At 44.7% G+C, this 102,396-nt stretch overlaps 3 protein-coding genes and 1 long non-coding RNA gene across 5 annotated transcripts; 2 read left to right on the top strand and 2 right to left on the bottom strand.

The window, feature by feature from the left end:
* Positions 1 to 596: 596 nt before the first annotated feature.
* On the bottom strand, positions 597 to 19,224 carry FADS2 (fatty acid desaturase 2). The gene is made up of 12 exons (XM_037401868.1): positions 18,801 to 19,224; positions 14,507 to 14,617; positions 12,985 to 13,182; positions 12,522 to 12,623; positions 11,459 to 11,584; positions 9,916 to 9,976; positions 9,394 to 9,470; positions 9,121 to 9,218; positions 7,546 to 7,642; positions 6,356 to 6,435; positions 5,226 to 5,351; positions 597 to 3,957 (listed from the first exon to the last, which is right to left on the bottom strand). The coding sequence occupies exons 1-12, from the start codon at positions 18,996 to 18,998 to the stop codon at positions 3,906 to 3,908; spliced, it is 1,326 nt and encodes a 441-aa protein (XP_037257765.1). The 5' UTR covers positions 18,999 to 19,224; the 3' UTR covers positions 597 to 3,905.
* Positions 19,225 to 29,593: 10,369 nt separating this feature from the next.
* On the top strand, positions 29,594 to 41,232 carry FADS1 (fatty acid desaturase 1). The gene is made up of 12 exons (XM_037401869.1): positions 29,594 to 29,854; positions 32,370 to 32,480; positions 32,770 to 32,967; positions 33,764 to 33,865; positions 34,036 to 34,164; positions 35,630 to 35,690; positions 35,814 to 35,890; positions 37,022 to 37,119; positions 37,446 to 37,542; positions 38,127 to 38,206; positions 38,635 to 38,760; positions 39,526 to 41,232. Exons 1-12 carry the CDS (start codon positions 29,660 to 29,662, stop codon positions 39,575 to 39,577), a joined length of 1,326 nt encoding a protein of 441 aa, XP_037257766.1. The 5' UTR covers positions 29,594 to 29,659; the 3' UTR covers positions 39,578 to 41,232.
* Positions 41,233 to 49,923: 8,691 nt separating this feature from the next.
* Positions 49,924 to 99,551, top strand: LOC119154420 (acyl-CoA (8-3)-desaturase-like). Its single transcript, XM_037401876.1, is given in 13 exon segments — positions 49,924 to 52,787; positions 56,654 to 56,764; positions 57,213 to 57,410; positions 58,426 to 58,527; positions 58,719 to 58,847; positions 94,073 to 94,133; positions 95,956 to 96,032; positions 96,859 to 96,896; positions 96,898 to 96,972; positions 97,606 to 97,702; positions 98,386 to 98,465; positions 99,183 to 99,308; positions 99,500 to 99,551. Coding segments are annotated over 13 exon segments (1,365 nt in total). The 5' UTR covers positions 49,924 to 52,568.
* LOC119154425 lies at positions 57,984 to 101,774 on the bottom strand. Of its 2 annotated transcripts, XR_005106457.1 has the most exons (14): positions 101,687 to 101,774; positions 100,856 to 101,026; positions 89,755 to 89,829; positions 88,775 to 88,904; positions 85,418 to 85,628; positions 84,803 to 84,873; positions 84,495 to 84,695; positions 84,213 to 84,296; positions 79,780 to 79,985; positions 79,075 to 79,207; positions 72,032 to 72,116; positions 68,383 to 68,651; positions 60,509 to 60,630; positions 57,984 to 59,916 (listed from the first exon to the last, which is right to left on the bottom strand). It is a non-coding gene; the product is annotated as an uncharacterized LOC119154425 (long non-coding RNA). The 2 variants fall into 2 exon arrangements; XR_005106458.1 differs by lacking the exons at positions 84,495 to 84,695; positions 84,803 to 84,873.
* Between the last annotated feature and the right edge of the window lie 622 nt (positions 101,775 to 102,396).

Genomic DNA, 102,396 nt, shown 5'->3' with positions numbered 1-102,396 from the left:
CTCTAACCCTCTGCTCTGCCTGGTCTTGCCTCGTGTCTCTGGCATAAGCTGTCGTCCAGGCAGGTAGCAGCAACAAATGGGAGCATATGGGACACCTGATTTCAAGTTCATTTTCTTCTCTCTCCACCCTCTTGGTATTTTTTCTCCCACTCTGTCATACATCCCTCCCCAGTCTGTTCCCTTCCCACGTTTCTCCCATCTCTGTACTTCTCCCAAAACACATGCCCATCTCTCTCTGCTGCCCAGAGGCTCCTCTTGCCTTTGCTGCGCTTGCTGCAGTTAACGCCTTTCTCTGCCAAGTGTCTCTGACCATCCTGGTCCTCCAGCTTCTGCTCCAGTCCCTGCTAAACAAGCAGCTGCAGAGAAGCAAAGCCAGCCCTTTTCTGCCTATTGTTTGATTATCTGCCCTGAAACAAACTCTGTGTTTCCAACTCGTGGCCTCTCTTCATTGCCAAGTGCTCACGTAGCCATTGATGTGCTTTAGCTGGGGTAAATAAACCCTGGCAGGCTCACAGCTTGTTTCACAGATTATTTTTTTTGTGTATGTGTTTGTGTCTCATTACAGGGCGAGTAAAATGACCTTTATCAAGAGAGAAAGTGTACAAGATTTCGCTTCATTATTTTCAGAGAAACTAGTTAGCTAACGGTCCTCAGAAAGCTGTGCAAAACTGCACTTAAATTTCTGTGTTTGAACCATTTTGATGGCAAATTGTAACCTGCGAGGGATGCTCATGTGTGGCCGATGGCTGCCTTTTGCTCAGGTTGGAGACAAAGCCAAGCAACATCATGGGAACTTTATATCCACCTGTGTCTGCAGTTTTACTGGAACTTCTGGAATCTCCTGTAAATCTAATTTCACTTCGGTGGTACTTAAAATTATAATGAAGCAGATTGCTCCAGACTTCCAGGACTCTTCGTCAGGGATCTGTTTGACCTGCTCCAGTTAAAGGATGGAGAAATATGTACATCAAGGCATGTCGAAACAGCCTGAATTCCAAGATAGAGGGCTAGGACTTTTTGGAGGGAGAAGAAACTACACGAGCCAGAGAGACTTTGCCTGAAAAAGGAACCAGCACCTTACATTTTCACCAAATTTTTTGCACATGTAGGTTCCATGGCTAAGAAAGTGGCTCGTTACAAAGGGTTGGTGACCTGTTTGCTGCAGAACAGCCCTCTTTCTCTTGCAACAGCAGGGGCGATGCATGACGCTTGGAAATCAGTTCTGACTATAACATTGCACAGGTTTTATTTCGGGATTTGAGCAACTGAACATTTTTCATGACAAGGGAATTTTTCAAGAGTCTGTAAGAAGCAAGTAACCGGGGAAGAATTAACATCAAGATCTCTCCTGACACCTCTTTCTTGCCTTTGGTATCTTCTGCTAAGGTCTTGGGAAAAAAAAAATTGCTCCTTTGCCTAAGAGCTGGTCTTCTGCAGGCTGGTGCAGCATGGTTGTTCTCCTTGAACATTTCAAGTTCATTCAGCCACCATCAGTAGTAGCTGCCATCTTCTGTCAGGCCAGGTTGTGTTGGCAGTACTTTGTGCTTCTAGCAGAAAAACACTCCTTCCAGTAGGCTGGTCAGTGGCAAGGAGGAAAGCCAAGCTGCTAGAGCAGGACTCTTTATGTAGGCTGAGCTACCAGTTTGCTTCCGTTTCTCTAGATGTTAAAAAGCAAACCACTTCTGAAGAATAAAGGTAAGAGAGAGGGGACAGCACTACAGAGGAAGAGGCCGCTGTATCAAGAAAATATTTGCTCTGGAAATAGGAACTGGAGGGGTGAAAAAAATATGAACTATCAGAAAAATAAGCTGAATATTTAAAAGATTGCACTGCAGATGCTACTGTGTGCTTGTGGTCATCCGTGCTGGAGCAGAGACAGTGAGATACATTCAAGGAGTCAGAAAGAGATGCACATATTAAGACAGTCTTAACAGTGTTAGTCACAATTCCAGGCTAGCTCATTACTACCTGTCTGGGAAATCACAGCACCCAGAAGGATGCGATCATTCATGCTATTAGAAATCAACTATAAAATTTGCTCAAAGTGCGTTTGAGCTTCAGATACCCCAGAAACAGCAGCTTTTCATCCTAACCATTCCTAGTGATATTTGGGTATTGCCAGCTTAGGGATGGGCAAGAACACCAGAACAAGCCCTTTACAAACCTTAAGTAGCAGCCCTGCCTACGAATTTCCCATCTGTAAGCGAAGAGGTAATCTCATCTTATTCTCCAAAGATGGGTGGGGGGATACATTTATTTTTTGAAGTGGCTGGCCACAGCCCTGGAGTTGTCTCTGTTTGTGAAGCACCTTGCTGATCCTGTGGGATTCTGTTAGCATTCAAGGACTGGATGGAGAAGATCCAGTTTCAGAGCTCAGCAAGGTAATGAGGCATGCAAAGCCACTGCCTAATAACCGGAGGGTCCCTGTTGTGTGTTTCCAGTGAGCGACGAGACAGCTGTTGGAACTGCAGCCTGCCTTTGGAACCATGCTCCTTGGTCAGAAACAAAAGGGTAGGTCTCTTCTGGTGTTGTACGACTGAATCTAAAGTTCATGATTTATTTGGGATCAGGTTGCCTGTTACAGAAGCACCTGGAAGCTGTTCAAACGTACCTCCTGATAAGCCATTAATGGTTTTTGGTAATTAAGTGTTGGGCAGAAAATAGAGGTTTAGACAACCTGTAAGAGGGCTCTGCAGAAGGTTTTGTATCACCAGCAGAGCCTGGTCAATCCCCTTTTCAGCTGCCTCCCCGCAGGGCTGGGGGTGCAGGTCAAATGGTGGCACAGGCTCTCCTTTTGCAAGGAGAATTCATTTTCTTTGCTGATGGCTCCCAAGGGAAGGGTGAACAATGCCACCGCTGCTGGCCTGTGACACGCAGAAACAGGCTTGGTGGCTGCCAGGCATGTGCAGGCAGGCAGAACCGCGTGTTGCTGCAGCACGGTCTGGTGAAAAGACCGTTTGTGGTTAGGCTGGAGCACTCGCAAGCAATTAGTTAAGTTTTGCTTATGTGACTTATTTCAGTCTTTTGTGTAATTTACTGACAACCATCATGCAACACCAGACCTGTTGCTCATTACAGAGAAAACAGACCCTCTCCTAAAGGAGGTGTTTTGCTGTTTAAGCCCAAAGATCTTCCACGGACCCCTGGAAACAGGGGCTGGTCATAAAAATACAGCTATATTAACCCTGCTGAGAGGTGGTTAGATATTAGTTGTGCAGGGTTGCTATCAGCTTTTACAGAAGTGATGCTATGGTTACAGAAAGAAAGGAGGGAGAGAAAGGAGGGAGGCCAGGAGAGCTGGGCTCTGGGAGGGCTGCAAGCCACAGCATGGTACCCTGGTTGCCGGTCCCTGTGGGGCATCACAGCCCCCCCGAGCTCCCTGTTGTGATGGTGATCATGGCCCATGTTATTTTTCCCTTGATAAAAAAATGGAACTCTCTGCTGAGCTCCTCTTTTCCACCACCACAGGAAAGAGGAAAGAGGCACAAGCTGACTGGGACACCCTTGGGCTGCAAATGCTCGCTGAAGCCTACCAGCTCTCCTGCGTCTGTGAATCAGGGGCTTGTGTGGTTTAAGTCGAATTAGAATGAATCTTGTGAAGAGAAGATCAAGGTCAGATATTAATGCCCTTGTTTTAGACACTCCTCCTCTCCATCCTCTCCCAACCTTCCACTTTGTGCAATACCAGCATCGCTTTTCATCCTCTGAAGCACATTTTAAATCTGCCTGGATTAAGCAAGTTGCCTGAGCCCATACCAGTATCGGCTGACAAGACAGGAACACCCCTCCAATTGTGCACATAGATATAGATTGAAATCTGAGAGTAAAAGACACCTGTGTGATTTCCCCCCTGCGCACCCCCCCATCCCTCCCGGTCACTCACACCTCCCCACTAAGATTCACGTTCACTTGTGGAGGTAAGCGTCCAGCCATAGATCGCCAGATTTCTTTAGGGACCTGTGGGAAGGAAACAAGGAGAAGTCTGTTTGGCATGTGAACCTTGCCTCCATCATTTTTTTTCCTACAGAGAAACCTGTTACTAAATTTGCATATGAATCCTTAGAACACTGGATGTCTTTCCCTAGTATAGCAGATGCCATCATGAGCCAGAGTGAGCAAGAACTTCCCCTGGTGCCCACCATGTTATCTGCAGACCCTCTGGCCCTGAATAAACAGGGAAGAATTGCCTGGGCTCACCACGCTGCACCTCTGAAGGTGTTTCCCCACTTCCCCCTGGGAATTCTCACACGGAATTTCCCATCTACATCAGCTCCACAAATATGACATGACAGATTTGAGCTGGTTTGGGCTCAAAAGTGCTCTGACAAAACCCTTCTGCTGGGAGGGCAAGTAATTGCTGAGATGGCTTCTGGGAATTTGTGTAGGGACACAGGCGGCGTAAGGTGGGATGCGGGGAGCACTGTTGCATGCCTTTTCCTCTGCTAACTGGATGACAGGAGCAAAGGAAGTTTTGAACTGGTTTTCAGCTCTTCTGCATGTTGGGGCCAGTCTGCTTTAATGTGTATTTGCTTCGAACGGTTTGCCAGCAGAGATCCTAAGCTGCGGAATACTTTTTCATGTTCCCTGTCATGAATTATTCCCTGTGGAGTAACTGAGACTGAAACATTAACACAGAGTCTGCCTGACTAGGACTATTAGACTAGTCTTCAACCATGCCCGTAGGGAATACCCTTTGCTGCTGGCAGGGCTGCAATGGGAACAGCACGCTGTGACCTGCCCCATTCCCCGCTGATAAATCTCCCTCCGCCGCCCGAGGCCATGCTGGCAGCTCCCCAAGCTGGCAGCTGTCAGAAGAGCATGTCAAAAGGGTACAATCAAAAAAAAAGTCCCTACTAGATCAGGTTAGTACCCATCAAAAGGCAAAGTATTGGGTACTCCAATAGCAGTGCCCTGGTTGCAGAAGCTGCTCTGGGGGATGGTTGTTCCTTCCCCCACAATGTTGTGAGTTAACCTGTCACCAGCTGTCCCCTGGCCTTGGTCCACTGAGCCAGTGGAGCTGTGTCATTTCTGCTGTGGGTCAACACTGCTGAGAGTGCTCCTTGGGCTGCAATATGAAGGTTATTAACAGACCGACACCAGATTACAACAGAGCGACGTGGTATTTTGGAACGGTCTATAGCATCCTGAATTCTCTGTACTAGACAATACAAGATGTTCATGCAACAGCGAACTGCAAGCTGCAGGTGATACCAGAAGGACCTTACCCAATGATGTCTGCGAAGGCTTTTCCAAGAGGCTTCTCTTCATATTGGACTCCGTGCTTGGCACATAATGACTTCACCAGAGGCTTAACCTTCCAGAAGTTGTGCCGTGGCATTGTTGGAAACAAGCTTGAATAGAGAAAGAGAAAACAAACCTAAGAAAACTCCAGAGACTAACCCCATGGGCTGGGCATCTCTGCCTGCCTCCTCACAGGGGCTAATTACTAATGCCTCCTCCTCAAGCTGTGTAAGCAGCAAAAGAAAACGAGGCATGGTGAGGTATCCATGATTTACAGCCCTCTGTTTTGAGGAGGCTTGTGGAAACTGCCTGTATTGATTCTTCTGCCACTCTGCCGTGCCTCACGGCCAAGCTGTGCTCCGGAGGGTGATGGAAGTCAGCTCAGCCAGGAGTGCGAGGGGCACAGGAGCGAGGGAACAGTCTCAGCCTGCTGACACGGCCGTTCCCCGTTTCCTTTGGGCAACATCCACTGTCATCTGCTGAACTGAATTCCCAGTGACTCCCCTTCCCACTTTTGGAAGCTCATGGAACAGAGAAGCAGGTAAAGAAGAATTTGGGATCACCTTGCCCTTGTGCCATTCAATGGAGATTTCCCAAACTGACTTCCAAACCCTAAAAGCTGTTTGTTTTGCACTTTGTGTTCTCCCTGGCACAGACTGTCCCTGTGGCCCTGGATTTAATGCCTCTCCTGGAACCTGGCACCCAGCAGCGCACGCGGTCCCACACGGCTGTCACCTGCCAAAGGACACTGAAGTGCTTTAGGGGAGGGGAAGTTTCTGAAATGGATACTCAAGTTCAAATAGCTTAGGATTTTGAGTCCATAGCCATTGCAACTGGTGGATGTGTACTGCTGACTCCTAATTAACCCCCAAATTAATATTGTGAGAGTGAAAGCTGAAGTGTGTGGTAGCAAGAGAGAAAGATGCCGTGCCTGTAGTAGAAGGTAGAAGCAGACTACGACCCCCAGTAGGCTGGGACTCTCTCCTTGGCATACAGTAGCACTCCAAAGATCCTGTCCCATCCCACATACGTTCCTTTAGCAGACTTTCCCTCCCCTCAAGCCCGGTGCTGCAACAGCCTGGTAACAGCTAAATCACGCTGGGTGCATACTCACTGGTGCTCGATTTGGAAGTTCAGGTGCCCGGTGAACCAGTCGTTGAAAAAGGACTGCTCGATATTGCAAGTGGCGGCCAGCTGTGAAGGCAAGAGAGCAGCTGTGAAGGTTGAGGGGAGCCTCACCCCAAAATCAGCACAGCTCCTCTAGCCCATGGCAGGGCTGGTACCTGTTGCGTGGCTCTGAGGACGTGGGACATGTGCTGAGACAGCCGGGTGCCACAAGGGAGCTTGAACCCTCCCTCAGGGCTCACTGTCCCCTGCCGTGCTGCCTGTGCCCCCACGGGTTTGAGCAGTGGCAAAGGGGACAGCGTAAGGAGGCAGTCTGTGGGCATTCTGTGATGAATCACCTCGTAGTGGTCCACGCAGGGACTCCTAAACCTCTCCGGTTCAGCATGATATGGCGAACAACAGTGCCAAGGTAGAAAATGGGGGAGGAAAAATGCATGGACACAGAAAGCCTGCCTTCCCCATCCCAGCTAGTTATCACCCAGTTTGCCTGAAGTGCAAGGTCTGAATATTCTGGAAATATTTCTTGGCTGCTTTTACTATTAATGATAGTAAAATTGGGTAGTCTTTCTTAAAATGCTCTGACACTGAACTGGCAAAGCTGTGATTACTACGCAGTAACCATAGGAGACATACTCTCCTCACCCCCACAAGATGCATCATAAAACCACATCAGCATCAAAGAGGCTTATCTCCCTCCATCATACACTATAGAACTTCAACCAGTAAGTAAGAGGTTAAGAGTGTCCTGTCAGCAGGGTGGATTTGTCCGACTGGATATTGAAAAGGTGTAGAAAGCAGCGGGTTTTCATTTCAGTCCTCATTGCTGAAGTACAGACTTTGGAAATCTATTGCACTCTCCCTTCAGCTCCGATTTGCACCAGGGCCCTCCTGCTTGCTCGTATGCAGCTGCTGACACACGCCACGCAGGAAAGCCAGAGCATGCTTCTGGAACCTGATGCTGCCTCAAATCTGAACTAATCTTTTAATTGTCAAATTATTTACAGAAGTTTGGACTTCCATGCCTTGACTCAGCACTGCTGGCCCTGGGGAGAACATCTTTATGGGAGGGACAGAGACCATACACTAGTGCCAAGGGATGGTGGTAACCCACCTGCTCCTTGGGCAAATTTCTAACCTGTTTTGGGGTGAGCCAGGGGTGTTCTTTCCCCTCCCAGTTACCTGAGAGCTAAGCCAGTCTCTGTGCTTCTCACAATCGATTTCCATTGGAATGTGATTCATCTGGGTGACCCACACAAACCAGTGACTCTCCAGAAACCTTCAAAAACAAATGGGCAAGAAGCAGGACAGTTTGCACTGCAGGTCGGGACACGAGGTAAGCAGAGTGGGGGTGGCAGGGAGCAGCAGGAGCCACAGGCTGTGGGAAAGTGTTTCTCTCGGGTATTGAGGTAATTACCTCCCTTTCTATGGAAAGCAGAGAGAATCACTTCTGTGATGAATTTCCCTTCCCCTCTTTATGCCCCTGGGATGAATGCAATTATGGTTCAAGCCACGCAGGACATCCCAGTGGGCTAGCCCTCCCCCTCAGAAGTGGGTTGACCTCTCATGCTATTTTTGCCTTTCGGTAAATAAAGATGATCCAACTCCCCGAAAAAAACCAACCAAGCCCCAGTTTAGAAATCCTCAGAACTATTTTCACCTTTCCCATCGCTTGACGGATATACACAATTTCAAAATCCACCTGCCCATCGGTGTTAGCTTTCTGGGCACCAAGTTCAGCTCAGAGGGAACTCCCAGCTGCCCTGTGCTCTCTCGGTCCCTTTGCCATAAGTCTCAGCTTTGCCCTGGGCTGGCTATCGCCTTAGAGCAGCTTGTTTATTGCTTATGGTATAGAACTGCATTTTTAGCACCTGTACAGCAGTCGAGAGCAATGCACTTTCTTCTCTTTACCTGCTGCAGTTTCTGTGTGCTGACAAGATGCCTGCCCACAACACCCTTGTTCTAGTCTTTAGGTTTGTTCTGGGAGGGCAGAGGATCTCAATTTGCAATTTTGCCTTTCTTCTCGCACTCTTTGCTTAGTCAAAATCCAGAAGTTTTGGAAATTGTGGGTTAGTTGTCAGAAGTGTTTCAGCCTGAGAAGCTCCGCTAGGCACTCACACAGGTGTATGCCTCTCAAGTCTCCTCTTCACCTGAGGTCCAAAGTGTTTGGAAACTATAAAAACTGAAGTCATGAAGAGTGACATTAATTCTAATACTGTGAAGGTTTTTGCACATCTGTTGTCTTTTTTACATCTTTTTACTAAAAACTGAACACATTTTGTTTTAGAAAATGTTCTTCACTGGGATGAAATGTCTGCCTAGAAGTTTCACTTACAGGGGAAGCACATACAGTGCTCAGGAGGGCTCCTGAATTCCCTTCCCAGTAAGCTGGGAAGAGGGTGGCCTGAAGTACTCTGGAAGGGTCCAGCCTTGACCAAAGTGGATAAAATGCATAAATGTGTTGGAATCGGGCAGCATGTGAGGACAGGGAACGAGGAAAGAAAAGAGAACCCTGGCTGGACCATCACAAGGGCAGGAGAAGATGCCGAGCACCAGAGCCGGCTCTGGTGGACAGGTGGAGCTGGGAGATGAGAAGAGGAAAGCGAAGCGGTGGGAATAGCCAAGATAACACACAGTGAGGCCAGTGACTGCAGAGAACCTGGACAAGGAAGGACTGCGGGGCACAGCAGAGCTGAGGCTTGGTTTGTCTGGCACTGGAGGGAGGGGAGAGCAGTGGGGATGCCCTTTATCTCCTACCTGACAAAAGTGAGGAGAGACAGGGATCCCAGAATGCCATAGAACGGGATGTATGTGATGAAGTAGCGCATGTAGTAGCTGATGGCCCAGGCTAGGTCCTAGGGGAAGAGAGAAGACATTAGGCATCACTTTGCCAGTCTCATACAACATGTCCTTTCTGGTGACATTAGGGACACTAGTTAATTAATACAGGAAAGTGTGATCCTGGCCCACTGGCCTCCCTCCCTCCGAGTCAGCCGGACCCCATAAAGATGGAGGGAACGTTTCACTCACCGCCCAGAACCTGCGCCTGATCATGGTCGAGATAATTTGGATTTGGAAATATACAGGGATGAGCAGAGGCGGGAAGACTGCAAAGCAAAGGACATATTTTGGCCATCAGAGGGGTGGAAAGGTGTGTGACGTGAGCGAGGCAGTGACTTAGGACTGGTTCTAGGGAAGGTCTGCCCAGCACTGGTGAGAGGTGGGTTGTGGTGCTGGGGCTGCACACCTGTTCATCCTGACTTATCAAAGAGCACTGGCTGATAACATGCGTTTTTTTTCCATGGAGCCTCTCACACCGGGGTTATTTCCCAGCCTCAGTGGTTTGCCTTGCTTTATGTGGCCATGCTGGCAATGTTCAAGGTGCTTGGATATCACTGAAGTTATATACTGAACTGATCTTGGGACCTGCACAGGGGATGGTGGTCCTGAGGAAGGGCAGGATGAGCTGAGACCTAGGGAGCTAACACAGTAGGGGCTGGGAAGGTCAACTGGTGTTCAGGGAGAAAGGAAGAGTGCAGGGCAGATACTCACTGAGGAAGAAGTACTCGTGCTGGTGGTTGTAAGGCAGGTACTTCAGCTTCTTCTTGCCGTACTGCAGGACACGGAGGAGAAAGTTCAGGCTTGGGTTATGACACTCACATGTAAGAGAAGATTCTCTGCAATATTTCTTTACTGACTGGAGAACTTTGACTAAATTTCCACCACCAGGTAAAAAGTGTTTTGGTACAGTTAAATATCTTGACTTTGCAATTGTGCTGGGTGTAAATTCCTTTTTAAAGTCTCCTGGCTTGATATTCAGATAATTTCTATTTACTTGAGAGCCTGATGGCATTCGAACGCGTCTCTCCACCTCCTGCCATGCCTGTGGCTGTGGCAAGAGCTGCTATTGTCTCCATCGTCAGGGCTACAAACGTGATAGGCGTAAAGTCTGACCTTTGGTAAGTCACTACATGGGATGTCAGTGCAAGACAATGATCCCTGGGGAGTCTTCCACGCAGAATATCCCAACCATTTTCGACTTCTGCAGCCCCCAGCCCCCAGGGACTCCTGCCATCAGCCAGGACTTGTAAAAGCTTACATCACCAACTGGGGGAGAACTGGCGTGGTCCTTAGCTGTTATGACAGCAAGTCACATAGACGTGCTTAAATCTATAATATCACTATTATTATAGTAATATTGTATGTTTGATAGTAAATATATAAAATACATAAAGATATATAAATAGTTTGATATGTAAGTGATAGGAAATAGAGCATTGAGAGCTATTCTGCACTGATTTCTTTATTACTGTGGTCCACCCACAGACAGCAGATGCAGAGAAGTTTCTCCACACACAGGTAGACCTCAGGTTGTTGCATTTCTGTAGGTGCCCATTTCTTTTCGATGAATAGAGGGAACCAAGAGCACCTGGTCTCCTAACCTCATCTCCATAGTGAAATATCTAGAGCTATAAGAAGTGTCTTTCTTGAGCTCCAGGAGTGTTCACACAAGGAGCTACCACATAGAGAACCTGGATTGCTGTGAACTTGCATTTTTGCTTCCAGCATAGCAACTTCCCAATAAAGGTAAGTCTTGTAGTGCCAATAAATCAGGCACATCATTCTGGTCTGAGCTCTGAAAAGCTGTGTGCTTAGTTAGCATCATCTGGAAAAGGATTATATGCAAGCATTAAAGAGTATTGGGGTAGACTGATGATGGCCTAATATTTCAGATATTTTGTAGGGGGATGATCCAGTTTTCCTTGTTGTCTTAAATGTTTACATTCTTAGTTTTTCCTTCAAGTGGTAGAACCACTGTCCGCTTTTAAACTCAGCTGGCAGGCACAAGATTTTCCAATGGGTTGTAGCCACACGTTTAAGAGCATGATACTGATTTACATCTTCTAGACAACAGCCTTTTTATACCCCAGGAGAAGGCTTTCATTTTAGTCATATATAAGACCCCTTCTGCCTCTCGTGCAAGACATTCTCTATCCATACCAGTACGTAAGTTCCCTACACGTGACAAATGCACAAGCATTCTCCAAAGTCCCTTAGGACAATTGTTTTCCATGTTTTACTCACTTTGCCTTACCTCAACAGGCTGAATATCTCCAAGGACAAAAATATGCAGCATGTTCACATCTGGGTCCTTCTTGAATATGTTGGGCTTGGCGTGGTGTTGGAAGTGACGATGGTTCCACCAGTTTGCAGAGGCACCCTGGGCAGATACAAGAACAAGTTGTTCATCCATGGGAAATGACAGTTCCTCTAACGGTAGGATTACCCATTCATGTACAGAAACTAAAACAGTGACTCAGGTTATGGCCAAACTGCTGTGTGCTTCTGAAGTAGCAATAAGCAGTGGCTAAGCTGTCAGTTGCTACGAGACAGCTGGTTTCAAAGGGCTGGTCTGCCCTTGCTAAGGATCATCAATATTAAAAGAACAGGGAATAAATATGCTCCGAGTGAGTCGGACATCACCATGTCTTCCCACACATAAAGCTGTTTTTAGTAGCCGAATTGTGGAATCATAGAATCATTTAGGTTGGAAAAGGGCTTTATAAGATCATCAAGTCCAACCATTACTCTAACACTACCAAGTCCACCACTAAACCCTGCTGCTGCCTTACTGGTTATCATAGTGGTTCCCCACTGTTGCCTGTGGCTGTGAGGGACCAGGCAAGATGAAGTGGCTTTGGGAGAACGGGCAAAGCTATGTCCCAACCTTGGTAAGCTCCTACTGCAGGTGGATGCTCAAATGCCTGGATTGCACTGGACCTTGCCCAGGATAGTTCTGAAGGCACCTTGAATGGATGGGATGTAACAGGATGGGACATTTGAAAAATATTATACCTTGGTGAAGTGCACGGTGAAAATATGATGTTAAAATAGGGGTTTATGTAATTTAATAAGCTTTGTCCTCAGCTGCTGTAAACTGGTGTGGTTCCACTGAAGCTTGTGGAACTACTGTGTTCTGAAACAGCTACGATTATGGTCTCGTCTCTCTTCTGCACAACAGCTCCATGTGCAATGATCACAAAGTTCTTTGTGCATCTGCTCACTGTGGAGAGGCAGAGAGCTGCAGTTTCCTACTTTAAAACAGTCAAAGTGACTGCAGGTGTTTCCACAGTGCCCTGGTCCACCGTGTCCCTTACCTTCAGGTGTCCAATGATAAACTTGTGGACGATGTGGTTCCAAGAAGACTTCTTAAAGACGGAGAGGTGCCCAAAATCATGTTGCAGCCACCCTGCCTGAGCCTGGGATGAAGGAAAATCGAGTAGTTAGGAAGCTGTTTGAAATCAGAGTTAAGCATAGAAGGAAAAGGAGATAGAAGGCAAGTTGTGAGTGTGAGGAAAGAGGGAATTAGCTGAGGTGAGAAGGTGAAGATCTCTGTTTTCATTCTGGAGAACACAGAATCATTCAGGTTGGAAAAGACCCTTAAGATTGCTGAGTCCAACCGTGAACTTAACACTACCAAGCCCACCAACATGTAGAAGGAAAGGCCAAAAAGGTGAGAAAAATGTGTGAGTCACAATCTAATATGAGAAGTTCAGTGCACACTGGCCCCCTCCTGAGCGATCTGCGCAGCCAGTATGCTCCGTGCCTACTGCTTCTCACCTGGGAAGTTGTAAGGATGCAGGCGAGGATGAGAGTTGTGATCCAGCCAGTACCAAAGTATGAAACCATTAACCAAGCTAACACTTCCATGGCAATAATATGGCCCAAGTAAAGCGAGAAAAACAAAGGATTCGCTCTGAACAAGTTCATGTCCTCTGCCGTCTTCCTCAGGGTCCGGAAATCCTCCACCAGCTGGGACTGCAAGAGAGACATGCAAGACACAGTACGGAGCTTCTAAGTCAGTCTGAAGGAGCCCAAGGAAGGCAGGCTAAGCTCCACACTAAGGACCCTGGCTGTTTCTTGCATTGCTTGGCTATTCCAGAAGTAAAGAAGGACCTGCCTCCATATTCGCCCTCTATTCCAACATTTCATAGCACTTCCCCATGAATAAGCATCCTGGCTGGTCTAAGCCTACAACCTGACCTTTTGTACCTCGGGCTAGGAGAGTAATTCAAGCCTGCTGCTGTGAACCAGCAGTGCTACCTGGCTCTGTTGAGAGTTACATCAGCTGATGACTCTCGTCTGAATGAGCTTTACAAGTACTAAAGAGAGAGCTGCAGAAGGAGAAAATTCAGTCCTATTACCTACGTATAATTCCAGAGCTCTGATGATGAGCACCCAGTCCCAGAGTACCCATCGTCTATTTAATACATGGGGCAGCTACCGTGCAATCACTCATGAAGAGCATTCCCAGGTCAATGCAGGTCAGCACTGGCTCTTCTATTGTGAGTGATACAGATATATCATAATCATGGCCAGTCACAAACAACAGGACAGGATTGAGTTTCGTGGCGAGAGCCAGCCCTGCCATGCACTGTGCCTGAATAATGAACAAACTGTCTGGCAGGGATACAGAGCTGCCCTGAGGATGCCAAGTGGGTAGAAAAGGTACTTGCTGGGTTGCTGTTCCTTAAGCACAGCCACCAAAATGAGACCTCTGGCTCAACTCACTCATAGGTGACTACTGCTGGTGCCATGCACGGCACAGCTGTGGCTGTGGTCTTGTTGAGGTGCTGAGCAGCATGTCTGGAAGTCTTTTCAGAATTCTTTGCCTACTCCTCTCCTTCCCCCATAACAGGCAAGCAGCGATGCATGTTTTAGAGCTTGGTCACCAGAGAAAGAACAGCAGAAGGGACACCAGTCACAAGACCTGGTGCACATTTCCCAGTCTACATGTCTCAGTTCCCATTTCCCTTTGGTATGGGACCGGTCCAGCCTAGCACCTGGAATGGGCTGCTAGAAATCAGCAGCTGTCGGCAGTATGGGAAAGGAAAGGCTTGTACAGCCAGGCTGAACGCGTTACCTCCCTCCCAGACACATTTTAATCTACACTGGGATGTGCACATTGCTACCTGGAGATGTTCAGTTGCTGAGCATCTACTTGTCTCCCTCTCTGGAGCTGCCTGTAGTGAAGAGACCTTTACAATCTGCCTGCCTCTGACCTGGGAGACATCCCAAGAGGAAAAAAAAAAGGTGGCAGAACGTACCCATCATAACCCCCACCTCAGAAACAGATACTCACGTTTTTATCTAGGCCCTGGCTCGGTTCCCCTGGAGCAAGCTCTCCAATAAGTAATGGCTTGAGAAACTTCTGAACCAAGGTGGGGTTGATGTGGAAGGCCTGGAATGCATCCTGGAGCAGAAACAGGAGTAATGGTGTGAGATTCAGGAGTAAGTTGCTGCTTCCTACTCATGGCATCATTCCCACCCATCTCCAGCACTGTCCTTCTCTGCAGCCCCCCATGTCACTGCCAAAGAAGGGTGCCAGGCTGACTCCCACCTCTCTGTGGTCGCTGTTCAGTGCAGTGCTCCTACTGGAGGCTGATGGATCCACTGATCTAGCAGCAAGCGAACGGGGAGATCAGGGATGCTATCTAGACATATGGTGAAAGGCACCTCAAGAAATTTTTTTCTAAGCAACTAAATACCTAAATCCTGTTAATTCCCTTAGGAGGTAGGCGAGAGGAATTTGTGCCAATCCCTGCTAGATATAAATACCCTTCAAACGCCTGCTGCCTGGAGGCAATTCAAGAGAGGGGTTGGCTGCGGTGACTGAACCTGGACATCACCAAAATGCCAGTAATGAAACTGAGGAGCGCTTCTTCCGTAAAGCACCGGGATTTCCTAATTACTCTCAGCTCAGCTCTCATGCCAGTACCCCAAACTATCTAACCAATTGCAGGGACAAAGCGATCCCTGTTATCACAGGGAGAAGTTTGGATCCATTTGTCCAGGTCCGCTCCCCAGGACTGCATCCCTGGCAAAACCTGGCCCAGCAGGCACGAGGCCGGTGCTTTTGGATGGCGCTGGGTCAGCCGCTGGTGTTACTCTGTTGGTGCCAAAGTGAAGGTAAAACTCTAGGACCAGCAAAGCTGTTTCTAGAGCCCTGTGCTGCAGGCAGTTTAGAGTTTCCCATGCAAAGAAATATTTGCCCTGGATCACCAGCTTCCTTCCCTACTTTGAGGAATTTAATTTGTTTTACCATAATCTATGCATACTTCACCCTCTCTGGCGCTATCCTCACAGCCCATCTGAGGTTAAGAAATACTGTCCTCTCCCTTCAACAGAGGGGACGATGCACTAAAGGACTGACTTGCCCAAGGTTACAACTGGTAGCAGACCAGCGTTAAGCCTTTTTACTAGTGCTGTAGCATTGTCAACTCTTGGACCTGTAAATGCATCACTGAAATGTTAAGCCCGGTCGCTGGTTTCCTTCCCTGGTACAATCTGCAGGTGATGTGAAAAGGGAGGGAAAAGCAGAATCAGTGGCAAAGTGACTGCACCTGCTGCAAGGTTTTGCAATTTTGGGTGAAAAGAAGGGGAGAAGGGGAAAGGGGAAGAGGGTGAACATCTAAGGAGCATTAGAGAATGTTGACTCAGTATTACTTAAACTAATGGGGGGGGGGGGGGGGGAATGCCTTTGGAGGTACTGCCTGATCACCGTGATGGAGATCCAAATGAGTTGTGTTGTATTAACTGGGGGGGCGACTCAGCACAGCAGCTTCTGCCTGACCACCTAAAAGGTATTTTTGTCCACCTTGGGCTTCCCTGCCAGTAGCCTATCTACATGTTTTCTAACCATGCTTATAAGTGCTGTGTCATGACTTTTTCCAGGGAGAGTTCTCCTCTGCCTCTGAATTTAATAGTCTCACATTTTTCTGGATGGGATGAAAAGTAAAGGTTGGAGCTGGTTAGGAAAGCAGTCATGCATGTCAAAACACAGTTGTTACTCTAAACTGCACTACCTTGCACTACCTACCTTCCACTTCGCTGCTGTTGCAAGCCTATACCATGAGGAAATAATGGCAGCAGGAAAGTTTTACCTTCACTGAGAAGCAATACAGATATGTGCCATCAGCGTATAGCCTCCAAGCAGGAGAAAGAATAACATCTCCGGAATACTCTTACCATCACCAGGCAGAAAGCTACAGTGATGGAAAGATTTGCTTTTTTATTAGCTGTATCTCATGCAGCAACTTCACTAATAGGTCCTGAATATAAGATGTTCCCTGAATGTGTGAATTGCCCTCAGTTCTGTGCTAGAGGAGATAAAAGGCAAAAGGCAGTTTGTGGGAACTTACACCTGACCTCCCAACTTCGTGGTCTGCTGGCCAAATAAGCTGAAGCGTCTTATGGGGGGTGAGGAAGTGGGAATTATTCCAGCTGCTTTTGGTGAAAAAAAGCTTTGTATCACTGAGGTATGAACAATACCTGAGCATTTGAAGTGTTCAACGCTGTCAGTACAAGGATGTTCTTTCACATCCTTGAACACCTCTAAAACAGAAAGCCATTTTCTGAAGGCAACTGTGCACGATGCGATAGCAGAACAGGTAGCCCCAGACCAACATGCTGTCAAAGTCTGGCCTAAAATGAATGAAAGCTCAGTGTTGTTAGTGCCTGTAGCGGAAACCTGTGCACTCCTAACCTGCCTGGTATGAATGTAACAGCTGTCGGGGAAGCTTCTCAGTTAGCTGTCCTGTAAGCATCCCGAGAGGAATCCACTCACACATCCCCACATAAAGCAGAGTATCTTTAGAGTGGTCCAGCACAGAGGTGGGGTTCAGTGAGCATCAGGGGTAGATGGAAACACATGATCCTCTAGAGGATGGGTCCAAGATGAATAGACAAGATGCTGAGGTTCCTTTGGTGCATGTTTGTGGTCCTAACTACACGTGGTGCTAAGGAGAGCGTGAGAAAGATGGAAGCCACATATGAGCCAGGAAGGTAAACATGTTAAACTGAATTTTTATAATTGCCTTTTCCTCCTCCTAAACTCTTCCACCTGTGATATCTTGCAATGCAGAATGAAACTTGTTAGTTAAGCCTTGACAGGGCCAAAGCCAAGGCTTTGTCACCCTGAATGAGCGATGTTTTTTGGCAGTAAACTGTTAGCCACCGCAGGGAAGCTGCCAACAAGCCAGATGCCAATTCTGCTGTAGTGCTCAGAGCAGTGATGAACAATTCCAGGGCATACAGAAGACCATGCCTTCCTGGACCAAGCTGTGAGTATAGTGGGATGTAATGTACTCTGGGAGGAGGACCAGCAGTAGCAGAATCACAGATCTGTGTTTCAGTCTCCCTTGTAAGGATGCAAGACAAACGCAATAGCAGATGCTTTTTGCTTTCTAGTGGAGACACTCGAGTTAAATTCTTGAGGATAGGAGTCAAACTCCTCTGGTTTCAGCTGGCCTGCATTTAAGCAGCTGCAGGTAAAACCTGGCCCATCTTCTTGAGGGAGAAAGCTATTAATACAGAGGATTTATCAGAAGGGGGGCAGGAACACCAAAAAGCATCTCAGTGCTTCAAGAGAAAGAATGAAAAATAATCACAGACCACGGGTAAATGGAGACCGATGGAAAAGGAAGGTTATTAATTCTTGCCAGTTCATCCTGCCACACACAGAGCCTCCTCCTTGCTAAGGTGCTAAGAGCCATGGGAGACAAACAGTTAAAGGTACAGCTTGGTCTCTCCTGCTGCTTACCAGGCACATATTCGGAAAAGCTCTCAGGCAGTTTAGACTTTACTAACTATGGGCTAATGCCCTGGGGGGAGAACACGCTCTCTGGATGCACTTCTGCAGCAGGTGGCTTTGAGGGAAACTGCCCACAACAACCTCTACAGAAATTTGTTCCTTTTTCAAGGGTTTTGTTTGGGTGCGGGGTTTTTTTTTTTTTCCGGTTGGTTGTGGTTTTTTGTTTTGATTTTTTTTTTAAGTTGCTGAAACACGAGAGGTAGCTGAACCCAGCTATGAAGTGCAGGAGCAGCTGCAGCAAACAGTTAATGGTGTGAGGGTTTTCCCGCCCCCCCATCCCTTTTCTGTAGGAACCTATAACTAAATTCTCTAGAGAATTCCCTCCTGGGGAAAAAGGTAAAAAGCTCCTTGCTTTAAAGCTTCAAGCTCACCCTCCTCAACAGAAACAACTCTGAAACACAGACCGGCCTCTTGTTAACCCCTTCTTGTGCTGGGCTGCTGTGACTCTGCATGTCATGAGCTACACACTGAAGACTCGGGGCACTTTGCTCACGAATTCAGAGCTCAAGGCACAGCACAACCAAGAGACAAAGCCAACCCAGCAGGATTTAAGCAGAGCCGAGCCATCTCTACCAGCCAATCTTCCAGATGCCGCGAAGGGCTCAGCGGGGTGGATGGCCCCGGAGCTGTATCCCTTTGGACCAGCCTTCCGAAGGAGATGCGCTGGGTGCACAGGAGGTGTCAGAGAGATGGGGAGCGGGCGGCAGCTCGCTGCTGGGGGGCAGGGACCGAGCAGGGGTAGCTGGTGAGAGCTGGGGTGGGGTGGCCGGGCGGGGATCCTTACCGTGGCATCCTCGCCGGTGCAGTGGCTGATCACTCGGTAGCCCCCCGGGTGCCTGTTTACCCACTGGGTGACATTATACACCTTTCGCTGTATCACCAGCCAGCCGTCCGTCCGCAGGTTGTGCTTCTGGATCTCCTCCCAGGTATAGAAGCGGCTCTGCGCCTCCGGCTCCCCTCCTTTCTCACCCCCTTTCCCCATGGGCCCACTTGCTGCTTTGTCTTCTTATCCAAAACTCGGGGGGGGAGCACACCTGCTCCTGCGTTTCTCAGGGATGTGCCGGAGGGGATGAGCTTTCCCTGCGTACTGTAGCTCAGCTGATGCCCCGCTCTCCCCCCGTGCCCGGGCTCATGTCCTCCCCTCCCCTCTCTTTGTCTCCTGCTGCCCGCTCGGAGCTGCCCCCTAGGCTGCCTCCCCCCACTGATGCTCTCCCCTTGCACACAGCCCCGTTTTGTGGGAAGCTCGGCCCCTTCCCGCCCCCCCCCCCCCGGCATCCCCCGCCCCCCCCCCCCCCGGTGAGGTTCCACCGGGATCAGCAGAGCCCCGGCACCAATCCCGGCGCTCCCGCCGCCCGCCCGCTCCCGGCCATTGGCCCTGCGCGATCTTGCGAAGCCAGAAGCCGGACGGGCCCCCCCGGCCCCCCCAGACCCCCGCAGCGGGCGCGCGGTGCCTTCCCCTCCCTCCTGTCCTCCGCTTTCCGATTTTCCTTTACTCGGTATTTTGGCTCCTGCTTTAAAAGCTCTACACCTCCACCCCCTACCCCGTTTTTTCCTCCTACCACTTTCTTTTTCTCTTAATTTTTCCTTCTCCCCCCTTCTCCCCCCCTTCTCCCCCCCTTCTCCCTTCTCCCTCTTCTCCCCCCTTCTCTCCTTTTCCTTCCTTACCCCCCCTTTTCCCTTTTCCCCCCTATTCTCCCTTTCCCCCTTTTTTTCCCTCCCCCCTCGTTCCCTCCCTCTTTTTCCCTTTCCCCTCGGAACTGCCACCTTCCTTCCTAGCACGGGGCTCAGGCCGGAGGTTTCGGGGCTCAGCCTGGAGGTTTACGGGGCTCAGCCTGGCGTTACGGGGTGCACTCTGTGGTGCCAGGCTGAATCACCGCCCCGGGTCGCCATTGTCGTTGTCCCCAGGCAGGCCCAGCCGCAGATCCCTCCTTAGGGCAAGACGTTAATTAACAGGTGGGACGGTGCCTCTTTTTCTGTGCCGTGGGGCACTTTTAGTGTAAAATAATCCCTGTCAGCAGGTTACGCAAGGTGTTTTGCAAAAACAACGGCAGAGCAGGCAGAGCATCCTCACCGCTGCCGCCTTCCTGCCTGAGAGGACCTGGGGCTGCTCTCCGGGTGAGGCAGCTGTGACCTGCAGCTTTCCTGGCGACAGGAATCTTTTCTTGTGACCATTTTGCCTTAGTAAGTGGAAGGCTTATTAATTCTTTCTGTAGAGCCCTGGCTGAGCCTAAGCAAATTTAATATACAAGTTGTTCAAGCGTTTTAGGGTACAGACTGCACTCCCTGAGGTACAGCGTGCTGTTGGATGATCACATCTTGGGACAGGAGCATGCTCCTTACACAGGCAACGGGAACGGAGGTCAGAGTGGAGGAACATACACCACTTTACACCAGTGAGCATCACTCCATGCTGCCTTTGCACTAAGGCATGCTATAGGCTTCCTCCATTTCAGCCTGCTCTCGTCGCTGCACAAGGACTTACCCTGTTCATCAGTCTTTTCCTGTGATGTGGGGTGACGAGAGTCAGAAATGAAAGGAATGTTTTCCCAAGACTTGCTAGTTTTATTTAGTTTGGTTTAAAATAGACCTCTGACAAAGATAATAACAAGCGTCAGCAAGACATTGCATTAAGGTGGACCTGAAGCTCATTGCTTGTGATGTGGAAAAAGTTCACCATAACGCTTTCTGTGCTGAGTTCTTTGAATTTGGGGATTTTAATCCTGTAGGCATATCTGCATAGCACCTTGGATGCTTTAACCTTTGTAACGCTAAGGGTGCTCCCCCTGTAGCCTGTCCTTCCCTTGTAACCGCACACCTGGACCCTGCTTCCTGGCCCTTTTCTGTGGTATCAATCATAGGTTCACAGAATGGTTTGGGTTGGAAAGGACCTTAAAGGTCATCCAGTTCCAGGGGCAGGGACACTTGGCACCAGCCCAGGCTGCTCCCAGCCCCGTCCAGCCTGGCCCTGAGCACTGCCAGGGATGGGGCACCCACAGCTGCTCTGGGCAGCCTGGGCCAGTGTCTCACAGGAAATAATTTCTTCCTAAAATCTAATCGAAATCTTCCCTCTTTCAGCTTAAAACCATCCCCCCTTGTCCTATCGCTACAGGCCCTCATAAAAAGTCTGTCTCCATCTTTCTTACCAGCCCCCTTTAAGTACTGAAAGGTGGCTATAAGATTTTCCTGGAGACCAGGTACCCAGTGCCCTCACCCTCTGTGCCCTGCGGGTGCATTCTAATGTGCTTTTCTGGCTGTTGTGTCTGGTTTCTCCTAAAAACTGATTACCATGGGTAAGTGAAACATCCTTTCTTACCCCTTTTTTTTATCCTTTACCTTGTAGCTTTTAGTTTATAACTTTAGAGCCTACTGGATAATACAGTAGATAAATAATTTACATCCTCAATGAATATTTCTTGCATGTTACAGGTGCATGGAGCGTGCAATTCCTGCCCCTCATCACGTGTGCCCCAGTCAGTGCTGGCATCATCTTGGGCGGGACCAACCAGTAATGAGATGAAGTGAGTTTTGATGAAAACTGTATTGTTACTGTTGGAAAACTGCTCTGTGGGCTCCCTGCTCCACTGGAAAGGGTGTCGAGAAGAGGACAGTTGTCTGGAAGACCCCATTGCTGCTTTTTGTGGCTGGTCACTGGGATGATGGTTTTCTGTCTCTCTTTTTTTCTCTTTCTTTTTCTCTCCTTGTTTTCATTGTGGTTTTTGTTGTTTTTATTGTTTGGGTGTTTGGGGATTTGTTTGCAAAGAAGATTGCAAAGCTGAAGACTGTAGAGATGTCCAAGAAGATGGAGAGGGCCCCTGGGCACACAGAGGAAGGAATAAGAAAACATACTACGATTTATTATTTTAGGATGCATTTCCTCAAGCTTCACTAATGATAGTTTACTGTTAGAAAGTCGGGGGGGATCCACTGCAAAGCCAGATCTTTTGAAAAGAAAATAATTTGCAGATTCATGACATATTTCTAGTTGTTCAGTGTGCCAGCTGAAGGTTGTGTCCTCTGCATCCACAACCAGATTCAAAGCCATGGCTTCTTTTGACTTGTAGAGATAAAGATACGGATTATTGGTAACTCACAGTATTATCTGATGGTCAGAGTCCGTCAGGTGACTGCTCCACAAAAGGAATGTGTTCGTGTTACTGAAATTGGTGATTATTTTGTATACAACAAGCTTTATCAGTCAGTCCATGGAAGTTCCTACCTCAGAGCTGACGGCTTTAAGCAGCAGAGAATCTGGCTACGTATGCACACACCAGGCGTGAGTGGGGTGTTTGCCTGAGCAACCCCTCCCCCCCAAGAAACGAGCTGCTGAGGAGGTGGGTACATTTCAGAATCGGCTCTGGTACCTGTTAGATGGACATGGATGTAAAGTCAGCACACAGAGCTGCTCATCTGGCTGCTTCACCCAGGGAATTGTGTGAGGGCTTCAGGACAGTCACTAAGGGGTGCCTAGCAAAAAACCCACCCCAGCGCCATCATCCCCTTGCAGCGCAGCCTGTAACGCTGCCGAGGCTTTCTGTGGGCTTGCTCCAGGTTTTGTTTGGCTCCTGGGGCACAAACCAGCCACGGGAGGAGAACAGACTCTTGCTGTGGCCAAGTAGGTGAAAGGCTGCATGTGTTGCACGGTGTTGCTTTAACAGCACAAAGAGCTTGTGTAAGGGATGCACAAGCCCCGAGTTGAAACGGGTAGTCATGAGATTGGGCGGGAGAAAGGTGAGTAGCGCGACAGGGAAGAAACCATGGAAAAGGGGAGATGGAGACGTGCAAAGCAGGGGAGTTTTTCTGGAGGCACAGGTAGAAGGGGTAGGCCTGCTCTTCAGGGTAACGTAGAAATACAGAAGCTAATGAGCTTATGTGAAGGGCATTAAAGTGAAGGGCATCTTGCTGGGTTAGCCTGGAATGGGGAAAAAGCAGGGCAAATCCGTACTTCAGGTATCCTTAAGCTTGCCATGCATTGATTTGCTAATGTAAAAGAAACTGAGACCCCAAGGAAAGCGTTTTAAAAATGTAGCAGAAATCACAATTTTTGTGCTTGTCATCTTATGCCTTTTTTTAGTTTTATGTAGAAGTTGGTAAGATCAGACAAGGTGCTTTTAATCTGCCTTTTAGAAGGGGTCAGAGTCTCCATTACCACCTTGGGGGTGCCTTTGCCAGCAGCACCCAGCCTGGCACCAGCACTGCAGCTGTGCAGCGGTCCTCATGGATGTGGGGAAAATCCTCCTTTCTCCCCAGTTTCAAGAGCACAAGCTCCATCACTGGTCACCTGGTGAGGCCAGATGGCTCTGTGGCACGCAGTGGGAAAAGGAGGTGGCAGGAGTGAGCAAGGGGTGCACTGGAGGGACATGCAGCAGGCATGTGTAGGGGAAAAAGGGGTTGAGCTAAGGCAGAAAGTGGGAATTGAGGATAATGGGAGAAAAAATAGTGAAGATCAGGTTTATCTGCATCTTTAGACTTTCAGCTTTTAGTTAGACTTTTGGACTTCTAGTTGCTCTGCCAAGGAAAAATACATGTAAGGAGAGAAAGGACGCTAGGCTTTCCTCCCTCGCACTAGAAGGAAAGGGTGAGGAGCTCTGAACTTGGGTTGAGATGGGTGAATAATCAGTTCAGACACAGTGGGAGACAACTAAATGACATTCTGACCAGGCTGCAGAAAGAGGGGCTGGAGCATGGAGCCTGAGGTGAGGGAACCCAGCGGCTAGGTAGGGATGCTGTTGCAGCATCACTTTAAGAACAAACCCAAACTTCTCCTCTTTCCCTTAAGACAGACACAAACTCTTCCTTCTTTCTGTCTCACCCCTGAAACAAGTTCCTAGTGCTTGAGAAGCTATCAGTGAGGGGCTCTGAGGAGGAAACACCCACCACCATATAGAATAGATGTGTGCATGAAGGGTGATGTAGTTCTGTGTGTCATCAAGATATAAGATTCTGCACCAGAGGAAGCTGATTCAAGCAGAAAGACACCAGATGCTGAAGCAAGGAGCAGTAATTTATCCAAAGGTGAGCAATAACCACTGTGTATTTCACTGTGCGAACAGCAGGTCCTTGGCTTGGGCTTTCAGGATGGAGTGTTCTTCCCTCAAAGGAAGAAAAAACCCAATAATCAGTGAGGATACTGTGTTTCTTTAAAAGAAAAATTTGCACTTTCTTTGAGTGTCTTGAAACTTATGTGTACCCACAAGGAAAACTCCATTTGCCTTTTTTCAAGAGAAGCGAAAGATCTTTTTGCTCCTGTTAATATTTAAACATGGGATCCCAGGCTACAAGAAAATATCTCAACCTTATTTCTATCTGGAAAGTAGCTTGGGAATAGTGCTTCCATTTCCAAAATGATTTAGGTGTCTTAAACTATGTTGTTCTTAGGTCAATATGAAGCCCTCGAAAAGGTTGGCTTGTTAATAATAGTGTTTCTGAGTGACAGTGCCCCCAGCTCCGAGTTTAAATGTCCCTCACTAATACATCCAACTGCTATTGTCTCCCCGTGCCCTTCTGTTCTTCTGCCAGCCACCAGGAAAGTTTTTTAAAAGCAGATCTTTATACAGCACTTTGTACAACAGGGCTGTGACCAAGTTTTTTAGGTAGTAAAATACGAAATGAATAAATAAAAATTAGAAAGCGGGGCAATAGTGTTTCATATCAAAACTAATGGGCTCTTTACCACCTCTGGAGTCCTGCTGTGCTTCCACATCAGTCCTGGTAGAGCCATTTTATTGTCATCTGGGTCCCTGAGATTCCTTCATGGACAAAGTAGTGTTGGTGTAAGTCTAGTTGTTAACTTGGATGTTCAGTTACAGTTGCACGAAGACTGGGGATGTGGGACTTTCAGGATGAAACATGGGTATAGACTATGCAATGTTAAAGTGTAAGGAACTCCCCCAAAAAAGATTTCCAGTGTTGTTTAACATGTTCTGAGTCTATCTGCAATTTTTCAGGATATAGAAGAAAAAAATAATCAGGAAATTACTTATTTATGGAATGGAAGTACCCCTGTGGAGAGGAAATACCAGAACCAATTGATTTTTAGTCTAGGAGAGACCTGTAAAACAAAACCCAATAAATATTTCCTAAGTCAAAACCAGACAAAACTTCTAAGGCTCAAAATTTTAATAGTTAAGCAGAATATATACTAAGAATATTAATGTGTTATCTTCAAGTCAAGGCTACATGCTTTTCTGAAGCACATTTTAAACAAATGCTACTTACCGTGGTAAATAAATTATTCTGCTTCTTATCATATAGAACATTAGACCATTATAAGCTCCCTGACCCTTAAAACTCTGTGAAAATAAAGAAGCATGAATCTATTAGAGTCATCGTTACATCTTCTTTATATTTCCATTGAGTAAAACTTTAATCAGAAAAATGTTTTTTGAAAAACATAGTTTCGCTATATTTTTTTTCAGATATTCTGAGTATTGGCCATTTTGCTTCCTTTGCTCTGTTACACAGCTCATGATTGTGTGCTACTAGAGCTGACTAATTAATTGATATATCGAAAATGAAGGCAAAATGCTATCAAAGATGCATTTGATATTTTTTTACTGGGACATGTTCTAGCATCTCGAGTTGGTGGCACTTTTTCTAGTCACGGGAGAGCGGCTGAGGGCTGACTAACTTTGCAACCAACCGACCAACAGAAATTGCCATTGTGCTGCTCGTGCTGGCACGGATTGCACATTCTGCAGCGGATCTCGGGTTGGCTGTGTGGGATTATCAGGGTCGGGGCACGAACTGGTCTGGATACCGAGGAAGCAGAGTATACAATCACACTTGTTTAGTGCAGAAAGCAGACATGGCCAAGGACCTGTCAGGATGAGAATCAGGAGAGAAATGCTCTGTTCTTAATGCTGCCTTGTCAGTATAATCGAATTTGCAATAGTTTGTGAAGAGAAGCCCATCCTACTGACGTTCTCCTGTTATCATCAGATTCTTTCCTTTTCTCTTTACTCAGATACTGCTTTCAAATGTGAAAAACTCTAACCAGTTACTGCCTTCCACCCTCATTTGCTAATTTTAATTGGCATCTTCTGGAGGACAAAAGGTATGCTTGTTTCTATCTCAGTGACCCCATTCCTTATGTATAGTGATTTCTGGTTGCTTTTCCTGGCACGATGTAGGCTTTTCCCAAATCACAATCTTCCTCCGGTACTCCACACTGTAATATATTCATCCGTCCCCTCTGTCATGTATAATTTTTGCACCTGAATTTTAAGCCAGTTGTTGGGGCACAGTAACAGAGCAAATACTCCAGGAAATCAATATGGGCTGAAGAAACACTGTTTACATGCAAACCCAAGAATTTATTGTTGGTATAAAGCATTAGCAACCCAAACAAATAGTTCCAGGGCAATACAAACTCATTTAGTCCAAATTATTCGACTCTTACAGCTCATTCCCAAATAATGCAACAGCTGACAAGAATAAATGAAATATTTCTACTATCTACCCCTTTTTCTGGTGTTAGGCTAACCCTCCCAATGCACGTGTGGTTCCTATGCCTGGTGCAATTGGTGTTACAGCGAGCTGCCAAGAGTTTCAAGCTCTTACCTGCGAGGAGTATGATGCTAAAATGGGTGGTTACCTCCTGCGTTTGCTTCATCAGTGTAGCTGTTTTAATTGCACTGGTGACAGCCCGCATCTTGTAAATCTTCATGCCACAATTCCCATGCTCCCTGCTTCTGAAGTTTTTCTTAGGCTGAACAAAAGCCAAGAACTGATTCTTCTTTTAGGCATTGGTATTTTAAACTTTTTCGGCATTTGTTAGTTTTCCTCTAAAATTGCCTATTTTCTGTGGGTTCAGACTTTACCATCCATTATTCTAACTCATTTTCCCATGCTTCAAGAAGGTAAAATAAAGGCTGCCATCCTTTCAGTCCATCTCTTTTTCCTTATATTACTGGTTTGGGCACCAGATGCCCAGGCACTTAGTGACGCCTCATCACCCAGGTCACTTATGTATTTTAAAGTATGTTAAAGCCTAATCATGGCAGTGACATGAGGAGTTTTAATATATTTTCCCTGACTTTTGGTGATCCCCAGTCATCTAGGATGCTAAGGATGAATTGCAGCCAGCTCAGAAGACCAAATCCAAGACCATCCCTTATCTCCCCTTGGTTTTTCGGTGTCCTTGATAGCCTAGGAAGGTGGGTCACACCTAGATCATGACGGTAAGGAGGGATGGAGATGGGAGTAGTGGAGGTCAAACAAGGAGTCGGAACACTGAGAAGAAGAAATGCTGCTGGAAGAGCAGAGTGGCCAGGTCTGGGTTTACCTAGTGAGTCATCTTTCAGCAAAGACTGACTGTTAATGCCACCAGTGGCAGCGGGATGCAGGATGCTAGCGAGTGTGTAACAGCAGCTGCTTTTCCCTTCCAGTCTTTATTCCAAAGACCTCATTCTTGCCTCTGTGAGACCTGTCAAGATCCTGAGTATGGCAAGTGCAGGAGAACCAACCAGTCTTGACAACCAGCACCTTGTAAGAGGCCATGAAATCCTTCATTGGTTAGACCTGGATGATTCATGGTGTCTTGCCTTGGACTGAATCACCTACTAAGGGGAAAAGAAACAGAGCCACAGATTTTGTGCCAGAAGAAGCTTTGAAGGTAATTCCAAGGACTGTTGTATAAATTGTCTGGGAAAATCTGTTAATAAGATGTTAACATCCCTTATAGCTTCTGGTCCTGCTGAAATCAGAGGCAGCATATGAGGGGAACAAGGCTGCAGTTCATCAAGCTCAGTGGGCCATTTTGGCTGTTGTGAAGTTCCCTTAAAACAAGTTTCCAAAGCTTTAACTTGTGTAGGAAGCGAGACTTTTTTTTTTTTTTTAATGTTGTGTATAGAACAAAGAAAACTGACCAGTGCTCCCCTGTATTTGTGATGAAAAGTCAAACTGAAAATATCAACTAAATTTAGGGCAATTATTCTTTTGTGCAATAGATAATCAGAAAAAATAGGAATTGAAATAATTACTCAATGATTCTGAACATAATGGATAAATTTTAAAAGATGCTAAGCATTGATTAATATCTTTTATGGTTATGTTTGTGAGATGGTCAGCAGTCAATATACAGAGCAACTTAATTTTTACTAAGATTGGGAGAGAACCTTTTCTTTCATGGGTGACGGCAAATGTGTGGAAGGAGGAATGCCTTAGCTGTGGCCTTGCTAAAGGGAGGGAAATAAAAAATGTTCGATCCAGTGTTTTGCGGGCATAGAATTCCAAGCTTGAAAGACGTGATGTAGCAGTCGGGTGATGTTCAGAACAAGAAGGGATGCAGTCTGGTGGTTCTTTGTTTCTATGGTTACATTCAACTAGAATTGCTGTAACTAGGTCAGATTGGAAGGTGTGAATCAAAACAAAGACATTCAGAATCGGTAATGAGAGTTCAGGGAGAAGGCTGTTGTGATTAGGGAAAGCCAGAAGGGAACTGAATGCGGAGAGAGGCATTTTAATGTATGTTTGTAATGTGTATGGTTGAAGTCCCCCAGAGGTGGATCTCTCTATTTTAGCATCATTTGCTCCTCTAGCATTACTCAGTGGTCTGTTGTATGAAGAGTCAGCTGCAGACCATGGTCAGGCAGGCATATGGTGTGATATACCTGTGGTGCCACCTGTCCCCCCGCCAGCTGCGTCCCCAGCCCAGCGTGGCCACAGGAACAGAAGCGGCAGCTGAATGGGAGATGCAGGACAGGTGGAAGAGTGGGAGGGATTTGCTGGAAAGGGGAAACAAAACCAAGGGCAAGGAAGATAAGGCAACCTCAGCCCAGAAGGAAGGAGAAATGTGTTGCAAAAGCAGCCTAAGAAAAGCAACTTGAGCGTGACTTGACTGCAGCGCCTGCACATCGTTCCCCTGTGATGGCTCAGGTTCGTGGCTTTTCTGCTTGCTCCACATCCTCTGTCTGGCTCATGATACAATTTTCCAGGCTGTGCTTTGCCTGGCGTGTGCCATTGCCCACTAAGCCTGTGTCCTTCCCAGCCAGCACGTCACCCAGCGCCAGCCACTCGGTATTTTGATCCTTTCTCACACTTCTTACGTCCTTATGCGGGACTTTGCATTTGCTTATCTTAAACTACTTGATGTTCTTGTCAGCCAGCCCATCTTTCTTGCCCTTCAGCACACCGGCTGTTTTCCCCAGCGCGATACAATCGACGAATCTATAAAAAAGTGCATTTGTCCCATTTGCCTGGTTGGAAGTGAAGGCATTTAACTAAGCCCTGGCGCCAGCACCGACACCTTCAGGAATGCACCTTGCAAGCGGCTACTTTCCGAGCAAGCCCAGACGAAGAGGTCTATAGGGTGCCCTCGGCTACGTTCCACATGTCACCCTCTGCCTGCGGCGGCACCACCAGCACACAGCAGCCAGAGGCGCCAGGAAGCTGCCTGTTGCGGGGGGGGGGGGAGGCTCCTCGTCTGCTGTGACCCACACCCGCGGTGCGGTGCGGAGCTGCCCGCGGTCCCGCTCGCAGCGCGTCCCGCAAGGGGGCGGGCGCAAGACGACCGGGGCCCAATGGGCGTGGGGGAACGGCGGGGAGGCGGGGCTTGAGGGCGCGGGGAGGGCGCGGCGGGGGGACGCGGGCGCTGCGCTGGGGTCCGGCCGACGGGACCCGAGCCGAGCCGAGCCGAGCCGAGCCATGGCGGACCCCGCGGCGGGCCGGGCGCTGCGGCGCTTCACCTGGGAGGAGATCGGGCAGCGCAGCGGGCAGGGGCCGGAGCAGCAGGAGCGCTGGCTGGTGATCGAGAGGAAGGTGTACGACATCAGCCGCTTCTACCGGAGGCACCCGGGGGGCGCCCGGGTCATCAGCCACTACGCCGGGCAGGACGCCACGGTGAGTGGGGGAGCATCCCCCGGGCATCCCGGGGAGGGATGGAGAAGGGATGCTGGGGGCAGGCGTGGGGGGCACCCGGGGCCGGGGGGGGGATGCCGGGCTGTGCCTCCCCGTGGGCAGCGGCCCCACGGGGCGCAGGCTGCTCCTGCGGGACTGTGCTTACGAGGGGATGTTGCTGAAGGAATAGCTGAAATGTGCGCAAATAGGGCGTTTGACTCCGGGCATCAGTTTGCGAGGAAAGCCACTGGTTTTTGCTCACGCACAGTAAATAAGAGCACTCGGCTCAGCCACCTGCAGCCGCCGGCAGCCCCGGACAGCACCCGAGGTGTGTGCTCACTGGTGTGCGCAGGTCGAGCTTGTGTTCACAGGTGGATGAACACATTCAGCCTCCTCTACCTTTAAAAACCTGCCACAGCGTTTCCAAGAGCTGGCACTAGTACAAAATAACGCTGAAGGCCTATTAAAAAAAATACATTATTCCTGTCTGAATGTCAGTGACTGTTGCAAAGCACGGTGAGCATTGTTCGAATCGGCAGCACGGTGCGGGGTGTTTTTGTTGCTGTATTTCCTTCCTTTGCCTGCTACGGCTTTCACAAAAGAAAATGCATTTCTCCAAATGCAAATGTTCATACCCGAGGGCAGGTGTGGGATGTGAAGCTGCCCCTGGAGTGGTTTCGGTGGGTTACGTTTCAGTCCAGTTTTGCTCCCTGACCAGAAAGGATGAAACTTGGTATCTAGCACTTTCCTTCATCGTATGCATATAATTTAAAAACAAGGATAATAGGTGGATGTGCACATAATTCATGAGGTGGGGATGCACACATGCATTGTCAAAGCCCCAGCAGAACGGGGTCGGTTGCAGCGGCCAGCACACAGGGCCAAGCACGGTTGGCTGCTCCGCTTGCAGCCAGCTGCATTCTTCAGGCGTTATCATCTGTGTCACTGCTGGGTGCAGCCGAACTGCTGACCGCTCAGGAACCCGAGCCAAGTCAGTTCCAGTTTTTCCAATAGTTTTGTCCTGGAAATGAAAAGAATCAGGCTTCTCAAAAGCAGGGGGGGCCGGCGGGGGGGGTGGGGGGGTGGGGAGTAAAGAAAGAACACTTTTAGTTTGCTGAATGCCACTGGAGTGTTTAGATTTCTAGAAGGTGCAATCAGTGGTCCCATAACCTTCCATTAGGATTGCACCGCCAGGTTTTACAGCCTCCGTGGAAAGGATTGGTCTAAAAATGTGGTACCATCCTCCTCTGATCTGCTCACACACTCCTCCCCATTTTTTTTTTCCTCTTCCTGCACATTCCCCTCTCCTCTTTCCCTGTGTTATTCACATGAGCCTGAACAGAGGGGATGCTACATCTGAAGTAAACCAGGGCTGACCCAGAGCTGGCAACATCAGCGGGTTTTTTAACCCCCTGTCTTGATTAGAAGTCTTTTGAAAGGACAGTTATTTTAAAAGGACAGTTTATTTTAAAAGCATGCAATAATAACCTAGTAATTATAGTGCTGCACGTGCATGGTGCAGGAGGCTTACAGACTGACACACAGTGGGCAAATACTGCCTCAGAAAAGAAAAAGCATCCTCAGGCTGAGGGAGATTATAAAATATGTGCTAGCTTGGACATGGGGAGAGAAACAGGGAAAAGGAGGTAAATGGGAGGAGATCTTCAGTAGGAAGTAGTTGTCAAATGGCCAAGTATGCTCATGGCATTTGTAATCTAAATGTAGTGATAGAGTATATAGTGACGACAATCACTAAGGAGTTTTTCACCTGGTTGCCATGGAGATTGGCTTTACATTTAAATGATAGAAGTAACTGATTTGCCTAACAGGGATCTTTTGAATGGTAAGGATGAAAAAGACCTTTTCATGGAACTCTTCAGAAACATGGAGGGGAACCAGATGGGGAACAGGAGGCAAGCAGCAAGAAAAAAACTTTTCTAGGAAGATGTGGCAGGGCGGGCATTGGAAATTGCCAAGGAAACACGTTTGGAATGAGATGGGGCTTCTGAGAGATTGGTGTGAGTCACCAGAAGCTGCCGTCACCTATCTGTGTCCTGCTTGTCCGATTATTTTTCCCAGTTCAGCTAACTGATTGAGTTTTTGTGGCAATATCTTGCTCTTCTCCCTAGTCAGACCTTCATTTCAGCGTATGACACCTGAAGAAAAATAAAGTGGAAGCTAAAGACAAGATAGAGACATAAGAGTATGTGGTTGAGATCATATTCTTGAGGTTTGACAGGATATGAAATTCTCAGGTTCAGAAGTAAGAGGGGAGTGAGCCCATACTTCTTAGTGGCATGTGCTTAACAACATCCAGAAAATGACACAGAGAATTTGGCTTCAAATGATCATTGACGGTGTGAAGAAAGCAGAAGGATTTGTGGCAGTAAAATCTGGCTGAGCCAGCTCCTTTAGCTGGGTTGCTTTCTGCTGAGTCCAGGATATCATGAAATATATTTCTTTTGCTGCCACCTGAACGGTTGGTTTTCTTCATTCTGTTCCTGTATCTGCATTTCAGGATCCTTTCATAGCATTTCATCTGGACAAGACGCTAGTAAGAAAGCACATGAGCCCACTCCTGATTGGAGAATTGGCACCAGATCAACCCAGCGTTGAGCCCAGCAAAAATGTAAGTATCTTAAAAACTTGATATTTGGGTTGAAATTGTGCTGTTTAACTTCTACTGGCAGCCAGAATTCCCTGTGCATAAAATGATAGTATCTCCTGGAGTCACTGTGTTGATCTGGAGCTTCCCCTTTGCTCCGTGTCATTATTAGTTGCCTTAGTGAAGGTTTGTCTCCAGATGACCCTCAGCTTTTCCCCATGGTCACAGTAGCTCCTTGAGAGGGGGAAGTGAGCTCCTCTTTGAGGTCCTGAGGCACCTTCAGACCCTCAGATGCTTTTGGGTCTCCCCACAGAAAAAGCTGGTAGAAGATTTCCGTGAACTCCGTGCAAACGTCGAGAAGATGGGGCTTCTTAACCCCAACCGCACCTTTTTCATCTTGCATCTCTGTCACATCTTGGTGTTGGATGTTGCAGCTTGGCTCACCATCTGGTATTTTGGAGCATCCACAGTGCCTTTCCTCTTCTCTGCAGTGCTTCTAGGCACTGTCCAGGTAAGCAACTGGGCAAAAAGAAGCCCCAGAGACGAAAAACCAGCCTTTTGAGGCTTAAGTGCTCGTTGCCTTAAGCACAGGAGAAAGTGTATGTTCGTGGACTTCCCAAAATCCTGCTTCTCCCTGGGTTCCACCGAAGGGGCAAAATCCCAGTGCCATGACATGCTCCTTGGGTAGAGCAGGCTTTGCCCTGCTTTTTCCTTCCCATAGACGGTCAAAGCCCTCCTTATTCCCAGACTTCTTCGTACAATGAAAGCCGCGCTGTGCTGCTGAGGTCCCTGGTGCCAGAACTCCAAGGCACTGTGCAGGGGCCAAGCCACCGTGTTCCCATGGGAACTTGCAGCGGGTTAGAGGAGAGGGCAGAGCAGCTCTCAAAGCCCCAGCTATTTCTTCTGTGGCCAGCTGATCTCCTTGGAATTACAAGTACTTGGAGGAGGCAGCAGCTCGCTGTTCCTTAAAGGAGACTTTGTTGCCAATTTCAGTGCAGTTCTGTAAGAGAATAAATGCCGTTTCTGAGCGTCGTGACTTTTTTTTTTCCATGATTTTTTTCCTTCCTCGTGAAAACAACTATCCAGGACTAAAAGTCATTTAGGGAAAGTCTGGACTGCGGTGATACATAGTAAAAGAGAAGTGTTTGGGTTCCTAGTAGTGGAGCTGCTCCCGCTATCCAGGGGGATGCTGTAAGGAGCATGGGAGTGGGAGAAAAGAAAGCCCTTTTCAGATGCAGAGCATCCTGACTCTTCCCCCAGCAGCACTGTTGTTTGGTTTTGTTTTGTTTGTGTTTTTTTAATTCCAGGCCCAGGCTGGCTGGCTGCAGCATGATTTTGGACACCTTTCAGTCTTTAGCAAGCCCAAATGGAACCACTGGGTGCACAAGTTTGTGATCGGCCATCTGAAGGTGGGCGTTCAGTGCTGAGAGGGACTGCTAGAGCCTTGCCCGGGACACTCTGCAGTCAAACCCACTCTCAGTACAAGAAGAAAGCGAATGCAAAGAACTACTGGGGAGGGAGGACTAAGGGCAGAAGATACAACTTCTTTATGGCACTCTCTTCTCATACCTTCCTGCAGGGAGCACCAGCCAGCTGGTGGAATCACCTCCACTTCCAACACCACGCTAAACCCAACTGCTTCCGAAAGGACCCTGACGTTAGCATGCACCCTTTATTTTTTGCTTTGGGAAAAACACTCTCTGTAGAGGTGAGACCTGATGAAGGCTGGGAAGTTACAGCGTTAGGATTCAAATCTGAAAAGCTGCAGAAAGCTTGGAGACTAGTGACCAGTTAGTTCGGTCAATGAGCTGTCCCTGATTCAGGAATTCAGAGAAGGTGCAGCTTGCCATTAACGGCCTTTGAAAAACAAAAAGAAAAAAGACCCTGGCACTTGACTGGCTTTCATAAACTTAATGTTGCACCTGTTTTTTTTATGTTTTTTGCCCTAGTACAATATTGCTATGGGTTGAAATTTTCCAGATTTATTCTGAAGGTGAAAAAACCCCACCAAAACTGCTTCTGTAAAATGAGAAGTACCTCCAGAAAATGGTAGGGGTTGACCTGCTGTTTTATGCAGTGCTGCTTTGCCTTCCACAAGTCCCTAATATTCCTTAGTAATACTTCAATACTCCTCAGATTTTCATATTCTTAAAATTTCAAAACAAGTTATTTTTGCTGTGCTTTAAAATCAGAATGAAATATTTGTCATGACTACGAGTTTGTATTTCTCTGATGAGAGACTTGCAGTTGTATGAAGGTAAGATTGCAAGTTGTTCTCTTTACCAAGCCCAGCTTGGCTAATTATAGTGTTTTGGGAAATGAAGCAGCGGAAGACAAGCAGGGGCCATCTGGAACTTTTACAGCCACTGTTCAAAGAAGCTATTTCAGTGGTCTCAGTCTGACCGTGGGTGCCAGGCTGGTCCCGTCTGGAGTCCAGCTCTGTTTCTGGCACGACTCTGCAGTCAATTGAATGGCTTTAGCATTTGCTGGTCCTTTAAAAAATAAGTTATGTATAGTCATAGTGTCACCAGGCTTAAATGCTCAGTTTTGCATTGCAGTTAAGGGAGGGCTGCTATTCGGAATTGGTTTGGACACGTACAGGGATATATAAGTTCCTCAAGGAAGTCAGTGACGTGATCTGTTGTTTATACAGTGAACACTGAAAAATTTAGAGTCTCAGAGAGAGGAGAATCTATTCACCCCTGTTCCTCTGGCCACAGTTTAATGTCTGGATGCTCGTTTCTCTGCTTTGGAGACCACTTGCACGTAGGTGGGAGTTCTACACACTGTCATCATTATTCCTGGTACCGCAGTTTTTCTCTGAAGCCCTGTTGGCAGCAGAGGGTCAGTGCCGCCGCTGCTTCCCATGCGTTGCTCGGCTGTGCCCTCTGCAGGGACAGAGCCTCCAGCCCACATCACTGTGGTGCAAGGGACTGTCCGGGCGCTTGGGCATCCCAGGCAGCGATGAAAATTTGTAGTAGCAGCCACAGACTGAATTTCCAGGGGATGGTGAAGCCAGCGGCATGGTGGATGCTGGCGTGGTTTGACAGGACATCTCTTTCAAAGCTTAGAAGGTATCTTAGGTATGCATTCCTTGGGAAGCGCAGGTAGGAGTGTATACGCAGATGTCTTTAGCTGTCTTCACGGCCTGAGCAATTTGCTTATTTTAACAGCTTGGTGTACAAAAGAAGAAATTCATGCCTTACAACCACCAGCACAAGTACTTCTTCATCAGTGAGTAACCCTCCCCTTTCGCAGTCCCACGGACAGCACTCACCCACCCCCTGCCCTTTCCAGCCCATCTCACTGGGATAACAGGGACAGTTCATGTCTCTGCAATCTATTTCTCTGCTCTAGTCGGGCCCCCAGCGCTGGTGCCTCTTTACTTCCAGTGGTACATATTCTACTTCGTGATACAGCGGAAACAGTGGGTGGTAAGTCAGCTCCGCGTTGCCGATGGGGATTTACTCTTTTAGGGATCCATTTCAGCACAAGAAATTACTGGGAGGGTCTCTGAGCTGCATATCTCTGTGGCCAGCTGTGTGGGTGTAGCATCTGGGAAATAACGTGTGCTGGGGGAGAGAGGGTACCTTCCACAAAGCCCACCCACCCCAGAAGATCTGTGCAGGGCTGGGTGACAGAGGATGTTCTCTGATGCTCTGGCTCAGCCCAGGGTGTGTGTCGGGAAGCATTCCTGCTGCAGAGCTGGTCTTCATCCAGAACTTGTCCTGCAGGTAGCCCAAGAGCCTGGCTGAAGGCAGAAGTGGTCCTTCTGGCCACTCTTTTTTGTTTTCCCCAAGTCCATACGATAAAAACCTGTGGCACAGAAAAAGGGGAAAAGTAGCAGAAAATGGGTGTGGGGTGGGTGGGGTTGGAGGAGGGGTCAGTATGCCTCTGGTTTGCAAAATGATATATTAAAAATCAAGTGGCTTTCCTGTAGTCTGAGACTGAATCCTCATGGTTCAGTGTGGAGTAGGGGATGTGTGGTTAGGGATCAGAGTTAGGAGGATAGTTTGTTAGGGGAAGATCTAGGCCCTTGAGGAACAGCATGGTTTTTAGAAACTTTAGAAAAAAATGCAAAAAATCTGTCTTTTCTCTGAGGTGTGGGGGTTGGAGGCAAGGCACCTTGCTGTTTTTGTCTTGCTTGGGAAGTAGGATGGTCAGGAGAAAATGTGAGGGAAATAAGAGACTGCAAGAAATGTGAAAAGGAGTAAAAAAGGAGACGGAGGTAAACCAGAGCTCTTTACTCTTTTAATTGGCTAGGGGTTTGGGTTTCTCACGGCTTGCCTTCTCTTCAGATTCAGAGGAAAATGTGATGCTTTAGAGCGTGTCCTCTGAGGTGTTTGCCCTGTGCTGGGCTTGTAAGACCAGGATAATTTCCGAGCACAGGAACGGCTGGGGGGTGGCCGTGTGTCAGGTCGCTTTGTGATGGGGCTGGCAGGAAAAATCTATCGGTAGAAGATTCTGGGGAGGGGTTAAAGGGAGTGCCACATAGAGTGGATGGTAAATTCAGAAGCCAGTAATTCTTCCTCTTAATGAAGTTTTATCTGTTCCCTGTGCTACAGGACCTGGCCTGGATGCTGAGCTTCTACATCCGATTCTTTCTCACCTACTTGCCCTTGCTGGGGGTGAAGGGTATCCTGGGGCTTCATCTGTTAGTCAGGTATCATCCAGCTTATAATTCCTCCGTTTTCTTTGTCCAGTTTGTATCTATCCTTTGTGTCAGCTTTTCTTCAGCCTCCTGGTTATCTTCCTCATCAGCTCCCAATCTTTCCGTCTCCTTGTGCCTGCCAGCCTGGCAGAGGCTGTGGTCTGTCTTTAGAAGGTTGGAGGTGTGTGTAGGGCTGATCTGCTGATGGGATCTTTGGGGTTCCTGGGGTTCATTCGGCCAAGCACCAACTGGCTTGTGTGTGTGCAAGTGTGTTGTACTGACTTGCTACGGCATAGGTGTGAGATCAGTGACAGTTCTGTGTGTGTTTGTGTGCACAGGTTTATAGAGAGTATCTGGTTTGTCTGGGTTACGCAAATGAATCACATCCCGATGCACATCGATTATGATAAGAATCTGGACTGGTTCTCTACTCAGGTAAGAGCTTCTTTCCAGAGACCTGTGACTTCGAAGGTGAGAAGCTGTAGTTCTGGGTATGTAATGCCCCAGAGAGCTGGTGACAGAAGCGATGGGAACCGAGAGAGGAAAGCATAAGCAGCTTGTCCTCACCGTGTGCCATGAGTGCAAAGAAAGAAGCTGCAGAAGCGGGCTGGAGGCTGCACTTGCTGAGCACAGATGCCTCAAGGAAAATCATTAGAGATGCCACAGTGCTCTTCAGATGGAGAGCTTTCCGTGCTTGGAGGATGCAGAGCTCCCTTGTGTACTCTGTTTTATTTCAGTTATGAAGCCATTACAGCTTTTTTTTAAGTAAGAGAGGTGAAAGTCATGGTTGTTACGGCTTGTCTCACTGGGAAAATCAAGTCTGTTCTAAACTGCATCCCTAACAATCGTGTATCACAGCGTGGCCATCTCCTGTTGACTGGAGGTAGCTCTTGGAGTTGCTGTCAGCCAGAAGGCAGGTGGTGATAAGGAACATGTACCTGATTACTGTTGTGTTTGGCACATGTAAAAGAAGGAACATTCCTAAAACAGCACTTAAATGTTACTGTTTTTTCTCTCAGCTCCAGGCGACCTGTAATGTTCATCAGTCCTTATTCAACGACTGGTTTAGTGGACATCTGAACTTCCAAATCGAGCACCAGTGAGTTGGAGGATGGGTTGGGGATGTAGGGGAGTTTCAAGGAGTGCTAGTTACACTAGGTCTGAATTGCCTGCAAGGTCCCTCTCTCTCTCAGCTAATGCAGGAACAAAAGATAACGTGGGGGAATTTTGTGCTTTTTATATGGGGATGGAGTGGGGACTGCAAGTGATGGGTCAGAAAATCTCTGGAGCACTGGTGAGCACCAATACCACTGTAGATATGAGCAGCCAGGCGCGGGAGTGAGAATTACCAGCCTCCTGGTTAGTACAGCCGCTGAGTGACGTGACATGAGAGGGACCACTGCAGAGCAGTAATGGCTATGGGCACAAGGGGAGGCTGAGGCACCCCCAAGCTTAGGCACAGAAGAGGGGAGGAATTCTGTGGGGTGATGACGGATGCCACTGAATCACCGTGTTCTTTTCCCACAGCCTTTTTCCTACAATGCCTCGCCACAACTACTGGAAGGTGGCCCCTTTGGTGAAGTCCCTGTGTGCCAAACACGGCATTGAGTACCAGTGCAAGCCGTTGCTCACCGCCTTTGCGGACATAGTGCAGTATGTATCTACCTGCTGCGTTCCCTGTGCAAAGGGGTTTCCAATATTGTGGAGTGGACAAGTGAGGGACATGGGAAAGGGAACTTGGATCACAGAAGTTCTGTGAAGAGCTGTAGATAGTACGGGTGGCTGTGAAAGGGATTGGGAAACTGTTCAGCTGTGGCGCTGGTTTCAGTGGCAGCAGACAGAAGGTGTCAGCAGGAATGACCTAACAGAGAGCTGCTTTTCCTGAGCTCCGAAGGGTTCAGAGGTCAGTAGGATGCCAGGTCTGGCACCTCAGTCCTCAAGTGTGCTCCAGGTCAAAGAGGTGTTTTCATAAAGATGAGTTTGAACTGTTATTCATTCTTTTTTATTCCTTTCTTCCCCTTCTTGCCCCGCAGATGTTTCTTATTCCATTGAAAAGTCACGTGGCATTCTTGCACTTGCTGCTTTCATTTTCATTCTAATTAAGTTGTTTGCTTTAGCCTTCCAGTCTTTGTCTGATGTAGTGCTAGTGGTTTGGTTCTTCATCTTTCCGAGGAGCTGTAGTCTGCATAGCCTTGCCTCTGAAGATCTCAGAGCAACTGGATCCAGCTGGAGATGTCCCTGCTCATTGCAGGGCTGGAATAGGTGGCCTTTAAAGGTCCCTTCCAACCCAAAACCTTCCATGATTCTATGATTTCTTTTGCTTAATCTATAGACGGGGATTCTTCCCACAGGGCTCTGTTCCCTGGACACTGTATTTCATTACCTTGTTTCTAAGGAAATGTGGTTCTCTCTTGGCAGCTCTTTGAAGGATTCAGGGGAGCTCTGGCTCGATGCCTATCTGCATAAATAAGAAGCGGTGGATCCTTGCAGAGGAGCTCCCCAGCCCTTGTTGCCTCCTGTGGTGGTCACCATGAAGCACAGAGGAGGGAGAGCTGGTTGAGCCAGAGGTGGGGAGGCGATGCCACTGAATTCCATTGATGAATGTGATTATATGATTTTTTTAAAAAGATGTGTTCTTAATTCTTCTTGTGCTTCTTTCATTCCTCTTCTCTGGTGCTGAGTTACAGGGAAAAGCTGAATGGAGGTGGTTATGTTCCACAAAGCTGGAAGCAGCTTTGGGACCGGGAACAGATTTCTTTCTGTCTGCTGGTAGTTGCTTTGCTGAATGTATAGGAGGGAAGTTTCTGATCTAACATAGGCTTTTGTGAGGTGGCTCTCATTCTGAACGTGGTAAGAAAAATGAGACAGTATGAAATCAAAGAACACGGGAGTTAGTGAAGTGTGGAAGCCATAAGGAATTGTGTAGTACAGTATTTTCAGATACCTGTAGGTAATTACAGTGGCAATAGACATGCCCAAAGCAAGGGGCAGTGGGAAGTACATGAGAGCCAAAACCAATTTGTACATGTGTGGGTGAGGTGGAGAGGGTGCAGGTAGCAGTTCTGGAGGAATGAGCATGAGGAAAAAGATCTAATTAGAGCCCTAATTCAGGTAGAGAAACAGGAAGGTGGAGGTTATTCCGCAGGCGTGTGGATGTGAGAGCTCTGCGTGCCATGTCTGTGGGAACGCTGAGAGCCTCTGGGTTATTTGCCCATCGGGAACCTCCCATGGAGTCTCTGCCAGCAGTCTCCATGGTGCCAGTCTTCCCAGTGTTACTGAACCCATAACTGGAAGTCAGAAGAGACAGAAATACGGCATGTCCATACCCAGGATCCCTACAAGGGTGCCCAGGGAAGCAGGAGGGTAGTCACTCAGTGGTCACCTGGAGCTTCACTCTTTTTTTTGAACCTCTGAGTGGTTTGTTAAATGGAGAGAACTCATGACTTCTGGCCTACGGAGCACGAGGTGTTCCTGTCTTAAGTGCAGGCAAATTTAATGAAGTAGAAGTGTTACGAGCTGGGGGCTGTTTCAATGCCTTTGCCTTTTCGGTTGGCAGATGTCAGTGGGCTGCACAGCCGTCGGCACATGTCAGCCAATATATTGCTGATGTTTATTGCATGATGTGCCTTCAAAATGCACCCCACGAGGGCACGTGCTGTGCCATTTGTTGGAACGTGAATGAGCCTCACTGCCTTTCCTGGTGTCTTTTCATTTACTACGCCAACATTGCAGATGCCAAGCTAGGATATAGCACCTGGCATCGCACTAATGGAGACAGCTCCATCACCCTGGTACCTCAGTGACAGGGGGCTTAGTCTCCAGAAGGGGTGGGTTGATTTTGAGGGAAATACGGTGCTTTTTCTGGTCAACATCCCAAAAGAGGATGGCTGGTGAGGGAATGGAAGAAATGCATCTTCCCATGCTAAGAGTGTTGTTAAGCACAGAATAATATTGTAATGGAAAAAATAAAATAATCGTTAAATCATTGATACCTGTTGATAAACATCATAAAAAGTGGGCCTTAGTTACTGTTTTACCTTGTTTTTCCTGCTCCTTTTCTCTCCCTCTTGTTATTAGAACTGTTGGTGGAGGAATGTCCAATAATAAAATGCCTTATCTTATCAATTATTGCTGTTATCAGAGTAAAATATGTCTGCACAAGAGCCTACACTCGCTAAAATGTAGAGCAAATGCCTGTCCACGGCTGCAGAGAACTGTCATAAACCTCAGCGCTTGTGTTTTGTAGGAAGGGAATCAGCTCACGTGAAGTGTGTGATATAAAAAATAAATTTAACCCTAACAAAACAAAACCATACACCAGTTCTTCCTCTGGAATGAGGAGGAAAGGAAAAAAAAAGATGTACCCCTGGATTCTGGAAGCTGCCTTGCTTTCTGCCTAGGAAGGTACGTGTGTTTGGTGAAATGAAGAGCTGTAAGGACTTAAATTCAACAGGCAAACAGCTCTCAGATGGAACTTCAGTGGCACTGCCAGAAGTTCTCTCTGACCTTGCAGTGGTCCCGCTGAGCCGCAAAGGCCAGAATCCTTGTTTAGACTAGTCAGGAGAGCTATGGAGCATCTCTGCTCCGTAAGGAGCTCCAGTCCCCGGCCTCCAGGCTGGGCAATTCGTATATATGAAGCAAGCTGGGCAAGTGGAGAGCTGCTTCAGCTAGGCAAGAGAAAACACTGAAGACAAGGAAGTCTTCAAAAATTCTCTAGAGACGTCCATCTCCCTAACTCAGGTTTCACTACTCTCAGTTTTGTCCATTGGGTAAAACTGCACAGACTGTGCTGGTGGCGAGGATGCTTCCATCTCACGTTCTGGCTATAGCTGTCGGGTTTGAGAGTAAAGGTCACTCCTCCCCTCTTTCCGTGGCTTGGTGAACCTTTAATTCGGACATGCAAGTAGAATGGTTTCAACAGACAAGAAGGGTACTTTGCCTCTTTTGTCAGGGCAGGGTTTTAATCTCTCTGATAAAAGAGGGAACGGCCGAAGCTGCTCTGGTGGCTGGGTACTGGTGCTCTAGTCAGGAAGATGCCATCAAAGTGCAAGTGCCTCACCATGTTTTGAAGGAAGACGGCTGGTCAGCTCGGTTCAGGAAGCTTTGAGAGTACTTACCGGATGGGTTGTGATGAACAAGGTGAGTAGAAGAAACATCACTTGTAGGCCAAGTGGGCCAGAAGTGTTCAGCAGTGTTGAAGTGCTTGGTCTTGCCCAGCAAGTGGCTTTTTTTCTGAATGCCCAGAGTCAGAATGTTCATTATCTGGATGTTTAATTTTGACAGTTCAGATACATTTGAGGTACCCCTGGGCTGGGATGATCTAGAAGTTAACAGTTTTGAAGAGAATAATGTGTCTAAGTTCCACTTTAGTGCCTAAGACTTTGGAGACCCTTGTGTTTTCTCTGCCATATTGAAGAGGAAACATCTACAACAGGGGTCCTCAAACTGGGCTGGATATGGCCCCCCAGGGTCCTCAATCCGGCCCCTGGTATTTACAGAAACCCCCGCCGGGGGTTGGGGGGGTAACCAAGCAGCCGCAGATGACTGCCTGCCACTTCATCCGCACGCCGGCCCCCCGGTTAAAAAGTTTGAGGACCCCTGATCTGCAACACCATGAACCAAGTGCTTGACTCACCAGGAAAAATAACACCTGTGGACTGATTCCCAGTCCTGAAGGGTAAGGGCGAAGGGGGGCTGACTCAACAGAAGCAGGTGTGGGTGCTCTGAGTTTGCTAGAGGTTCTCCAGGTGTATGACAGCCCGAGAAATAAGCTGCATGACTTCTTCAGCTTCTGTGAGTTTATAGTCCACAGCGGCAGATTACCCTGATTACTTCCAATAATGCAATTTTACAACAAGAGTCAAATGCAAGTCCAAACCCCCTTTCAGGTGCTCTGAACATGCATCGAGATACACCTTTCTGGAACAACCCCAGCCCCAAATTTGCCACGTGGTGAAAGCCCTTTGGCTTCACGGCTCAGCCTTAAAAATCATGGAACCTGAAGGTTGTGGAATAGCCACGGGGTGGCACTCGGGCATCAGGAGCGAAGGACATCCCAGCCTCCCTGGGGACCCAAGCGGGAGGGTTTAAGGGCTCTGCCCCTGCGATTATCCAACTATCTGTTTGCTTAAAGGAAGTGAATATGAAATTAATGCACAGCTCAAAGCAACTTTGGGCTGATGTGAGAATGGGACTCCTAAAGGTCACTGACCAAAGCGTTATGTCCCCATGTCACCCTCCGTAAAAGGTAAGAACAACCTGCCTGCGAGCAGGAATAGCTTGTTGGGCTTTTTGCTTTGGGGTCTTTGAGTTCAGCCTAAACACTAGGAAATGCAAGGTGTGCTGATTGTCTAGGTCTGGTTTAATAATAAAAATTCATTCTCTCAGAAGATCTCTGTGGTGGGTCAGGCAGAATGAGGTAGGGGACACTCATTAATCTGCTGTTGGTAATTGTTCAAAGCCAAGTGACTGCTAAAATGGCAGTTCTGGAGTTGTGTGCCTTACATGCTCATTTTCTGCCACAGTTGTAGCAGGTTAGGCAATGAAATATTTGAATTACACAGTGTAAGGAGAGATTTAATAGACAGGATAATTGGTAAACAAAACCCAGAACTGTAGCAAAGCTTCTTTAGGGATAAAGAAGAAGCATTTACATCCAAGGTGAAGCCTGTTAATCTTCAGCCCCTCCATGGGATTTGGATGTTTGGAGAGGATATAGTTCCCAAAGATGTTCAAAGGGGGACAAATTCATCAGGTGTTTGCATGGGGTCTTACAAAGTGCAGCCTGAGGTTCATAAGGCTATGAAGGTTATTCAGTTAAGTGGAGCATCACTGGGCAAAGAAGTGGCTCTGGTACAGAGTAAATTACTATTTTTCAAATCAGGGAGGAACATTTTCAGCAATGGGATAGCTGGAATTATGAAAATGTTAGGGCAACATTAAAAGAGCTGAGGGTGATGGGGCAGCTGGCAGAGGAAAATGCTGTCGTTTTCCCCTTCCCAACACCCACTTATTTTGACTTGTTAATGATCTGGATTTCCAATCCTTGCCCAACCCATGTGTGTTGTTTTCTCCCATTATCCTGAATTCCTGAAGAGGTGAACTGTGGTGTCCAGAGAATTTTGTCCATGTTTGGAAAAGAAGGAGAACTTCTGGTGACTGTAGATCTCTACAGGATAAATGATGGATGCAGCTGAGCCGCTTGAAAACAGGATGATTTGTTGCTTCCCAAAGTAAGTTCTTTTATAAGGAATATAAAGAGATTTCTTAACAGGTCAGGCATAGAAGACTGATGTATTACTGCAATGCTACTTATGGGTGGAGAAAGAAAGAAGATTACGTTGCACTGGAAGAGAGTTAATTGACCTGAACATGGTTTCTGGGCGATTTACATCTGCTACAGAGACTAATCTTAAATGTTCAGAAAATGGTGAGGAACCTCTATAAAGAAAGTTTTGAAACAGCAATAAAAAAATAATGCACCGATGACTGCTTATATTAAAGGCTAATTATGATGGTGTCCTTTAGGGAAAATAGTTTGCTTCTGTGAGAAGTGGCAGTTTTGTAGAGCTGGAGGATAAAATGACACAATTCTTTTATTTATTTTTTAGGGAAAATTAGCTATAAATATACCACAATAAGCAAAATATCATCTAACAGTGCAAATTTAATCAATGGATTAAATCAATGGATTTGTGTAAAGACAAGAGTCTTTAAAATATCAAATTTATGCCTGACACCTCCCATAGGTGTTCTAGGAATACTGTGGAGACATACTCAGTCGTGGTGATAACTGCCCTTCCATTTTGGTCACTGGAGGCTTTGTTTCGCGGGTTCTGTGATGCCACGGGAGCAAATGTGTGATGCTTGCCAGTCAGCGACTGTTCAAGTCTTGTTAAGATGGGAAAACTGGAAAATGTCTCACATGTTGAATGCAAAACAACATTTGGTGCCCAGAGGCAAAGGAAGGTGAAGTGGGCTCACTAATATAGTGGAAGCTGTTGGCCATTCCTGAAGGGCTGACCAATCCATAGTAGTCTACCTTGTCTTTGGTCACAAGACCAGCTTGCCTTTTTGATTTTTGCAGCTAATAGTTTGCACTCTTGCAATGTTGGTGATTATATATATATATCTTTATATACAGGTTTGTTACTTTTTTTTTTTTTTTCTGAGAGGCCAGTCCTGCATGCTTACAAAGAGTGCATGTTTTCTCTTCAGTTTTCTCGAACAAATTAAATTTCCCTGCTTGTTTACCAGCAGTTTTCTTCACTGAGTCATCCATCCCAAGAAACGATGTCTCTCTGCATCCTCTGAACCAGGGTCCCCATGTCTTTGAACGCTAGCTGAGTCCTGAAAGCCTGCAGGGGCAGGGATCTGTAGGCTTTGTGGGCAACGTCTTCCCACACTTCATTATCCTTGTAGGGAAAACTTTTGCCAGGGCATTCCTTGTTTCATTTTATTAACTGCTGCTCTCCTCATGCTGGCTCAAGCTGCAGGAAAGGGAGCAAGGTTTTGTCCCCAGTGACAGACACAGGCTCTGGTAAAAGGCACGTGGAGGTAACTGAAGCCACCCTGCCTACTCGGAGTGTTCCCACCTGGCTTATCACTGAAATACAAAATCCTGTTTCTCCTACAAGGTAGAATAATAAGAACAAACCTGTGCCAGTGGGTATCAAACTCAATGCAAGGAGAACCAGCCACTGTTGAGAAATTTAATCTATCTTGCTTTTCTGGCCCTTCCTAATTGTCGCTGAAATAATTAAGAGAACAGAATGGAAAAAGACATGGAAGTCATCATGTACTGTCTGTTGCACATGAGCTCCCAGCTGAATGATGCTTTCTGAAATGCCTAAAAGAAGACCTGTAGGTACAAAGCCTGAAAAGGGCAGGAATAGAGAAGAGTTCCTACATTCTGTATATATATGTCTGCTATCAGGGAATTTTATTCAGGTGTCATGTCTGCAATACAAAACTACTGTTGAAGAGTAAAAGAGGATACAGGGAAGAGCTGCAGGAAAAACTAAGAGCTGAGGAAAGCTCCTTACTGTAGAAGAATAAAATGGCCAGAGCTCCCTGAGCCCAATGAAAGAAGAGGCAGTAACTTGATCATGAGAAATTTTATAGCAGATAGTACTGCAATCTATCAGTGATAAAGAGATACTCAGCAGCTGAAATGTGAATCAGTACCAGTTCAAGCTATACAGAAGGTGCAAATTGCTAGTACCAAGGTTAATAAGCCCAGCGTTCAGTATAGCAGGAGCAGTGATAGATTGTCCACTAAGGACAATATCACAATGCAAGAACAACTTACTTTTCTAGGAGACAATTCCTTGTAAACTGTAGCTGTTGTTTGCTTTGACTCAGAAAGAGGTCAGGGCAGTCCTGTGGGCAGTGTTATCATAATTAGGTCACCTCCTGCATAATAGACCTTTTGGGATGAACACGAGTGCTTCTAAAACAATTGTTTAGATGCGTAGCCAGATAGAATGATAACTTCTTTTGGCAACAAAAGATGCAGATGTCCTAACAAGTAAGTCTGAATTCCTTTCCAGAATAATCTCAGAATCAGTTATGAAAAAAAAACAAGATGAAGTAATAAGTGCTGGATGTTGCCCAGGTGAAAGAAAAGGCAAACGAACATGCTGCCAGTGAGCGCAGGTTATGTCTTGGTCAGTTTGAGGTTCTCTTTGTTTTATTCCCTCTTCTTCCCTCATCCAAAGGGAAGACCAGAAACCTGGCTTTGAAACTAGAAAGCTACAAATATTTCCGTCTTGAGCAAATACTCCAGAGTTACCAAAATAGAGGAACAAATAAGGGGAAAAGGCCTGCTGGAGTCCAATTCAGATTCCAGAGCAGACTGGAGTAGCTGGTTCATGTTATGGTCTATGTCTTACAGACAACTTCTAATTCTTGAAGAAAACTTTCCTTCTGGGAGAAGAACAACATCACTTTAACAAAAATAGTCACCACCCATAACTGCTGAGAGGCAGAACATGTCAAGGCAGGGATAGACTAGGAGAGATTCCTAAACTTTGTGTCATTAGATGCAAGACTAGAGGCAGAACATGTGGAAATTTTCTTCTGAAAACAAATAAGAGAATTTGCAAAATTGCCAAAGTTGTATCCGAGCAATAGGACTCATCAGGATTCTTTTCTATCTTAGTCCAAGATTTTTGTATGGGAGGAACTGAAGCCACGGCGTACCCCAGCCTGTTGTACCTATCAGTGAGGACCTTGCTGGAGAGAACCGGGATGACGTCTGGCCCAGAAGCAGGAGTCGGGACTTCCTGGATTATGGAGGGAAAGCAGGATTGCTTGGGCAATGCCCCAGCCCTCAAAGGCTGTCTTAGGAGGAGTAAAGTTCTTACGCATGCTTCTGAAGCAGAAGTAAGGCTCACGCTGGCTCAGAGCATTTGCTGTAGAATCAACCGTACTTGGGAAGTTGACTACCCGACAGGTGGATCTTCTAGTCTAGGGTTAGATGGGATCGGGCATCATGCCTTCTTGACTAAAACGGCCAGCGGCTGAACCTCTTGTCATAAGACAGACCTACACGTCCCACATACAAACCTAAAAAGCCACACACCTACGCCGTGCTGCCTCAAATTATAGGGCAGTGACGAAGCCTTAGTTTCTCCAGGGATGAGGAGGTCTGCACCGTTTGGTTTACTGCGTGTGGCGTGCTACCCCAGGAGACCACACAAGTTATGGGAAACCTGGATGGAGAAAGTGGAAGTAAATGGACACTGGACAGACCCTGCTCCTGCAAAAGGGAGCACCTGATGGTCTGAAGCATGGTCACTAGGTGCCCAGACAAGGCTTGCCCAATAACACATTTGACTGCCCAGGTACAAAAGCTCCTGATAGTCATTCTAGGAGGAAGTGTCACACAGAGGTAGGATGCCATGTGGTTTTCAAAATGCAAAGAGAATTTAACCGCAGTTGTTGGAGACATGTCCAGAACTATAACCAATTGGATGTTGCCTAAAAACCGTCCCAACAAAGAAAAGCTGTAGTTAACAAGAGCTCAGGGACAAATGCAAAGAACTCCAGAAATAGGACAGGAATGGGGAGTAACTTCTGTGTATTAACTCCAAACCAGAGAGTTACAAAGTTGCTCACAAGGATTATAGGTATTTGCCTGATGCTTGGGCATTTTTCTTCTGCTTGACCCTTTTCCTTTATCAACCACTCATTCATGCGCAGGTCTGGAGTATCCTTTGCCCCCTGGAATGAGCCACTATCAAGACTAGCCTGATTGCTGCAGACCTGCTTCAGTGTATCTTAGGTCTAGATGATTTTTCTGGCCCACTCTGTGCTGTGCCAGTTTATCTCCAGTGGATTAAGTGGTAAGTGCAGACATTTACGTGATACAGGATTGTGCTGGTTTTGGCTGGGGTAGAGTTAATTTTCTGCGTAGTAGTTGGTCTGGGGCTGTGTTTGGGGTTTGTGCTGAGAGCAGTGTTGATGCCACAGGGGTGTTTTGATTATTGCTGAGCAGTGCTTACACAGGGTCAAGGTTTCTTCTGCTCCTCACCCCACCGCACCAGCGAGCGGGCTAGGGGGTGCAAGAAGCTGGGAGGGGGCACAGCTGGGACAGCTGACCCCAGCTGATCCAGGGGATATTCCATAGCATATGACATCATGCTCAGCATATAAAGCTGGGGGAGGAAGAAGGAATCTTGTGAGTGATGGCGCTTGTCTTCCCAAGTCCCCATCCCACCTGCTGGAGCCCGGCTGCCCTGGGATGGCCGAGCACTGCCTGCCCGTGGGAAGCCGTGGAGGAATTCTTCGCTTTGCCTTGCCTGTGTGTGTCTTTTGCTTTACTTATTAGGCTGTCTTTATCTCAATCTGCAAGTTTTCTCACTTTTACTATTCCGATTCTCTCTGCCACCCTGATGCAGGGGGAGGGTGCGAGCGGCTGCCAGGGGCTGAGTTACCAGCTGGGGTTAAACTGCGACAGGGATAAAAATGTTGCTGCAATAAGTGCTAGATCAACAGTCACGTACTGGCTTTCTGGAAATCTGGAAAACTGCGTGAAGTGGCTGTGCAAGGAGACTCTTAGTCACAAAAGCAGCCATGCAGAATAGCTCTGGGCATGTGTACTAGCTCCCAGATGCATACGACACTGGTTTTGGCAGGTGCGTGGGTAGCTGTTGCAGAACACTGAGTATGGTGTAAATTTAACTGATTTCTCAATAGTTTCTCTGACTGTGGCTTTCACTATCTATCTGGGCTTTTTCCATGCAACTCTGAAATTTGTTTGGTGACCTGGATAATGCAGACAGAGACAGCGTCTGCTTTCAGATTGGGGAAGGACTCATTTGAGGCTTTTCAGTGTAGTGTAACATCGGTGGACATTACAGGACACTCTGGGTGGGATCTGATGCGAAGTAAATTCAGACATGAGATACTGTGCACACTGTTAATATGGAGGGCAATTATCTCAGGGTTCCCAAACTGAATCTGGTGAAGTAACAGTAGCAGTTTGGTGGGTGCTGGCACCCACAGTGTGTGTTTACAGCGAAAGTCACAGTTGCTGCCTCTGTGTGTATAGGCAGTGACATCCCATGTTCGTTCACCCCAATATACTCCTGGCTCTGTATCCTCCAGCAACTTGTAGGCCAGAACCTAAACCCACGATTTTATCTACTCCTTTTCAGGTAGCTGCTATATTTACAAGTCTGAATATAGAGCAATGGGAAGGTTTTTTGTACTTTCAGCCAGCTATGGAGTAACTTGAATTTTTTTGCTTGTCTATAAAAAACTCACATATGCAGAAATTTGCAACAACTATTACATATTTTATTACCGCTGTTCCAAGTACTGAACACAATTTATGTAAGGCTCTACACATATTCCATGCTAGAACATGAGCACATGGTAAGTGTGGACACTTGTGAACTTTTATTTAGAGCAAGATAAAGAGTTACAAAATGCAGCATGACAGCACAGTAGAAATTATTCCTCCCATTCTTTTATCACTGCCTTCTAATGAACACTAACACATTTCTCTTTTACCTAGGGTGGTTCAACTATTGCCACATATCAGGAACTTTTAAAGGGTTGTTTTGGGCTGGACTGATTAATTTGCAAGATGCTACATGATTTAAACGAATTAGAATTGCATAATTTGCTGTTCTGTGTCAGCCAGAAAGACTGCCCACTCCATGCAGGGCAAGGCAGGTGTCGCTGCTATGTGAGATTTCAGCTGTCTCCATCCAACTGGTTTTGGACTACTGTTAATTCATTGGGAAACACGAGGAAGACAAAACCCAAGACTCTGCATTTGCCACTTTGTTTGTGGTCTGAGGCTGGCACAGAGCGTGCTAAGAAAAATAATTGTAAGCTGAGAAGCTTCATCATCACTTACAGCATAAATACCCTGTAAACTCCATTCCAGAGTCCCTTAAGGACAAACTCTTCAAAATAAAACTCTTCTATATAAATTAAATGGTACCTTTCTCCTGATGCAGAGGCTTCTCAGCTAATCTCTGCTTTGATCAGCTCCTGCAGAGGCTTCCTGCATTGCCACCTGCTTGGGAGGCAGGGAACACAGCCATAAGTTCACCTCACCCTGCTGAGGTACCTTGGTCAAGAACGTGGTGTGGCTTTCTTATCTTTCTGTCCTTCCTGACTTTGCAGCCTCAGCTGAGTTGTTCAGGCTCTCTCCGAACGGGGAGCTCATCACAGCCACCACTTCTCTTCTAGCCACAGTACGTGAACTGGTAGCTGAGACCTAGAACTTGTTAGGTTTCAGGCAGGGACTGGGCATCACTGCAGACAATATTTGTGGTTGTAAATACAATAAATTTATAAACATAAAGTTTGGGGTAAGGTATAAAACTCGTGATTTGGTATTTAACCCAGTATTGCATTACAAAGGGATAGGATAGAAACCTAATGAGGACAGCCTATACTACATCTGCCTGCTGCTTGTACCTTCCTCAAAAGCACCCAGGGCTAGTAATTTTGTATTTAAGAAAAAATCAACAAGACTAAGGGAATCCTAAACCTCAAGTCGGGCAATATTTTGTATATGTGGGGTTAGTTTTTTCTGGGTCACCTGCAAAATTGACGTGACTTCATAGGAAACATAGCATTGCCTTCTCTTTGCTATTTATTGCAGCTGAGAACTCTTACCTCTTTACTGCGTAGCAGATCCTCTCTGAACGTCAGAGATATTTAAACTTTGGCTCTGCAAGACCAATATTTAAGCAAGGTTCATTTTGTAAACAGTGCCATGAAACAGAAATTAATTAGAAACTCCTAATCTACAGCTAAACCTGGTGTTAACAGTTGTAGTAGTTGTTGTTGTTATTATTATTCCCAACCCCAAAATATTTTAATGTCTGTTGTTGAGTTATGAGTGAATTACTTGAACAGTAAGATGACGGAATGACTGGAGGACACAGGAAAGTGAAAACAACTGTATTGTTGATGCAAGCTAAATTAAGTGGAGATAAACAATGTTTTCTTAATGCGATCTTTCTTTACTCTGTGGTATTTTGATCAACAATGCTTTTAGTTAAGAAAAACACATGAATTTAGCGTGCCAGGGTCAATGCAGACACTTTCAAAGACCTAGAACAACCTGAAGTTTGAAGATCTCCCTTTAAGGGCACTAGGAGCTACCTTGTGGAGAGATTGCAGACCCTGGAGCATTCTGCTCCTTCCACTGTGTGAGCCTACAAGGTGGCTCTGTGCCTCGGAGGCAGGAATTACAATTAAGTAAGAGATGGTAGTAAACTATACTTTAATAGCAGCTTCTGGCTCTCCACACAGGCTCTTTTACAGCTTTACATTTAGCTCTGTATGACATTATGAAACTCCACTGTATGGTAAACGCAGGATTTCCTGACACTAATGACTGATTACAGGATTACGGGACGCCGACAGTGCTTCATTTTGCTAAGAAGGGCTCTTCTTGTACGTGTAAGAATATTCCCTGCTGAGGAGCTGCCCACAGCCTTCCCCAGATCTCTCCTGGCTAATCCCCACATTGACTCCGCAGCCTGGAAGCAAGTTAACAGCTTACCTCATCCAGTTGCTAATGCTCTGTGAAGGTGCTCACTTAATAGTCCTTTCTGTCATTTTGCCATCTCATTTAACTGAATTACAGATACTCCCCCTAATTTTTTTTCTATTTATGCATATTTGTGTTCAGTGAAGTAGTCTACAGCTCTCCCGAGTAGTCAGACCTTCCAAAGGCAATTGGAAAGGGCAAGAAGGAACAGGGCTTTTATTCAAGGGTGTGTCAAAGTGTCTGGTGTGAACGTGGAAAAGGAGGGAGCTACGGCGGGGTGTGTTTGGGCAGGGGGAGCCGGCCAGCCCCGGCAGCGCAGGGAGTGGCTGCAGCAGGGCTGTATAACGGGCAGGCTGGGAGGGTTCGCTGCCTGCACACGGCGCTGCAAAGCTTAGACTAGCGAACCTCCCTGCCGACTGCACTCCAGCCGGTACAGATGGCTCCACAGACTGGCTCCACTGTAAAGGAGACGCGACCTGTTTCAGCCTTTCCACAGCTCTTCACCTGGGAGGAGATCAGAATCCACAATGGCCGTGGTCAAGGGCAGGAGCAATGGCTGGTGATTGACAGGAAGGTTTATGATGTCAGCAGGTTTTCCAAACAACATCCTGGAGGCAGCCGAGTTATTAGCCACTATGCCGGGCAAGATGCTACGGTAAGATCTAGGAGGACGGTGGAAGAAGGTGGTTCTGTTGTCAGGGCAGGACGGCGTGGTGGGACTCCAGTGGAGTGCTCGTGGTAGAGGCTGGTGCTGTGCTTGGTCAGGGAATGTGGTGGACACATCTGTGCCATCCATAAAAATGCCCTTCTGGTTACCTGTGAGGTCAGAGTTGTCCGCTATGCAGATTGTAAAGCTCTGGGTAGGTTCATTACACCTTGCTGTAAACAAAGCAATACCCATGCAGGTTCTCTTGCTACAAGGCGTGATTGGGCAAGCTGTCCTCCTGCTGCCTGAAAAGCGTCTCTGTTGCAGCAGTGAGAAAGGGAAGAGGGTCAGGAGCATGATGCGCAGTGCGTGTCTTTACTTTAAAGGCTGCTCTTTCAGTGTCAGATGGATGTGAGCAGTGATAAGCAAATGATAACCAAAGATAGAAGTGTTAGTAGATAGACAAGTAAGAGGTAATATCAAACCTAAAGTAATCCTGGGGGCAGTGAGGCAGGAAAGTGGATACTCAAGGAAGAGACGCTGTTTTGTGCAGGTAAATGGAGGAGAATTGAGGCCTGAGCAAAAAGTCTATTTCAGATAAGGGGGAGGAAGAAATAAAATACAGGAAAAATGACTGAGAAAGCAGCAGAATGACATTTGGCTGCAGAAGATGAGAAAAAATTCTACAGATATTCACTATTTGAAAGTAGATTTACCAGAAATTCCTGCAAAATTCTTTGATTTAGAAGATTTCTCTAAAACACTTTGTTGCTTGTTGGCAGAAATAATAAATCCTAAGCAGATCCCACTGTTTGCTGAACGTAGACACTGAATTGCTGAACAGTCAGAAATGTGCACATTAGAAACATGACCAGGATTAGGGCATAGGCTTGTGATGTGGGTGACCCAGATTTAATTCTTGTCACAACAAGACTTCTTGACTTCAAGAAAGTTGCTTAGCCTGTCTCATTCCTCAGGTTTTGGTTGGTAAAATGGGATAGCACTTCCTAACTCACAGAAGTTATTTTCAGATGAGTTATTTTTCACATTCCTTTCACCCTACTTGAAACTGAGACAGGAAAATACCGAGTGTTCTCAAAAGAAGGAGAAGATGGTTTCCAAGTCTTGTTGGTTTTATTCTTCAGCTCAGTGGTGGATGCAGCCCTGTTTTAAAGAGAGAGTGGCACCTGTGTAACACGGTGTGAGGCTGCCAGTGCCCTGCACAGGGAGCCAGCTGGAGAGGGGACACATCCTGCCCACCAGCCGCCACCAGCTCTCCCACCAACCTGTTACTGTCCCAGTAATTCTGTCCCAGGAAACCTTCTGTGTGTGCTAATTCACTAAAGTGATTATAAATCACTATATAATGCACTGATCTGAAATCTAAGGGGGATTTAAGCATGCTGAAAGTCTGCCTGGTTTTTTTGGTTTTAACGAAAACCGTGCTTTTAATTGAAGATGAAGGTGCTGATTTGAACACAGCACAGCTGTTTCAGAGGCTGCTTTGTGCCGTGCTGCAATGAGCTTACTGCAGTGATAGAGACAAACAGCGAGGCTGCCACTCTTAAGAGCATCAGACCAGCCTTACCGTGCAGCCCAGGGGTCCCCGAGCCTGGTGCCACCTCCTGCTCTTCCTATTAGCGACCTTTTACAAAAGGAGTTGGGGAATACCGAATGCATGGAATGATTTGTCCCCAAGCTATCTTCTCCCAGCTTCTGCAGCCACCAGCGCAAGGATTTGCATTTAGATTATGGTGCTTTATAGACACCCAGGGGTTTTAACCGCAGCGAATTTGTTGGTATGAATGAGTTTAAAGCACGGCCTTTGATCTTAGTTGTATTTATTATTACCATAATATTACAATCTGCTTTTCCTCATTGTTACTTATGTACATTTTAAAGCTACTTCCTGGTAATTTCATTAATGTGTTATGAAAACAGTGAATACATTTTCCATCATTTTCTCAATGCTACTTATGGTTTTGACAGCTTGTTACCTCTTTTCCAAGGCAGCCTTCCAGTATGAAAGCTGCTCCAGAGCTCTCTGTATCTTTTCTTGCTACCTATAGTTCACTACATCCCTCTGAAGGCAGGAGGACTAGGACTATGTGCAGTAGTCAAGGCTGTGGGTACAATGTGCGTTTATGTTGCGTCATAACAGCATTCTGCTATCTTGCTCTTGATTCTTTTTCTGCCAATCTTTATCATTCTTTTTGCTTTTAAAATGCTGCTGTGTTCATATATTCTGAGAAACACACACTTACAGAAAACCAGGACTGGAAGGTGTCCCAAAAGATCATGTGGTGCATGACTTTGCCTAAAGCCAGGATCCAGGATTTTTTTCCAAGTACTCTTGACTACTCTAGATCCCTTAACTGTATATATATGGTGAGAATTATCTTCCTCTAGAGCTCATAATTATACATATATATATATTTTGAAAATTTTCTTCCTCTGCGTGGATTACTTTTAAAATATAGACAATACACATTGCAGAACATTACGCTGATGCCAGACGTTGGAAGTTAGGTGTGTTGCAGATGATAGCCCTTAAAATTAATCTCTTGTAAGATGATAATCAGGTCCTAAGAGTAGGGAGGAGAAAGGAGAGGTTGCAGGGCGGAAAGGCTTGCGTTTCTGTGATAAGAATCTGATACTGATATTGTACATAGGAAATTCTGCTTAAAAGGACTCTGGCTCCTGTTCTTAAGCTGCAGTATAGATACTTACAGCCTGATTCAGCTCTTGAATTCCTGACAAGAGCAAGCTACGTATAAATGTATAAAAACTGTAGGACAAGGGGTACTGAATCATGAAGGAAATATTTCCCTGGTCCTCTGGGTCTGGACAGAGTCGCTCATTTGTCACTGCGACAAAGGGCCACTAGCTATCTCCAGAAAGCTCTGTCCAAAGTCACCTTGTGCCAACTTCTAAAGTACTCAGAGCCAGACCGACTCTGAACAAGAGGCTCCAGAGGGATGTTGGACCCACGGGCACAAGGGAAGTCCCCTGCCCTCTTCCAGGGGCTGGATCCTGACCAGATGTGCAGAATTTTTTTTGTGTCACGATCACCCGCATTTTTTTCAGAGCCAAAATCAGCAAGTACCTGGCTGCTCAGACACTGAGGGTTCTGTTATATCTGCTCTTTCTGGAAGACAGAGCATGGTCAGCTTCTTTACCGTTCTTCTGGAAAACTCCCCGAGGACATGAGCTGAAGAAGAGTTTTGGTTGATGTGGAATTTCATCCTTTATTCCATAGTTTCTATTTGATTTTGAAACTGGTATTTCAAATGGTCCTTGGACAGACTCGTTTGGGTCACTAGAATTACCCTGTTCCCCAAAACATCAATCAGCCTGAAAAGCTACAGGGATCTCTAAGAGATACCCCGTGAGTCCTGCTGCGTATGGAGCTCCGGCGTGTATTTCCTATGGCCCTAGCGTAATAAAGCAAGGCTTTAAAAACATCATCCTAAGCATGGCAAAGACACACCTCATTCATTGATGTATTTTCCTGCTCCTGAGTCCCATCCATAGGGCAGGGCTGCTGGCTGGAGCCTTCTAGGGAAGGACTGTGCTGAAACAAGCAGATGAAAGAGCATGTTTCCCTCTGCAAAGGGTTTTTCATCAAACACTTTCATGTTTATTACCAGCCTCACCCAATTACTTTTGTGAAATTTAGTTTCTTGAAACTTCTCCAGCTTCCTTGGGCCAAGCTCCAGCTGATGGCAAAGAACTACAGGAGCAACCAAAGGGACAACACTGGACAAAGGAAACTGGATTCTGTATTCTGTCAAAGACCTGGGAAAAGGAGAGGCTCAGCATCTGGTGTTTAGTCACGTACCCTTTCTTACCCCCTTCCTCTGTGTGTTTCTCAGGATGCCTTTGTTGCATTTCACAATGATAAGTCTCTGGTGAAAAAATACTTGAAAACTCTGCTGATCGGGGAGCTGGCACCAGACCAACCCAGCTTTGAGTCCAATAAAAAAGTAAGTGTCCTAGAATCTAGCTGTGGGAATGGCTTTGGAGGACTATGGGAGGAGGAGGAAACAAGAGAGCCAGCAGAAATCCTTTCTGGGGCAGCATGCGCAACACTGTGCCACAGTCTGGGTGGCGGGGAGGCAGCTGGCAGCAGTCATGCATGGAAACATGCGCTGTGCCAGAATCACTGAATCCACACCTGGGTGTGAGGAACGAGCCCCAGACCCCCACACTCTGTTCAGTTCTTCCCACTGCCATGCCTCAGCAGCAAAGCCTGCCGGCAGCTGGTTTCCCAGTGTCAAAAACCAAGATCTGTTGATCTCATGCCGGTTTTCGCGCACAGACCCCTCCGACAGGACATCTCCTCCAGCTTCCATGGATATTCTGGGGTGCCTGGGTCTGCTCTGTTACCTTTTCAAAGTAAACACTGTGCTAATATTCACTTAATACCCACAGAAATCACTTTTAGAGGATTTTCGTGAGCTCCGCTGCGCTATTGAGAAGATGGGATTCCTGAAGCCAAATTACACCTTCTTCTTCCTGATTTTCCTTCACCTCCTGGTACTGGATGCTGCATCCTGGCTCGTGGTATGGTACTTTGGGATATCCTTAGCACCTTTCCTGGTCGGCATTGCATTCTTCACCGTGGCTCAGGTAAGCTGCTGACAGCCATTCAGCACTGCAGGGATGTTTGGTTCCTTTAATGAAATGCTCGTACCGCAGTCACGGCTTTGCTGCCCCTTCTTAGATACTGTTATGGGACCGAAGACAACAAGCACATTCTCCATCACAATTTTTGTTGCCTCCAGCAAATCTCGTTTTTCTGGCAAGCTGCTCACCAGGGCTGGTGGTATGTTGTGGGGCTGGCAGTTTCCCAGGCGGGGATGAGCTGATCTAATCACCCCAGCAAAAGAGGGAATATTTTGTTCTTAGCTCCACTTTCGGCTCTATGTTCCTTCTGTTTACTGTCTGAGGGCTCTGGTATTTGTTGAGTCCTTTATGAGCCAATTTCATGCACTAACCCTGAAAAATTTTCTGCTGGATTACTAAATGGAACCATAGAAGGGCATGAGACATGTCAGGGCCAGGGCAGGGAAGGAGGTAATAGGACGTTGTAGCCCTTATATAGGAGAAATTGGAGGGCGAGGGGAGGGAAGCAAGATTTTCTAAGTAGCACTGAAACCTTAGGTTTGCTCAGATATTCATGGAACCAGCGCAAACTCACTCTTTTTTTTTTAATAATCTAATTTATTTGCCAGTACCTGCTATGGCAGATACTCCTCAAAGAACATTCTTGTATTTCCATGGGAGTAGAAATGCAACAAAGCTATGGATTTGGAAATTCTTACACTTTCTAACTGGTTACTTGAAAATTATCTATTTGCAATGAGAACAAAAGACTTCCATAGTGTAACATTCAAGTTAATTGCAATGATGCTTTGCTACGTTCCCTTAAGCTGTTACAATAAAATCAATATCTGGTATTGAGCAGCGCTGATGGACAGTAGCCTGCAAGTTCTCAGTGCTGAGCACATAAGACAGCTGGTAGTGTTTCTTGCCCAAAGCAGAAGGAAGATGCACTCATGCTAGGAAGTTACAGCAATTCCCGAGGCAAATTAATGCAATGCCACCGTGATTCTGTTTGCTCAGTGATCCTTTTGTCTTCCAGATCCAGATGGGCTGGTTCCAACACGATCTGGGGCACTGCTCTGTCTTCAGGAAGCCTAAATGGAATCGACTGCTGCAGATTGTTGTGATAAATGTTCTGAAGGTAATTGCTTCATGGTGGGAATATTCTCTGGGGCTAATCAGGACTAAGCAATGAATGGGAGTGTCTGTACATTCAGGGAGTATCGCCTGTGAGGGGAGTGTAGCGCAGCCATCAGTGAGAGGTGGATAAATAGGGATGGAGTTGTTGATATTGTTCAAGTCTGAATCCCAGATCTTCAACTTTTCCTGCAGGGGTTGCCAGCCAGCTGGTGGAATCACCTGCACAACCAGCACCATGCCAAACCCAACTGCTTCCGCAAAGACCCGGACCTCAACATGCATCCTCTCCTGTTCAGCCTGGGGAAAACGCTCTCCGTGGAGGTGAGCATGGGGAGGGCTGGAGAAGCAAACATTTTAAGGACAGAAAGCTACAGCGTGAGGTATAATAACAACTCTGTTTGTGCCTTTCTGCATAAACTCATGATAATTCCCAAAGTGTTCCAAGATCTGAGAGCCTCCCGTACCGAATGGCTGTTATGAGGCTCAGGCACCAGCTCCCTGAGAAGCAAAGTCTTAAAATTAGGGCTTAAGTTCTCTGTGTTGGTAGAAAAGCAGGACAAGCACCTTGAAGGCAGTCCAAGAATGAGTCAGTCCGCTTGGCATCAGCGCTAGATGTTGTTAGTGATGCTGTAGATAGTGAGTCAGATGTTCCCTCTGGCTCCTTTTGGCTGTGGGAGCTGTTTGGCACCTAAATCCTTTGGGACCAGTATAGCTGCTATGCACAAAACAAAAGCGTAGCAAAATCTTTCTTAATCATCAGTTTTATGGCTTTTGTAAAAATAAAACCCATGAACAGACCCTCCCTCCACCCCTACGATTTCGGACATCATCAGGGTCGGCAAGGTCTCCTTTGCCTTTTCGTTCCTGGCACTTCTGTTTGCTCGTGGAGTGATGAAATGGCCTCTTTGCTAGATAAACAGCCTCTTAAAACAAAACTCTCTCCTTTAGCTGGTAATAAGCAATGAAGTTACGGCTCTCCAAGGCATGTGGAGCTGTAATATTCATACTCCCATGGAAACACAAAAATGCTCTTTGAAGAGTATCTGCCATAGCAGATATTAGGCAAATAAAACAGATTATTTTTTAAAAAAATGAGTGTGTTTGCACTGGTTCCATGGATGTCTGAGCAAACCTATGGTTTCAGCACTACTAAGAAAATCTTGCTTTCTTCCTCCTGTCGCCCTGCAATTTCTCCCGTCTAAGGGACACAAATCCCAGCTCTGCTGCCTCAGAAAGGCTCCTGTAAAGGGAGTTCGTACAAAATACTTACTCATAGAAAACTGTCAGCTGCAACTGGGAAGGATTTTGTCAGGGATCTTCTAAAAGATCTCTCATGGCTATATATTAGCATGAGCATCCAAAGTGGGCTGGCTGTGCTGTGCTGGGTGGGCTGGAAGCGAAAATGTAGGGAATTAGCTCTCATGTCTTCCTGCTTTTTGACAGAAAAGGGCAGGCACACTGTGGGTGAGCAAAATGGGTTTCACTGGTTTCCTTTAGTCTAGTTAATTTGTTTTGTTTAGTACATTTCATTTGTTTTCTTTAGTCCAGTTAATTTGTTTTGGTTTGGTTTTGATCTAGTGAAGACATCTTTGAGGTGTTCAAGTTTTTTTTCTCAGTGGTGGAGGAGCTGTGGAAATAGTTTGCTTTACCTCCTTATTATTTTGTCCTTTGAAGAATCATAAGCACAAAATTTGCAGATGATGTTAAGAATCCTTTTATGTAAATACTGAAAAAATACACTGTGAAGAAATGAACTTATTTGTGCTTTTTGGTAAAAAGTTCATCTCTTTTCTGTTTCATGTACTTGAAGGCAAAGTATATGACAAAACAGCAAGGCAGATGTCTGTATAGAGCTTTTACTACCTTGATGTTGCAGAAATGATGTTACGGTCATTATAGGACAGCATCCAAATGCTTATGTCATTTCTGACCACCATCTCCTCTGTTACTCAGAATTTTGGAATATCTGCATCCTACCTTACCTGATACAGAAATTCAGCTGTAGCTTTCACAGCAAGTGCATCCGGCACCCATCCCCACTGAGCTTCCCATATCAGTTTTGATGTTAACCCGTTCCTCCCTGGGCACCACTAGCCTCAGCACCCTACGGTGAATACATGGAATTGGTTCCATCAGACTTTCATTACCATCACTAGAAACTTCTACAAAACTCAAATGACTTGTGAGCATTTGTGTATCCTGCCATGAGGTTTGGAACTCTCCTAAAAATGGCCCTGCTCTGACATTGGCATAACGCCGACATCTGGATAGAGAGGCTCAAACAAAATCTGATTTTCAAGAAAAGGGGTTGAATTAGAGAGATTAAGAGGTAGCTCTCGATGTGTTCATTAGTCAGGAATAAGAAATACCTAATGAAGGGTCTCAGGTCTCCAACCAGCCCGTTACAATGTCTTTTCATTTTTCAGCTTGGAAAAAAGAAGAAGAAGTTCATGCCTTACAATTACCAGCATAAGTATTTCATCTGTGAGTATCCCCGCTTCCTTGCAGTGCCATAAGAACTTCACCCAAAAATCATGGCTGCATCTCCTCCCCAAATTAAAGGGTTTAAAGGTACTCCCATTGAAGTGACAGCTTCAGGAAACTTCCTTCACATTGAAGAAAGTTCACTTGAGGAGGAATTGCCCCTCGTGTCTCCGTTAGGATGATGTGATGGTAGGTACTAGAGAGTGCATCAAGTGTGAGGAAGAAAGGAATGTGGAAGAGACGAGGAATTGGTGAGATGAAAAGAGGAAGAGATCATGTGTACACATGGAAGTTAGTGTAAACAGGAGACAGCAGTTTGTCTTCTGCTGAAAAGAAGAATCTTCTTACAGAAGAATATTCTGGAAGATTACTGATGCAGTGAAATTATAAATGTGTCTGTTTTCCTTCTTTCCTTCAGTCCTGGCCCCACTTGCACTTGTTCCCTTCTTCCAGCTGTCCATATTCTACTTCGCCATCAAGAGGAAGAAGTGGCTGGTAAGCACTGCTGGCATGGCCTAGAAAACTTCCAAAAAACATTGCCACTCTGCAGCATATTAACCTCTTGAGGGGTTTAAGGTAAAAGAAGCTGATTCCAGGCTTGCTGCAGCAGGAATGAAGTCAGTGGGGACAGGGAGAATTTTTTAGAAGAGGCTTTTTAGCCTTTTAGCAGAGGAAGAAAATTTAACAGAAAATTATCAGACCTAGGAAGAGTGTTATTGCAGGGCTGTTTGCTGGTCTTTAGTTACTGATGGTAACGTGAGCGCTGTGAAGTGAGGGAATATTTCAGGGATACACTCAACTGGGGGCAGAATGATGGTGTGGATCTTACTCTTGATAAATAAGAGATCAATAAATAACAGATCAATAAATAAGATGATTTTTTATTGCTGTGGTTCAAGTAAAGGGGAGGGAGTGGAGGGGGTTAAACAACAAAGGTTTACTTTCATCTTTTTGTTTGGTTTGGTTTGTTTTTTTTTACAGGACCTGTTATTGGTTGTGTCTTTCAACATCCGAGTCTGTCTCATGTATATTCCTTTAATGGGATTTAACAACTTCATGGTGTACTACTGGCTGTCCAGGTAACACACAGCATACCCACAGCCCCTGTCACTAATATTTGTAAATGATATTGAGCTTCAATGGAAATAAATGAAAAATAATCATACTCACTATGATTTTCTCAGAAAGAAATAGTCAGCCAAGAAGTAACAGTATAACTGCATGTGTGTGTGTGTGGCTGCTCAGGGGCATCTGTAACTCCAGATATAGTGGTTCTCAAAAGGAACTCCAAAAGTGAGGAGGCAAAGGGATGGAACAGAAAATTCTGAATTATGTAAAAGCGCTCTTTTACTAAAGATGTGACTCAGGAAAGTATTTTGCTGGTACATTTGGGTGGGATTAGAGATACGATTAAGTGTTTCTGTGTTTATCTGCCCAGGTACCTGGAGAGCACCTGGTTTATTTGGGTGTCGCAGATGAATCACATTCCAATGGACATTGATTATGATAAGAACAAAGACTGGGTATCTACTCAGGTGAGAATCTCCTTTCTTCTGCTCTGCTGTTCTGAATTACAGGGCAAAGACGACATTGTTATTCTCTTAGCTTTAACGCTGTGCTAATGAGATTTGTCCTTGCCGATCGTTAAAAGGCATGCATTTCTGTAGTAGCCAAACCATTTAAAACTAGCTGGAAAATGGGACATCTAGCTTTAAAAAAAACAACCCTGTTTTTTCACTAAAAGGTTTTGACATATTTTCCACAACACTTTTCCCTTCCTATTATGGAAAAAGTACTGATGGTGTGATAGTCCATCTCCTTTTCAGGCCAATTAAAAAGAAGCAAAGTGGGACTAGATACCGTTAATTTTTTACCCTATAGGTTACAGGTTTCCTGCAGAGAAGATAAATCTGACAAAATTTAGGTCTGATAAAAATGAATATGTAAATACATCTTTACTCACACCTATACTGCCTCCAGCAGTATAATCCCACAAAGTGGGTTCTAAGGATTTGTCCTTATATTAAGGGGAAAAGAACCCAGCATGGTATTCATCTGACCAGATCTGGATGTCTACACGTGAACACCTGTTACATTCACTGGAGAGGCAGAGCCATTGCTAGAGCACGATTCATCTTACTCTAAAATAGACATCTAAATCAGGTCAGATGAATGTGGGACCATAAAAATTTATCGTTTTCTCCATTGACTCTAAAGTGATGAGATCAGATTCAGATTTCAAATTAAAGGTGTCTGAATTAGGTGAGATGAAGCCTATGTACACAAATCTTTGTTCTCATACTTTTGCATTTGACTTTACTTGCACTAGTTGGAGGAGACCAGAAGATTTTTTTTGCTTCTTTATTGGGCATCTTTTCTTTCCATCCAAGTGAAAGAACCCTTTAAAAAATCACAGCTAGAGTTGTGTGCATGCCAGTGAAGAAGTTATTCCTGAATGAAGAGCCAGCCGAATTAACCTGTATCCCAACAACCCATTTCAATCTAGCCTTCATGTAATTCTTCAGGGCGGTGATGGCTATAATCCCTGACTCTAACTTGCCTTTTATGCTAGACAAGGGTAGGTAATAATTGCTGGGGTTCAGTTCTCAGACTTGCATAAAAATAAAATCTAAATCATGTGTTTATTTGGTCTTTTTTCCTCCTAGCTCCATGCAACCTGCAATGTGAACCAATCTTTGTTCAATGACTGGTTCACTGGGCACTTGAACTTCCAGATTGAGCACCAGTGAGTATGATTATGGGGAGAAGGGTGGGAATAATATGGGGCACTTAAAACTGAGAAAGGCCATGTAGTCTCACATTAAACCATTCCAGGAGACCCTTTGTCCTCCTTCTGGGGGACGGCAGGGAAATATTTTGGACAGAGGGAACAGGGAGCGGTGCAAGCAAAGTCTGACAATAACTCTCTCCCATTCAATCCCGCAGCCTTTTCCCCACGATGCCTCGACACAACTACTGGAAAGTAGCTCCACTGGTGAAAGGCCTTTGTAATAAGCATGGCATTGAGTATAAAAGCAAGACTTTACTGACAGCCTTTGTAGATATTTTGCAGTAAGTATCAATTAACAAGAGTTTTGCACTGGAATAGCATGTAAGGGAAGGACGCAGTTTCAAATCAATATCCTTGAAGAGATATTGATTTGTCTTGTGAGGCCAGCACCTCACCACCCTCACAGGGAAGAATTTCTTCCTAATATCTAAACCTAGAGTTTATTTAGGTCTTTCTGAAAGCACTTTGATTTTCAAAAATTTTCCACATTTCAAGGATTTTTTTGTCTTCCTGAAATCCTCTCAACTCATTCCCTGTAGTCAGACTTTTCCGTGTGGTGTCCATGCAGTTTTTAACCCTTTTTCCCCCCATTTACTTCTCTTCACACCTAAACTACAGTTTGCTTCCCATGAAGTTGAATATTGTCTCCCCTAAGTGATTTTTCACTTTCTGTTCCTGCAGTTCGCTGAAGGATTCTGGGGAGCACTGGCTTGAAGCATATCTGCATGGATAGAAAGCGGCAGCTCTCAAAGGGAAGCTCTTCACCAGACAACTGCTGCAAAGAGTCAGCACAGACCATCAGTGTCTGTGCATCTTCTGGCATAGAAACCTGGGAGCTGGGCAAAGCTAATTTCAGTAAGAGTGGGTGGGAAAGTGGTTTAAGGATACATTTTTTCTTGTTCCCAACCATGAACCTCTATTTTTCCTGCTCTCAGTCTCAGAATTTAGAGCCATGATGAACTGAGCCATTAAATCAGGAAGAAGTAGCTCTTGAATCAACTTGATCAGTCCACTGGACATGCCAGCTTCTTGCTTATGGAAAAAGTTTGAAAAGAAATTCCTCATAAAGTCATGGAATTACAGAATGGTTTGGGTTGGAAGGGACCTTAAGGATCATCTAGTTCCAATCACCTTCCATCAGTCCAGGCTGCTGCCAGCCCTGTCCAGCCTGGCCCTGAGCACTGCCAGGGATGGGGCACCCACAGCTGCTCTGGGCAGCCTGTGCCAGCGCCTCGCCACCCTCACAGGAAAGCATTTCTTCCTAACATCTAATCCAAATCCACCCTCCTTCAGCTTAAAACCATTCCCCTTTGCCTCATCACTACAAGACCTGGTAAAAAGTCTTTCTCCATCTTTCTTCTAAGCCCGCTTCCAGTACTGAGAGGCAGCAATAAGGTTTCCTGCTTGGTGTTTCTGGCTCAGTGGATCAGTGGTGATGGGACAGGACAAAGCAAACTGCAGTAAGTCAGGACACATTAGGATATGGGGGAGTCTTTAAGGGATATTCTAGAATTGATAGTATAAGTATGCAAAGGACAAGACAGTCTGGGGTATGTCCCCATTGCTGCTGATCACTGTGCACTACTTGCTCTAACTGCTTCGGTGTTGTAACTTGTACTGTTTGTGGGTTGCATAGGGAGGCAGGTAACTAGATGCTAAGTTGTACAGCTGTAATAGCTGGTTTGAATGCAGTCCAAAGAGGTTGTACAGCATGTGTTATTTATGTGCATAAATATATGTGGTGCTTAGGGACTTGGTTTAATGGTGGACTTGGCAGTCCTGGGTTAATGGTTGGACTTGATGATCTTAAAGGTATTTTCCAACCTAAAAGATTCTTTGAGTCTATGATTCGATGTATATATTTCAATTGAGTGGTGACTGTGCTGCCTGATTAGCTTTCTGATGTAGACAAGCTCTGAATAAGACTAAGAGGCCCAGGCACTGAGGAGTATGTCTGGATTGCAAGGGTATTTAGGGTACTCTTGATTTTGTTGAGTTTTATACATATTAATTTTTCTCTAAATGCTGATTGCCTGGTGATTTCAAGGACCTGTGGGCACCTACATTGGTTATTAGGCAACTAAGTATATTTGTGGCTCTGTTCCTATAGCCAGAAAAGGAATTAAATCCTATCTAATTATGTCATCCCATTGGGCCTTGCAAACTTTTTTTCTCTTCCAACATCCCCAAGAACCAGCTCCTTTTTTGGAACTCTTTCTTACCAGCTTTGTGCCTGATACTTAGCTCTTTGGCCTCAAGAAGGACCTAGCCCTTCTGTGCTTGTGGTCAAGGACAGCTTCTGCTAGTGGAAAGTGTACTGGCCACCTGTATAGATGCCCTGTACCTCTCCAAGAACACTATGGGTTTTTGGGAGAGCCAACAAAATGAAAAAGCTAGGAGCGAGCCTATAGCAGAGTATTTTTCACTGGAAGTGCTTTAAACATTATGGGAAAGGTAAACGGTAAATGAGGAGAGATGAGCACTGAATAACACAAAAGAAATGGAGGATGCATGAAAGAACAAGGAGATGTGTGAGTATCAATTAACAGCAGGACCAAAAGGAGAGGGGAAAAAGGCTGAGTGGTGATAACATGGTTATTTGGAAAAGCTAGAATATAGGAAAAAAGAGAAATTATAAAAATATCAGTAAAGCTCCTCTTCATGTTTTTTAGATCAAAAGTCAATACCTGTTTTAGAGAGAGAGTGTGACCTCTAATTAATCTTGCTGATTTTGCAAAGGAATGATGATTCAATGATGACATTTTCCAATCTCATTTATAACTAATACAGGCCATTAGGGGCCAGTTGAGCCATACTGGCAAAACCTGTATTGTGCTGTACTCACCTAACCAACCTAAAACCACAAAGGCAGCTTGTAATGGCAAATAATTAGGCAATTTGCTCCTAAAAGCAAAGACCACGTAGAAGAAAAGTGGTTCTTCTCCTCTGCCATTCACACCCAGAACTCTGTGCCCCAGCTTTCAGCGGAAAAACCACCCAAAGGAGGAAAATGTGGAAGATCGTACAAGGAGAGACCACCGTGAACAATGTGACCCATCTGCAGCACGTTGATGACCAACTTACCTGTGTTACAAGCTACAGCCACCAACAGCCGCCTTCGAGGTAACAAACCATATCAAGCCCAACACACAAAGCAGAAGGAGTTTGGACTTCTATTTTTGCCTTTGTTTTTTAAGAACATCTCCATTTAGTCTTTTTTTATTATTATTATTTTGCATGTAGGTGCAGGCATTAATAACACTGTTCTGGTTATTTCCTAATAATAGCTGACAGATGTCATTGAAAAGGATCCTGATTAAAAAAGTAGTTTTAAAAAAGTGCTTTGAATGTAATTTGAAAATCCCTTCCAACTAGGGCCTAGAGAAATTCTGTGTTCCCAAATCCAGGGCTGGTTAGAAAGGTGATATCCACAATTATGTGCAACAGTAGTAACGTTTTGTATGTATTTAAGTGATAGTGCTGTCTTAAGATGAATGCAGAGATTTCACTGCATGCTCTACTTTGTAATACATGAAGACATTTTAAATAGATAACTTGGTGAAGGTAATATAAATATTAAGGATTCCTACTTTTTTTTTTACCAGTGAGACTTGAAAGCTGTGCTGATTAGATCCCGAGTCGCAGTGAGATCCTATAAATACAAGACTGACACAAACTGGTTCTTTCTGGTGTCAGTCTCATAAATCAAACTGATTATTCGTTGCATTTAGTTAGCATTTTACTCGTTGGAACACAGTAATTTATTGAGTCTGTCTTTTTGCAACCTCATTTTAATTAAAATGTTTCTGTCTCTTTAATTGATTCAATGGCTGCTCTGTGAGAATACTCATTTTTTATCTACTTCATAAAGGTTATTAACAATTAAGCTGGTTTACCAAATTCTAACATGGTTCACAAACTTCAAGGGGCCAGGGTAACAGCTGATGAGAGGCAAGCCCTTCATTTTGCCTTTGCACTACTACTGAGGTCCCTAATGGTCTGATTAGTACTAATAATAAGTACTAATTGGAAATTGCCCCAGCTGTGACGCTGGTATAGAGGGACAATAAAATGTGCTCAGTGCAAGCTTGTTCAACAGAAAACTTATGTGACAAGAGGCTAAGAAGACTGAAATACAGGTTTTGTGCTTAAACAGTCTACTGGAGACTGTAATCTGACTCATCATGTTTTTCATAACCTAATGTTCCCTGCAAGATGGTAGATGTAATCTGGGATACCCAGAAGAAACAGGGAAATTGGGGAAATAGCTTGCCAAATCCTGCTTGCTTCAGGAGTTTATACAGGAGTTTATACTGAGATTCTACTGGAAGTGGTTTTGCTTATACAGGTAGAGCAAAAAAGCAGAAGAAATGAGGCAAGGTCACTGACAGCTATTAGGAGTCAGATTGTGCTCGTGTAAATATAGCATGTCGTGCAGGGTAATGCAGCATGCTTTTTATTCTGCAGCAATCCTATGCCCAGCTTCTCATAGTAATTCAATGTTTAATAAGGAACAGAGACAATCTTTTATAGTAAAAGGAGGAAGAATGTTATAAATCTGTTATTTTTTCTTCCACTTACCTTCTTGTTCTCATATTACACAACCCCAGTATGTTCCTTTCACTTCTCAGCTTTTCGCTCACTCTCCTCTTGGATGATTTTGATCATTGCCTCCCTTAACTCTTTTCCAAATGGGTCTTCATCAACCTCTTTCCCACCTTCAACTCATCAATATTTCCTGTCTCCTCATGATTAGACAAATTCCAGGCTTTCTACCCTGTAGGTTCTCTGAAAGGTTCGAAGGATGCTGACTTGGTGGCTGTTTGTATGGGTAAGTAATGTCGACAAAGCTGCAGCAAACATACACAAAAAAGAATTGTGAAGCTTTGAGGATAAGGATAGGCTTGGCTTAACAAGGCTTATTTCATGATGAAGGAAGGCATGTATAGCATTTCCCTCTCCTAAATTTTTATCTTTGCTTTTGTTCTTCACTCAGGCTTTAGATCTAGGGATGCAATTGGATAACATGGTTTGGGTGGAATCTGAAAGAATTTAGAAATGGCAAGAATAACTCCCTTTTCTACTGACACCTTGCTTTGTGTGGCAGGACCTCAGCTTAGCACCTGCCCTCTTACCTTTCCACATGGTAAAATGATTCCCATAAAAGACTACTTCACTCATTCCTCTTACAACCCACTGCTGCAAAAAATTGCTAGCGTTCTTCAGTGTTATTGCATAAACTCTTAAATAATTGGTGGCCAACTTGTCTGTTGCCTGACCTGAAGGGAATTACAACGTGTATATATATAGTATATATCCATTCAGAGACAGTCAGGCAGAAATAGGGACGATATCTACAACGCAGTGTGATGAGACAGGTGACTGTGTTCCAGCTTACCACCTACAATGCCTTTTCTTCAGGTGTTGCCTACAGCCGGCACCGTAGGTGTGTTCTGCTATTACACCAAAGCACTTCAAATGCTGAGCTGTGCTCCTGTGCATGTACAGAACTGCCTTGGTCCGAGCAATTTCCCTCTTAGCACCCACCTGAGGGTGGGGCATATTCGGTTTTCCTGCCTGCTGTATCCCCCGAGGGGCCTGATCCCACAAGCGTGCTCGGAACACGCTTGACAAGTGCTGTCAGGACTCTGCTCTTCAGAGAACATTCCCATTTGTTTTCTTTCTAAAATGGAGACGGAAGAGGTCATCCTCTGCTTTTTCATAATACGGTGGTTATACCGTTGGTACAGCAGGTTTAGATCTCTCTCTAGCAAAAGCAATCCGAAGCCACAGCGCCCACCTCTCAGCATGTATGGACAGGGTGGTGATGTCCCCCTCCCCCTGGCAGGCGTACCACCATGCAACAAAGAATTGCAACTGGCAGAACTGGCCTCTCATTCATGGCATTTCTTGTTTCGTTCTTTGAATGCTTCCCGGGCAGGAATTCAATCCCCATTTTAGATGCTTCTATACCTTAGGTTCAATAGCTACTGATAATTGCAGGAGCAATTTCCGTCCTCTGTAATTGCTTTCATAAGAGCACTGTGGTATCTGAGCTGTTATCTCAGGCAGCCTAGGCCCTTAAGTTGTGCTTCTGAGCCCGTTCTTGCTCCAGCTCCACAAGGGACTAGAAAATGGTGTGCCAGGACTGAGTCAATTGCTCAAATGTTAATTTTCGGTATGCTTTCTGTGGAACTGCTATCAAGGGGCATGCCCTGTGCACACACTGCAGCCTGGGAAGCACCATGGTGGGTCTCTGGTACCAGGAAGAAACACTTTAAAATGAGGATAGTGCCTCTCCTGTCCTCCCTTTTCTACTGACACCTTGCTCTGTGTGGCAGGGCCTCAGCTTAGCACCTGCCCTCTCACCTTTCCACATGGTAAAATGATTCCCATAAAATTTTCAATAGCAACAGCAATAGCAGTAGCAATAGTACTGAAAATGAAAGGGAAAAAGAAATAAATCCCAAAGAAAAAAATCCCCCAGACAACTGATGCTCAGTGTGCTCGCTCACCTCCCACTGACCGATGTCCAGCCAGTCCCCGAGCAGCTATCGGCAGGCCCCAGCCAACTCTCCCCAGTTTCTATACGGAGCATGATGGTTTATGGTATAGAATGTCCCCTTGGCTAGCTTGGGTCAGCTGTCTGGGCTCTGCTCCCTCCCATCTTCTTGTGCACCTGCTCACGAGCAGAACATGGGAAACTTGAAAAGTCTTTGGTTCAGAGTAAGCGCTACTTAGCAACAACTAAAGCATCAGTGTGTTAAAAACATTATTCCCATACTCAACCCAAAACACAGTGTTGTACCAACTACTAGGAATAAAATTGACTCTACCCCATCCAAAACCAGAACAAGGTGCCAGCTTTGCCTTGCAGCACATTTAAGAGTCAGTAATGGGCTCGTTAATGAACTGTTGAGTTCAAGTGATCACCTGGACACAGGGGATAAAGTGGGGAAGAGGCCAGTGTAGTGATTCTACGTTAACATGACATGTCATGCAACGTAGGCATTCCCTTTGGACTGGCACTGCTATTGTATTGACAGCGTGTACAGGAGTGTTGCCAAATGCACTTCCATAAGAATAGAGTCATCTCTGTGCTTAATGTATATAACTACAATAAGAACTAAAGATCAAGTCAGAGATGGTCTCTTTAAGATCTTTAAGTGTGGGTAGTTTTTACCTCCTCAGCACTTTAATGTCAACTTAGAAAATTATCTATATGGGGACAAAAAGTAAATAAATTTGTTCAGCTCCTACTTTCTTATGCCATGCGGTATCAGAGGGTCACTCAGACCGATTCTCTAAGTGCCCGTGTGTGACAGCAGCTTCACTCTGCTTTGGTTTAAGTATCAAGTGTAAAAAATGTTATGTATTTTAGAATCACCTATTTATCAGTGCACAATTGTTGCACCAAAAAAATGGTGCACTGATACACACAGTTTTGTAGCAGCACAGTATGGAGAACATTGAGTAAGAGCAAGATAATTATGCAAATAAAGTCTATATACTCTGCAAGAACTGCCACGTACAGAAATCTACATGACCCTAATTTTCACTCTGATTCATAAACCATTTTGGTGAACAGAACCGTGCATGACAGTTGTGTATCGTTCAGTGTGTACCTGGAGCTTGCTTACACAGGCATTTCTACCCACTTACAACCTCTTACACCAGCATCACACAAGACATCAATTACTGCTGTCTAGGGGGCTACTTAGCACAACAAATAGACAAAAAATGTCAGATCAGAGTAATATTCCAGCCAGCCCACTCTCCACAATGTGGATGCCTGAAGAAGGATATAAAAAGAGATTCAATAGGGATTAATTTACAATGCTTCTTTTATTATCTTATATGGACTGACTATGTGGTGACTTATCCAATGTGGGAAAGAAAATACCAGCTGCTCTGGCCACTGAGGCTGTTGCTGGCAGTGATTTAAAGGGTGGCTCTTCTTAGGAATTACTCACTCCACTTCCACTGACCTACTAGGACCTTTGAAATCTCACCCTCATGCTAGATACCCCAAGTATTAACCTAACCTTCTATTCCTCTTCAATTACAAAATAGCCTAAGATACTTTGCCCTGTTGCAATGCAAGTGGATTTCCTCATGAAGCTGAAAAAGGATTTATCTTCATTTTTTAACATTTGTTGAAGTGGGCACTAGAACTACACACACCATGAGAAAAAAAACCCCACAGTAATAATACACAGGGAAGACTCACCACCGCTTTGCCTCTGTATGATTTTTCCTTCCTGCATATTCGGAGAATACGTACTCTTAGCTATAACATCACAGTAGACGCTTACCTAAAAATAGAGATTTATGTCATTAAAATCTATTATTTCAAACTAAGGTTCCCTGTATTATTCCTGTTATGTCAGGGTGAGCAGAGTCAACCGATTTTGGAATGTTATACCTTGCTTTCTATCAGGGCCTGCTGGGATTTCTGATGCACTGTTTCAACACCCCATTATGAAGCTCCAGTTTGTTGAATCAGAAACACTTTTATTCACCAGCCACGCACATCAATGAGCAAAGCAAAGCAGGCATGTGCTACCCATAAAAATACTCATTATAACAGCTTGAAATGTCAGCTGTGGGACATGAGCTAAAAGTTTGATGTTGCAGCATACAGAATTTGCTCAATGTGTGATGTAAGCTTCTTAATCCTATGAATAAAGTCGCAAGCTGTGGGTGTGTGAAAATGAAAGAGAGGTTCTCAGGGTGCTTTTAAATCCTTTTTCATTATTTGATTTATTATTATCCTCATGTCATCCTTTTACTGCCCTTACCAACTTCTAAATAAAAAAAATACCTTCCATGCGAGGCTGTGACATGCTGACAGTCAGCCACCACGCACCCATCCAGCCAATTCCTTATCTACCAAATAGCCCATCCATCACCCCCGGATCCCTCCGCTTTAGAGAGAAGGATGTTGTAAGGGACCATGTCAAAGGCCTTACAGAAGTCTAGACAGATGACATCGTAGCTCTTCCCTCGTCCACTAACGTAGTCACTCCACCATGATTTTTTCATTCCTCACTTGCCAGCCATATACATTACAAGTTAATTATTTTTTTTTTCCCCACTTATGGTAAAAAGCTACTATAGACACAAGCAAGACAAAAAACTTCAAAATGGCAGCCTGCATTGTAGTGAAAAAAATGATTTCCATGTGTAGTTTCTCCTACAGCTTTCTTAACACAAAATCTTGCAACAGCATGGGTTGTCCCCACTATTTGCCAGCTGGCAGGTTTAAACTTGCAGAATTCGTGTTCATTCTGATTAATTCATTTTCCCCTACATTTATTTTTGATTTATAAATTAAAATGAACTATTAAAAGCTTCCAATTGGAGTTGGATTTATGCCCCTGCTCTTTCATCATTTGAAGTATGTGGAAAGCCTCCACTTTCTTTTAGTGGTCCCTAACGTACGTTGCACAAAGGGTGACAGAGGAGTGATCGGTTACAAGTCCAGTGTTGAGCCCCGCAGGTGCTGCACAAAGTTTGCACTTTATAGCAATGCCCACAGATTGCAAACCTAAGCCATGTAGAAGAATTTTATTTACTATGCAGGAAGACTTGTAAGCACAGTTTTAGGCAAATTAGTAGCCCATAGCAATTATTTACTGTCTAATGCATGTAGTAAATGGCTGGGATCAGCATGGTGGTGGATCTTCTGTTGCCTCTCCCTGGTTGTAGCTAAAACTCTGCAATATTTCCTGCCCAAGCTGTCCTTTGTTGCTAAATCTTTTTCTGCAACAAACTACTTAGATTGAGGGCAAGCTCCAAGTGGTGGTTTCTGCTTTGGACAGACTTTGTGGGCAGGTAAAAAGGAGCAGTAGGAGTTTGAAGGCAGGCCACCTCTAACTAGCAGCAGTATGCTCTTTTTATCCGGAGGATGTTAAGGCAGCAGGCTGGGAGCACGTCCTGCTTTCTGTGCTCTCTGGCATGAGATAAGATTTAGCAGGGTGTGATAACAGAGTAGAAAAAGTACTGAGGAAACTTTTCCCTGACTCAAAAAAATATGTTATTGGGACTGTGATTTACAGTTTGACCATCCCTCCAAAACCTGTCCTCTTCAACGAACCAAGGGACCTGTGAGAAGAAAAATCTCAACTCCATTTTCCTCCTTTAATCTTTTTAATTCTGTGTATCATAGGCATGAGTTCCTCATTCTAACCAGTTACATTTAAAAATATTTGGTGACTAAAGGTACTGTGTCTTATTTTTAACTAACGTCTCCTTTTTTCCTGTACGGACCGTTAATTTGCAGCCTTGCTAATTTCCCAGTTCAAAATCAGAATATCCCTAGATAGTTTCATTGTAGTCATAAATAGGATCTGTGTAGGTTATCTTGCCACCTTCATCTCTTGCTAATAACAACTTGTGAAGGGATTTACCTCAGGGCTACTCTCCAGTTTTGCTGCTCCTGATGTTTTGCTGCTTGCTCTTCCCGCTCTGAGTTTCTTTGATAGGAATCCTGGTGGGGTGTCACATCTAATGCCCAGATGGAGGCAGCCAGGCTGTTTCTGTGTGAGCTGTCCTTCTCTATACAAGCCTATTGATATTTCTTACCACAGGTACACCCAGTGTCTTATGCACAGCAAAGGAGAAGAGATCCCCGCTAATTTCTTGCAAATTGTAAGTATGCCAAGAGTAACAGAAATAACGGCAGCAAATCTAAGTAGTTGGCTCTTCCAGGGAGCTGTACAAGAGCCCTGCTCCCTGTCCTCACATTGTGATGCCTTTCAGGCCTTGATCAGCATTGACTGCAGTCCTTCCACGTCGCCCTCTTGATTCAACTCAAGTGGCTCTTCTCCCCTCACCTGCTTGTTGCAGCAGGAGAGACAAACCCAGGTTTGGTTCTCCATGCCAGCGTGGTTTCTTCTTTCTCACCAGCGTTCTCCTGGAGTGGTTGTTCCCCTCGGTCCTGCTCCCTAAGTCTGTAGTACCATAAGTCTTCTGTGCCTACCTCAAGGATCCTGTTACCTCCTTTTCTCTCAGCGCCTTCCCAACACCATTCCAGCCTGATTCCCTCAAGCTCCAATTCTCCTTCTAGCCCAGCTGCAGTGCCCTTTACCCTGGCATGGACAGTCACCCAGTGTCAGCGTAGCTGGGGCTGGGTCAAGGGAATAAAAGTTTGCCTTCCGTTTTGTTCTTAATGAAAGCATGACTTCAGAAAAATCTGTGGAATATAACTTCCTTTGCTGCTGCTTCTTCAGAGCTGCAATGCTTGTGGAGCAGAAGATTCCTGGAAAAGGAACACTCTCCTGACAAGCAAGTTTTTTAATGACCTCAGATACTAAAAGCAAGGTTGAGGCACTGCTGCCTTGTTTATACAACTACTTTATTATCTTCCATGAGGGTGTTGTCACTGTTTAGTTGCATGAACCAAGGTGTGTCTTGCCTTCTTCTTGCTGTAGTGTCTGAATCTGCTGACAGCAATATAATTCCTCTTGTCCCTAAAAAACACCCTTTTAACATGTTTCCCACTGTAGAGCTACCCTAGGGACAGGGCAAGGTTGCATGGATTTTAAATAAAATCTATGGCAAGGTGATCAAGAGTTGTCTCTGATCATGGAATGGTTTGGGTTGGAAGGAACCTTTATAAAAGACATCAAGTCCAACCCCCCGAAACAAGCAGGGACATCTTCAAGTAGATCAGGTTGCTCAGAGCCCCATCCAACCTAGCCTTGAATGTTTCTGGGGGTGGGGCATCTACCACCTCATAACCTCATAATCATAACCAGTATCTCTTCCTCTATTCTTTTTATAAGAAAAGCCGCGCTGTGTCAGGGCCTTGAGTACACTAACAGGTCTTAATGGCCCTGAACAGCCTTACCTGGACCCACACCTTGACCAGGGTTTCCATCTAAACTCAGCTCTGGGTCTTCATTCCCTCCCTGCGCTCAGCTAGGCTTGGCCATGGATCCCACTGACCCTGACCCATGGACCTGCTTCATCACCACAAGCTTTTTCCTGGTTTTGGGACTTGGTTGGGCCTGGCTGCCATCCCAGACCTGCCTTGCTCAGCTCTCCGACACTGTGAGACAGATCCTAGCTGACATGGCCCTGCTGCCTGTGGCAGTCCTGTTCTCCATCTTGTGGGGAGCTGCGCACCTTGGCTCCGTCCTGACGGACTACTCTTGGTCTGCAGCTAGAGCTTGTACCTCGAGTGCCATCTAGGTCTTTCTGTGACTAGCCAAAGAAGCTTCCCAGAGCATTTGCAGACTTCTAAACTGACTTGTGTCCTGCTCATTTCATCTAGAATCACAGAATATCTTGGGTTGGAAGGGAGCCCTAAGGATCATCGAGCCCAACTCCCTGTTCCTTGCAGGACTACCTAAACCACACAACTAAGAGCATCATCCAGATGCTCCTTGAGCTTCGAGAGGCTTGATGCCATGACCTCTGTACTCGTCGGAGTGCTAGGAGAGGTGGAAAATCCTGGCATGATTTCCACAGGAGGAAATCTGTTTGCAATTCAAACAGTTTAGAGCTAAGGCCTCTCTCCAGGAGAAAAATCGGAAAGAATTAGGAAAAATAATCCAAGTTTGCCTCCTTGTGGTATTGTCCTGCTGTTACGCTGGAAATGAACCACTTTTTCCTTTCTTTGTATGAATTCCTCCCTGTTTGCTGCTGAGACCGGAACAGCTGTGTTCGTAATGGGTTTCTTTGAGCAGCCCATGTCTTTCAGCACTTCAGTCGTTATTTTGGAGACCCTAATGCCGGCCAGCGCTGTTCAGGTAGGACAAAGACATGATACAGTTTTGCCTGATAATACCAGGCACTACAACACAGTGCTCCTGCATTGAAGTCCTGTGCATAGCACAGAAATTTTACCCAAAGAAGCGTAATGACAATATGAAACACCTGAATATCTTTCTCCTGAATTACTACTGCTATCATTTGAATTAGGTGCATTTGGAAATGAAAAGGCAGTGCGGTCGTTAACTATTTGTTAATAGCACACAGTTATGCAGCTGGAGTTACTCAATCGAAGCACAGTTCGGTGGGTAAAAGAATCCAAACTGTCTTCAGCAAGAGAGTCTGGCACTGTTTAAGACAGAGCAGGAAGCCAATAAACATTAAAAATATAGTAGGAATATAAGGACTTGCAGGGAAATAAAAGGAATTACAGGGAAAGGCTCAGGAAATGGTTAAGGGCCTTTCTCCTTACGCAGCCCCCTCCCACAGGTGAAAGAGACCCTCATCCTCAGAGTTTTATGAAAAATCTTATGTCCAGGGAAGACTGAAACAATATTTTTTGAGACTGGTTGACTGATTCACCAGCAAAGCTTCAGCTTGCTTACCAGCTACCCCTGGTCTTTGCGATTCTTTCAGCAATAAACAAAACCACACACAACCAAAAGCCAAAGCCACACCAGGCTACACACTTTTAAAAATTATTTCCGAATTACACAGTTATCAGTCTTCTTAGGAAGTAAGGAACCTTGCCATCAACAGCTGTAACAAACTCATAGAAATGAACAAGAGGAAAATCTTGGACAACTTCTCATTCCCAGCCTAAGAAAATGCAGAGTACAGAAAGGCAAATTCTGTACTTCTCGTTTAGAAAGCATTAAAAAAAATAATTTCAGAATTTTGCTAAAAGTATTTGATTAAAATCACTGGAAGATCTCTTTCCCCAGGACAATGGGCAAATTACAAACCCCACAATGGCGAGTGGGTAAACCACATGCTAGGTATGGGGCTAGCTGTGGCCACTTGGAAATACTAGTTTCTAAGTAGCTCATAAAGAGAGAAAAGATGAGATAATAACTTGAACATTGTGGGTTAATTTGTAATAACAGTGCATTTGAGAGCCAGGACTACATGGGACTTAGAATTTACAACTTTAAGCCAAATCCTGTACATTTAGAGCAGCCACTCCAGCACCTGTAGAAGGAGGACAGCTGTCCACTTGGGAATTCACAGTGTGAAGTTCACAACAGCGGCTTGCAGATGTTTTTGCTCCCTCTGTGTCCTGACTGCTCTGCATCTTGTTCTTTGAATGAATTTGATTCACATGTTTCCCCAACAAATTGTGGGGGCTTGTTCATAAACCAGAGAACCTGGCAGTCACTTGCCTGCGAGCTTAAACAAGGCGGTTCAGCATTCTCACCTCACATGCAATTAGTGTTGTTTTTTGACATGATGTGGAGAAAGGAGCAAGCAACAGGCATGTTTCTCTAGCACCTTCTTTTTTGATATAGCTTTGGATACTGTGAAGAGTTCACCAGTGTCCAGGAGGACATGTCATCTTTGAGGAAATGATCTTGGCAACCACAGAAGCTGTTCTTTGCTACCAGCATATGGTGCCTCATTTTCTGAGGGGGAGAGACTCAGGGTCTGGGTGACAGGTCAGAGTTCTTGAGTTCCCTCCTGCACAAGAATAGTCCAAAACCCTTCTCCAAGAAATGGAGCACAGGAATAGCTCCATGGCCTCTTGTACTAGCCTCTTGTTTCAATCTGTCTTGCAAAAAGTGGAAGGGGATTTAGTCTGACAGTAAATTCTTGACCTAAAACTGCAACAGACAGCAAGACACAGACAAAGGATCAGTCTGGCCGAACTGAATATTTAGTTATTCTGCGCATTTTCAAATTCAAATAAACCTACAAGCAAGGGTATTTACTCCACTCCAACATGCAAAGTGAGTTAACAGAAGTCTCAAGAGAGAGCACAGTGTTTGTTTGAGTACAGTTTGAGTCTAAATAACAGAGCCTAGTTTCTCATAACTTTATTTTCTTTAATTGCAAGTTCCAGTTGAAAGGGTCTTTTTTTTTTTTCCTCTTTTTTTTTTTAACACATTAGTTCCTCTCGGTCTCATAACAGCTGAGCCCTCAGTGGAGACACTTGAATGAGCTTTCAGAACCAACTGTTAGTTTATACAAACTTGTAGGAACTGATTCTGGGCTTATTTTAATTAAATTTAGTGTAGAGGTCCCAGTGAGTTCAATAGTTGTTGGCTGGGAGGAAAAGTGAGCTGATAAACAGGCAGGCACCTGTCAAATCTCATTTTCTTGGAAAACCAAGCTAAAAAATGTCGAAGAAACGTTTGTGGCTTACAAGCTGTGATTTATTTTTCAAACGAAACAGGGAAGAAAAGAGCAAAGAAACTAGTCCTTTTCTCTCATACCCAACCAAGGCACTGAGGTCTGCTCCTTTTGACCCGTCCTTTCCTCAGGACACTTCCCGCTTGCCCTATTTTAATATCCCTTGCAAAATTGCATTACTTTAATATCTGCGAGGCAGCCTACCTGAAGGTTCTGTCTGGATAATGAGTTACTGCAGCAAATACAGAAGGAGCTCAGGGCGTGAGTAACCAGTGTGAAGTCCATGACCATTTGCTGTCCACTTTCCACCGCTAATTGCTATGTGTCAGCTCTGCGCCTGCAGTGGAAAAAGGTAAATACTTTAAAAGCTGAATAGAAATTCTGCACGTGAGTACTTAGATCAAGGTCCTGGTTAAGGAGAGAATAGAAAGTAAAGGGTGACATGAGGCTAGGTCATGTTCGGGTCTGTAGGTTTCCTAAGACGTGATGCTAGCAGGGCATTAAAACCTGGTCCACTATGGGAAATTATTGGTGATATGCCATAAAAATATGGCAGTGACTGCAACAGGTGCTCTCTTTCAGTGCTGATGTGGTAAAATTGTGATTTCCCAACCTGTTTCAAGCTGGCTCACGAACACTGTGGAAACCCAGGGATGTTCCTGTCCAAAGCAGGTCCCACTTCCTTATGCAGGACAAATGGACCTTTTTTAGTATACATCTAAAATCAGATTGTCAAACCCAAAATGCAAGTTACAGAGTTAAACTAAAATAAGAGTATAGGGCTTTTTAAAGCCTAAAAATACTAGCAATATTTCTAAAATAATAAAAAAAAAACATTTTAAGAACTTAAAAGGAATTTCTTTCCCCTGTCCCACCCCTACCCCAAGAAAACCTTCTCCCACCACTCACCAATTTCTGAGTTCCTCTTATGTACACAGGTCACAGTTGCAGGTTTTTTCTGAGTAAGCATAAGGCACCTTTTTCCCCTTCTTCTCTTCACTCTGTGAATACAGGATTCTTTTTTTCTACTTTTGTGACCGCTGAGAATGTTACTGTGACAAAAAATACCCAGAATTGTAGTGCTCACAATAGAAAAGCAAGTGCTGATAGTGCCACTGAAAATGCATCCCAAAAGAAAACAACATAGGTCAGTGTCTTGGGATAAATACCAAGGCATTAGAAATAGCAGAAGTTTTTAATCTCTCTCCTTATTAGGTTATGTCTAGGGGCAGTTTACAGAGAGAAGGGATGTGGTGTCCTGGCCTAGGTTTAGGCTTGCATCTGCTTTGCTTGCTCGATGTAATAGCCTGTGACACACTGGTAGTGCTCGGGGCCGACCCCAGCAGCCTGGGCTAATGAAGCTCATTCCTTTGCCTCAATCTGCCCCAGTCACAAAGCCCTTGCACGCCGCTTACAAAGGGGGGAAAAAAATTGCATTATGTCCCTTATATAATCCCCTTTGTTTCTATTTAATTTAATTATGCTGCCCTTAACCTTTTGCTCCAGGATGCTGGGAGCTCCTGCTATATAGAAGGTTGTATTTTGAGATCCAGATTTCCCCGGTATAATCCCAGCTGCTGTCAAGCTTTATGTTTCATGCCTGAAAGACAGCACTTGCAATGCTGGGCCAGCCAATATATTGTGGAGTGGCTTGTGTGTCTGGCATCACTGCCTCCTTAGGTTTATAATCTATGAGCAATTAGTATATAAGCAACTAGTAGCTGCCCAGGGCTAAGATTAAACAATTAGTACTCCACTTGCTTATCCAGAAGGATCCCACAGGCATAGTCCAAGGTCTCTGTTTGTCTAATCAAGGATTAGGAGCAATTAAGTAAAGTAAAATGCAATACTTGCATGATATCCACTAATACCCATCAGCTGGACTGGCACAAAACACTTAAGTGTTTTTAAAATGCAATTGATTTCCTCCAAGGTTAATCCTGCAGGCAGTACATCTAAAGAAAATATTGTACTAGAACCTGGTGTTTATAGACACAGCAGAAAAAAACATTCCATCTAGTTAACCTATGTAACAGTAAACCACAAATCCAAGTAAATGACCCAGGGTCTGTGCCTCAATGAGCTAGTTTCAACTAGAAGGGGAGAGCTCTTGATCCATCAATTCAAGGATGCAGAACTGAAATGACCTGCAGTCCTATGCCTGAAATTCAGTGAAGGAGTCGTCATATAACCTCTGATTCGTGTTATGTGGGGAGTGACATCAGTTAGTCTATCAGTCTTTTCTGACAACAGAAAAGAGACACAGAGAGGGTACTTGTGATGACAAACTGGATTATTTTATGCCTGTGTTACTTCTCCCCAAATATTTACAAGGAAGCTCACAGCATCCCGTCTCTCCAGGTGGCAGCTGTCCAGGGAATCTCAGGAACTGGGAGATGGGATGCTTCAGATGCACATGAAAATTCACCTTAAACCCACAAATACTGTGCAGTTGATCCGTGGAAGATATGCAGGGATTGTGCAACCAAATATAAAAGTATTTGTCATAATTTATGATTTTTTTTTCTAATAACTGTTTGAGACCTGTCAAACTTCCCATCCTGTGTTTCTAAATGCTGTAGGTAGAGAGACAAGCAAAAACTGTGCATAGAACAGCTTACATTTAAATTTTATCATAAGGACCCTGGTAGCATGTCCATGAAATAAAAAAAATTACCATAGTAGGTATAAAACTGCTTATAACAGTCTAATAGGAGCTGTAACTCATACATTGCTAATTCTAATAATAGATTCTATTCAGTGTATATGCTGTCCTGCATGCTCAATTGCTTTTGAAGTATACATTTTGGGTTATGTATGGTTAAATAAGTTCCTGAACATGTAGCACTGAGGGAAAACACCTCAATGTTTCACACTGCTGAGGACTGCAGTAGTTATAAGATTTCATTTCAAGATTTTAATTCACATAAATTCAGGAGCAAAGATTTTTTTAATTTTTGAAGAACAGACTGATGGCTGAGTTGTTGTCAGGTTTCAGTTCTTACAGACTCTGTCTATCTTTACATCTCAACCTGTGACTTAAGGTCCCATGTCCTGTGGGCATCCAAGGTCTATAAAGGATTAAAAATTGTCCTCAAACCTTGGGGACCATGCAGACCTCCTTAGATGGCAGTCCCAAGTCTATTTATTTCCCTCTGCCTGGTCAGTACCTTTGGTCTACCTCATCCTTGGAATCTTCAGGCCTCACAAAAAGCAATGAAGATAATTAGGCCTGGAGAGGGGGAAGGGAAAGGGAAAGGAAAAAACAAAGAGAGGGAGAAAATGGCTGGCACTGGCTCAAAGTGGTACTAGATGAGTAAACACAACATCTCGTATTTTAGTCTGAAATAAGTGAACAAAAAAGAAAAGGGTGAACATGGTTTTTCTGCCTTCAATTACATTTTTAGATAGAATTATTGATTTTAGCCTTAGACTCTTTAAGTATTGCTTTTGGAGAAGACAGAAGTTCCATTTCAAAAATAAGAAACTTTGATGATAGCTAAGCAGGGCACAGAATACTGTGAGCTTAACTGAACAATGTGCAACGGCTTGTTTTGTCCCTGAGCATGAGCAACAATATATGACCACTGCCTGCCCTTAGATGAAGGTGTTTCTAATATAATAACCCTCTTAAAGGAAGTACCGCAATGCAATATTCACTTATCTATGCCAAAATACCTAACACCATTTCTATTGGTTGATTGAATTATATTATCTGTTCTAAGTATGTTGAACCACTACACTTCTACTAGAAAGGCACTGTAATTATATAATTAATTTTATGGTTCCTTATCAACACGTAAGAAGCTTTCAACAGATACCGAATCTAGTTATACATATTCAAAAGCACAGATGAAGGTGACTTGCCTGTGATTTACACGACACCGATTGTTTGAATTGCAGCCTTTGTTGTACAACACAGAAGTTACAGTTAATAAATCCACATAGTTCCAGAGCTAGCTGCACTTCTGGGCCTGGGGATGTGAAGTTAGTTGGCATGTATCCTATACCTATGCCGCCTATAGAAATTTAAATTTCTAAATGCAATTGCAAGCCAAAAATCTCTGTTAACCTGATAAATTCTGTTTGGCAAGCAAGAATTACTTGTATGGTTTGGCTAACATAGCAGTTGCCGTTAACTTCCCATTTATGTTTCTTTCCATGTAGAAGCAGAAGGAAGAAGATCCTGAAAGAAAGGATGAGTTGTGATAAAATGTGGATCCAGCCACTCCAGGTGAAACAAGGCATTTAGGTAACCTAGATGGTGCTAGGCACAGGTTGTGCAAGGAACCAGTCCAGCTACAAAATATAGATCCTCCCTTTTAATCTTGATAATGGTTCCTAACTGACAGAAGTAATTATATTGCCCTGCTTTTCTCCCCCTCATTTCCCTCAAATAAAAGTGGCTAAATTGTTCTCACGGAGTGAGTGGGTGTCTCAGGTTTTGTAAGACAGTTCTAAGTGTGCAACATGCTAATTCTGGGTTGAAAGCGATTGAATAACTTGACTGTGATTTTAATATTCTGTCTCCCTTGGGGAGAGTAAAGAAAAAATCATGTAGACTCATTACTGAAGGTAAGGAATGAAGAATGTACATTGGTAATTGTAAAAGAGTAATTCTGCAAAAGTTTATTTCAATTGTTTGGTTTTCTATTTCAGTTGCTTCTTCAGATTTTTTCTGAAATTTGTTCCAATCATTAAAAAATAAATAAATAAAAGAAAAGGTGGTGATAAGAGCTAAAAGTACAATTCCTTAAAGAACCATGTTATTTCACTTATAATAAAGCAGATGAAGAGGTAAATTGGCCACGGTCCATAACAAATGGAAGGAATACAAAGAAAATCTGAGTAGATCTCAAGTGCTTCCATTTCCTTTAAATCTTAAACTTGTGCTGCCTCCAGCAATGACTGTTTAGAAAAAGAACACTATCAGCCCTAACACTGAAGGACTCATTAAATAGGATTCATCTTGCCTAGCTTTATGAAGTTAAGCATCTAGTCTAAGCTAGTGTCTAGGTTCTCTTGTCAATGAAGTGAGACACACATCACTGGATGTAATTTACACTGTCCATTTAGAGCAAAAATAAATAAATTGTTTAGATTATCCATTTTTAGACAGCTAAAGCAAAGCGAATGAATTAATTCATTGTATCTGAACTATTCTGATGCTCACATCATCCTTTTTTGAGACAGAGAGATGCCGTGGAGCACTTTCTATATCTGTATCTCCACACAGCATAATCCTTAAACCTGTAGATGATAAAAAGAGGCTAGTTTGTTGAAGTAAATAATCTACTTGGAATATACTGAAATAAAGATGAATTAAAAATACTTATGCTTACCTACTACTATGTTTAAGTTGTCCTTTTTCTGTTATGATGTTGTAGTCACATTTTTCCATCCTTCATTTTCAGGTTGTTCTGTTTCTGTATGAGACAGTCACAAACAGAGCAAAAGAAGCCGCTCAAATTAAAAGTACTTTTTTATAGAGTCTGCATGCTCAGTACCCTGTATATATTGCCTGAGCACCCTTTAATGTAAGTAAATATTACTATGCCTTTAAAAAAAAAAAAGTATTTGCAGCGTCACCATATCGGCTATACTGCTTCCAATGACTGAATTACCTGAAAGAGTTAAGCCAAGAGCCGTATGAGCACAGCTGCACTCAAGATAACTTCTTGTTCATTTGTAGGGTCTAGAGCATGTATACATGGGCACTGAGTTTTCCAGGAGCTGGAATCGATGATCCTTTATGGGTTCCTTCCAACTTGAGATATCCTATGATTCTAACATGATCTGGCTGGGCTCACACAGGAATTCAAAGGCTGAGAAAGAATACAATACATTTCTAAACCCTGGAATAAAATCCTAAGTGCTGTTTTAATTAAAGATGTCTTGAGAGGGGCAGTGCAACTGTCTGATAATCACCTACAATCAACAAGGCAGGGAAAAATCACAGGAGAGCAACGATGTCTACAGGCCAATGCTATGCTAAGATGCACTCTGAAAAAGAAAAAAAACAAACTTGTATCAGTCAAGGAATTACCAGCAGTAAAAGAAAAATATTAGTGGTCTTGTACAAGTCTGGTGAAATCTCTTCTAGATGATGGTGCAAACTGTCGGTTGCCTTTTCCACAGAAAGATTCATTCAGAACTGAAGAGGGAGAGTGACTTGGTAGATCAGTGAAATGCTATGTTGATCAGACACTAAAGAAACCTAGCACATTATCAGGTGATGTTTCCAGTGTTTTTCACCAAACAAAAAGTCAAGAACCAACACAACTGTAATGTATATGTATGTATTTAAATTTTGCAGAGCAGTATGATTTTTTTGCTGTTCTTTGTGGCAAGTGTGAAGAAATACTATGTTTGCTCCCGGTGATGAAGTGCTTAAAGACAGGAAGTACTTCTCATGAGATCTAGTGAAAGAAGCATATGTTATGCCCATAATGTTATAGAAGCAACTTCTCAGGAAGATAATTGATAGTGTTGTGCAATGTGTTTTCACCTGCTATTTGATGTGACTTGTCTGTACCTGTTGACATACCTTAGATGGGAAGGCTGGGTGGATCTCTATCTTATGAGGAAAGTAGTAATAACCATTTTTCTCCAAATATTACCATAGAAAAAACTTTTACAAATGTTGTCTGCAAGTCTCTGCAGAGTGTGGACAAAGTCTACAAGCTCCATGTGCAGGAAATCATTGCTGGCTTACGAGCATTGTGCTGCTTCGTCTCTTGGAATTTGCAGTTCCTGTCCTGTATAGGAAAAAGAGTGGGTGGGTGCAGTGGCATAACAAAAAAATCACAGAATCACAGAATGGTTTGAGTTGGAAGGGACCGTAAGGATCACCTAGTCCACTCCCCTGCCAGAGGCAGGGACACTTTCCGCCAGCCCAGGCTGCTCCCAGCCCCGTCCAGCCTGGCCCTGAGCACTGCCAGGGATGGGGCACCCACAGCTGCTCTGGGCAGCCTGGGCCAGCGCCTTGCCACCCTTGTAGCAAAGAATTTCTGAGGGATTTCAGCCTCTCCTTGACCCCTTTCGTGTACAGAGGACAGCGTTACATGTAAACTTTCAAATAGCCATAACTCCTACCTGTGCTGGTTTGCACGGATTACATCAAGTAGCTGGAAATAGGATTCTCTTCCATGCATTTGAAGGCAGGGAGGTGAAAGTGTAGTGCCAGGATCCTGGCCAAAAGACTAAAAGCATCCAGACTTTGAGACAGTCTGGTAATCTGTATGGGGTGATCTACGGCCACATAAAATTGAAGCATCCACTCAAAGTGTGTATCTCAATGCACTGTCCAGAGAGTGTCTAACTGGTCTCCTAAGGTAGGTAGCTAACAGAAGTTAGACACTTAAAGTTAGGTATGATGAGTCTAGACCTAAATGTTTGGCCTTGTAGGGAAAACAGACAAATTCTGTTCACTGCAATTCTAAAATAAAATAAGAGTGTCTGTGTATGCATGGAGAGAGGGCGGATGAGGCTGTCTGGTAGATCAGAACATCATTCAAACAAGGTAAAGATCCGGGCATAACCTTAACTCTGTTTTCAATTCTTCACATGACTGAGTTTGAAATAGTTTAACCGTTTCCTGATTTTCAGTTGTTGGAGTTTATAGAACAGCTATGGAACAGGATAACATGAAAGTTATGTAGATCGATAAAGCTTGCAGTTGCAGTATTTCCTGTTTGTTCTAATAAGACAGTAATGCTTCCAGTGGGAGTAAGTGATCACGCACCTAATTCTACGTGTAGGTTTTATGTGATTCTTTATTAGGCCTTCCCTTTCTGTCCTCTGTTGGAGTAGCAAGGTAATTGCTGTCATGCACTGTAAAGCGAGGTGTGAGAAACAAGGCTGATGAGAGAAATCACTTCCACAGTGATGTTACAAAATCTATTATGCAGCAACTTTAAGTACGTGTCCGTAACTTTTGTATCCAACACCTTTTTCAGCTTATCTTCCATTTACCCTATTAACAGTACTAGAAGTTACTCCACATTAACACACCCCAGGTAGCAGAGTGTTAGGTGAATGCCTGTTTTCTTTGCTGCGTTGCCTGAGTTGGAGAGAAACTCAACAAATTAAGTCAGACTGTTTGGGTACTGAATGAGCTATCCTCCCTTACTTGCAACATGTAGTAATGGTTCCCATAAACCATCATGCCATTCTTCATATAGTTCAAGTTTTTCTCTTCCATGTTCTTGTGACATAGTATTCATAGCTTGGCTCAAATGACTTTCAAACGTGTTTTGAGTTTCCATGGCTCTGGGAAGCTCCTCCTTCATCTTGACGTTCCTACCTGCCTTGTTCAGACATGTGGAGCTACGTATTTAGTGACTCTTCAGCACTAAATTTGTGACAGGGAACTTCTGGTCTGATTTAGACAGAAGTATGGTGCTTTGAAAACCAAGTTGGAATTAAGTAAATGGGAATAATGCAAGGTTTTCCTAAGAGTTTAGGTTGTTAAGAGTGAGGGGAAATAGCTGGCAGAATGCTTCCATACGTTTCTGTAATTTCTTCAAGGGATTAAGGCATCCACCCCAAGCTTGTGGGTGCAGTTATCACCAAAACAGGGCATAATCAGCTGTACTAGCCAAAAAGGGTGTAACATGGTACGACAGAAAAGAGATTATATCACTCTTTCTATTCAGCAAGTCTGTGCTGCAGATCTTGAGTCATACACTGATGCTTTCTGGGGGGCAGTAGATAAGATCTGTTATTGTGAAAGAACACGTTACATCATATGAAGATGTAAAGATACGATTCTGTCAATGCCACCCTTCCATTCATACTGTAAAACCTTGTATCTGTGTTTCTGCACTGATATCTCATGCGAACATGGCAGCCATAGCACAACTGTTTATGTGACCATCTGGAGTGGTGAGCAGCAGCAAGTTACTGGGCATAAGCATAGGAAGTCGTTCAGTCAGAATACAGAGGATTTTTTCCAGCTGTTTCATACATTCTTTGTCTCTTTACTGACCTCCACTAGGTTACATCACTTACTCTCTCAGAAATTTCTGCAAAGTGGCACAAACAGAAACCACCTTTGCTGCATCGTTATCAAGAGGACCTCTCAGCACAGTGCTGGGTAACTAGTGGAGCGCACCCAAATAATGGGGAGCATCTGGAAAGAATGTGGCTAGCATCAGCTCTGTGCCACATCAGCTGCTCCACTAAAGCACTAGTTATCAGAGCCTTGCTCACCCGATCTTTTGTAGACCTGTGTTCAGGACCATTAACAAAATGCAATGAATTTCTAAAGATTTACTAAAGGTCCTTGCCAGCATTGTTACTGCTCCAACACAACTCTCCTGTGTGGCTCTAGAGGAAGTGTTCGGATTAAGCTATATGCCACTGGTGATCTTTTCCCTAAAACATGTTCTTCAATTCAAGGCCAAAAGGGAGAGTTCATGGTCATCGAGTATTTCCACGAAGCAACAACAGTTGCAGTGTTTTGAACTGGAGGGGAATACGGATCAGCACACTTAGGATTCATTTTTTATGCATACGGTGTGCCACCACCCCTGAGGATTTTTGTAGTGTTCTTGTAATCAACTTTTATGAAAGGTATAAAGAGGTTAAGAGATGCTCTGCTATACTCTTACACAGGTCCATTGCTATTTACATTTGTCAATCTGATCAATGACCAATGAAAATGATGGGGGACCCACAATTTCTCTTGGCAACTTGTTCCATTGTCTCACCACAATTATAAAAAAAAAAAAAAAAAAAAAAAGGCTAAAGCCTTTGGGATTACTCTTATCTCCCGATCTTGCTTTTGCAGCTCCTGTGAACTGCAGGGATTGCTTGCAGCCAGGGTAAAGTGGGGAAGCTGCCACAAGTAGTGCATCAATCAACCCTGTAGCAACCACAGCAGCTGCTTCCAGGAACATACCTTTAGGAAACGTGTCCCTCCTAAATGCCGCCCAGCATCACTCGGACAGAAAGCAAATTCCCAAGCAGTTTTCCAAGCAAGCTTCTGTAGTTATTGCATGTGCTTCTTCTGACCCTCAAGATGGACAAACCTGAAAAAAATCAGCCAGTTAACGAGTGTCCAACTGCTAGCGAGTTTGTGGGCAAAAATTGTGCTCATCACGTTTCCTTGCCTGACTGCTATTTTAATGCCATGGAAACTTGTGGTAAACACACACCAAACGTTCAGCAAGCTCCTTGGGAGTTCTTGCCTTCTGGTATATGCAGGAAAGGTAGAAAATGGTGGTAAATTAACATCTATACAAAAACCATCTATACAAAGAAGTGATTGCTTCCTTTCTTTGACAGAAAAAAAAAAAAAAAAAAAAAGACAGATAGTTCCCTGATCTTCCGTAGTTAAGGGATGTTTGAGGTTCATGGAAATAATTTTGAGCCCATTATTGTTTCAAATTCTGTATTAGCTGGACTTTGCATTCTGTATTTTCCATTATTCATTTCTCTAGTTAGTACCGTCAGATTTCTTTCATTTTAGCATGCTGGAATACCCCAGAGAATGGACGAACTTGGAAAACACAGATATTTTGTTTCTGGGATCTGTGCTGGTCCTTATAGATTGGTCCCATGGCCAAATCATTACGCCCTGCAAGACTTCAGCTGCCAGCTCAGCTGTCCTCACACCTGAGTGTGAAGCATATTAAATAGGCTGTGCACTATAACGGGAAAATGCCTGTTTATTTCCTGCTCTCTCTTTTTAAGCATGTATGATAAAAATCCAGCTCAAGGGCTGTAAGTGAAATTAATAGGAAGAGGGTTTACTTTGCTCCAGAGATGCTGAAGAACACATAAATCTTCATCAGCTCAGTGCTTTTGGACAGCAACAGCATCATCGCTTCCAACAAGACACAATATTCAGAATCTATTTATTCTAAGGCAAACTGATACCTGTGATACTGGAGTTATCTTGTCCTGCTTGAGCTCTGCATCCTCACAAGCTGTGCATCTTGGCCTCAGCAAAAACTGTGGAAGAGAGTAGAAGTTGGAATATTTGCTAATAGGTATGTCTATAGTGCAGATTCATGTAATCCAGTGCAGAGAAAGCCATGCTGGCACTAGTCAGCAAGGTAAATTTGTGTGTGTGGGGACTTCTGCGTTCTCCTGTGTAGCCTGATCATGTGTGCACATTCTGGTTTGGAGCAAACTTGATTATATCCACACCGAGTTGCTTTGGGAATATATCCAGGACATTGTGGGTGAAGTAAGGAACTCTTCATTACTAAGAGCAGTTTCATGAGACACTGTAAATTCAGCAGGCTCTTTGGTTAATCTGGGAGGCAGACAAAAAGAAGTGAAAGAAGCATTCATTAAGAAAATCTGTAATGCTTTAGTGAGGTCTGTACATTTTGGAATAGGTCAGTTGCTTAGTCTTTTGGATGTATATTTTAAGAAAAATTAAGAAATTATCTTAGTTTGACTGGAAGATTTTACCAAGAGCATATAGCCCTGAAAGATAGTAACTTAGGAAAGGATGAAAAACACAGAAGGCTCTTGGTAAGAAGAGAAACCTGAGGAATGGAAAAACGAGTACAATTAATGCCACAGTATTAGTAAGGGTGACACTGCACAAAACTGTGGAGTCCTTTTATTGCTGCTTTTTGTTGTGGTGTTTTCTCAAAAAAGATAGAAAAGCAGAGTTAAGGAGCAAAGTGACTTAGAAAAAGAGGAGTAACAGTCCTGAGATTGGAATTTTTGGCTGAATTTGGCAAAATTTGGTTGAATTTTGGAGACTGTAAAAACATCTGGTGTTGCAACATCATGAAATAACCAGGTACTGGGAGCAGATTATTTTGCAGAGAAACTGCTTGCTGATTTTTCGGATTCATCAGTGATGGTGATTACGTGCACAGTATTTAAACCCACTGTATGTTACAGATAGGCCTCCAGTGTTAGTCACACAGTTGCCCAAATCTGTGTTATTTTGGGGCAGAGGACAGAGATTAGCTAAACAACTTCATTTTGTCACACAACTATTCTTAATAAGTATTTGCACAGAGTCACTCTGGGGCTGGAATGCAGTAAGGCACTGGTTCTGGCCTGTTTAGGATGACTAAATTAAATCAGATGAAAGATGGTGGAAAAGCAGGCACACGAGCAGATCAGTTAAGTTGAAGGCATGGATGTACAAAAGCAATTTCTTCCACAGTTGGAGAATTTCTGGGAAAATTCCTTTTCTACAGACTGAATTAACGGCTCAGCTCAGTCTCAGCTGTGCTTCAGGCCTCCAACTGCCCCCTTTGTGCTCTGTCAACGCCGTGATCTCCTTCCCTGTCCCCAGCCCTGCCTAGAGGCTATCACACCATTGCTTTTTCATGCTCATGTCTTTGAGAGATCAATAACACCAGGCCTGTACTTAGAAATAAATGCAAGGACACAATTCATTTCTGAATACTTCCAAGTACTAGAGGAAAACCAAAGTTCTCTGATTCATCTCTTGATGAAATGCTTCCTGTCCTAGTTAATTTGGAAGTCGAGGTGTCTACCCAGTGAATAAGACAAACCATGTATTTCTTTTAAGCAGTCGGATTCAAAGGACAATTTTCTTTTGACAAATTGCACAACAAAGAGGATTGCGGTCTGCTGATAAGACAGGTCTTTTGGGCACCTGGATGTCCAGGAAGATGGAAAAATCACTAATACTGGTGCTGAGAAGACGGAAAGAAGAAAGGCATGGGAACTAGGCTCTGCTTTAGGCATATGATGGAGACTGATACATTTTTGAGTTATGGAGCTTGCAATACCAGTAGTAATTGCAGTAGTAGAAGTCAGACCTCTTCTGTATGCCAGCTGATTTAAGAGTACAGGACAAACACAAGAAAAAAAAAAAGTGGTCAACAAAAGCTTGAGGAGCTAGAAAGGTAAACCAGCCATCTTTGCTGTTGTGGCTCCTCTGGAGTCACTGTCTTGCTGTGCACAGCAGATTGAGGTTAGTAACACAGAATTTGTTTTTCTTACCTCTTCCTTTACTCTCATACATTTGCAGGATGCCTTTGTAGCATTCCATGTTGACAAGGTGCTGGTAAGCAAGTACTTGGAGTTGCTGCAGATTGGGGAGCTGGCACCAGATCAATGCAGTATCGAGCCCACTAAAAATATAAGTCTATTCTTGTACATCAGAACAAAGGTAGATTAAAGGGAAATATTCTAAAATTAGACCTTGTTCTTCTGTATCAGCATAGCCCCTGGAAGAATGTGATCCAGGTTCTTCACAATTTTTTGTGTTACTGCTTAGAAACAATACATGAATATTAGTCTTAATCCACATGATGTGGCTGAGAATAAGATTCCTGAAGGTGACTTTTTTATCACAGTAACTCTAAATAAATATCAGAGCCTTGTTTTGCTCCAATGAGTAACACAGCTATCACCTTTTCTCCTTTCCCTTGCTTTGAAAAAGAGCTAACCAAACATTATGTAGTTCTTTTCAGCTGGTAGTAAACTCTCAGACTGTTCTCTCTCCTGTTGAGGGAGAGACAGCAGGATTGAGTGTTTCAGCCTTGAATTAAGTTTCATTGCCCTTTTGGACAGCCTGTTATAGCAGTCTCAAGGTCATTCACAGGATGATCATTCACAGAAGGACTGTCAGAGTAACCAGTCTGGTATGTCAAAGAAAACCTCATGAAAGAGGCATGGAAAACAGAATGGGAAGTCTTAGAGTACAAATATTCCCTGGGCTGTATGGTCCTCATTGCTTCCCACTACCCAAGACTTTGTTTTCTCCATTCCTTCTAGCCTGCCCTGACTTTTCGTTTGCATAGTCCCACAGGACATGCTGAAGGGGGGCAAGATGATACGTGGCCCCATGCAACTCGGACATTAGAAATACAATTCGGTGCAGTCTGGCTGTCCCAGAGTGCCACGACCACACCTTCCTATGTAGGTGGGAACCTCGTGAACCCTCTTACCCATCCATGGACATGCCTTGCCTATTTCTTAATTCCATAGCTGGCCTGCACCAGAGCCTGCATGTGCCTGGCTCCATGCTGACTCCATTTCCCCAAAAAAGACTGGGAAAGTAGGCTGGCAAGCTACTTTGTGGGTTGGGTTGCATGGAGACAGGAATCAGGCTTGGGAGGTGTCTGCAGAGCTGGCAAAGACAAAGGTGGGTTGGCCTCGCACCTGCACTGCGCTCATTTCTTCTTCCATCCTCCTTCCTCAGTGCTCTCCAGCCTGAGGCTGACTCGGCTGTAGGTCCTATTTTTCATACAGGCATTTAACCCTCCCCTTTTCATCTTGGGAAGAGTAAAGTGAAGACCTATATTGATTATTGGGACTGGTGGCAGAAACGGAATAATTTCGTTCAAAAGTCCTACCACAAGATGGCACACTATGTTCATGCACATACAGTACAACCTCCACTAGGCACAACTTCCATCCGAGCCCTACTACCTGCCAAGAAGATGATGGAAGAAGCACCAAAGACATAGTTTTAGGGATTGGGAGTACAGACATCGTGCTGTGATGACTGCTGCTTGTTCCTCCGCTCTGCCTACCTTATCAGGCAAAGACATAGGGAAGAAGGGGCAGGCGGGGAGGAAAAGAAGAAGAGAAAAAAGCCATGACTTTTTAACCAGTATTATAACTTAAACCTTGAAATATCTAATTTCACAAAATTAATTATAAATGTGGTAAGAACACAAAGCCGAAGAAATTCACCAGCTAAAATTCATATCTATTCACCATCAAAACTATTTTTATTATAACTTATAGATCACACCATCTTTTAATGGAGGAAATGTTCTGGTATAGTTATTACTGCATCATTCCATTCCAACCCAGAATGAGGGGATCTGTGACAGTAATTTCCTTCCTACCATATCCCAACATAGTTTTTTCTTATGGGCTGTTACCTCTTTTCTGGCTTGTCATAAACATATCCAGAACTACTTTCCAGTAATCACTTATTTATTTTCCTCTACTGGAGAAAAATTTCATGCTTGCTTAATGGTTTACGTCTGAAGGACTTTACAAAGCTGTAAGGCATTAAAGCCTTACACTAATGCAATGAGGGTTTATAGAAAAGGCATATTCTGTATGTAAACTAATAGGACAGGCACAGGCACACAAGAGGGGGACAGTAGGAATGAGGGTTGTGGGAACTGTGCAAGAAAAGTGCCTCTGGAGAAGAAAGAATGGAAACGAGCAAGTTTCTTGTGCAGATTGCATAGTTTCCACTCAGCATTTTTTCTGCTGTTTCTTTCCACAGCTTGGGATCAAAAAGAAAAAATACATGCCATACAATCACCAACACAAATACTTCTTCATCAGCGAGTATCCCATTCTCCTGCAATACCACAAAGGGTACTAATGGGGCTTGTAGATCTTACTTTTGACCTTTTGGACTTGAGCAGAACTAAGGCACCTGCATCAAAGAACATAATAATCAAAGATCGTAATAATCAGTTTGCATCTAATTTTTGGAGGAGTTGAAGACCTGGCTGGATAAAATCCTGAGTATGCTGGTCTGACCTCATAGCTGATGCTGCTCTGAGATCCTGAGGTCCTTTCCATACTGAATCATATTATCCTATGTGAGATGAGGTTTCTATACCCTTCTTGCTCAAAGAATATTAATTCAGCTTGAAAATTTCTAACCAAATGGCTTAAGTTTGTTCCAGGGTAGAAAAAATAGTGGGGTATGCTTATCCCAGGTCAGCTTAGAACTGAACTGCTTTGCAAAAATAAGTCTACCTCTATTTGGACAGAGAAAAGGAGAAAGACTTAACTCACTCAGGAATTTACTTGGGAGAGTGAGATGAGGGCTCCAAGGACTGTTTATGTGAGCTGTATAATGTATGGCTATTAAAGTGCATCAACAAGAGGAAAAACCTCAGAATGCCTCCACTGCCAGCGCCCTGATCTCTAGGCTCACTCCTGCCCTCTTCTTTCCATCTTAGTGAAGCTTTATTCTTTTTGCAATGCAGCACAATTTCAACATGGGACAAGGAGGTATTACCTCTTGCATCTCTCCAGAGTAGTCTGAAGCCTGCTGCTTGGGATGCTTGCCTGAAGGCAGCAGTATGAATCTGAAACCCAAACACCCAGCAGAAATGGGCACTTTCAAGGTGTGATTCATTTGACCTATGTTTTTTCCCCTTGACCTCTGAAGGTGGCAGGAACTGCACCCCAGCAGTGCCGGTTCTCTCGAGTGACTAGACAGAACTAGCAGGGCTAGTTCAGATGCGTGTATCTCAGATAGGCAACTCCAAGATGCCAAGTTCAGGAAGGTGATTCTATCCTAGATCTTCCATGTCCTCCACAGTGGCTCTGAGCTACACCATACCACATCTTCCCATAGTATTCAAATTTAAGTAACAGTCTGGTTTTTAGTGGTTTCTTTTTGGTTTGTTTTTGAAATGTAAGTAAGTTTTTGAAGTGTTAAGATGTTCATTTGGAAGATGAAGGTTGAGTTTGAATTCTTGCAACCCAAAATCCCTAGTAGGCAAGGGATTTTGTACTCCTGATGTTCCCCTGCTTTGAACAATTGAGTGGGGAGCCTGATAAGCTTTGGGGCTGTGGCTTGAGAACAAACTCCTCTGTGGTTGTTTCTCAGTTAAAAGCCTAAAATGAAATCTTAGGTTTCTAAGCTCTATCAGCTTATGGACAGACCTAGAAATGTGTAGAAGCACTAATACAACATCCTAACCAGTACCAGTCAGTGGCTTTCTCGCAAAGTGGTTACCTGTGATACTGAAAATGATTATTAAGTTTCTGCCTTATTTTTCAGGTTTCTACACACCCCTTTTTTGGTTTGACTCTTTTCTAAAAGAAGCCACTCATGGCCATATCTGTCCATGAGGAAGTGGAAGGCAATAATACTACCTGTGTTGACAGGTGACAGCAGTACCAGGCTGTCCTGAACCAATCTTTCTGTCTTACCGTTGTTTTACCTCTTGAGGTCAGCAGGCTCCCAGATTGCTTACTGTTTGCGCTGATGCACACCGATTGTCATCCAGAAAATTCTGCAGTCCTAAAACTTCTCAGACTATTCTCCATATTGAGTAGCTGTTCAGGAATTCTTTGCTTCCAATTGGATTATCTGTCATTCAGTCCGTGACATTACCAGTGATAATGAATTCTCCCTTACAGCTCTTCCTCCACTCCTGTTTCCCACCTACTTCCACTACCACACATTTTATATTGCATACACAAAACTGTACTGGGCAGTAAGTATGCGACTTGTGCAACCAAGAAGGGGTCAGGTGTGGGCCTTCTACCTTTCTTCTGAATGTGCAGCCAGCTTCTGTCCAGAGCTCAGTCCCTGCTGTGTGACACTGCGTGCTGTTCAGTTAAGCCTAATATGACAGTGTTTGGTGCAGTGTTTTCAGTGGCTCTGCGTGCTTTCTGCCAAACCAATCACGTTCCTCAGGTCCATGATAAAGGCCTGAAAACAAGCAACAGACTGTTTGGCTTGTAGTGCTTTGCCTTGTTTGCAGAACCACGGAGCATACTGCCTCCTTTGGTTTGGGAAGCAAACTGGAAGGTCCACTGTGGTCAGGAATGGGAGGATGGGGATTTATAGGAACCGCTGTCCTTGATTTGTTAGCAGCATGCATACACTTGGCATAATTTCCTATACCAGGCAGCCAGAATTAATGCTTCATTCTTCCTTCTCTGGCCTGTGTTACACATACAGGAAGAAGAGCAACTTCCAGCCAAAATGAGAGCGTTGGTCCAGCATTTAGTTCACTGTGGAGTCCTGGGCAATGATTTGATACAAGTCTTCAGCTCTTGTTTCTGAATACACAGTCTCTTGCTAATATACCAATCTACTTACTAGGCAATGAGTGATCAGACTCATCTGTTATAGCAAGCTGTGAAAAGTATTATTAGCTTATGTTAACTTGGATTGTTCCAGATGATTCAATTCAGCAAAACCCTATAAAAGCTGAATGTAAATTGTTTTCTTGTATATATATTATGAAGCTTAGAAAAAGAGTTAAGCACGTTTAACTTATGATTTTCTTTTCTTGTTGTCTCTGGGTTTGATAGGACTTGGCCTGGATGCTGACCTTCTATATCAGATTTTTTTATTTATGGATCACTATTAGAAATCAAGAGTCTTCTAGCATATTACTTTATGTTCAGATGATATCTTTTTAGATGGTTCTTCCACCTTCCTCCATGTATTCTTTCTGCCTGCCTTTCTCTGCCTTTGCTTATCTTTCCATTTTCTCCTTTACCATCTCATTTTTTGCTTAGTTTTTTAATTCCGTAAAATTAAACTAAGACTGTTCTGCTCAGTTGCCAGTTCAAGTTTTATGTTGCCTCATTGGCTCTGGCAGCAAAGACACTTCACTGAGTGCTGACCAAACTGAGAAATATTTAGCTAATATTCAGTACTTTGGGTGTTGGGTCTACTACTTGATTAGAGAAAGAAGATTTAACAGCTTAGCCTGGGCTTACAGATGCCCAGGCATTACCCAGCAGCATTGGCCTGAATGGACAATATGCTCTGCACTTGGATTGTTTTACTGATTCTAATCAGTTTGGTCCTTGGCTACACATAAAACAAGATGAACACCAGGCTATGTCAGTTTTATAACAAAACATATTAAATAATGATGAATTTCATAAGGAAGTATGAAACTTCCAGGTTTTGGAAGTTCTTCCAGGTGTGAATTAGCAAGGCTGGTGTTCAGCCATGTGTCTGTAAGTCTGGCTATGCTGTTATGTCAATAGCTTGTCACTGAGCTTGTCACCTGTTACTGAATTCTGGCCTTTTGCCTGATTGCACAGGATGCTGGAGAGCAGCTGGTTTGTCTGGGTTTCACAGATGAACCATATCCCCATGGATATTTACTATGACAACAGTTTGGACTGGGTATTTACTCAGGTAAAATATTTTCCATTCTTAAGAATTGTGGCCATACAGGTACAAATTCCAACCATAAGACAAGCAAGTCCTCTTGGTAACTGGGAAGTGGAGGTTAATAGGATAACAGGATTCTGTTCTGGTAACAGTAAAGGACAACAGCAATGACACGTTCATGGGCAATCTGAAATGAAAGCTAGGTCCCAGCTCTATTTCCTAAACAACCCCACCTCCTCGCTTATTGCGCCATTCTTCTGCTTATGCAGAGATGGAAGTTTGTGTCCTACTCTTGCTGAGCAATTTGGCACTACTGGAGTGCCAGTGTGGAGCCCCCTCTTTGCAGAGACACTAATTGGAGCCCAGCAGTAAAGTCTGCCTGCCACAGAAGTACCCTGCCATCTCTGCTTTTTCTGCAGACATAGGTTCAAGAAGACCCAGGAGGAACTTTTGACTGTCTGTTCACATGCATTAACAGGAGCACAGAGCCAACTGCGAGCTTTACCTTGGCCCATACTAGCCAATCTACATACATCTGCTGGTCCATAAAGATGAAGCAGGATTATAATCCCTGGCTTGAGGTAGTTCATTTTAGGCTAAAAGAAACAATAGAACAGAGTAGCACAGCATATTGTGCTCTTTAGACAAGTGAAAAAGGCTGCACTCACCAATCTGTACTGATTTCACTTTCCTTTCCCCTCCTCTAGCTCCAGGCAACATGCAACGTTGAGCAGTCCCTGCTCGATGACTGGTTTACTGGGCATCTGAACTTCCAGATTGATCATCAGTGAGTATACATCTTGAGAGAGAATTTTCTTCCTTTTTTTTTTTTTCCCCCTATTCTTCTTTGCTCCAAATTCTACAAGTAGTTGTGGGGCACCAAGGAGTTTGCCTTTAAAAAGGCTGAAAACTCTAAAGAGAATCATAATTTAATTCATAAAGCTTCACTGGACTCACAGGGAGGCGGAAATGACTAGTGAAAATTGAATATGGGCAGGATCTATGAAACCGTACAGACAGCAACAGGGTCTAACCAAAGCAGTAGCTTGTAAGCATTAGTGAAAATGTACATGCTAAGGCACCCTGTTTATAGTCTGACACAGTAGTTTAAGCCTACCTATACTGACTACTTATGCTATTACTCTGAGAGATGCAACTGAAATATGGGCTCATCTCTTTTTCTGGGCAATGGACACGGTTACTTCTGGAGAAAGGGGAAGAGGAAAGTAGTTTCTTCCAGTTCATGGCATCGCTTAATTTGGAGAAGTGTTGCTTCAGAGATGCTAGAGAGAACTGTGGAAAATAACAGAGGGATAAAGCAGGAAAGTCTTATGAGTTACTTGTGCTAAAAGCACATGAAGGGGAAAGAAGAACTAGGAGCAGCTACAGACCCTACTCAGCATGAGCTAGGGGATCCCTGGGAAGTAATAATGAACACGAACACGGGAAAGGTACTATTTCTTACAAAGCACTGGAAAAGAATTTGTCTGTCTCCTTTTCACAGCCTATTCCTCTCAATGCCAAGACATAACTACTGGAAGGTGGCTCCTCTGGTGAAGTCCTTGTGTGCCAAACATGGCATTGAGTACCAACGTAAGCCGTTGCTCACAGCTTTGGCAGACATTGTGTGGTAAGTAACACCACACTGTTAAAAAATTGCAGAAGGATGTAGGAGAGACTGGAATCCTGAGAACAAGGGTTAGCCTGTTCTTCTCTTACAAATCAACACAGTGAAACCCTCATTTCCATTGTCCCCACCAACACTCCTCTAAACAATCCTGCATAATGTGACCTCCTGTGCTCTCTCTTTCTCTCTCTCAGCTCTCTGAAGAATTCAGGAGAGCTCTGGCTTGATGCCTACCTACACAAATAAGACAACAAGGCTTGATGATATCATTCACAGCCTGCCACACCTTTGCATTTCCAGCAAGCTGAGAAGCAGGGACCACAAGGGACTCCATGGCAGAAGAAAATGGATGAGAACTGAAGGACATGATTCCAATAGAAATGAAGTTACCTGAATTTTACTTCTGGTCTTCCCTGGTGTTTTGTTTCAGATATGTTAAGAGTGGGTAGGGCAAGCAGGAGATGAATGGTTAGAACAGGGAGAAACTCTTTGCTGCATCTAAGTAAATATGGCCAAGACCATTTCTGAACTTGAGTATGTGTTCAAGTCAGATCATGGACTAGCGCAGCTGCACACACTTAACTTCATTTCAGAGTCCTCTGACTATTTTATTTATTTTTAGGTACTCCTTATGTGGAAGGTTTAATGCTTAATAAAACATTTGCTTATTTGAATTCATTTGAAATTGCACAGGATTTTGAATTAACACTGTGTTCCAGCAATGCACTTAAATCATAATAAACTACATATCACACCTAGGAGTACAGCAATTGCAATATTCAGTTGAGTAACAACATAAATGTGTTTCTCATTTCTGTTCTCTGGAGCATCCTCATTGTCACAATGCCAGGCATCCCCAGTTGTCAGGAAGAAATACATGTGTTGAAACCAGCTCAAGCCTGCTGCTCTCTTCAAAGTTTCTTTATTAGTTTTTTTGGGGTTTTTTGTACTTTGTGCTGGGCTAAGCCATGTGTACACTCCCTATGCTGGTCTGGCCGAATTATTTATAATCATGAGGTCTCCACTGTCAAGTCTGTGCCCTAAAGTGCTCTTAAGTACTTCATACCTGTACTCTTTCATGCCACATCCTTTGTCTTCATTTCTCAGTCGCTACTATTATAGCAGGTCTGTATTTCCTTATGTGGACAGCTATATCTCATTCTACATAGAGTAACTGCATGGTACTGCTATCTATTATAAGACTATCATCATCCTACAGAAAGATAAACCAAAAGTAAAATAAATTGGCCATAAATATTTGGTCAAATAGAAAAGTCGCTGTTGCAACTAAAACAAAACCAAGTTGCAGACAGGCCAGGAAAAGATCAGACTAAGCAAGCCCAAGTTCTGAAGCTTTGCAAACGCAATATGATGTTGAGCCATTATTTTCCTCCACACAATTCGTATCAATCATAAACCCATTATAATCACTAAATCACTGTTATAATCAGTAGAAGCAAGTTCAGAACTTCTGCACTTAAACATTCAATCAAGTTCATGGTGGGGAACAGGTTTGTTTCTTCATTGCCCTCAGAGTGAGCTGTACTCACCTGGAGCCTGAGGCTTGCAGGCGCTGCTGAGCAAGACTCTTCTGGCAGGGTATGCTTCTCGGCTCCTCAGTCTTGCCTCAGTCCATGGCGTTTGCACTGCTCCTCGACCAGATGCTAGCCGCAGGTGAAGTCACAGCAGGTAACGTCACTTGCTTAGAGAATGATGGGGTTCTACAAAAAAAGTATAGAACAAATAAGCTAATGCCTAATATAGTTACATGAATAAAAAATACATATCATACTGTTGATTAGCGTCATAGGTTCATAGTAGAAAAGTAGATCCAATACATACACAAGCTTGTAAACTACTGGATAGGGTTAGGTTTAGATTAGATCATTAGAGTAAGGGTTAAGGTTAGGGTAAGGCTTCAGGATCAGGGTGGAGGATCCATTTGCTTCAGGACAAGCATTTGACTTGACAAGGTCAGGGTTCACATTATTGTTGAGGTTAGCATGAGGGATGGGCACTGTGAGATGCCTGCATCCACTAAAGGCACTCGCAGTGCATCTGAAGGTATTCTTCACCCACGCTAGACAGCACAGAAATGTATAGGCATGCCCGTCCTGCCCCTCAGACAGCTCCAGGTGATGCCTGAACACACCAAAAGGCACTCACAAAGCCATGGTGCACACCAGAGGGCCCTCGTAGATCACTGCAGGGCAGTCAGCTCTAGGGTTAGTGTTGAGATAAGGATTAGAATAAACAGCTAAGTTTAGGGTAGGGTTTCAGACTTAGCATGAGGCATCAGGTTAGCCAGAGCCCAGCACAAAAGACACCCACTGGGACTAGGGCTCCACACAGAAGTGGCCAAGTGTAAAACATCAGCCTACCGAGAAAAATTTTCAAGTAGATCCAACAGCAGCTGGATTGCTCAGGCTTTTGTGCTTCCCAGTGTGATACAGGTAACACCTGGACTGTGCTGCAAGAGAGAGGATAAACACTCTCACTGTTGGCTAGGGAACTTTTTTTGGGGGTTTTTTTGTTTGTTTGTTTGTTGCTTATAGGTACATGAATTAAGAGTTATGGGTTATATGTTATGAAATCTTAAGACCTGAATGGTGAATAAGTGAATTCACATGATAGACTAGTCTAAGCAACAGGGGATTGACCCCTCTTTGTCATATTTCTTAAAGAGCTCATGAAATTAATTTTAAATCACAGAGCATGTCACCCTGTAACTTTGAGAGATCCAAATGGACCGAGACAAGCAATAACCCTAACCCAAAACCTAATAAGCCTAAACCCAAACCCCTAATGGCCCCAACCCTCAACCTAAACCAAAGAGGCCCTAACCCTAATGTTAACCTAACCCTAACTCTAATAGTCCCAAACCCTAAAAGGTAACTCAAACTGTAATATGCCCTAACCATAACACTAACCCTAAAGCTAACTCTTAATGACCCTAACCCTAATATTAACAGGCCCTAACCCAAACACCAGTAGGCCCTGACCCTTACCTTAACCCTAACTCTGACGTCCCTAACATTAATAGGCTGTAGCACTAAGCATAACTCTAACCTCGGTGACCTTAACCCCAACC

Source organism: Falco rusticolus, chromosome 10, assembly GCF_015220075.1.
Source record: "Falco rusticolus isolate bFalRus1 chromosome 10, bFalRus1.pri, whole genome shotgun sequence".
NCBI classification, from domain to species: Eukaryota; Metazoa; Chordata; class Aves; order Falconiformes; family Falconidae; genus Falco; species Falco rusticolus.
This window is presented reverse-complemented; position numbering and strand designations above follow the sequence as displayed.

What these genes read in the sequence shown, in the direction of transcription:
- FADS2 (XM_037401868.1), bottom strand. Translation starts at nt 18,998, where the DNA reads ATGGGGAAAGGGGGTGAGAAAGGAGGGGAGCCGGAGGCGCAGAGCCGC. An exon ending in GCATCCTTACAACTTCCCAG is followed by an intron (nt 12,624 to 12,984) that starts GTGAGAAGCAGT and finishes CCTTCATCCCAG; the next exon opens with GCTCAGGCAGGGTGGCTGCA. An exon ending in TCTCTCCTCACTTTTGTCAG is followed by an intron (nt 7,643 to 9,120) that starts GTAGGAGATAAA and finishes TTGTTTTTGAAG; the next exon opens with GTTTCTGGAGAGTCACTGGT.
- FADS1 (XM_037401869.1), top strand. Translation starts at nt 29,660, where the DNA reads ATGGCGGACCCCGCGGCGGGCCGGGCGCTGCGGCGCTTCACCTGGGAG. An exon ending in GGGCTTCATCTGTTAGTCAG is followed by an intron (nt 37,120 to 37,445) that starts GTATCATCCAGC and finishes TTGTGTGCACAG; the next exon opens with GTTTATAGAGAGTATCTGGT. An exon ending in AACTTCCAAATCGAGCACCA is followed by an intron (nt 38,207 to 38,634) that starts GTGAGTTGGAGG and finishes CTTTTCCCACAG; the next exon opens with CCTTTTTCCTACAATGCCTC.